This window comes from Cornus florida, unplaced genomic scaffold (assembly GCF_030987335.1).
Source record: "Cornus florida cultivar Cherokee Brave unplaced genomic scaffold, ASM3098733v1 CherokeeBrave_3.0.0_Hap2_Chr09, whole genome shotgun sequence".
Lineage (NCBI taxonomy): Eukaryota > Viridiplantae > Streptophyta > Magnoliopsida > Cornales > Cornaceae > Cornus > Cornus florida.
The window spans coordinates 55,055,653-55,185,092 of NW_026775579.1; the positions used below are offsets into that span (position 1 = coordinate 55,055,653).

The window sequence follows — 129,440 nt, forward strand, 5'->3', positions numbered from 1 at the left end:
ATTCCTACCTCGAAATGGGTTTCAGTCATTATATGTCATATGTATTGCATTACTCTTTTCTAATGATGATGACAAGGAGGCCAAAATTCATTTATTAACTTTGTTATGGAGAAATGAGCATCTGCGGACAGTATTGAAGACTTCCCAGAAAAAAATTCTTACATTAATTAAGAAACAAGATTGTGGGAATGCTAGATTCCGTAAGGAAACCACATTAATTGGCTATGCTGAATTTTGAATGAGGATGTCATAACTTGCCATCGTTGTTGGTGTGATTTAAATGTCATGTTGTTGCAAGGAAAACTTTCAACAAATTACATTGATGGCTTATTTTAAATGTGATGTTATGTACGTAATGGTTGGGATGTTTTTTACGTAAAGATTGGACATTTATGTACTTAAGGCTTAGGGTTTAATGTACAAATATATTGGGATTTAATGTAGGTAAATGTTAGAATGCTATGTATGAATTATGTTGACAATTTCTCCTTCGTATTTGTTTCCTTAATATTTTATTGGACAATATTAGTCAAATTTTTGAAATTCAAAATTTGAAAAACTTTCCATTTCTGTACTTTGATTGGAATTACTATTTATGGAGTCCTATAAATCATGACTGCACAAATTTACTTCATATGAATTACGGTTATATTCTTCTCCTATTTGCAGATGGACTCCTATGTTTCGTAAACCAGCAGGTGTTCCTTAAAATCCTATAACTGAATATCATTAATGGCCACCTACACCAACAGTCATTGAAATCGCAGATCACTCCGGCCATCTAATGTTCATAATACAGTAAGGGATTCCCTCTCTTAATTTATGAAATATTTTTACTTAATTCAAATAATTTTTACTTCCTCCATGATGAAATTAGATTATCCCCATTTTTTTGGAAGAAGGTTTGGTGAAGCTGTATTTAATGTGTTGATATCCCTTTATTCAGGCTGCATCTACATTAGGCACAGGGTCGATCAACTTGCCTAACATAAGGTATATGAATACACTTTGTTGGCGTCAAGAGACGGCAGATGTCAAAATTATAGAAAAACAAAATGCCAACAAAAGAAAGTTATATTATGTATGTTCAAAACCATAACATGAATGTTGCGGATTCTGGGAATGGTGCCATCCTATTTCTTTTACCAGATTTAGTCAATCTTCAACTTTCTTTGCAAGTCAATCACAACACTTACCAACCGACCAGTCTATGGGAGATCCCATTAATTTGGTGGATGGGTTGAGAACTTAAATCTAAAACCGGAGACCTTGCTTCAACTGTGAGACTCATTCAAGCAAGTAATGCATTGGTTAAGCTGCTGGCAATGTCAACCCTACTTATGACTATCTTGTGCTTTCTATTAACTGTATATGTTTTACTTCGTACGTAAGGTTTTAGTTATAAAGTCTGATCCTTCTTTATGGTTATGAACCAACTTTTGGCTTATGTTTCTTTAAACACTGCAAATTTCATATCCGCATTGTAATGGTAAGGTATTTTTGTAGTCATGATAATATTGGGATTTACAGTACCAAATGTTTGGATTCATCCTATGAAATAATTGAGATATTAATTACGAAAATATTGGAATTTAGGAAAATGTTGCAAGTCCTTTTAGGAAAATGTTCGGATTACAATACGAAAATGTTTCGATTCATTTTAGGAAAATGTTGGGATTTATCCTACTAACATTTTGGGCTACAAAGTAGAAAAATATTGGAAATTTCAATACGAAAATGTTAGGATTTAAAATAGAAAAATGTTAGGATTTAAAGTAGGAAAATATTGGGATTTAAAGTAGGAAAATGTTGGGATTTAGAGCATCTCCAACGGTATGTTCAATAACCCTTTTGTGTAATATATACACCGACACATATGATTTGTAATTTTTTTTCATCTCCAGCACTCTGTTAAGATATACTGCCACATTTAATCAATGTGTAAGAGGGTTGTTTATTTTTACAGAACCCTTTTACACAGCCACGTAAGCATATTTTCTCTCTCACTAGATTGACTGATATTAAATGCATGTTTAGAGGCATACATTCACGTGTATATTTAAGGTAAAGTAAGAATGATATAAAGTCATGACATGAAGTTTGTTTGAAATTTTTATACCATCTGAACTTTGTTTTTAGAATGTTACTATTACAGGTATTATATGACATTATTACTTTATATATTCCAATAAATTCCTAACATATAAATGTGATCGACCCAAACTGTAGATCACTGTTAAACTAACATATATGAAGATGAGATAAATAAGTGACTTATTCCCAAAACTTCAAATAACTCACATATGCCAATATAACTATACAAACATATAGTGCATCTATCCCATATTACTAGTCTACTATCTCATTTTTAGTTGTTCCTAATTAGTTGTCCACTTTGAAAAGGGAAGCCAAATAATCCAATCGTTTACCATAATTGCCAAATGCATTTTTCCACAAGTACATAATATAATACTTTACAACAATTGGCAAATAACAGAAATATAAATTCCTCCTCCACTGGATTCATTACCTACGCTAACCTACCAAACTAGGAAGCATATGTAGAGTTCATCCATACAACCCAGAATCGTATCCTTGTTTTGGAAATTATCTTTTGGAAACAGTAGCACAGAATTAGAGGAACTGGACATGGATAAAGTCAAATACATCAACATTATTTACTGAATATTTGAATAATTGTTACTTTTACTAATACATCATTATATCCCGAATGTCTAAAACCTTTGATAAGCGTTGAAAAGTGTAGACTTAAACCCCTTAATCTTGAATATTCTATGACCTTATGCTATCTTGTTTTCCTATTTTAGTCTAATTTCATGTTATTTCCCTTTTCAGGCACTTATCTCCAAAATAAGTCAATTCAGATGAATTAGAGCTTTAAAAGAAGCAATCTCAAGTTTAGTGGAAGAAATGAGCAAAGTGGTGAAAAAGCCCTCTTCGATCGATCAGACCAAGCTATGATCGATCACACTATGATTATTCCAACCCTGCCATGATGGATCGAGCCTTTGTCCTTATTCTCAGGAAAATTTCCTGTTTGATCGATCCAACCTTTCCTTCGATCGATTGAATACTTTGATCTTATCCTCACCAACCACTTTTGTCCTTTTCCCAAACATATATTAGCCTTATTCTTATCTAAAAAATGCGCTGCCATGGTTCGATTGATCAGAGCAACCATGCGATCGATCGAACTACCTCAAATTGCGTGAAAAACAGATTTCAAGCCAAATTGAAGGTGTGCTTGTGCTGTAATCATTTGGAGGTCCTAGTGCATGAGGTATGACCATTGGGTGTGACATTTGAGCTACCTATATAAAGAATTTGGGCATTTTTAGTAAGGTTGGTTAGTTAGAGAGAGGATTGGCTAGAGATTAGAGAGAGAAAACATACATTTTTGGGAAAGTTCTTCCACTCATTTAGGGTTTCTACCATGAACACCAAAGGAGAATAATGAATTCTACCTTGGAGATAGCCCTTGAGGGTTAGATGACAACATTAATGAGTGGCTAAACCACTCTCTTGAGGCTAGAGATAGCCCTAAGCATGCCTCTTAGACTTTGATGTTTTGTAATTAATAGGGATTTGTGTTGTAATTCTTGTCTTAACCTCTTATATATATAAATCTTATTTCTACATGATTTGTGCAGTTTAATACTTCCAATTAATCATTTAACTCTATCCATATGTCTATGTATGCTAGAATGAATGTTCATGTGTTTATCTCTAGATTTTGTGACATTGATGTATGTCTATGTGTGTTGATATTATGAATTTAGTGATAATCAAGGCATGGTACTTCAATGGATTACTCTTGTGGTTTATTTGATGGTTCATACTTATTTCTTGATGGATTGTGTCACATTTTTAGTTTAATTAGTTTAATTTTCATGTTATTAGCATAGTTGTAGTGTAATTGCCTTACTTTCTTAGATATATGGACAATCCATTCTTATTGTTTGATGTTCCATGCTTATGAATGCAAGTAGTATATTTCTCTAATTTATTGAGTGTGCATTAATTATAGGCTTATGGAAGGATTAATGGCTTAATTTGATATGTTGTGTTATTCACTAGATTGATTAGACAATGTATGCTTACTTGGCCATTCATGTTTAATATTTCAATTAATGGCACACACTTTCATTTACAACACATAATCCCCCTAATCTATCAAATATTGAATGTCTAAGAAAGCAATGCTTAGTGGTAAACTCTATGTCCCAAGAATCCTCTCTCATTCTGTGACGGCTTAAGTTTTTCAACCCGGTGCGTTAGTGATGAACCGAAAGATGACCCGATAACGGATCCGAAATGCGGAAGTAAAAGACAAAACAACGGTCTTTAGAGATACAACATGGCTTTAAGACACCATTATGACCCTCAACGAGGTCACGGAACCTAAAGGAATCAAATGGGGAAACAACGTTTCAAAAACGAATAAGAATGAACCTAGGGTCAAAATCATCATTTCCAGCATAAAAGTGGGTGCCACCAAGCACACCATTGGAAAGACAACAAAAAATTAATGAATTTAAACTCAAGAATCACTTGATTCAGAGTCCGGATGAAGAAGATATGGCTAACGGAAGAAGAAGGGGCAAAATGGTCAAAAAGTACCAACCAAAGATCTCCTAACCAGTTAGGAGGCCAAAAACAGTGACAAAAATGCTGCCCACACTCATCTAACTGGTTACAAGATCCCATCTAACCGTTTAGATGTGAAGAGGCAGTAAGGGTGCGACCCAAAAACCTGGCAGCAGGGGTTTTTCCGGAAAAAATGGAAATTTGAGGGCCTAGATCACATTTTCTGGAAAAACACAAAGAAGAAACCCCCCTCAAAATCGAGTTTTCTACATGAATCTCAAGGGAAATTGGAAAATACTCACTGTAAAATGCCCAAAATGCCCTCCCAAGAAAATTAGTCCAGATGGTCCAAAAAGCTGCTAAATTTAAAAACTGAGAGCTGAACTTCGGAAGCGATTTCCAATGTCAGGACGACATTTTTTGGAAAATCACAAAAAATAAACCCCCCCCCCCTCCCCTAAAATCATGTTTTCTATTCAATCATGTGAAGAATGGAATTTATTTCTCAAAAGAAATTCCCAAAATACCCTTAGGTCAGAATATGCAACAAAAGTGAAAAATGAGTCCGTAGGAGGCTTATTTCACCAAAGAAGAAGCCTTGCCTGGAAACGACCATGCATGCAAACGTAACTTACCTAGTAAGATATGCTACAATGCTCCAAGGCCCAAAAATATGGCCGATGCAAAATATGACCCCCCAACGGCCAAAATGCCAAAAATGAAGTTTGGAACGAAAACTTGGAATTTAAAATCATGAGATGGTTTCAAAATGCCACTTGGCCCTTGGCCACACTTCATACATAGTGAATGAATGCTAATGGAAGAATCAAAATGGAATTCCCACACCCAATGCAAGCATGGTGAAGCAAAAACTCAATATTCTTCAATACTTTCATACTATTCCATGAAGTCAAAAATTACATAAGATACAAATTACATGTCATTGGCCTCCGGCCTCATCTCATACATGTCAAATACATTGTAAAGAGTGTACTCATGTACACATTACATATAAGGAATCAAATGTATATATGTTGACATATAAGACTACAATTGGCAATCCAAGCTAACCTTCACAAAAATGAAAGTCTCCAAGTCCACAAACCATCCAAGCATAATGAAGACCTCAACTTTGATTCTTGTACCTGAAATATGCCCCAGTATCGTAAGGGTGAGTAACATAAAGCTACTCATAGGTAATGAGCATGCATTGACCTACGTTTTACAAGTTTGTATGATTTAATTATTGTGGTTCATTCTACCTAACGTCTATGTCAAAGGTCAGACTTAAGGAGCATCCTAGCTACCTAAGATCATTTCTAGCATCAATCACCTCATTCATGCAATTTTAGCAACATAGGGTCATGCTTACACAAAGTAACAACAAAGGAGTATGCTTACACAAAGCAACAACATATAGATTCTCAAGGTAATCAACTTGAAGTCTAAAATGCAACATCAACTAAATATAACAATTTAGCATAATTAGAATACCTAATACCATACATCAAGACATAGATTTTCTAGGTTATCAACTAGAAATCTAAAATTGTGTAATCAACTAAATATATCAATTTAGTACGGATGTACTTAACAACATCAAATCGCCAATAACCAAAACCACAAGTCACAATTAAACATTGGTTGTCAACTTGGAATTGAATGCGAAATCAAATAGTGGAAGACTTGGACATCACATCTCGGATTTCCACCGAGAACAAAATGGTTGTTCCGGGCACTAACCTGCAGGGAAAACCACCCTAAGTGCGCACTACCTCAATTGGGGAGAACTCATACCTCCCGCACTAAAGCCGAACTTTAGCCATATCACATGTAACAATAATGTCCCAAGACTCCAAAATAACCAAATAAGTTCATTACTTATACACATTACTACTACATAGTAACAAGTTAGCAATAAAACTTTCAATTGTGCATAATAAGCATTTCATATCCATAATGCTATGAAATCACAAGCCAACAATATATTCATATTAGAAACACACTCTTATGAATATAAATTTAACAATGATGTTTTTCAATGCATATAACACAATCAAGTGAATACATCACAAGTCTAAATCCATGCTCTTAAAATAGAAACAACTTCTAAAACATGATTAGATCTATGGATAAACAAGATAGAATTTAATTATATCAAAATAATTAAACTCTCTAGATTTCATATCATTTCCAAATGGCCTCAATTTAATATATGATAATAGACATATCATGGTCATTACATATATTCACACAAAAGTTTAATTAGGCCCATGAAACCACAAAATAGATTTTAATTAATTCTCTTAATTAAAGTCTCTAGATTTCCAAACTCAACTAAATGCTTCCAAATTAAAGTATGTTAACAAACATGCCAAAACTCAATTTAGAAGCATAATACAACTCAATTTCATGCAAGATACGGTCATGAACTTTAATCTTTCACAAAAGATAAATATTAATTAAAAAGAGCAATTCTTATTTAATTAATTCCAATTTAATACATGTTAACCAACATATTAAAATAAGAGTTTCTACCATGCCACAATTCAAAACCAAGTTTCTCATCATCATGAAAATTAAATCTTATACAAAGAATTAAATATTTCAAATTTCCTAGATTGGATACAAGGCATGCATATAGGTTGTATAAACATGAAAAACACACAATATAGCACATATAAAATCCTAAAACATTCCCTACCTCCATTTGAGATCCCCACCAAAATAAATCGGCTCCGAATCCGACGAAACTCCTTGGTTTTGTCGGGGACAACACCACGAACATGATCCCAAGGAAGCCCCATCAAAAAGATAACTTGACTTCAAACCCAAACTCAAGAAATGGCCAAAACGAGATTCCAATCGGTTGGAATCGAAGGCCTCGCCGAGGGGAACAATAAACACAAAGGCATCACCACTTTTTAATGAATGGAAGAAGTCCAAAAGAGGAGAGAGAAGATGGCAGCCATAGATGGAGCTTGGATCGGCCATGAGAGAGGAGAGAGAGAGAAAAATCTGATTTTTCTTTCTAAGACCTCCTATTTATAGAAAAACTTAAAAAGTGCCCCGAACGGGTCCGAAAAAGTGAAATTTGAGCAGATGAGCTCAAACGAAAAAGCTTCGTGAACAAAAAAGATTCCAAATGAGAAAATATGAACAACGGAAGAAACTACATCAAAAACTGAGTCCCGAGTAGAGAGTTATACCCAAAACAAGTTTGGCGCAAACTAAGGCCAGAAACCCTGAAACTGGAAAACATTGTCCAAGGGGAAATTCTAAGAGTCCATGAATCGACGAAATGTGAAAATGAATCCCATACGAGGATCCAGGCTCAAAACAAGGCATTGAGTAATAACTTTCATTAATTGCACAATGGTCTCTCAAAAAAGTGAAAACTGCGAAACTGCTCCAGAATGAAAAGATATTTTCTTAGATACCCCTGAAATAAAATATCTTCAAAAGATATTTATGAAAAACACCCCAAGAAAAGAAAAAGTTTCCAAAGAACTTTGCATTTATGCCCCTATGGACACCGGGAGCAACCAGAGTACTTTCTTACGAAAGTAAAGATACGTATCTCATGGAAATCACTGAGAATGAAGATATGTGAAGCCAGAAACCAACTCCGAACACATGAAGTGTGGTTACGCAAACAAAGTGACAAATGAGGAAAAGACGGAATAGGGAAAAAGACAAAATAGGGAAAAGTAAAAAAGTGAATAGTGTCGAAAAACGAAAAATGTGGGAATGACTCGGTCCTCAAAGGAAGTTGTCAATCCACAGAAAAGAGTCTCGGAAATCACTCCAGAGCACTTGAGCCGACATTAATTGACAAGAAGCCAAACTCAGAAGGGAAAAGACAATGGAAAAAATTTATCTGAAAAAATTCGGGTCATTACAACCTTCCCACCTTAAAGGGATTTCGTCCCCGAAATCCAACCCAAACAAAACAAAAGGACGAAACCAGGATAACTACGGAGTACATCTCCGGGTACCCCGCACAACACACCATACCAGCGACCTCAAAGCAGAAAGGAAACCCCTAAACCAATGTCTTTTGCACCCACGTGCTCACGACAAGACAACCTCTCAAAGCAAAAGTGACTACATGGCCACACGACAAGTCTAAACTCACACACAGAATCCAAGGTCAGACAAAAGAACGGAAAACAACAACCGTAAGCGTCCCTCCTGACAAACCATTATAAGGAACCAAAAACAACCACCGAAAGAACTCCAAGATAACCACATATCAAATCAGGGTACAGAACAAACGCAACGTGGCAGTACGAATAGTGACCAAAACCCGCCCACGACGTACTCAAATGTGTGGTACCAATGACAATATCTAGCGCCCGCCCACACTTACTCGTTAGTAAGGTAGCATCGACGGCAACTAGTACTCACCCACAACACACAACTTGTACGGTAGCATGACAGTATAAGGCACTAGTTCATAACCTGCCCCCCACTAGGTCTACCCATGAAACCTCTCGATACCAATGACATCAATGTCAAAAATGATCATTACCAAAAGTACTACGGGGACCAACATTTTGTGAGAGTTGAGATATGGTCCAAAGATGTCCGGCCGGACCATCCTGGCCAATCCCAAAACTCTAGCAACAATGCTATTGGTACCGCTATGCTTAAGGCTCCAAATCCTCAATACAGCAAAACCAACATCTCCAATGTCTCAAAATACCCTTATTAACAACATTAATCAGGAATCCAAAACCTGACAAGCAAATCAATGCCTACAGAAATCAAAACGAACCTCATAATAAGACATTTCATCGAAAGTCCTTCACATTACTCCCTGAAACAGATCAACTACAAGACCAATCACCATGATTAAACATCAGATCCACATTCCTATCACGGATAACTAAATCCTCAAAATATAAGTCTACCAAGTGGCACGCATATCAAAATGCCAACAACCAAGGTCACAAAATGAATCTCTCAAAACCGTACTTGGAAACACCAAGTTAAATCAAAATTCCTCAATTTTTGATCCACAACCAATCATCAGAACTACAATTCCTCAAAACTATGCCTAGTCATAACTAGGATGAGAAACTCCATAACAAGCCATATCCAACAGCAATCCTTCAAAACTTTTCCTAAAAGTTAACCACATCCAGGTCTCCAAAACGGAAACAAGTCTCCAAAAGACATTCTCAAAAGAGCATCGAGCTCACCTCACAATCAAATAAATCCTCAATGATATGGACACAAGTCCCCATAAAATGATCTCACACCAATCAACTCACTCTGAGCACCACAACCGTCAATAACCACGGCAGAAACTCCCCAAGGGAAGACACAAAAGAAAGGGAACCGCCAGTCCTAAAAAGGACAACACCACGACTCCATCTCTGAAATGAAAGACAACAAGGTCAAAGACTTCACCCCCTACATGGAAGTAAGTCGACCGAAATCCATCAAATCCTCACCAAGGACTCAAGACAACGATAGTGATCCTCACGGACCAACCAACCCCAAAACTGTGTATAATGCAATGAAGAGAAGAGACTCACTCCTTGTGAAGTCCCTAACACGAACTAACACAAAACCCTTGTGGAAACTTGCATACACACTACGTGTGACCGAGGGAAACGAATGGGAAAACCAAACCTGGAAGTCATACATATGACAAGGAAATGCAACTACCAAGAGGTAAATCTACTCACATAGATAAAAATCCAAGGTACATGCAACACGTCTCGACGTAAGCACAAAAGCATCTCACAAAAGTACAGTAACAACATGGCATCTCTAAGCATATAAAAAAGGCATGCTAATGTCACACAACAAGAAGGCAAATCTGGATAGACCTCCACCTACTCATGTATCACAATAACATAAATTATACTACTAACATGGTAGTAAATGAAACTGCATAAGACAATATGATGCAACAATGAACCCTATAGACATCGTGTCCTAGAGTGTCTAAGAAAAGAAAGGACAATTCCTAGTCATAAATTGTCTCCAAAACCAATGCGACAACAACCTGTCTCAAAGCAAACGTGAGCCCTTACCACAACGGTAAGACTCTAACAATCCATCTCCAAATCTAAAGGTAACACTACAAGTGACACTAACAGTGCAGTGCTCTCACTACCCGAAACATCAATTAATCGACTTGATCCCAAAAGCGTCATCACGCAAGAACTCCTCAAGGAAAACGGCAACTACAACCATACCAATAACGACTAAATCAATCACCACGATTGATCCCCAAAACAACCATCATCATCACCGATCAAAGGACAACGCCTATCAAAACAAAACCAATACTGATTCCATCCGAACTGCGCTTGTAGCTAGCCAGCACGGTAGCATGACAGTGCCATGCACCCGCCCACAAACGTACTCGCCCACGAAAAATGAAAGTTCTAGAGGAATCATCCTAAACAATCAAGGATCCTAAGAGGTCCATAACCTCATCATGGCTCAAAACCAACAAATCCATCACTATGGCAACACTAAATGACTCATCTCACAAGAGCCTAAACAAAAAGGTGACCATCCACCTACCTCAAAACCAATGCTAAGTCGACAACAACCTACATCACCACGAGACTGTGACTACAATCACCATCAACCTCAACTCGTGCCTCAATGACCAATCCCGTGTCATGCCAAATATGCAACATAATTATGCATATGCAATTCTAATCTAGCATACATCACATGTCATGCTCTTTACATTAGAATAAAATAATGCTAAACAAACGACATGCAACATGTAGCACGTAAGCACATAAACATGTTATCAAACCAAAACATGTTATCATAAAGCATATAAACACATAGAGCATGGCAACAAAATCATGATATGCACCCAAAACCTGTCGTCCTAAGGTTTTCAAACGTAGGAGCTCTGATACCACTTGTGACAGCACAAGTTTTTCAACCCGGTGCGTCAGTGATGAACCGAAAGATAACCCGATAACGGATCCAAAATACGGAAGCAAAAGATAAACAAACGGTCTCTAGAGATACAACATGGCTCTAAGACACCATTATGACCCTCAACGAGATCACAGAACCCAAAGGAATCAAATGGGGAAGCAACGTTTCAAAAATGAACAAGAATGAACCTAGGGGAAAAATTGTCATTTCTAGCTTAAAAGTGGGTGCCACCGAGCACACCATTGGAAAGACAACAAAATATTAATGAATTTAGACTCAAGAATCACTTTATTCGGAGTCCGGATGAAGAAGATATGGCTAACGGAAGAAGAAGGGGCAAAACGGTCACAAAGTGCCAACCAAAGATCATCTAACCGGTTAGGAGATCCCATCTAACCGTTTAGATGTGAAGAGGCAGTAAGGGTGCGACCCAAAAACCTGGTAGCAGGGGTTTTTATGGCAAAAATGGAAATTTGAGGGCCTAGATGACATTTTTTGGAAAAACACAAAGAAGAAACCCCCCTCAAAATCAAGTTTTCTACGTGAATCTTGAGAAAAATAAAATAATACTCACTGTGAAATGCCCAAAATGCCCTCCCAAGAAAACTGGTCCAGAGGGTCCAAAAAGCTGCTAAATTTAAAAACTGAGAGCTGAACTTCGGAAGTGATTTCCGATGTTAAGACGACATTTTCTGGAAAATCACAAAAAAGAAACCCCCCTTAAAATCATGTTTTCTATTCAACCATATGAAAAACGTAATTTATTTCCAAAAGAAAATTCCCAAAATACCCTTAGGTCAGAATATGCAACAAAAGTGAAAAATGAGTCTGTAGGAGGCTCATTTCACCAAAGAAGAAGCTTTGCCTGGAAACGACCATGCACGTAAACAAAAATTACCTAGTAAGATGTGCTACAATGGTCCATTGCCCAAAAATATGGTCGATGCAAAATATGACCCCCCAATGACCAAAATGCCAAAAACGAAGTTTGGAATGAAAACCTGGAATTTAAAATCATGAGATGGTTTCAAAATGCCGCTTGGCCCTTGGCCACACTTCATACATGGTGAATGAATGCTAATGGAAGAATCAAAATGGAATTTCCACACCCAATGCAAGCATGGTGAAGCAAAAACTCAATATTCTTCAATACTTTCATACTATTCCATGAAGTCAAAAATTACGTAGGATACAAATTACATGTCATTGGCCTCCGACCTCATCTCATACATGTCAAATACATTATAAAGAGTGTACTCATGTACACATTACATATAAGGAATCAAATGTACACATGTTGACATATAAGACTACAATTGGCAATCTAAGCCAGCCTTCACAAAAATGGAAGTCTCTAAGTCCACAAACCATCCAAGCATAATGAAGACCTCAACTTTGATTCTTGTACCTGAAATATTCCCCAGTATCGTAGGGGTGAGTAACATAAAGCTACTCGTAGGAAATGAGCATGCATCGATCTTCGTTTTACAAGTTTGCATGATTTAATTATTGTGGTTCATTCCACCTAACGTCTAGTCAAATGTGAGACTCAAGGAGCATCCTAGCTACCTAAAATCATTTCTAGCATCAATCACCTCATTCATGCAATTTTAGCGACATAGGTTCATGCTTACACAAAGCAACAACATATAAGCATGCTTACACAAAGCAACAACATATAGATTCTCAAGGTAATCAACTTGAAGTCTAAAATGTAACATCAACTAAATTTAACAATTTAGCATAATTAGAATACCTAATACCACACATCAAGACATAGATTCTTTAGGTTATCAACTAGAAATCTAAAAGTGTGTAATCAACTAAATATATCAATTTAGTATGGATGTACTTAACAACATCAAATCACCAATAACCAACACCACAAGTCACAATTAAACATTGGTTGTCAACTTGGAATTGAATGCGAAATCAAATGGTGGAAGACTTGGACATCACGTCTCGGATTTCCGCCGAGAACAAAATGGTTGTTCCGGGCACTAACCCGCAGGGAAAACCACCCTAAGTGCGCGCTATCTCAATTGGGGAGAACTCATACCTCCCGCACTAAAGCTGAACTTTAGCCATATCACATGTAACAACAATGTCCCAAGACTCCAAAATACCCAAATAAGTTCATTACTTATACACATTACTACTACATAGTAACAAGTTAGCAATATAACTCTCAATTATGCATAATAAACATTTCATATCCATAATGCTATGAAATCACATGCCAACAATATATTCATATTAGAAACACACTCTCATGAATATAAATTTAACAATAATGCTTTTCAATGCATATAACACAATCAAGTGAATACATCACAAGTCTAAATCCATGCTCTTAAAATAGAAACAACTTCTGAAACATGATTAGATCCATGGATAAACAAGATAGAATTTAATTACATTAAAATAATTAAACTCTCTAGACTTCAAATCATTTCCAAATGGCCTCAATTTAATATATGATAAAAGACATATCATGGTCATTACATATATTCACACAAAAGTTTAATTAGGCCTATGAAACTACAAAATAGATTTTAATTAATTCTCTTAATTAAAGTCTCTAGATTTCCAAACTCAACCAAATGCTCCTAAATTAAAGTATGTTAACAAACATGCCAAAACTTAATTTAGAAGTATAATACAACTCAATTTCATGCAAGGTTCGGCCATGAACTTTAATCTTTCACAAAAGATAAATATTAATTAAAAAGAGCAATTTTTATTTAATTAATTCTAATTTAATATATGTTAACCAACATATTAAAACAAGAGTTTCTACCATGCCACAATTCAAAACCAAGTTTCTCATCATCTTGAAAATTAAATCTTATACAAAGAATTAAATATTTCAAATTTCCTAGATTTGATACATGGCATGCATATAGGTTGTATAAACATGCACTACACATAATACAACACATATAAAATACTGAAACATTCCCTACCTCCATTTGAGATGAAATCTCAAATCCCCACCAAAATAAATCGGCTCCGAATCCGACGAAACTCCTAGGTTTTGTCAGGAACAACACCACGAACATGAATCCCAAGGAAGCCCCATTAAAAACACAACTTGACTTCAAACCCAAACTCAAGAAATGGCCAAAACGAGATTCCAATCGGTTGGAATCGAATGCCTCGCCGAGAGGAACAATAAACACAAAGGCATCACCACTTTTTAATGAAGGGAAGAAGTCTGAAAGAGGAGAGAGATGATGGCAGCCATGGATGGAGCTTGGACCGGCCATGAGAGAGGAGAGAGAGATTTTTCTTTCTAAGACCTCCTATTTATAGAAAAACTCAAAAAGTGCCCCGAACGGGCCCCGCCGGGTCCTAAAAAGTGAAATTTGAGCAGACGCGCTCAAACGGAAAAACTTTGTGAACAAAAAAGATTCCAAATGAGAAAATATGAATAACGGAAGAAACGGCGTCAAACACCGAGTCCCGAGCAGAGAGTTATGCCCAAAACAAGTTTGGCGCAAACCGGGGCCAGGAACCCTGAAACTGGAAAACATCGTCCAAGGGGAAATTCTAAGAGTCCACGAATCAACGAAATGTGAAAATGAATCCCATATGAGGATCCAGGCTCAAAACAAGGCATTGAGCAATAACTTTCATTAATTGCACAATGGTCCCTCCAAAAAGTGAAAACTGCAAAACTGCCCCAGAATGAAAATATCTTCCAAAAGATATTTTCTTAGATATCCCTAAAATAAAATATCTTCAAAAGATATTTATGAAAAACACTCCAAGAAAAGAAAAAGTTTCCAAAGAACTTTGCATTTATGCCCCTATAGACCCCAGGTGCAACCAGAGTACTTTCTGACGAAAGTAAAGATACGTATCTCATGGAAATCACTAAGAATGAAGATATATGAAGCCAGAAACCAACTCCGAACACATGAAGTGTGGTTACGCAAATAGAGTGACAAATGAGGAAAAGACGGAATAGGAAAAAAGACAAAATAGGGAAAAGACAAAAAGTGAATAGTGTCGAAAAACGAAAAATGTGGGAATGACTCGGTCCTCAAAGGAAGTTGTTAGTCCATAGAAAAGAGTCTCGGAAATCACTCCAGAGCACTCGAGATGACACTAATCGACAAGAAGCCAAACTCAGAAGGGAAAAGACAACGGAAAAAATTTATCCGAAAAAATTCGGGTCATTACACATTCCCTACACCACATTTGTTTAGTTGTTTTGCATTGCATTACTTTAGCTTAAATTGTAGTATAATTCAACCAACAAAACCCTTTTTTGATCATTTGACCTACCAATCTAACATTGATTCCAAAATACGCTACCTTTCCCTTTGGACAATTCCTACTCGCTCTTGCTACATTAGTAGTTAGTAGTGGTAGTGGCATTCTATAAATTCAAACTTGGCCACACTTTACCATAATTGTGCTTTAGTTCTTGACGCACACCAAGTTTTGGCGCCATTGCAGGGGATTTGGCAACGCCATATTTTGGAATTAATTAGGAATTAGTACTCCTTTGATCTTGTCTTTATTTTATTTTACTTTGGTTATTTATTGTGTTGTTCTTGATTAGCTAGGTACATTGAGCCAAGGGAAGTAAAGTATGGGAATTTCAAAGCAAAGAAGCAAGCTAAGCTAAGCAAAAACATAAAAAGCTAAAACTAAAAAAATAAAAATTGCAAAGCAAGGCAAAAATTGAAAATAATTTGAAGTTGCTTAAGGACACTTTGTGAGCTTTTCTAACTCTTTTACTTAGTTAAATCGTTGGTTCGCGTGGTGGCAAGTTTTATTTTCTTAGATAGATTGTTGGCCCGTGAGAAGGCAATTTATTTTCTTGTATATTGTTAAAAGCATAGGAGTATGGGATCAATGTATGTGGAGGTTTGTTGATTGACTTGTTGAGGAGGAGAAGTGTTTGCTACTTGCTTGTTGTTAAGTTATTGTTTGTTTTGATTGTGCATGCATAGTCGTAGATCATTGAATCATACTCTTGTCCTATTGAATTTTAATCTTGAATCCATTGTTCGTAATCCTAGGGGAAGGGTCAATTCTAGTGACTCCATTTTATCAATGGAGGAACATAATGAGGACCATGTTGAGGACCTTGGTCACATCGACCAACAAAGCATTCATCACCCTAATGTGCATCAACAACATGATAATATTCAAGTACCATTAGGCTTGTCAAGACCTTTCATTCCACAATAACAAGGCCAATTTCCAATGGGAATGCCTCGGCCAATTTTTGTTCTACCTCCACCTCCCATTGTTCAAACAGATCATAGTGCTCGTGTAGAGCCACCAGTTGTCAATCCTCCCCTTACTTTAAGAGACCATTATGTGCCCAGTGAGTATAATGCACCAACTTGCATTCAATTACCTCCATTTAGAGCACACCATTATGAGATTAAACTACAAGCAATTCAAATGCTTCCCAATTACCATGGGCTACCAAGTGAAGAACCTTATAAGTATTTGGATGAATTTCTTGAAGTGTGTTCCACCGTGAAATATACGGACATGCCAGAAGAAGTTTTGAGATTTAAACTCTTCCCTTTCACCCTTAAAGACAAAGCAAAATGCTGGTTCAACAATTTGAGACCTTTTTCAATAGCTTCTTGGGCAGAGATGCAACAAGAATTCTTGAAAAAGTACTGTCCGGTGTCAAAGACCAATTCAATGAGAACTTCAATTCGTGAATTCTCACAAGGGGATGGGGAATTGTTTCATAAGGTATGGGAATGATTGAACGAGTTGCTTAGGAAATATCCACACTATGACATCCCTAAATGGCAATTAGTTCAATTTTTTTTTAAAAGTTTGTATAACAACTATAAAGGTATGGTTAATGCTTCTATGGGTGGTTCAATGGATCGATCTTTATCATCTAAAAATTATAGAAATGAAGGTGGAAGGAAGAATGTTGGCTTGTATCAAGTTGACCATTCTAATGATATAGCCGTTGAAGTGAAGTCTTTATCGCAAAGGTTTGATCAATTTTTTGTTAACCAAAATTCAGCCAACCAAGTGTCTTCCTCCCCTAATCATGCTCATCATCCTTCCAATGAATCATGCATGACTTGTTCTAATATTTTACATTCTCCTACCAAATGTCCCCATGGACATGTGCAAAGTGAACACCATGAACAAGTTAATGCCACTTTTGTTAACCAAGGGAATAATCCCTATGGCACTCACTATAATGCCTAGTGGAGGAACCATCCAAACTTCTCTTAGAATAGCCAAGGGGAAGGCTCAAACCCTCCCTAAAGTGGTTTCCAAAGTAAATATGTTCCACCCCCTTTGAAAGGCCAAGGTTCCTACGATTATTGTTCATCTTACCAAGCACCAAATGGAAACCAATTTTCAGACTCTTATTTTCCAAACTAATCGTCATATTCTTAACGTAATTCAAGAAGTACCGCATTCGAAGAAAAAGTTCTAGCTGCTTTGTGTACTTTAAAAGAAAATGCTCAATTGCTTCATTCCCATTCCCAATCGATTGCAAAGCTAGAAACTCAAGTCAGGCACATAGCTAGCACATTGAATACTAGGGAATAAGGGACAATGCCTTTGAATCCACCACCAAAGCAACAATTTGTTGTGGAGACCAATTCCTCTTCGGAAGGTCATACTCTTGAACATGTGAATACCACTTTGAGAAGTGGAAGAGTTGTTGACAATCAAGTTGGTATTTTCTAATGAAGAAAGTGAACCGGTGCAACCCAAAGGTGACACCTGTCCCATCTCACATCCTATTCCTCCTTCATTGAATGTGAAAGAATCCATTGTTAAAAATGACTCAAATAATGATTTTGAAAAAGCTTTTGAGCCTAAGGCTCCATTTCCAGATGCTTTAAAAGCATCTACCTCTCGTGAAAAGCAACAAAGCAAGGCAAATGAAATCATCGATGTGTTTAGGCAAGTGAAAATCAATCTTCCTTTCTTGGATACATTTCGATAAATTCCGGTGTATGCTAAAATTTTTAAAGATCTTTGTACCCTTAAGAGGAAGAACAAGAGCCAAGCACCGGAAAAAGTTGTTTTAACCGAACAAGTAAGCTCAATCTTGCAGCACAACACCCTCCCAAAATTAAAAGACCCCGGTTCACCGACTACTTTATACATTATTGGTGATCATGTTATTCATTAGGCTCATCTTGATTTAAGAGCGAGTGCGAATCTTCACCCTTATTCAGTCTATGTTCAATTTGGCTTAGGTGATTTAAAACCAACGTCGGTAATTTTGCAACTAGCCGACCGATCCATTAAGAAGCCCCGGGGTATCATTGAAGATGTTTTGATTAAAATTGATAAGTTCTTTTTCCCGGTTGATTTCGTTGTCATTGACATGGAACTGGTCCCAAATCCTAAGAGCCAAATTTCCATTATCCTTGGCTGTCCCTTCTTGGCTACCGCTAATGCCAACATTAATCGTAGGATGGGAATAATGAAGATTTCATTTGGTCACATAAAAGTGAAGTTGAACATTTTTAATCTAACCCCGAATTCTATGGACAAACATGAAGAGATATGTGTTGTTGAAAAATATTTTGAAAAAAAAAAAAAATTTGAGTCTTTGCTTGCTGTTGAAACTTCAATTGATTTGCATTCTAAAAAGATTTCAAAAGAGAGTGTTTTCAAATCTAGTGTTGAATGGGCATGGAAGCCCAAAAGTTTGGTTGACCAAGGGCCATCAATTTCACTTAAACCAAATCCAACAAGTTCCTTAGAGAATAGTTTGTTGGAAGGGGTTTGAAGTTCCATTCACCCCATTAAGGAAAGGATGCATACTAAGATCTTTGATCTGGGCTAAAAGAGCCCAACGCCTTGTTAGAGACGTTAAACACTAGTGCTTGTAGGGTTTCCAACCCTATTCCTCCCTCATTTCTCTTTTATTTTCTGTTCTTACGTCGTCTAGATACAATTTAGGATCATATATGTTGTTTAAGACTTTTATAGGGAATGTATGCACTTTCATCTCCAAATTAGGCATTTAGTGCATGTTCAATCGATCACAAGAGATATTCGATCAACTGAACATCTCTGTAGTTAAATCTCTACATATTTTTATGTCTCTGTCCCATCGTTCGAGATTCTCTGCATATTTCAGGTCTCTATCCATCATTCGAACTTTTTGTTTGATCGTTCCAAGTGTACCTCGATCTATCTGGCTGTCCCTGTGATCGATCTCACTTCCATACTTAGAAAATTTTTGAAGCTCTAAAAATTTCATCTCTCTGTCCCATCGTTCGAATGTGTCTGCAGATTTTCAGGTCTTGGATCAATCGAGGTCCGATCGATCATTTTTTCGATCGTTCTGAGTTCTTTCTTTTGACTTTGACTTTTCAAAATTCAAAAAAAAAAAAAATATATATATATATATATATTAAATTTTTAAAAATTCAAAAGTTTTCAAAAATATTTTGTCGTTTTGCATATTTGATCGATCTGAGCACTATTATGATCGATCTTCTTTCGATTGATCCGAGAAACCATGTGATCGATCATACATGTCGGGAATAGTTTTTAAAAATAGATCCAAGGGTCATTTGGATCATTCACTTTATCGATACATACCTTTCTCTTTCCCGACGCTTTCCTACGTCTTCCCCACCTCCGGCGAGATTCCGGCGACTCCAAAGCTCTATCTCCTCCATTTCTAATCTCGTCTCTCTTCTCTCTTCATCTCTCTTCTCGGATCTCAGTAAGTTCAAGCTTCCTTTTTCATTTTTATATTGATTTATGTGATCTTGTTGCCATGCTTAGATTCAAAGCTTTTAAGGTTGATTTTTTTTAGAATTGTGAGCATATGTATATATATGTATATATTTGCATATGTCATTTTTGTTTCCAAATTTAGTTCGGTGGTCACATGCCATTTTAAGTGACCATATATGTTTTTTTGAGGTGTATAGAGTTCAGGAGCCTCGAAATGGCCATTGGGATTCACCCCGTGTCTTCCATGTCACGAATGGGTGACTTTTCATTTCTCAGTAGGTTTGATCGATCACTCCAGTGCTCTAATCGTTCAAAGCAGGATCGATCCAATGTATGTCATGATCGATCCAACATGGGATCGATCACATTTTTCCATGATCGTTCAAACTTCACTGTGTTGCATATTGATACTCCTGTACCCTCCCCTATGTTTCATGCTATCATATTTATGTGCAATGCCTATGTTTTCCACATTGGTTGCATTCGTTGCTTGTCATGTCTAGCATGTTTCACAAAATTTAATGAATCTAAATATACCCTTTGATCATTCACTATCTATACTTGGCTACATTACCACTTGCATAGACAGATTCATGTGCTTATATATTGTGATATTTGCTTCAATTCAACATCGTGTTGTCTATCTTAATCTGACAAACATGTTTTTATCTTTTATGCTTTCATTTATGTGTCTCATATATTATTTCCTGTTATTGACTACAATTGCAAATGTTCTTTCTTTTTATAGGCCATGACTAGGTTCAAGACCATATCTAACCGGAATTATGGTCGCCGGGTGAGGTAGCGGACAGAGGAGCCTTAAGAGCAAGCTCCTACACAGTCAGAGCACACTTCTTCTTCATCTTCAGAGGGTGAGCCTGAGCCACCTCCATCACCTGTTCTCGTGCCACCACCAGCACAGCCTGAGATAGTCCAAGACAGGGTTACTCAAAAGTTTACGCGCCTTTCAGTAGTGCATGAGTCTATATTTGATGAGAATTTCTTTGCACGGGCGGCCATGACCAAGTGGTCGTACGACAAGATCTACCGTTGCTGCCTTTCTCCTATTTTAGCCCCAGTGATCAATCTAGTCTACCTGAGACTAGTCTGGCTGTTCTACCAAAACCTTAGGCTAAGTCTGAGTAACCTGGCGGAGCTACAGACCACCATTGATTGGTAGCTTATCCGCATTACTGTCGAGACACTATCGATAGCCTCTCAGTGCCCACATACCTGTCCTCTGGGCATTGATTACTCGACTTTGCAGAGGCCATCAGATGTCGACATGGCCACAACTTTTCATGGCACCATCACTACCGCCGACACTTATACCACTGCATGTGGTTCTTTAATTCACTTTTATACCAAAATGTATACATGGCTGGGCATAAGACCTAGTAGCGGGCAGATTTCCTTGCAGCTTTATATGCTATTGATACATGCATTGGTTTTTAGTTCTTACACTCCTCTGGAGTGTTATAATGAAGCTTTATGATGAGTTCATCTGCAAGTGATGGCTACAAATATGTACTACTTTAAATTACCACTCATAAGAATAGCACATATCAATTTAGAATAAGGCTATAATAAGGGTTTGTCGAAGCACAAGGAATGCTAGCTTATGGTAATCAAGATTATAAGATTAATTTCTGATTTGATTTGTGAAATATAGTTGATAGATTGTTTTGTTTGTCACATACATAAACTAAATTTTAACTAAAATTATTAAAACAAAATTTTGATTGCAAATAAAATAGATAGTAAAGATAAGGGCTAGGGAAATGACTTCACCACAAGCCTTATAAACATGCCTAATTGCAATTAACTTGGGGAACAACTTATACATGTAACCATGATATGTAGAAATGCAAGACAACTACAATATCTTCCAGAAAATCATACATTTCAGGACTAAATATAACCCATCTTTGGTTGGCATGGTTCATCCACCTAAACTAAGTTGTGGTATAAACCATATTCCCTTGGCATGGCCTATCAAAGTCCTTCAATTGTTTGTCGTAGCATATAAAGTTCAATTATCTGTCGTAAATTATCTTTAGTTGGTATGGACCATCTACTTAACTAAATTAATCTAAAGGTGTAGCATGGTCAATCTTCCTTAAGTATAAATTATATAAATTCTCAATTAACATGCCAATTTAACCATTGCATAATCTCATCCTTATTGTCACTTTAAGAATGTAAGTAGCATAATCATGAAGAAACAATTTCTAAGACAAGATAAGAGTCTCAATAAGATTATATATAGAATGAAGCACAAATACATCAAAGTGTAATCTCTATATTATACAACTTGTCATAAATATGCAAAGTACCCCAAATTTAGATACAATCAAGACATAATTACTTGGAAATGGTTACATCAAATCCCTAGGAAGAGAGTTAGCCTCTCATGCGTAAGCTGTAAGCTTCTATTGATGATGAAGACTCCATCTCCATGAGCTCAGAATTCTGCCCCCTCTTATTCCTCTCCCTTTATCAACATTTCTCTCTCTATCTTTCACCCAATTCAAACTTAGAGATAGATAATGATGGGTGGTTGATGTATAAACTAAAAATGCCCACTAAAGAGATCCTATTTCATAGCCTTTCAAATTCTAAAAGAGTTAGAGACATCCCTAAAATTAAGGAAACAAACTTTGACTAAATCAAAGTGTGACAACTTAGCATTTTGACAGAATTAGCATGTTCTTCTTCTATATTTTGGACCTATTAAATATTCAAATTAGACTTTACTCTCAACATAGAAAATATAGTTCTATAAGTTAGATTTCCAAATCATTAAACCATTTAGCAATTGGATTTATAACCAACGAGATATGGTTAAAATACCACAGGAGTACAAAGCTAAGTTCTGCCACCTGGCAGCATGTTGGTGTCCTCTTGCTCTTTATTTTTGACATCTGAAACGTGGGAATTAGACTTCTATTTAAGCATACAAAACATAGAGTTCTGAGTTCTATTTCCACAGAATCAAATGGTTCATCATTTGGAGTTCGAAGCAGAGAGTTATGGCCTTTTTTACCGAAGGTGTGCAGAGCTGACGACAACTCGCGTCGGGACGCGAAGTGCTGATGCTTGGCTTCCGAACGTGAGGTCCTACGTCTAGACGCCAGGTACTGATGCTTGAATTCTTCTTTTCTTCTGCAATGTTGACTGTATCCATTACATATTTGGGCCATTTCTTTTTGAAAACTACTTGATATTTAGGCCCGATATGACTTGTTCCGCAAAAATACTTAAAACCTTATTTTTATTCTTTTTTAGCAATTACACCTGCAAAAACACAAAAAACGAAGATAATCTATATACAAAGATCAAATAATGGGCTTAATTAATACAATTAAGGGCGCTTAAATATGTAATATTTGGCACTTATCAAACCCCCAAACTTACATTTTATTAGTCCCTTAGCAAAACAAACTGAAACACAAATTTCTCCTCTTACGTGGGAGTGACAATTGCATTTAGCATATGCAACAAGCCTTTTAAACCCCTAGGTATCCTTAGCGGATGAGTGGAGTCTCGTGAGGGTTTACCAGAAATGATACCCATAAACACTAAGCAACAAGGCTCATTCTAATGTACATTGAAACATATGACTTTGAGAAAAGACTCTATCATGAAGACTACAATAAGTATGCATACAATGACATCTCAAAACAATATTCAATTCCCAGCATTTTTACATCAGCAAACTAGTCCACATACGTGATCTTCAACATCTAATTTATAATAGAATTTCATCTCAAGTTCCTTATAAGTGAACCAAATTTTATTTTCTTTTAAAATGCACTTTTAACCCTTTTATGGTTCATTCAATGTCTTCCACATCCTTAATCTATCTTTTGAAATCATAATCCAAGGAATGTATTTATTTGAACACATTTTGTGTTTTTTTTTTTTAATTCATTTAATTTATTTTTTTTATGCACGACCATGTGCAATGTCTAAGTTCCTTAAGCTTTCTAATCACCCCATGTAACAAGCGTTGAGCCAACGCCTCCCAAACTAGATGGTCTTAGGGCGTTAAGTGTAAAAACAGTCCTAATGGCGTAATGACTCAGAATGGTTAGGCTATGAACTCAAACTAATCATACATCTTACATTTTTTCCTTGTCTTCCTTTTTAATCAGTTGACATGTTGAAAGAATGCAGTTTTATTCATCATTTTTTTTTTTAATGCTAAGGATTATTTCATTCATCTGACTTACTAATTTAGGGAGCCAATTAAGTAAAACCACAAGGAAGGGAATGCAATTTTCAGTGTGCTCATTGTGTATCGTGAAGTCACTTAGAGATGAAAGACTCCAAAATAAAATATTTAAATCATGCAATGAAACTTTTTCATTTGAACAATCATGCTAGCAACTTTCAATCATTCCTTGATATCATATATAAGCATACAAGTTGTATTAATCACATAAATTTCCCTCCAAACTTAGTTCTAACAATACCAAAAATCATTTGCCTAAACATACAATATTTTTTTTAAAATTTTTTTTACATATCAACAATAGAAACCCATCTGACAATGACAATATGCATATGAATAGTTAACTCTCAACACCCCCAAGCTTAAATGATACATTGTCCTTAATGTATGAAAACAAATATAGCAACTAAGCATGCATAGAAGCGTAAAAAGAGAAAAACTACCGAGTGCGAAATAGTGATTCTATTGCATCCAGTCGCATTTAAATTGCCAAAGTTCTTCACCAAAACTTGTACCTGATAGTCTGTTCACATAAACTAGGTACCAAGCATAAAAACATAGACATAGATAAAGATAGAAATCTGAAATAACATGTCATGCCGGGAAAGAAATCAAAATCTGAGCACATCAAAAAGTGCACGTACAATTGTCGTGCCAAACATGGCCCAAAACATAGAATTATTCAAGGGGGGCAAGAGGCTGACAGAAAGCTACTTTGAATTTTTTTTTTAATTTTATATATATATATATATATATATATATATATATAGTTATTTAATTTTTTTATTTTGAATTTTTGAATGCATAAATGTATAAAAGGAAAAGAAAATAAAAGAATGAATTTTTATTTTATTTTTTTATTCACAACATTGCCTCGGTATTGCGCCTGGGGACTAATGCTCGGCGTATGAAAATGGCGTTCGGACGTGGGAGTGCCCAGGTTTTGGCATCTGGACTCGAAGATTGGCGTCCGGACACAGAATAGATTGGTGCGCATACTGTATATGGACATGCGCGCAGCTGTGGGCAATGATGGACATGGCGTCCGGACGTATGAAGTGGCGTCCAGATGCGAGAGGTCCCAGGGATTGGCATCCGGACGCATGTTTTGGCGTCTAGACACAGAGTATATCAGGAATGGGCATCTGGACGCATGAAGTGGCATCCGGACGTGGGTGCTCCCAGGTGTTAGCATCCAAACACGGGTAGTGGTGTCCGAATGCGGGTCAACTGAAGAATGTGCGTCCGGATGCGAGGATTGGTGTCCGAACGCGGGTCTTCTTTGGAATTGGCATTCGGATGTGGGAATTGGCGTCCAGATGCGGAAGTGCTCAGGAATGTTGGTTCGGATGCGAGGATTGGCGTCCAGATGCGAATTTGCCAAGGTATTTTCTAGAAATGAGCCTGAAAATTCCCGAACATGTTATCGAAACCATAATAAGACTATAAAAACCCACGATGACCACTGAAATGGAAATTTAGATGATTCCAAGTGGAGTCTCTACTTAGTTAGTTTCAAAAAAATTTGGTTTACGATAACAAAGATATAAGGAAGTTTGGAATAGAAAGAATTTGCTTCCTTGAAGTACTAAATTTAACGTCGATAGCTAGACGATATGGGAATCTCAAAGTAAGGTTTACTATATCCCATGTCTCTTTAGAGAGTCATGCTTCCCAAAATAAGAAAGTTCTTTTAGAAGTGGAGGAAATAGAGACTGAAGATAAAAAATGGAAGTAAAGGAAAGACCTCAACCCACTTTTCTTCCTCATTTGAGAACTTTGGAATATGGGAAGATTGATTTGGATTTTGGGATGGTTGATCAATTGATGGAACATTAAACAAAGACTTGTGAAGGATCATATTTAGCATAGGAATTTCTGAAAAAATATCCTTCAAACTTTCCACATCCTCATCACATTTATCCGGTGGTTCGGGCTCAACATTTTTAGGTAACTCAAGTGAGGGAATGGGAGGAGATACAAGTTCCTAAGAGAGAGATACATTTGATGCTGCCCAAGGAGGAGAGTGAATGGGTGGAGAAATATCAAGCAAAGAATTTACCTCCTAAATAGATTTGTCAACAACAAAATCTTCACAATTAAAATGAGACAAACAAGCTTTTAGAGGATCCTCCATTGACGGAGGTGTATCAAACAAAGGATTATTTAGGGAAACAATCTCTTCATCATTCTTTTCCTCAATTTGAACCATAAATTTTTCATTTTCATATGTGGCAAGAAATTGATCATTTTGAACCACCATTTCTTCATTCTCATATGTGCTAACAACTTGATCATTCTCATGATAAGAGCTACTAGAAGTAATCTCATCATTCATAGAATACCCGTTTGAATCGGTTACAAGCTCACATGGAAATTTCTCTTCCTCTAAATGATTTAAATCATTAGTTATTTGTTCCATTTGGATTTCTATCCTAGCTAGAGCTGGGGAATGAGAATGGATCAACTCAAGGGTGGGTTGCATGCTAGAAAAGGCAGCCAATATTTGCTTTTGTGAAGCTAATATCTCTTTGAATGGAGATGGTATAAAAGATGAGGGCTGGAAATAATGATCATTCTCATGATTAAATTTACTAGGAGTAATCTCATCATTCATAGAATTTTCTTTTGGATTGGGCATAAGTTCAATTGGAAAATCTTCTTCCTTTTCATGATTTTGAGCATTAACCCATTGTTGAATTTGGGCTATTTGGTCATCTATCATTGCACTAGCTTGGGACTTATGGTATGGTACCACTTAATTGATGAACTTCATTATGGATTGCATGCCATTAAGGGCAGCCAAGATTTGATTGTTAAAATCCTCTAATTGTGCTGCCAATGCAAAAAATGTTGGAGGTGAAGGTTGGAAAAAATGATCATTTGGCTGAAAATTTGATTGAAAATATTGCCCATCAGATTGTGGGGTTGAATTTCCTATATCATGCCACAAAAAGTTTTGATGATCTCCCTAACCCGGGTCATAACCATTAAAGTATGGATCATTACCCAGTTCAAAGAAATTTACATTTGGTTGTTGATAAAAATCAGAAAATTGTCCTGTTGTAGGATAATCCCATGTATTATGTGTATAACTAGAACAAAATGCACATAACTCATGTGGTATGTAAAAATGAGTTGAATGATAATTACCCTCTATTTAGGACTAATTCAACCACTTGTTTAGAAGCATACAAAAAAAATTCACACAAAATATATATAAATAAAGCATAGAGTGCAAATAAATTCAACTTTGAAAACTCACAAAGGGTCCAAAATTTCTAGAATTTCCAGAATTTTCCTTTCAAGCAAAACAGCCCCTTGTACCTACACAAATGCACTCAAATACTCCAAAACAAGTTAAAAACAAAATATATACAAAACCTAAACTAAAAATCAAATCAAATTTAATCTTTAAATCTTAATCACAAAGCCATTTACATTCCTCGACAATGGAGCCAAAAGTTGATGCACACAAATGTGTACCACTTTAAATTACCACTTATAACAATAGCACATTTCAATATAAAATAGGGTTATTATAAGGGTTTGTCGAACCACAAGGAATGCTAACTTATGGCAATCAAGATTGTAAGATTAATTCCCGGTTTGATTTGTGAAATATAGTTGATGGATTGTTTTGTTTCTCACATACATAAACTGAATTTTAACTCAAATTACTAAAATAGAATTTTGATTACAAATAAATGAGATAATAAAGATAAGGGTTAGGGAAATGACTTCACCACAAGCCTTGTAAACATGCCTAATTGCAATTAACTTGGTGAACAACTTATACATGTAACCATGATATGTAGAAATGCAAGACAACTACAATATTTTCCAGAAAATCATACATTTCAGGATTAAGCATAACCCATCTTTGGTTGGCATGGTTCATCCACCTAAACTAGGTTGTGGTATGAACCATCTTCCCTAGTCATAGCCTATCAAGGTCCTTCAATTGTATGTTGTAACACATGAAATTAAATTATCTATCATAAATTATCTTCAGTTGGTATGAACCATCTACCTAACTAAATTAATCTAAAGGTGTAGCATGGTCCATTTTCCTTAAGTAGAACTTATATAAATTCTCAATTAACATGCCAATATAACCATTACATAATCTCATCCTTATTGTCACTCTAAGAATGTAAGTAACATAATCATAAAGAAACAATTTCTAAGACAAGATAAGAGTCTCAACAATATTATATATAGAATAAAGCACAAATACATCAAAGTGTAATCTCTAGGTTATACAACGTGTCACAAATATGCAAAGTTCCCCAAATTTAGATACAATCAAGACATAATTACTTAGCAAGGGTTACATCAAATCCCTAGGAAGGGAGTTAGCCCCTCATGTACAAACTGTAAGCCTCCATTGATGATGAAGACTCCATCTCCATGAGCTTAGAATTCTGCCCTCTCTTCTTCCTCTCCCTTTCTCAATATTTCTCTCTCTATCTTTCACCCAATTCAAACTTAGAGATATATAATGATGGGTGGTTGATATATAAAATAAAAATGCCATCTAAAGAGATCATATTTCATAGCCTTTCAAATTCTAAAAGAGTTGGAGACATCCCTAAAATTAAGGAAACAAACTTTGACTAAATCAAAGTATGACAGCTAAGTATTTTGGCAAAATTAGCAAGTTTTTTTTCTGTATTTTTGACCAATCAATTGTCCAAGTTAGACTTTACTCTTAACATAGAAGATATATTCCTATGAGTCAAATTTCCAAATCATTAAACCATTTAGCAATTGGATTTTTAACCAAAGAGATATGGTCAAAATACCACAAGAGTGCAAAGCTTAGTTCTGCCACCTAACAGCATATTGGTGTCCTATTGCTCTCTATTTTTGACATCTGAAATATTGGAATTAGACTTCTATTAAAACATACCAAACATATGTCTCTGAGTTCTCTTTCCACATAATTAAGCGGTTTGTCATTTGGAGTTCAGAGCAAAGAGTTATGGCCTTTTTATCGAAGGTGCGCAGAGTTGACCACAACTCGCATCGGGATGCTAGAACTTGTGTCGGGACGCAAAGTGCTGATGCTTGGCATCCGGATGCGAGGTCCTGCGTCTGGATGCAAGGTACTGATGCTTGACTTCTTCTTTTCTTCTACAATTTTGACTGCATCCATTGCCTATTTGGGCTATTTTTTCTTAAAAAACTACTTGATGTTTAGGCCCGATATGACTTGTTCTAAAAAAACCCTTAAAAACTTATTTTATTCCCTTTTAGAAATTACACTTGCAAAAATACAAAAACACAAAAATAAAGATAATCTATATACAAAGATCAAATAATGCGCTTAACTAATGCAATTAAGGGCATTTAAATATGCAATATTTGGCATTTATCAGCAAGAGTGACCCGCAGCGGCCCAAGTTCCTCCCTTATGCTCACTTGATTACATAGATCCTCCAAAACTAGCACTACCCATTTAATCCAGAGGAGGTCACCAAGCCTGGTGCGTGCCATTACAGAAAGGAGTAGAATAAGAGCTATAATGCTTTTATCAAGAGTCTGAAGATAGACGTAGCCCAGGCGGTGGAGGATGCAGATGCAGAGGAGGATGAGGTAGTAAAAGTAGCAGCAGCAGGCGAGGCAGAGGCAGCAGCCACAATGGGAGTTGGAATTGACTTAAAACAGGAACCTCCAGTGGGATCACTACACCATTCTCAGGAGTAGAGTCACCACTCCCAAAGCCAGGACGAGCATCAGTAGTCTTCTGATGACTCGAGATTGCACCGTCAGGATTATCCATTCTTTCTTGATGCTCAAGCTCAGTCAGACCTGCTCGAGAAGCATTTTCAGGCATTACAGGACATAGTCCTTTCTCTCAGGGCAGATATGGTCACCCTCCACATAGATGTTATGACAGCACTGCGAGATATATCCAGTTAGATCTGGGTTCACATCCCGCCAGACCGTCATCGTCTGCCTGACTTATCTTTTTATCTCATCTTTATACTTATGTTTTTAGACTGTTACTTTGATACTATTATTACATTTTTGCAGCCAGTCTGTTAGCCTGTTTACTGTGATGTACATTATATTTTCTTTATTTTTGGATATTTTGGATGTCAGGTTCATATTTGACATATCTATTTATGTTGACTCCATTATCAGGTGCATCCAAGTGACTTTAGTAAGAGAATGCAGCCTATATTTTTCAGGACCATCCTTATCTCTCTCTCTCTTTCATTTACTATCCCACTTACACAGACATGTCCATTGTGCACCATTATTTATCCTATTTTGTTATTTGATGAGAGTTTATCCTTGTGCCATCTTTTCAGGACCATAGTTAATCCTAAGTTTGCGGGGGTTATACCACCCACTTTGGATACTTGTGTCCGGCCCATTCATCGCCATAATGGACATTATGCAGTTTAAGTTTAGGGGTAATGTGTGTTCTTTGCATTCAATTCAAGATTTTGAGCATGCTTTGTGTATTTGAGATATTTGTTATAATTGGTCTATGTTAGCTATGATTTTGATCTTTTGAGGATGATATTGCTTAGAATTTAAAAATTGCTTAACTTGAGAGTCCAATACTCCTTGTATGTTTTGTGGATGCTATTTAGGAGTAAATCTTTCAAAAGATTGATATCATGCTTGCTTTTGTGGTCTCATCTTGACTTTGTGATTGTTTTAAGATTCACTCTAGGATTCTACATTAGCACAGGCGCACACTAGCATTCATTTGTGGGGAACATGCTTTGTTAATTATTGATTTGGTTATATCCGAATTGAGGTAGTAGTGCATTGAAAGCTTTCATTCTTGATAAAGGTGGATAACAAACCCTTTTCACTAAATCGCCAAGATTCTAGCCTCATCAAGCACTGAATTTTTCGCGCCGAAAGGTGGAGGGCCCAAACTCTAGGTTAAAAAAAAAAAAAATTGCAAAAGTAAATAATAAAAAATGAGGACTTCTCCTAAAAGGTGAGAAGTGGGAAATGATTAGATAGAGGTTGTTTTAATTTGTAGCCTAGTCGATTTGAGTTTGCAAGTCCTTAGGGGTATTTAAACACCTAATGCCCTAAAGCCATTCGATTTGGGAGTTATTAGCCTAATGCTCGACCTCATGGATCACTAAAAAGCTTAATAGATCAACACATTGCACCATGCTTCCATCTTTGATCTTAAGGGTTAAAAAAAAAAAAAAAAAAAAAAAAAGTCGAGTGAAAAGAATAAGCGCACCTAGTTAAATAAAGCTTTAATAAAAGGTCCATTCTTTGTCTTGATGATCAGTATTAGATTTGTGTGCTAGTTTGAGACTGGATGTGATCATTTCTTTAGTTGGCTTAAATAACAACATGTTTGATGCCGGTTCACTTAAAAAGGATTCTAGAGTTGTTTTAATTTGCACGATCATTGTCTTGATGTGTGGAGGATCATCCTTCTTGCTTGATGTTAAAATTTTAGGAGATTGCTTGGAAATGGTTGAAAAATTATATACTTGAGGTAGTTTTCTCCCAGTACTTGTTTGGAATATTGGTGCCTCTTTAGTGAGAAAAAGCTTAATGTTTATGGGTATCATTTCTGAAAACCCTCACGAGATTTCACTCGTCCACTAGGGGTTACCTAGGGGTTTAAAAGGCTTGTTGCATGTGCTAAATGCAATCGTGTTCCCTACGAAAATGGCGTTATTCATTGATTGCTCGCTAGTTCATTTTTGTATATATAGTTGTTGGTTTCTTGTTTTTCTTTGTAATTCATTGCTAGGGACTAGCAATATTTAAGTTTGGGGGTGTGATAAGCGCTGAAAAGTGCATATTTAAACCCCTTAATCTTGAATGTTCTAAGTCGTTATTCAACCTTATTTGCCTGTTTTAGTTTAATTGCATGTTATTTCCTTTTTCAGGTACTTATCACCAAAATAAGCCAATTTAGCTGAATTAGAGCATTAAAAGAAGCAATCTTAAGCCTAGTGGAAGAAAGGAGCAAAGTGGAAGCAAAGTGGTAAAAAAGCCCTCTCCGATTGATTAGGCCAAGCTATGATCGATTACACTATGATTGTTCCAACCCTGCAATGATGGATTGAGCCTTTGTCTTTATCCTCAGGAAAATTTCATGTTCGATCGATCCAACATTTCCTCCGATCAATCGAACACCTTGATCTTATCCTCACCAACCACTTTTGTCCTTTTCCCAAAAATATTTCAGCCTTGTCCTTATCCAAAAAGTATGCCGCCATGGTTCGATAGATCAGAGCAACCATGGGATCGATCGAACTGCCTCAAATTACGTGAAAAACATATTTCAAGCCAAATTGAAGGTGTGCTCGTGGTGCAATCATTTGGAGGTCCTAGTGTATGAGGTCTAACCATTGGGTGTGACATTTGAGTTACTTATATAAGGAATTTGGCCATTTTTAGTAAGAGGTTGGCTAGTTAGAGAGAGGATTGGCTAGAGATTAAAGATAGAAAACATACATTTTTTAAAAAATTCTTCCACTCATTTAGGGTTTCTATCAAGAACACCAAAGGAGGAGGATGAATTCTACCATAGAGATAGCCCTTGAGGGTTGGATGACAACATCAATGAGTGACTAAACCATTCTCTTGGGCCTAAAGATAGCCCTAAGCATACCTCCTATACTTTAATGTTTTGTAATTAATGAGGATTTGTGTTATAATTCTTGTCTTGACCTCTTATATATATAAATCTTGTTTTTACATGATTTGTGTAGTTTAATACTTCCAATTGATCATTTAATTGTATCCATATGTCTATGTATTCTAAAATGAATGTTCATGTATTTATCTCTAGATTTTGTGACATTGATGCATGTCTATGTGTGTTGATAATATGAATCTAGTGATGGTCAAGGCATAGTGCTTCAATGGATTACTCTTGTGATTTATTTGATGGTTCATACTTATTTCTTGATGGATTACGCCACCTCCTTAGTTTAATTAGTTTACTTTTCATGTCATTAGCATAGTTGTAGTGCAATTGCCTTACTTTCTTAGATAGGTGGACAATCCATTCTTGTTGTTTGATGTTCTATGCTTATGAATGCAAGTAGTATATTTCTCTAATTTATTGAGTGTGCATTAATTATGGGCTTATGGAAGGATTAATGGCTTAATTTGATATGTTGTGCTATTCACTAGATTAATTAAACAATGTATGCTTACTTGGCCATCCATGTTTAAAATTTCAATTAATGGCACACACTTTTATTTACAACACATAATTCCCCTAATCTATCAAATATTGAATGTCTAGGAAGGCAATGCTTAGTGGTGACCTTTATGTCCCAAGAATCCTCTCTCATTCGCTACACCACATTTGTTTAGTTGTTTTACATCATATTACTTTAGCTTAAATTGTAGTATAATTCAACCAACAAAACTCTCTTTTGATCATTCGACCTACTAATCTAACATTGATTCCAAAATACGCTTCCTTTCCCTTGGGACGATCCCTACTCGCTTTTGCTACATTAGTAGTTAATAGTGGTAGTGGCATTTTATAAATTTAGACTTGGCCACACTTTACCACAATTGTGCTTTGGTACTTGACGTACAACAACCCTCAATAATTTGCTTTCTTCATTGTTTTAGGTACTCATTTCCTTCCCAATTCCCTCTATTTGTTGCACCTTTTTTCCTCGCCATTCTCTTTTCCCAACATAAATAAAACCCTCACCACAGCCATTGATCCTCTATCGACACTACCTGCAAAAATATTTTCTCCATTTAACTGTCAACCTTAACTTTTATAAATCATGAACTACTAACATAATTACACCAACCCAATTTGAATTAGGAAAAGAAAGAAAGGGGTAAGGTACTTGATATTTCACCACCATTTCACAGGGATATCATTATAATCATACATAACATATGGAACAAGTTTGAATCCCCCATTAGAAAACCCGAGATAACAATTGCGATGTGATTTGGATAAAAATTTTCCAAACAGGGATATCATTATAATCATGCATCAATCTTGTAACTAACAGGCATACGCCTACCTCTAATTTATGTAAACTAGATCATCTTACTTCTATGCTTATTTTGCATAATGATTTTTCGCACCCCTTTCATGTGTCAAACACTACTAATATGGAATATACTTGCTACATTTTTTTTCTTTTCCACCATTTAGCTATTCAGTTCTCTGCTTGCTTATATCTAATATGCAATTCAATTTAATTATCATTTAATAAAACCAATATTGCTACATTTTATGATAAATATTAAATCAGAAAATTGTAACATAATTACACCAACCCAATTTGGATTAACAAAACAAACAAAGGGTAAAGTCAAATACTCTACTCTACCATCTATATACGAGTACTTCCATGATGGATCAATGACCAAAAATTACATTACTGACAATTTGACTAATTTGACTGCTGATGGATTATGAATAAAGCCAACAACATGGACAATTAAGATTGAAGAGTTGATAGAGATAAACAAATTACCTGCAAGCTATACGCACTTCATCAGGGTCAAGATGGTCAAACAGCAACATACAAATGCTTAAGGTGTCCCTCCAATTTAGAAACTTGAATAATGCAGATCATGATTACAATAACCTTTTCCCCATTTGGATTAAGAACGTTAACGTCTATCAAAATCTGGCCAAAAGATGCATTATTAAATTTGTTCAATATTCGTGAGCTTGTACAATTCAGCTCGTTTTACATTCCTGGGATCATTCAGTAGATCCAAAATGAACTACGAATGCAGGGGCTCAGGCTCTTCTTGTATCATATAAAAAGTATATTGTGATGTTTCCGATTTTCACCATTTTTCTTTTTCCGAAAATTGTGTCGCCGCAAGGGCATTTTCATCTTTTCACATTTATCGTGCCGGACACTGTGGAGTGTACCGGTTATGTCCTAGAATTGTTTAGGGCATTTCATTGAGTCCAGGACCCTTTGAAATGTAAGGGTGATCATTTTAGTATTTTTTAGTTTTTCGGGCTGGACGGTCTCGTGTGGGACCCGCTACTGGAATTGTTGCTCACGAAAATTTTAGTTGGGTCCATTTGCATACATATATTTAATTTAATGTGGTACATGTGACTATTTTATAGTTAGTGCTATTATATGTATTTGTGGTGAGGAATTAAAGAGAAAAGAAAAAGGAAAAATAAAAAAGAATTGGCGGGACCCACCCTTGGACCATTTAAAGTCATGAGACCATAATTTGGTCACATTCTCTCATTTCTCTCTCACTCTTCCGCAGGTTCTCTCTCCCTCTCATTTGCTTTTCTTTTTCTTTTTCTTTTTCTTTTTACTTCAAATATTTGAAGTTAGATCCCTCTCTCTATACTTGGTGTTTTTGAGTGCCGTTTACGGCAAATTGAAGCCCACGACAATATCTACGAGTTGATCGGAGCCAATCTCTATTTGGCCACCAATTGAAGGATCTCTAATCCTAGGGTTTGAGGTAGAAAAAAGGGGTTTTTCATCCAATTAGAGATAGGGGTCTCTAATACTCAATTTTCTTGCTTCCTTGTGAGTTTTCCTACTTTAACTATTGTCAAGCATGATTAATTTGAATTAAATGTTTCTTAAATGACTTATTTATGTATATGTATCATGCAAGTGTATGTATTTCATTAAATTGTATGAAAAGCATGCTTTATTTGATTTGATTGCCTTGTATATGATATAATTATTGTAATTGGAATCTATGCCTATATGTGTTGATGATATTATGTGAGGAATATGTCTAGATGTTAATTTCCATGCCATAGTGTTTGTTATTTTCCTAGAAATAGCTATGAAGGAAAATGTTGAGTTGTGATGTGTAAATTTCCCCCATTTTTATACCATTGGAATAATATGTGGCATGCATCCATGGCATTGGGCATAAAAGAAAAGGGAAAATGTTTTGAAATGAAATTGAAAAGGGGATTTTGGGGAGAAATTTTGAGAAAATGGTTTGGGAAAAACCCGGTCGCTGCGGGGTCACCAAAGGGCCGGAGTGTTAATATAGCCTAGAGGGAACTAAGGAGATTGCCTTAGTGTAGTTGAGCTAGCTGGGCCCAAAATGATGCCGCGGGGGTACCAAGGGTCAGGGACACTAGTCAATCCTTCTCTCGTGTCGCTGCGGGTTCACTAAAGGGTGGGTTATATTAACAATTGTGAAAGTGGTGGATTTTCCTGAAAATGGGGAGCGACATACATTACATTGCATTCATAGCATGACATTAATGTGTTTTGAATTGGAAATGTATATTGTATTTTCCTCGGCTTAGTATGACCCCGTTCCCTATTGATCTATTCATTGTTTGGATTCACGGGGTAACAAGAGGTGCGTTTTAGGTACCACCTACTGAGCTTTATGCCCACCCCATCTTATTTAATATTTTTTAGGACCGGGAAATGCAATAGGAGATGCAGACCCTTCAGAAGCATGACAAAGACTAGGATTATACTTTTGTTTTCTTTTGTGTATCCACTAACCTTTTGTAAATTATCTGAACTGTAATAAAGTATATTCATTTTGCAAACCTTGACTATGTATTGTAATTATAATTCTCAATGAAATTTTAATGTACCTTGGGACTATGTAACATTTCCTAATGAATGGGTTAAGAAATTATATTTTTGATCTATTATGGATGCCATCTAATTGTGTAATGTCATGAGTGGTTACTGTGAATTCGGGAGTTTCTATAAATAGGTCTAGTGTGGGTTTGGATTTCATTAAACACAAGCAGTGGCCATTCCAGTGGGTTTTCAGAGTTCAGGGCCTTGTGTTGGCCGACTGATCCTCCTCATCAGTCGACCGAAACTCTAGGTTCGACCGACCGAACTCCCTCCATCAACCGACCGAAATGCCTACAGTAGAGATCCCGAGAGCATGTAACTTCCAGGACCTCATCGGCCGGCCGACCATTGTGGTTCAGCCGACCGACCTTGCCTTGTCAGCCGGCCAACCAAGGGCTATCAGCCGGCTGATTGTTCCCCTTTAACCTGTGTGTTGGACTTTCTTGTAAGGTTGAGTTGTAAGATAATTTAAGGGCCCTGGATTAGCATGTGTGACTGAAGTGAACACAAAAAATTAATAATGTGACCTAGTTGACCTCGGGTCAGGGCAATGACCCGGGTAACGGTCCGGACCTACGGGTTTGGGTCGTTACGTATACAACACTATGGTATGTACTTTACACATTACGACGCATGAAATAAACTTTCAATAAATAACCCAACTTACATGAAAGGTTCTTGATAGTTTACTCCCATTCCACAACTCCATGTACCTCATGACAAACAATCCACAAGCATGTTTAACATCCAATGAATAAATTACATATATATTCAGTGACTTATAAAATAGTAAAATATTAAACCTTTTATCACATATTTCATTAAATAATTATATTTAAATTTAAACTATACATACGCATCATTCTAACGTGGTATTTTCTTTGAAGGCTTTGTTTTGTATGATGACCACTTTTTCCCTACTACAAACTCAAAGAACTGTTTCTGTCATACATAACATGATCCCATTTACGATTCTATTCAATATGATGTTTCAAAAAACATGTATTGATTAATATAATGTCAGTAGAAGACATAGATTAAAAAAATAGAATGAGTAAACATAGAGTTGTACCACGTAATCGGCATATATAATGTATTTATATGGTCAGCCCGATGAACATAGGTAATCAACTGAATTATTCAGCCGGTTGATGATGAGCAAAAACCAGTGACTCTCGACAATTGTAGGAAAAAAATACTATGTCACATTGAATCAAAATGAAGTAAGGACATACAATACAATACATACAACTGACTGAAATAAAATTAATGACAAACAATGAAACAAACCAGATTATACTTCTTCAGCACATCTAAATCGATATTCGCATGCTTTCTATATTTTTCCCACACTTTTTTTATCGCTGCCCGCCGCTCCTCAATAGTTTTAAAATTCAGTAACTCTTTTGCCACAAGAAATTGCACGATTGTACTTGGGAAATAGTACTTGGTCATACGTTCTCCTTGTTGTTTGTTCAAAACATTTGCCCAAAATAGTATGACCTGAAATAAGTAAACACTTATATTCACTAAGTATATTCAAAACAATAAAGATTAATTATAAATAACATGTGATTACAGTCACTGACCAAGTTATCAATCCAATTTGAGTCAAATAATATATTCATTCCCATGCAATATTATATTAATTAAAAATAAATGAAGATGGAAATATTAGGACACAAATACAATTGCAAAGGATTTTAACAAGTGTGTGTTGCAATTACTCTTCAGGAAGCTTACGCGATGCCACATAAGTCAACAATTTCTTCTCCTTACTGCCCAATTGAATCTTCTTACCTCCCTTATACACAAACAGAGAGAAGTAATATTTTGTTAGCTTTTTTATCCTTTTACTTCGTCTAAAATTTGGCAGGACTTCATCTTCTCCTATATTCGGAACATTAATGGCATTTTTAGGGCCTGCAACATTTATGTCTGCCTGACTATTGAAAGCTGTTGTTGCTGCTACACTTAAGTCCTACTCCATAGCCATGGCGACAACCGTATTAACCTCTTCCCATTGTTGGTCATTCATTTTAGGGTTGGTGGTAGGAGTAAGGTGGCCTACATCTCTCTCGAATACCTCCCCATCAAAAGATTCCCCCTCACCAACTGTTTCCCTATCCTTCCTATCCTTTTCCTTTCTTGGCTCAGCAGACTATTGCTCCTCTCCTCTACAATCCTTTGTTGACTTCTTTTTCATTAAAGTCTCTATTTCCTTAACCTTTCTCTTCAACGTTTTTGTATTTTCTGCATCTTTTCTTATTTCCTTTTGCATATCTTTAATGCAACATTACATACACATGTAGTAATTGGTGAACACTAATTGAAATACAATTTTAAGCCAGCCTATTCATACATACATCATCATCTCCAGCATTAAAATATATATTTACCTCCAATGCAGCATTAGACGAGCCTGCCCGAGATTGGGATGGACTACATGCAGTTAGGCTAACATTGACATTGCTTGGATCTTCTATGCCCCAAGCTGTGATCAACTGTTCCAAATTCAAATTACGCACAATGTGTAACTATTCTTCTAGCTGATGCTGGAATGATAGAATAAAGATATGCAACCACTTAAATTTACAACGTAGCTAAAAAATACTACAATACCTGACCATTTCCAAACCCTCACATCTATTCCTCACATTTCAATTGATCACATACGAGCCCATCATGCCAATCAGCTAGGCTGTTTTTATCTCCAGTAGGATAGCATGGGTACTTCACTCGACACCTCATCAAATAAAGCAGCTATTTTGTATGAAACAAAATAATAGATTAGATATGATACATATTATATATGAAACAATTTAAATTCATAACTTTCAATTTGCAAATGGAGTTAAATTAAAACTTGTATACCTGCAAGAAAAGTAAGCAACCAACATACTCTCTTTTCAACTTCCCATCACCTAAACTACCAACCATATGGTCCAGCACATACATACACCAGTTGTAAGAACTTGTTGCTTTCACATTGTCAACGACCAATACCTCTTATACATGCACATGATAACGACCGTTTGGGGTTAGTAAAGTCGCACATGTGAATAATACAAAGGCCCTTTTGAAGTTGTCTTTAGCTTCACATTCTACAACCCTTTTCATCAAATCGCCTATAGACAAGGAGTCCCGATATCCACCCTCGTTTATCCAGTCCGCACAAAACTGACAGGATGTAGGCACTGGCACTATACCAGCAGGTAACCCCAAAATGTTATGCACCTCAAAGGCATTTATAGGCAACAACTGATTGCCTTTGAGTTTTATGCCACATTTATCAGCCTCAAATAGTTCTATCAAGTAGTTGAAGAGTGGAGTCGACAATTGCAAACAGTTGCGGTCTAACAGAAATCCAAAACCGATATCCTCTACGTCATTCCTCTTCTCAGAGTTCAGTTTCACAACTATTTCTATGAATTTCGGAATGGAGCTTCTATGGAAACCAGCCTTAATCTTGTATTCTGCCTTCTTCTATAACATTAAAAAACTAATAACATTATCATTCAATTTTCAAGTGTACGTTATATGCAATAAATACAAACAATTGATTTAACACATTACCTTTTTCCTTCTTTTATTTGCAGCTTTATATCCAGACCTTCGAAACTCCATTTCAAGTCTACTTTTTTGCTCATAACATGAGTCCTTCTCTTTAGTGCTCATTATTTTCCATGCATGTGTAGCTTCAGTCTCTATTTGTCTCTTTAGAGATATCCTAATTTTTTTCGTCAATCCATGCTCTTCTCGGTATTTCCTCATATATGCCGCTCTGATCAACCATGAATAAACTAACCATAAGGATTTAAATACATATACATCACAAATTACTTTTTATGTTCTCCATTCTCAAATTCATATATCTTCCATTTACGAAAAACAAAAAATTTCATATAACTTCCCAATTTGTTCCTACTCATCATAGGTTTTCTTTTATGTTCTCGCGTGTGAAATTAATATAACTTTCCAATTTGTTCCTACATTTTAATGATTTTATAATTCCAAATTAATGACCAATGCATATAATTATTTGAAGTTGGGAATTATGAAAAACTAACTGTCTAACATAATATATTGCATTCCAATGATAATAAAAATTGAACTAAACTTCAAACCAAATTTCAATTACAAAATTAACATTAATACATACATACTTGAACAAAAAGAACACTCTACCAAGACGACGCGGCATACTTTCTTTGCTCTTTGAGGATGTAGTAGTGTTTGTCTCGGCCTCAAATTCTTTTTCATCTTCATCTACCTCTACCTCTTTAGGTGGCACATAATCAGAATCACTTTCAGAGGTCATTCTAGAACTCTCACCAACCTCATAACTAAATTTTTGATTAGGAGAAGGATTAGGGATGGTTTTCTTAATTGCAATAGGTATAATTTTCCTTTCCCTTTATTACGAGCTTGAATCTTTAACCTACCCATTTCAAGCCCTAAATTTGATTTCCACCAATAAATTTAATGAACCCAACAAAGCCGACCAACCACGAAAACCCTCACACCCAAGCCTCAGACGAAGTAGCACAGACCTTCCCTTCTTCTTTGTCTTCCCTTGTTCCCTTCTTCTTCTTCTTCCCTTACTCTTCGTTTCAGACCAACCTCAAAAACCCTAAAGCCTCAGACCTTCCCTTCTTCTTCTTTCGTTAAAACCTTCTTCTTCCCTTCTTTCGTTAAAAATGATATAAGGGGTAAATGGGCAATTGCAAACAATATCTAAGGGCTAAATGGACAATTCCAACCAATATATCATATTAGTATAATATATACCGTATTTATTATAGAATACTTTAATCTTTTATACCCATTTAATACAACATAAACAATGTCTAGTTAAAATTTGTTCACCCAATTTTTTAAGTGACGTGGCCAACTCTCGTCCACTCATTCCTAAATAGAGAAAATGGGGCACTGTGCAACTGGAGGTGATTTTTGGCCACCCAAAAACACCTAATAATATCTATTATGGAGGGAAAAATCCCCCTCCAATAAGAATTATCCACATCACTACAATAAAGAATTACCTTATTAGTTCTTTGCTAGCCCATTGAAGCCCAATCTTGATCAAGCCCAAGTGAAGTCATTATCAGCCCAATGTTGTTAATGTTGAACTCTTAGCTCGCTAAAAAGCTTATCTGGGAACCCAAGCTTAGTTCAGATTGACCAAGTCTGACTTATCAAAGGATCCTTCATATAAGGAAGTTCTATATAAGAAAAGTCTTGCATGGAAAGAGTTATAGAAGGAAAGAACTTTGAAGGTAAAGAATTATATATATAATGAATTGGAGGACAAACAGAACGAATCCTACCATAATTCCACCATCTTTTTGTATATAAATAGAGGCTTAGTTCTCCAATAAAAGGCATCGGGCAATACAAGCTTTTCTCTAGATTATTCTTATTAATTGTTCTAATATTTTTCAGTGAGTTGTATTTATTCTTTTAGCTTTGTTTAGTTAAGTGAATTTTTGCACCTACACTTTGGCGTCGTCTATGGGAAACGTATAGAAATATACTCCCACGAGTGATTCAAAATCTTTTATGTTATTACGATCCAGGATGTTAATCGGAGGAGCCACAGCCGCAGCTGATCAACAGATGGAGCTAATGCAAAAGATGTGAGAAGAGTTCTTGCAATAATTCGAGACTCTTCGTTAAGCAAACGAGACCAGCACGGCTTAGATTACGTTGCTTCAACAGAGGAATGATGCTCTCCAGGCAGCTATGGCGCAAATAACACCACAACAACCACCAGGCGATGTAGTAGGAGCTCCCCCCAACCACAATATTCCTTCTATTAACGAACCTCAAGCTAACAAGGTTCAGCCCAATGAAGTTCAGTAAGAGCAGAGGACAAGAGCTAAGGTAGTTGCTTTGGACAATCACCCTCATTGGGCACAAGACGAACAAGTCGAATCCAGCCGCAAACTCACAATATGGACAAATGGTGTTCAGGATGGTATCCATGAGGCTTTTGATGAAAAGAAGCTCCTAAGGATTCAGACACCCGCTGAGATAGACTGGGAGCATAAGGCCTTTCTAGTGAAGACTTCATTCACTGATCATATATACTATGTCGACAGATCTAAGAAATTCACTATACCATCCTTCACTTAATTCGATGGCATAGGAGATCCTTCCCGCCACCTCGATCACTATTCACAGAAGCTGGCTCTAGATAACCACAATGATGCATTCATGTGTAAAGTTTTCCCAACTAGTCTGTTGGGAGCCGCATTTGAATGGTTTAAGAGGAAACAAGCTATTTCTCTCTCCTCTCTCTTGGGTTTCTTCCTCACCATCTCAATTCTCATACACCCATCAGAGGAAACAAGCATGTTTGTCACCCTCTCAGCACAAACTGCTGCATTATTAGCCATATCTGTCCACTATACATTCTTTCTCTAAAGTGGCTCAACTGTGATCTTTCTGAAAAGCACAAACCCACACCACATTCATTCATTCACATTGAACCTACGTCACAAATATAGATACACATACAAATGCATATAGATAAACATTTCACTGTTCACACAGGGAACAAGACGCCCACAAGAATTTGGGGGGTGAAAACAAAAGACAAATTATCAGAATTGGAATTAAGACCAAACAAACACAAAATTCATGGATGCAAAACCAAACCCATCAGCAGAATTAGAGCTTAACAAACCAAAATCAATTAAAAAGATAGAAATAACAAATACCAAGAATAATTTGATTGCCAAATTTGATTTTATAATAGGAATGTACCAAATAGCCTCTAATTGAATAGACTAATCCAAAATCCCAGTGGATACAGCTCGAAAAATTACAGACCCAAAATAGGGTCATTAAAGCTATATTTATTTCAACAATAATCAACCAATAAATATACAACACAACAAATCAAAACCAAAAATTCATGACAGGAGAGAACAAAGCAAGCGAGATAGAAGAGAAAACAAACTGTTAGTCACTAATTGACTCTAGAGGGGGTGAATAGAGTCAAGGGCCAATTTTTATAATTTAAAAATATTAAATCTAACAAACTATTAAACACAGAGAAACTGAAATATTCAAGCAGTGTATGGCGCAAGTAAAAGAGAGATAGAGATGAGAGATTGCAAACTATGACTCGGCGATTTAGCGAGGTTCGAAACTCCTACTCCTCGGCTCAAGGTTCCCCTTGAGACTTCCCAAAATCACTAGAGCTTCTCCTTAATGGTGGAGAGCAAACCTTCAATTGAAGCAAGACCTTATTTCTCTTCCTTGCTAAGAGAACACCCTTCTCCTAGACTTTCTTTTGGGTCACACCAACCCTTTTACAATATCTTGGAATAGAAATGAATTGTACAATAAATCTCTCAAAGATAGAAGTACACAGTTCTGCTCACGACTATAGTAAAGATGAATATATATCTGAAGCTCAGAATTACTACAGTAAAATGAAATGTAAGAGAGGAAATGAAAGTAGAGGGAATGAAAGCTCAACGAATGCTTCTTTAATGCTTTTCAGGAATGGTAGAATGCTCTTTGTAATAGTGTTATTTTTTATGTAGACCAACCTCTGTATTTATAGATAAACAATGGTCAATATAGCTATTGCAGGTGGTTGGAAAACAATAAATGAAAAAGTTTCCATTGTAGATCAAAACCCTAGAAGGAGCCGGCTCTTGTAAACAAGAGGAGGCGGCTTCTTAGCCTTGAGAGCCGGCTCTCCTTTTTGGGAGCCTGCTCTTTGGATGGAAACTTCATTTTTCATTGAAAAATAGCTTTTAGAGCCATCTTTAATTGAAATGGAGCTTGCTCTAATTTTTTGAGCCTTCTCTACTTTCCCCTGAGCCTTCTCTAATTTTGAAGAGCCTTCTCTACTTTCAGTAGGAGACTTAAAATGAATTCCAGTATGATGTAAGGCTCATATGAATGTGTTCAAAAACTTAATGAGGTAATTTTATGTTTTTTAAAAGATGAAATGAGAATGATATGCATGAATTGTAATTTTGAGCTTCAAAATATATTCAACTAAACTTTGACATTAAACCTTAAGTCTCTCACCATCCTATCTACCCTTTTCTTCATTTCTTGATCATGATTGTCTAGGCTTGATGAAGATTTGCTGAAAAGCTTGAATGATCTTTGAAGTCTGAGTTCTTCTTTATTTTCTTGCACTTTGATGCTTCTTTGAAATCATTGCTTGAGTGTTTGGAATGCTTGAAATGGAACTTCTAACTCATCATTGAGGATTGAATGATTGATCAACTATACTTCACTCAATGAAAATATTAGTACATAAACATCATTAATGGATTATAATCATCAAAACATAAGATTGACCTTTAGATAAAATCCTTAGGCCAACAATCTCCCCCTTTTTGATGATGACAAAACATTGATGTGTTTATAGTCAACATGGAGTTGCATTAGAAAGAATGCTCCCCCTATTAATAAGCATATTTTCAAAATTATATCAAACTTGATTCTATAGCAATAATTTTAGACAATTTGAAAGCATATAAATTTCACAGACATTTTTAGAAGACTCCCCCTATCAATATGCATCTATCAAGATACTTAAAAAGTAATAGAATAGCACATTAGCATGATAACACATCTTTCTCCCCCTTTGTCATCTAAAAAAAAATGGGAGACTAAATGAATAGATAAAGAGAAATAACTTGTCATTTCAGGAAATATCAGAGAAGAATGAATTAAAGGGCAAAAGATGAGCAAATATGGCATTTTATAGATAACAGAAAGAGACTGTGAACACGAGTACCATATGATAGATAAAGGCATAGTTTATAAAACACAGAAAAATGCTTCTCTAAAGCAAATAAAGCTAATAAGTGCACACAAAAGAGGGTTTGAAATGGAGAAAAAGTGTTCTAAGGAGAAGAAGGTCCATATTGGTTTCAAAATTCTGTAAAATCCTCATTAAGATGAGCGATTTCCATGTGCGTTTCGTCAAGTTGAGTTTGTTGTTTTCCAAGAGTGGCTTAGTTTTGACGAGTGCCTTTGAGAATTTCCAACAAGAGAGCACGATTGGTATGATTTTCAACTGGAACTTCCTCATTTTCATCGTCGTCATCACTTTCAAGTTCGTTTTCATCCCCATCATCAACATCCTCAATCTTTTCTCCTCTAGCTCGAGCCTCTTCGAACCTTCGTTGCCTAGGATAAAACCACACTCCATTGGAATCCCTTTTTAGCCCCATTGACGCAAGATTTGAAGCAGTGAGAATGTGTCTTGGCCCTGGTTTGACTGCTTCACGACTATCAAGCGGAACCTTCTTAGCCATAAATATGTGAGAGAGAACCATGGGATAATATAGAAAGACCTTTTTCTTTCTTTTGCATGTAAGAAGGTGATGAAATATTATGTATGCAAGATCAAAGTGCTTGCCATTTAAGACACACCAAATAAGAAAGACGTCCATGTGGGAAACTTTGGATTGACTGCCAGATTTGGGAAGAATAGAGTACATGATGATCTTGTGAATCAACCGAGCTTCCATAGTTAATTACTTGGTGTTGACTTCTCTGGTATTGGTTACATTTGAATCATAACTCATTTTCCGAATAGCCGCGAGTTTATCAAAGCCTTATCCTTTAAACCAATTGAAATGAGAATAAAATTGAATTCCATCCACAGGGGGAAGGTGAAGAATTCGAGCAATGCTGTTTGTATCAAGGTGAAAATATATTCCAGCCACATAGCAGTTAAGTTTTTCTTCTCCAGGCATTTCTTCAAGATGAGTGTAAAATAACTTTACTGATTTTGGATAGTAACCTTCATTCATTCCAACAAATGATCCAAGACCAATTGCATCAAACAATCTATAGGTGTTGAGATGAAGATCATTGCAAATTGTGTCAGACAATACCATTGCTGTGGCCACTTTTCTATGCTGAAAGAATTTGTCATATATGCTTTTGTATGTGGGGTTTTTTTATAGCTTGGTGGCAGAGATTTGAAGTGGAGGAGGATTTGGTTCACTAGGGCCTGATTCATCATTAGGTTGAGTAGACCGTTTTTGTCCACGAGAAGGATTCTTTCTACGTGAGGATGAAGCCGTGGACATTTCTAGAAATTAAACTAAAATTACAGAGGAATTCTCTGAATAAAAATCCAATTTAAAAGACAATGAAAAATTCAAATCTCAAATAAGTTTAGAAAGAAGATTAACATTAGAAATAATAAAACATACTGAACCAATGAAAAGGCCAAATTAAAGTTTCACATTAGTTAGAATTTTGAGTGAAAAATAATTTATCTAGACATGAAGAATCAAAATGGAATCATAATGGAGGATTTAAATTTAGACTTAAATGGAAGCATATGGAATTTGACAGGACAGTGCATGGAACAATTCTAAAATATGTACTTGATAAACCAAAAAGAAAATTTATATAACATGCTCTAGGGATTGAAATATATATATAAATTCATCTTAAGAGTGTAAATTTGACAGAATTGTGAAATGTACTACTCAAATGAACCAAAGTCATCACAATTATTCAAAAATAAATTCAAATAATAAAGCACAAAAATAATAAAAGAAAAAAAATGGGTTTGATGACAAAATTTATGCAAGAACACAAAATTTGATCTAAATATGATGGATCAACAAATTGATTAAAGGACAAAGGGAAGTTTGTGGAATAAATTTTTAATGACAAACCATAAACAAGCAAATTTCATATGGAAGAGAAAAGCTACTGTATAGATAAGGGATTCATGGAATGATGGATTCAAAGGATGAAATTAAAAATTAATTACTAAAAAAAAATAATCAAGCAATGAATTTATGAATTGTGGAAAGAATTAGATGGAAAATTCACTTACTTGAAGAAACAAGAGGAAAATAAAGACTGCCCTAGCCGAGATGCTCTCTAGAAGTGAATGAGATTATGCCCAACAGTGAGTAGATAGAAATGATATACAAGAGCAATTCGTGAAGGGCCTATATGAAAGAAATGGAGCCGACTCTTGGATTTTAATGGAGCCAGCTCTTGAAGTTTAATGGAGCCGGCTATTTGAAATTTTTAGAACCGGCTCCTTGGCAAGCAAAAAATAAATAAATAAATAAATAAAATGAAACAGCCGGCTCAAGAAGGAATGTAGAGACGGCTCAAACCAATTTTTGGAGACAGCTCAATAAATTTGTAGAGCCGGCTCTTTTGGGTTTTTTTAGAGATGCCAAGAGATGAATGGTTATGACATTTTAGGAGCCGGCTCTTCCTTTTTGTTGAGCAGGCTCAATTGTCTACAGAGGAGATCCCGAGAGTTGGAAAAAATTTAGCACTGAAGGAGCCGGCTCTGCCTTTCGCTAGAGACGGCTCTTCCTATTCCAATTTGTATGCAGGTTGGAGAGACGGCTCTTGTTTTTATAGAGCAGGCTCTTTCTTAAAATTTTTGAGATCCCGAGAGCAAGCAATTTGATATCATTTGTGGAGACTGCTCTGCCTTGAGTAGAGACGGCTCTTTTTCTTCAAAGAGACGACTCTTTTTCTGAATAGAGCTGGCTCTGCTGCTGCTTTGCTTTACTGCTATATTTCTTCTTCTGAGCACATTCCAATTTCCCTTCTAAGCAAACAAAACCTATCTTCTTGGAGTGGTTTTGTAAAAATATCAGCTAATTGTTTCTCCGTATTGACAAACATAAGTTCAATGTCGCCCTTAGAGACATGATCCCTAAGAAAGTGGTACCTAATTTCTATATGCTTTGTCCTAGAATGCTAAATCGGATTTTTTGAAATACAAATTGCACTTGTATTATCACACATTATAGGAACATGATCAAAATGAAGTCCAAAGTCCTCAAGTTGTTGCTTAATGTAAAGCGTTTGAGCGCAACAACTACCGACTGCAATATACTTGGCTTCCGCCGTTAATAGAGCAGCAGAGTTTTGTTTCTTACAGGACCAAGAAACCAGTGATTGTCAAATGAAGTGGTAAGTCCCGCTAGTGCTTTTTCTATCAACTTTGCATTCTCTAAAGTCAGCATCCGAGTAACCAACAAGTTCAAATGATGTATGTCTAGGATACCAAAGACCTAAGAATGTAGTATAACTTAAATAGCGAAAGATGCGTATAACAGCACTTAGATGAGATTCTTTAGGGCAAGATTGAAAACGAGCACATAAGCATACACTAAACACGATGTCCGGTCTACTTGCGGTTAAATATAAAAGACTACCAATCATACCTCTATATTTTTTAATATCCACATTAATGCCCTTTTCATCTTTGTCAAGTTTCAAAGAAGAGCTCATTGGAGTAATGGCATATTTGACTTCCTCCAAGCCAAATTTCTTTAGCAAATCCTTAACATACTTAGATTGGCAAACAAAAATACCATCAAGTGTTTGTTTGATTTGCAACCCTAAGAAGAAGGTTAGTTCACCCATCATGCTCATTTCAAATTCATTTTGCATATAAGAGGCAAACTTTTCACATAATACACTATTGGTTGATCCAAAGATAATATCATCAACGTAAATTTGAATGACTAACAAGTTACAATCAATGGTTTTAGTGAAAAGAGTATTGTCAATTTTTCCTCGAATGAACCCATTTGCAAGTAAAAAACCACTCAGTCTTTCATACAAGGCTCTTGGAGCTTGTTTCAAACCATACAATGCTTTTGACAATTTGAAAACATGGTTTGGACAATTATAACTTTCAAAGCCAGGTAGTTGTTCAACATACACTTCTTCTTCAATGAAGCCATTTAAGAAAGCGCTTTTTACATCCATTTGATATAACTTAAAGTTTTTATGAGATGCAAATGCAAGAAGCATTCTTATAGCTTCAAGTCGAGCTACGGGGGCAAAAGTTTCCTCATAATCAATTCCTTCTTCTTGATTATAACCTTGAGCAACAAGCCTTGCCTTATTTCTCACAATTGTTCCCGATTCATCCTTTTTATTTCTAAACACCCACTTTGTGCCAATGACAGTTTTATCTTTAGGTCTTGGAACCAAATGCCAAACATCATTTCTTTCAAATTGATTAAGTTCTTCTTGCATGGCCAAGAGCCAAGATTCATCATTTTCGGCTTCAAGAATATTCTTTGGTTCAAGTTGGGAAACAAAAGCTACATAGTTACAAACATTACTTATTTGAGATCTAGTGCTTACTCATTTAGATGGATCGCCAATAATTTGATTTATTGGATGATTAGACACTTGCTTCCAAGCCTTAGGAAGAGTATCTTCATGAGAGTGACAATCTTTTGGAACATCTTTGGAGTGATCTTCAATAGACGAACTATTTAAATCAAGATTTTCAATGTTCTTTTCAATCTCAATCACATCTTCATTATCATCCAATGAGCACCTAAGAGAAGGTAATGGTGATTCATCAAATACGACGTGTATAGATTCCACAACCACTAGTGTTCTTTTGTTGAACACTTTAAATGCTTTGCTATAAGTTCAATAACCTAGAAAAATACCTTCATCCGATTTAGGATCAAATTTTCCTAGACTATCTTTGTCATTTAACACGAAGCATTTACACCCAAAAACTTTAAAGTATCCAATATTTGGCTTCCTTTTGTTCCAAAGTTCATGAGGAGTCTTATTAAGAAGTTTTCTAGTGATTACTCTATTTATGACATAGCATGAGGTACTAACGGCTTCGACCCATAGAGTTCTAGGAGATTTATGTTCATTTAACATAGTCCTAGCCATTTCTTTGAGAGACCTATTTTTCCTTTCAACAACTCCATTTTGTTGAGGAGTTCTAAGAGCCGAAAGATTATGATTGTATCCATTTTCATCACAAAATCTTTCTACATCTTGCTTATCAAACTCTCTTCCTCTATCACTTCTAATGGACTTAATCTTACACTCTTTCTCGTTCTCGACTCTCTTACAAAATTTAGCAAAGATTGCATGAGCCTCATTTTTGTGTGTAAGGAAAAATACCCAAGAGAATCTAGAGTAATCATCAACAATGACAAATGCATAGAGTTTTCCACCAAGACTAGCAATTCTCTCTGGACCGAATAAATCCATATGAATTAATTCAAGTGGCCTTGTAGTTGTTATGTCCTTTTTCCTTTTAAATGATGTCTTGATTTGCTTTCCTATTTGGTATGCGCTACAAGTTTTATCTTTAGAAAAATTAGTCTTTGGGAGGCCTTTGACTAATTCATTTCTAGATAGCTTTGAAATCAAATCCATACTAGCATGACCTAACCTTCTATGCCACAACCAACAATTTTCATTTGAGGATACAAAGCACTTGACATCTTGATCATGTAATTCACACAAAAGCAAAGTGTACACATTTCCATTTCTTAGAGCATGAAAAACTTCATTATTATCCTTTTTAACAATGCATTTATCCGATTTAAATAAAACATCATATCCTTTATCAAATAGTTGGCTAATACTAAATAAGTTGTGTTTTAAGCCTTTAACAAGTAAAACGTCATCAATAGATAAGGAAGAGGAGATACCAATAGTTCCAATGCCAATGACCTTGCCTTTTGAATTGTCGCTGAGTGTAACATTTCCTCCTTTGTGAGGTTTGATAGAGCGAAATTTTGATTGATCTCCCGTCATATGTCTTGAGCATCCACTATTAAGGAACCATTTGTCCTTGGATGAATATGAAGACTTCACGCAAACCTACAAAATGAATTTGAGTAATCTTCTTTTGGTACCCACATTCTTTTGAGTCCATGAGAATTAGGAAGAAGCACATAAGTCCCTTTAACAACCCAAACTTCTTTTGTCCTACATGGCCTAATAAGACAATGATTGATCTTATGTCCTATTTTTTTACAATAATTGCATGTTGGACTAAAGGAGGAATTTTTAACAAAGTAATTGTTTAATGGCGTTCTTCTTTTCAATAAACATGAATCTTTGTTATGAGGATCAAATCCAAGCCCATCCTTAGCATAAACATTTCGTTGCTTTCCAAGAATGATGCTTAAATTCTCTCTGCCTTTTGTGAATTTGGCTAAGGTTTCAACTTGATCTTCAATAATAACTTTCAATGATTCATTTTCAGAAATTAACTCAATTGAGGCCGCTTCTTTAGCTAATTCTTTTTCTTTTTTCAAGGTTTCATTTTCAAGTTGAGATTTTTCAAGGTTTTGAGAGATGATAAGCTTTTCTCTTCTAAGGCTAGCACACTTTTGAACCATTTTGCCTAATTCATCATGTAATTCTTTAAAAGCATCTAGCAAATAATTATGTGCATCAACTAATTTATCATATGAAGTTTCCAAATCAAATGAGTCATGATTAGAATTTACCTCATCTTCATCAGCCATGAGACAAAGATTAACCAATTCATTGAGTTCATCGTCACTTTCGGGTCCATTTGAATCATCATCTTCCCATGTAGCTCGCATGGCTTTGCCTTTCTTTTTCCTTTCCTTTTCATTTTTGTAGGCATAGCAATCGGATTTGAAATGTCCCGGTTTTCCACAATGAAAACATGTAAGTGCTTCTCTTTTTCCTTGCTCACTTGATACACCATTTCTTTTGAAGTTGTTACTCTTTTGGAACTTTTTTATTTGAAGAACTCTTCTCACGGTCTTGGTAATGAAAGCAACTTCTTCTTCTTCTTCATCATTAGGAACTTTATCAACTATGACTTCTTTTGCAGTAGCTTGAAGAGCTATATCCTTCTTTTGAGCTTCTTTATCTTCATCTCTATCATTCATCTCTAACTCATAGGCCATTAATGAGCCAATGAGTTCATCTATGGGGAGTGTATTGAGATCCTTGGCCTCTTGGATGGCGGTCTTCTTGGCATCCCAATTTTTAGGCAAAGACCTAAGAATTTTTCTCACATTGTCGGACGATGTATATGATCTTCCAAGAGCCTTCAAAGGATTCACAATGTTAGTAAAACGAGAGTACATTTCACTAATAGTTTCTCTGTTGTTCATGGTAAAAAGTTCATATTTATGGACAAGCATATTCATTTTGGATTCCTTTACATGACTGGTCCCTACATAGGTAACTTCAAGTTTATCCCAAATTTCTTTGGCCGTTTCGCAATCTGAAATTCTATTGAATTCGTCTTTGCTTAAAGCACAATAGAGATTAGTGATAGCCTTGACGTTACATTGTACAAGCCTACGGTCATTTAGGGTCCATTCAATATCAGGTGTTGGAACAGTTTTATCATTTACTATTTTGGTTGGGACATGGTCTCCTTTTTCTGTGGCTTTCCAGACATCTATATCAACACCTCTTAGGAATGCTCTCATTTTGATCTTCCAATAGTTGTAGTCGTTTTCGTCAAACCAAGGAGGTCTATTGTTAGATTGACCTTCTTGATGAAAATTTGTATTAGCCATGGTCGTTCTCTAAGATGGTTAAATCTTTTTCTAGAGATTAGGCTCTGATACCAATTGTTAGTGACTAATTGACTTTAGAGAGGGGGTAAATAGAGTCAAGGGCGAATTTTTACAATTTAAAAATATTAAATCTAACAAACTATTAAACACAGAGAAACTAAAATATTCAAGCAGTGTATGGCACAAGTAAAAGAGAGATAGAGATGAGAGATTGCAAACTATGACTCGGCGATTTAGCGAGGTTCGGAACTCCTACTCCTCGGCTCAAGGACCCCCTTGAGACTTCCCAAAATCACTAGAGCTTCTCCTTAATGGTGGAGAGCAAACCTTCAATTAAAGTAAGACCTTACTTCTCTTCCTTGCTAAGAGAACACCCTTCTCCTAGACTTTCTTTTGGGTCACACCAACCCTTTTACAATAACTTGGAATAGAAATGAATTGTACAATAAATCTCTCAAAGATAGAAGTACACAGTTCTGCTCACGACTATAGTAAAGATGAATATATATTTGAAGCTCAGAATTACACAGTAAAATGAAATGTAAGAGAGGAAATGAAAGCAGAGGGAATGAAAGCTCAACGAATGCTTCTTTAATGCTTTTCAGGAATGGTAGAATGCTCTCTGTAATAGTGTTATTTTTTATGCAGACCAACCTCTGTATTTATAGATAAACAATGGTCAATATAGCTGTTGCAGGTGGTTGGAAAACAATAAATGAAAAAGTTTCCGTTGTAGATCAAAACCCTAGAAGGAGCCGGCTCTTGTAAACAAGAGGAGGCGGCTCCCTAGCCTTGAGAGTCGGCTCTCCTTTTTGGGAGGCTGCTCTTTGGATGGAAACTTCATTTTTCATTGAAAAATAGTTTTTAGAGCCGTCTCTAATTGAAATGGAGACTGCTCTAATTTTCTGAGCCTTCTCTAGATTTTTAGAGCCTTCTCTACTTTCCCCTGAGCCTTCTCTAATTTTGTAGAGCCTTCTCTACTTTCAGTAGGAGACTTAAAATGAATTCCAATATGATGTAAGGCTCATATGAATGTGTTCAAAAACTTAATGAGATAATTTTATGTTCTTTAAAAGATGAAATGAGAATGATATCCATGAATTGTAATTTTGAGCTTCAAAATATATTCAACTAAACTTTGACATTAAACCTTAAGTCTCTCACCATCCCATCTACCCTTTTCTTCATTTCTTGATCATGATTGTCTAGGCTTGATGAAGATTTGCTGAAAAGCTTGAATGATCTTTGAAGTCCGAGTTCTTCTTTATTTTCTTGCACTTTGATGCTTCTTTGAAATCATTGCTTGAGTGTTTGGAATGCTTGAAATGGAACTTCTAGCTCATCATTGAGGATTGAATGATTGATCAACTATACTTCACTCAATGAAAATATTAGTACATAAACATCATTAATGGATTGTAATCATCAAAACATAAGATTGACCTTTAGATAAAATCTTTAGGCCAACACAAACCATCTTCTTCGAGGTCGCTACAGGAGTTGATGGGGTCGAACTCGGAGACAATGGTTTTGCGCAGAGGAGGGACTTGAAGAGAGTCGGTCTCGATTATGTGAAAGGTGTGAGAATGGACGCCGAGCATGTTAGGGTTACAAACGACGCCAAGGACTTCACCAAACTGGAGTAAATGTTTGCTATGGGGTTCACTCCAAAATCGATTGCTGAGAATTTCTAATGGAGGTGGTATTGTATCAAGGCCTTCACTTTCAAGAAAGGTCTCATCAAGAAGATCAAAAAAATCGATCGTATCCTCCATCTTCTCCTTCCCCCTCCTCTTATTAGTCTTCATGTACTCCGCCGTTGCTGTCGTCTTCACCGGCCAACTCTACGCCCCCGCTCAATCACTTCTTTGCCTTCTCTTTCTCCGTCAGCGACACGAGGCAGCTCACGTGCCAAAAATAAGTACAATTGTAGGTGGGGTATTTTTGGAATAACACATATAAATATATATCACTTGTTTGGCACATGTTACATCAGGGGTATTTTCGTCACAAAAGTCACATTGGCAAAGCAATTGTTAACCACGCGCTGGGTTAACAGCCCCATTTGACAGAATTAGGGTAAAATGACAACGTTGTTATATTGTTAGGGATTTTTAAATCTGGTTGGGGTTTTATGATCATTTTCTGAAAGTAATGGGGGTTTTGAGAAATTTGCCCTTTTATTTATATATACAAGTACAATATCTATAAAATTAATTCAAGAGAGACAAAAAAGAAACAAAATAACTAATGTTCCCTCATCTTTGGTAAAAATGCATGCTAATACCATTTTTTGTCAAACATTTTTGTAAAATGGTATTTATAAGAAAAATGTAATGTTCCGGATTTTTTTGGATTTTTTTTTTAGAATTTTTATTTATTTTTCGTGCCTCGTTTTGTATGCCACGCAAACCCCGAGGGTCATTTCGGTCATTTTTCTAGCCGAGGGTTTTAGAAATGTGTTTTTAATTATTTTAAGTCAATTAGAAGCGACGGGATTGATTTTAGAATCTTTCGAGAGTTGGGACGACTACCGAGCTTGGGAACTTTTCCTGTTTTTCTCATTTTAAGAGGGGCATAATAGACATTTCACATGCACGCACATATATATTTATGTAAGCATACATTGGGAGATATTTTGGGGATAGGTTTGGCATTGGACTGGAAGGTTAAGGGCAAAGGGGTAACTTTACCAAAAATTAGTAATCACCCACAAGGTGACACTTGGCATCATTGGGACCACAAGGCTAATTTGAAGACCAACCCTAGTCTTCCTCTTCCACCCCATTCGGCCAAACCCTTTCTCTCTCTAAAATTTTTCCTTCTCTCTCTAAATCTATATACACACACACATACATTACATACTTTAAAGCCATTTTTGAGGGCCTTAAGGTGAGATTTGAAAGGAGAGAGCAAGGAGAAGAAGTTGGAGTACACATCGAGTGCTTCCATTTGACACCACCGCCAGTGACTTCCACTACTACCATCGCCTTTTACCTCTACCACCTTTAACCACCGCTACCTCCATTGCCTTCCACCACTATCACCATTACTACCAACGCTGTCAACACCACCACGTTCTACCACCGCCACCTTTTACCAAGACCACCTACACCACTATTGCCTTCCACCACTACCGCCACCGTCATTGCCACCCCAACACCACTGTCGCCGCCATTACCATCCACCTCCACCTCCACCACTACTGCCATCACCACCTCCACTTCCATCGACTTCCACCACCGCTACCTCCACTACCTTCCACCGACACCTTCCACCGTTGCCTCCACTGCCTTCCACCACCACCACCACTACCACCGCCATTGCCTTCCACTGTCATCACCTTCCACCACTACTTTCGCCACCTCCACTACCACCTTCTTCCTTCCATCACCGTCACCGCCTTCTAATACTACCACCTACACCACTACCACTTTCCACCTCCACCACCATCATCACCGCCATCCACCACTGTGGCCATGTTTTAAAAAATAAAATAATAGAAGAATGTTATTTTATTAATTTAAATTATTTGTCACTAAAAGGGGTATTTTGGAGAATTCAATTTAAAATTTATTCCATTCTAAGTTTTGAATTGGTCCAACCAAATACTAGAATGGTTATTATTATTCAATTTCTATACATTTCATATTTACAACCAAACAATAGAATGAGAATGACCATTTAATTCCATTCATATCTCATTTCATTTCCATTTGCGTTCCATTTCATTCTTGCACACTAAACGCGTCATTAAAGGAATAACTGTGAAGTGTATATGTTGAAGCAGAGTTGGTTCAAAGTCATGTTAATGTAGCTAAATTTTAACAAAAAAGTAACTCATTTCTGGTTTCTACCTAAATGTGTGCGTGTGTTACTGGAATGGTGTGCAAAAACATTGCGGTGAAAGGAAATTTATTAACCAACATTTACATTAAAAGGGATTTTTGGTCATGACTATGCGATGTATCCAGATAGCTTCCAAGGGCTTAAATTTTGGCATGGTGAGTCCTTATCATGTTGGGTTGTTTCCTGATTTTAGGAGCCCGTATTTGAGCCTTGCACCTTTCTTTTCCTTCAAACAACTAATTCATAACATTATTGCCATTGAAAAATAAATAAATAAATAAAGAGGGCCTAAACCCTCTACTTTATCAATCTCTTCCCCCAACTTTTCTTTTTATTAACCAACATTTTTTTTTTCTTTTTCGATAGGTAAATATACTCACATATGTCTTCATTGTGTTTAAACCCTTAATCTTCCCTCGGGGATGTGGAAGAGGTATCCTTTAAGTCAAGGGCGAAAGAAAAAAATATAGTATAAAAGTGGATCTCTAACCTAAAATATTTGTTTGTTCATGTGATAGGGACCCCAAAGTTTTTTTTTTTATTATTATTCTTTTTATTTGTGTGTATTAGAGATTCTCCATAAATATTTTTTTCATTTCAACAAATGAACCAAAAAATAATAATTTAGTCTCTAACAGGTAAAAAATAATACTAGATCTCTTTATAGAAAAATATATCCCTTTTCTCCGTACTTGAGTGAGGAAGGTAGATTTTATCTTTTTATAAATTAATTTAAGTCTTTAATTGGAATTATAATTTTGTAGAATCTAAAATTTGGAGTAATTAGGAGATATTGTTTTAGTAATTCACCTAATCGTTTACCTCTTGCGAATTGATTCTGAGAGGTTTTATCAAAATCATAACCAAATTGTGGAAAGGTTTACAAGTATTTGTGGAATTTCAATTAGTTATCCATATACATATTTTATATATACTTGCAAAATATGGACAATGGGACAGTAATAGGCAACCCAAGGAAACGTAGGAGACAACGCTTGTCATTTGGATTCCAATGAACCATTTTTTCAATTTTTGTTACAGCTATTGCAGCCGCTGAAGTAGCTAATGGAGTGGCTATTTTTTCGTCAATTTATCATAATCGAAAATCAACTCATATCAACCAATTGAATTTGTTGAATAAGTAAAGGTAATATGTAACGACCCGAAACTAAATACCAATAAATAAATAAATAATTTAAAAATTTCGGCATGATTTATCCTAAAAATGGGCTTACAACAACCTATTCAAATATAAAAAAAAAAAATGCAATGGCCTTTCAAGACCTATCCAATCTACCCCAACACACAATACACAAAAAATATAATACATTCTCCAATACCACAACATCAACAACCTCCCCAAGATAGCCCATCATCGTCATTCCATTCAACTTAAGCAAACTAAATACCAATAATAATAATAAAAAAAATTTGGCATGATCTATGCTAAAAATGGGCCTATAACAACCTGTTCAAATAAAAAAAATGCAATGACCTTTCAAGACCTATCCAATCTACCTTAACACACAATACAAAAAAAATATAATACATTCTCCAATACCACAACATCAACAACCTCCCCAATATAGCCCATCATCGTCATTCCATTCAACTTAAGCATTTACATAGTCTCGTTTCCCTTTAAAATACCAACAAGAGATATGATTTATAATACATGACCTTAGCTTGCAAAAATGAATACACGACATTCTAATTTTGAGACTATACAAAAAAAAAAAAAAAAAAAAAAAAAAAATGGGCTAAGATACAAAAGATAATAAAATACAACTACTAATCTTCTTCAAGCTTACGGGGGATTATCATTCGCTACTTTTTTTTTGAGCCCTAAAAAAATGTTAAATAATGGGGTGAGCAAAAAGCTCAGTAGGTGGTGCCTAAGACGTACCTTTTGTGACCCCGTGAACCCAAATAATGAATAGGACAATAGGGAGAGGGGTCATGCTAAACCGGGGAAAATACAATGTAAATTTGCAAGTTCAAAACAAATGAATGCCGTGCCATGAATGCAATGCCATGCATGTCACTCCCCATTTTCAGAAAACTTCCATCACTTCACAAACTGTTAATATAACCCGCCCTTTGGTGACTCCGCAGTGACACGAGAGAAGGATTGGCTACTATTCCTGACCTTTGGTACCTCCGTAGCGTCATTTTGGGCCCAGATAGCTCAACCACGCTAGGGCAATCTCCCTAGTTCCCTCTAGACTATATTAACACACCGGCCCTTTGGTGACTCTGCGGTGACCAGGTTTTCTCAAAACTGTTTCATCAAATTCTCCCCAAAAATCCCCTTTTTCATTCTTATCAAATCATTGTACCCTTTTTCATGCCCATGCTATGAATGCATATCACATGCCTTTTTAATACTATGGAATTGAAGAGAATTATTATCACACAATTAACATACTTCTAGATAAAAATTTTAATAAATTATTAAGCATCATGGGCATGAAAAATTTAACATATTAAGCATACTTTACAATAATTCTAAGAGAATTTCCATAAACTTCCATAAATAATTTCTAGTAATTTTATCAACACAATAATATAAAGAATCCAATAATCAAGCATATTTTTCATACAATTCAATAATTTCACATAATTACATGCTATATATACAAAATCAAGTCATTTAAGAGGCAAATAAATCAAATTGATCATGCTTGACAACAATTATGGTAGAATGACTCACAAAAGCACAAGGAAGTGAGAATTAGAGACCCCTACCTCTAAATAGATGGAAAGCCCTAATTTTCACCTCAAACCCTACGATTTAGAGATCCTTCAAATGATGGCCAAATGGAGATTGGCCCTAATTAAGTCGTAGACCTCGTCGCGGGCTTCAATTTGCCGCAAACAGTACTTCAAAACACTAAGAAATGAGGGAGAAATCAAGGTGCAAGGATTTGTGGCCAAAGAAAAAGAAAAATCCAGAGAAAGAGGGTGAGAGAGTGAACCAGCGAGAAAAGATACAAATAAGACAATATGTGGTCTCTTTGGCCCTTAATTGGTTTAATGGTGGGTCCTACCATTTTTTTAAATTTCTTTTTTTTTTTTTTTTTTGCTTTTAAATTACACCACACACACACACAAATATATACACATATGCACTTATATTTATATATAAGATACATACATTATATTCTCCCCAGCTTTAAAAGATTTCATCCCCGAAATCAAGCCATACCTGGGGAAGAAAATAACTCTGGATACTTGGAGCGAACCTCCTATTCAAGCTCCCAAGTAGCCTCCTCGACTTCATGGTGTCTTCAAAGAACTTTCACCATTGGTATCGTCTTGTTCCTCAAAACCTTCTGTTGTGTGTTTAGGATCTGAACTGATCCCTCCTTATAGGAAACATCCTCATCAATGTCCACATCAACCCAACTTAAAATATGAGATAGATCCGGTTCGTACTTCCGTAGCATCGATACATGAAAGACATTGTGGACTCTGTCCATCTGTGGTGGCAAAGCAAGTCTGTAGGCAATCTCTCCTACCCGGTCCAAGATCTCAAAAGGTCCAATGAATCATGGCGATAACTTGCCACTCTTCCCGAACTTCAACAACCCTTTCCATGGAGAAACCCGAAGAAAACGTGGTCTCCCACCTCAAAAGATAACGGTCGTCTCCGCTTATCCGCATAACTCTTTTGTCGGCTTTGAACTATGAGCAATCTCTGTCTGATCAACTTAATCTTCTCGGTAGTCTTGAGTACTATGTCGGGTCCTAAGGCGGCTGTCTCATCCACCTCAGTCCAACAAACAGGAGACCTACAAGGTCTACCATACAACACCTCAAATCGGAGCGTACTATCATTAACTGTTGTTGTAGGCAAACTCAATAAGCAGTAGATGATCTTCCCAACTACCACCCAAGTCAAGCACACATGCCTGAAGCATATCCTTCAAGATCTGGATAGTACGCTCCGATTGGCTGTCTGTCTGTGGATGGAATGTCGTACTAAAATGCAACGCTGAACCAAACGCTGCTTGAAGTCCTTCTCAGAACTTCGAAATGAACTTGGCATCCCTATCTGAGACAATGGTTACTGGAACTCCATGCAACCTTATAATCTCCTTCACATAAAGTACACCAAGCTTCTCTGCATCATCTATTGCCTTAATAGGCAAAAAGTGAGCCGTCTTGGTCAATCTGTCAACGATGACCCATACGACTTCATTGCCCCTCCGTGACCTTGGAAGACCTGTCACAAAATCCATTGCAATATGTTCCCATTTCTACTGCACTACAGGTAATGGTTGTAATAAACTAACTGGTCTCTGATGCTTAGCCTTCACCTATTGATAGGTAAGGCACTTAGCCACAAACCGTGTAACATCTTTCTTTATCCCGTCCCACCAATACTGACGTCTCAAATTGTTATACATTTTAGTACCACCTGGATGAACTGCAAAGCGGGAAGTGTGAAACTCCGTAAGATGTCCTCACGACAAACCGTGGGAACCACCAACAAACCCCTGAAACATAGACCCCCATCTACATACAAGGCCCAATATTTCACTGTCTCACCACTGGAGATCAAAGCGTGAATGGCATCTAAATCTGGGTCTTGTCTCTGCGACTTAATCACTCATCTGACAAGAGTAGGCTGAGTCACAAGACTCAACAAGAATGCTGGCTCACTGTCAACGTCATCGTCAAAAAAATACAATCCCATTTCTGCCAAATCTTTAAGCATCTTCCATTTCCGAATAGCCAAATAGGCCAGAGTCCCACGAGATTTTCGGCTTAAGGCATCAGCTACCATATTTGCCTTGCTCAGATGATACTGCAAGTCAAAGTTGTAATCTTCCAAGAATTCAACTTATCGCCTCTGTCTGTTGTTTAAGTCCTTTTGGGGAAAAAAGTACTTGAGACTTTTATGATCTGAGTACACCTCGAATCTCTCACCATACAAGTAATGTCTCTAACATTTCAAGGCAAATACAACTGCCGCTAACTCCAAATCATGAGTAGGGTAGTTAAGCTCGTGAGTCTTCAACTGTCGAGACCCATAAGCCACTACTCTACCATCTTGTATCAGCACACATCCCAAACCATCATGTGAAACGTCACAATAAATCACATAACCCAAGCCACGCTCAGGTTTCACCAACACTGGAGCTGTAGTCAATCTTATCTTCAACTCCTGAAAAGATGGCTCACAGGCTTCATTCTACACAAACTTGATCCCTTTCCGGGTCAAACGGGTCATAGGCACTGCCAAGCGAGAAAAATCCTTCACAAATCTTCGGTAGTAACATGCTAAACCAAGAAAACTACGGATTTCAAACACATTCTTAGGTTGCTCCTCATTCAAAACTGCTTCAACCTTTGATGGATCCACTGACATTCCACCTTCTGAAATAACATACCCCAAAAACTTCACCTCTTGTAGCCAAAATTCACATTTCTCATATTTGGCATACAATCGGTGCTCCTGTAAAATCTGCAATACAATACTCAAATTGATCTCGTGCTCCTCCTGAGATTGTGAATACACAAGAATGTCATCCATGAAAACTACCACAAACTGGTCCAAGTAATCATGAAAGACGTGGTTCATCAAGTCCATGAATACCGCCGGCGCATTAGTCAAGCCAAAAGGCATAATAAGGAACTCATAGTGTCCATATCGTGTACGAAACGCTGTCTTTAGGATATCCTCATCCCTAGCCCATAACTAATAGTAGCCTGACCTCAAGTCAATCTTCAAAAAATAACTGGCTCCTCTCAACTAATCAAACAAATCATCTATCCTTGTCAAAGTATACTTGTTCTTAATGGTGGCATGATTCAACTTCCGGTAATCAATGCACAACCTCAAAGAACCATATTTTTTCTTCGCAAACAAGACCGATGCACCCCACGGTGACACACTCGGTCGGATGAAACCTTTCATCCTCAAATCATCAAGCTGCCACTTCCATTCTTCAACCTGTGCCATATGATACGGTGCCATAGAAATCGGCGCGCTACCAGGCATCAAATCAATAGTAAACTCCACTTCTCGGTGTGCAGGAACTTTGTCAAATCCTCTAGAAACACATCCAGAAAATCACGAACAACTGCAAGATAATCTTCTTCTACAACACCATCTTTTTCGACTAGAAGACTAGCCAAGAAGTAATCACCACGACTCCATCCACGAACTCCATAAAACGATGAAATGTGGGAATCACTCCGATCTCCTACAAAAAAGAAACATCTCCCTCGGGAGTACAAACTGTGACTCTACCTCTGAAATAATTGATCGTGGCACGAAAGGAAGCTAACCAATCCATCCCGAGAATGACATCAAAGCCAATCATCTCCAGGAGGATGAGATCAAACACAAAAGTTCACCCGACTTTCACAATGGAACAATCCCTTACGACTCAGCTCAAAGACACTGAAACCCCAACTGGCATATCAACACATAACGTCCTATCCATGAAACTGACCTCTAACCCCGATGCAAGTGCAAATGATGATGATATAAAGGAATAAGATGCACCAGAGTCAAACAAAACACGGGCCCAAGAACCAAACACTGGAAATATACCTCGGAGAACTGATGATCCAGAAGATGCATCAGTCGGTACAAGTGCAAAGATACATCCCTACGGTGCATGTGCCTGAGAAATACAAACTATTGTGCCGACACAATAGGAGTATCCCTCCTAGCTGGTCGTGAACCCTGAGAAGACATGGCAGGCTGTAGTGGTGGCGGTGGTCTAAAACTTGACTAAACTATAGTCGACTGTGACGGCCTTTACCGTAACCCTCTGCCACTAGTGGTGCCTGCTCCTGACTCGGATAGTCTCGAATCAAATGGCCCTACTGGCCATACCCATAACAAGCCCTAGGAGCTGAAGAAACTGAAAACGATCTCATGGGACAATTGGATTTGTAATGTCCAGGCTGCTGACACTAAAAGCAAATGACTCCACTCCTATCAGACCCAGCTGGTAGAGGAGTGGTAAGAGCAGATCGTGTAAACAGCTGCCCCTGAAACTGAGATGAACCACCCCTGTTCCTCTTCCCTGAAGGTCCCTCTGAAAATGACCCTGCATTCCCCTTTTGCTTCCACTATTCTCTTCTTACATCTTCATCTTTAGCCTCCGCCTTTAGCATCAATGCTCTTTCCACTGCCTCAGAATAAACCTTGATGCCTTGTGCTGTTAACAATAGCCTCATCTTGTAGTCAAGTCTGGAGATAAACTTCCAAACCTTATCAACTTCATTACTCACCATCTTTGGAGCAAAGCGAGAGAGTGAGGTGAGCTTGTTCTCGTACTTCATCACCGACATATTGCCTTGGATAAGGCTAATAAACTGATCCCTTAGTTCCCACCTTAGTTCCCACCTTTTGGGTGCAGGAAAATACTTCTCATAGAACAGCTCCTTGAATCTATCCCAACTCATCTCTTCAATCTTATACTGATTGGTGACCGATTTCCACCAAAACTTGGCATCCTTTGTAAACTTGTAAGTGGCTAGGATGATTTTCAAGTGATCATCTGCCACATCCATAGAGGTCAATTGAGTTTCCACTTGATCCATATAGTCATCTACTACCATGGGATCCGCACCACCTTCGAACAACACTGGCATCAACTGAGAAAACCCTTTAATAATCTTGAGACGTTTCTGTGCTAGCGTCGACTCCACTTGCACTACCGGTTGTGGTACCGGCTGCGGTATCGGCTGCGGTTGAGTAGCAATGGTGGCCCACAAGGCCCTCTGCAACAAGCGATTCAATACTAGTTTCGCTGAACTTTCACCCTCTTCAACGAGTGCTTCCACATTATCCCTCCTTGTAGGAACAACTCTTGGGGCAATCAAATCCCTAAGAAGTGTGTCCTCATCAACTGGCTCCATCGGATTTGAGCTAGAGCTCTTGCCAACATCACCTCTTGCTGGCCTAAAGCCAACTTCCCTAGGTTCCTCACGCCGTGACATCGTTCTATAAAATAAAGAAAACGGTTCAATAATGATAACACTAAGGTCCAACCGTGAACAACTCAAAACAAAAGGACATTATACAATGAACACATTAATATAAGCATATAAGCACATAAACACGTAAGCAAGTAAACAGTTAAGCATGCTTTTTCACATAGCAAAACACTTTTGCAAATAAGGAATTAACAATGCAAATGACTTCCCAGACAATCCTAGGTAGGCCTCTACCCATCATCCTAATGGTTTTCAAACCATCGCTCTGATACCAAATTTGTAACGACCCGAAACTAAATACCAATAATAAAAATAAAAATAAAAATTTAAAAATTCGGCATGATCTATGCTAAAAATGGGCCTACAACAACCTATTTAAATAAAAAAAAAATGCAATAGTCTTTCAAGACCTATCCAATTTGCCCCAACACACAATACAAAAAAATATATATAATACATTTCCCAATACCACAACATCAACAACCTCCCCAAGATAGCCCATCATCATTGTTCCACTCAACTTAAGCATTTACATAGTCTCGCTTCCCTTTAAAATACCAACAAGAGATATGATTTATAATACATGACCTTGGCTTGCAAAAATGAATACACGACATTCTAATTTTGAGACTATAAAAAAAAAAAAAAAAAAAAATGGGCTAAGATACAAAAGATAATAAAATACAACTCTTAATTTTCTTCAAGCTTGCGGGGGATTATCATCCGCCACTTCTTTTTCATTTCTCAAATCTTCATTTTTGCTTTAAAGGGTATTGACAAATCGACCAAAGAGACAATCCACGGGTTGGCTTAAGTGGGTACGTTCGAATTCTCTTTAATGCAAACAAATTCTTAAAGAGGGTGCGTGAGACTAGAAAAAGACAAAAGAAAAAATTGACCACAAAACATTTTACCCAACAGTATACAAGCCCCTTTTCCACCAATTTGTCAACACAAACTAACGGTTTCCTAACATCTTTGCTAGAATTATGGGGATTTTAGGGGAATAATTGGGGAGTGTATATGTTGAAGTAGAGTTGGTTCAAGGTCATGTTGATGTAGCTAAACTATTTTGTTTTAACAAGAAGTTATTTATTTCTGGTTTCTACCTAAATATGTGTATATATGTATTACAAGAATGGTGTGCAAATATGTATTACAAGAAAAGAGGAAATTTATTAACCAACATTTAGACCCAAAGAGGATGTTCGGTCATGATATTCGAGGTCTATAGATTGCTTCCAAGGGCTTGGCTTTTGGCATGGTGAGGCCTAAACCCTCTACCATATCAATCTCCTCCCCACCAACTCTCTCCCACTCAAATGACTGAATCAATGCCCCCAATGCTAATCCAATCACCCTGTTAGCCAGTACAGCTCCAGGACACCCTCGCCTTCCGCCACCGAAAGGCAGCAACTTGTACCCTTCACCATTCCAACCCTCGAACCTCTCCGGTATAAACCTTGTCGGCTCAACCCATAGCTTGGGGTCCCTGTGAATGGCCCATGCATTGATCATTAACATTGTACTGCGAGGCACGTCATAACCATGTACCTTACAATCGTTTGAGGCTTCGTGTGGTAGGAGAAATGGCGCAGGAGGATACAAACGAAGTGCTTCGTTGATTACATTGTGCAAGTAATTCAGCTTTGGCAATTCCTGTTCACCCAACAAGCAGCCTAGACCGACATTGGCATCTATCTCTGCTCTGGTTTTCTTCAATGCGTCTGGATGGTTAAGCAGAAGAGCCATTGCCCATTCCATGGTAGTTGATGAAGTCTCTGAACCTGCTATTAAGAATACCTACATATATATTTCTTGGCAATTAGTTTATTTCCAAAGTAGAAAAAATGTTAATTTTAACATAAGTTTGATGTAAGGATTCTCATTGGGATGATGTGATAATTGCATTTCTGAAAGAAAAAAATATTTAAGGAGTACATTTATACCGATTATGGGAGGTTGATCCTCAAAGTGATCTAGTCCTGTTAGAGGCAATATTGTGAGTGGTGTGTGTTTACTTGAATTTCGGGGAAAAAAAAAAAAAAAAAAAAGAGTCCATATCTAAAATTAAATACAATTTCAAATAATCAAGATCAAAGAATTACCAACATGATGCCTTCGATAACTTCATCAGTGTAGAATTCTGGATCCATTTCTTGCAGCATTAGCAAATTATCCACGACTGTCTTCTTTGCTGATCCATCACTATCACTTTCTCTGTTACCAATTAATAAAACTTGACGATGTTCTTCAACCAGCTTTTGCAAGAATTTGTCCATCTTTTCCATCAATCCCATCATCTTCTTCTCATAACCCTGAAAATCTATCCATTCCAAAAACGGTAAGAAATCTCCAATATTCGACACCTCGCTGAGGTCAAGGGTCCCTCTTATAACATCCCTGAACTGCTTTGCCTCCTCAACATCGATCTTCAACATAGTCTCCAAAATACCGCTTTCTCGCAATTATCATTGGCATGACATTGAAAGAAAGCTCTGTGAACTTCGATTTCAACTCCACCTTTCTTGCTCCACTAGCATAACTCTGCATGAGTTGACTCACCAGTGATTGAACCTGGTCTTGTCGGATGTTAGACGATGGTGCAAGACGAGCTGGTGACAACACCTCTAGAGTCATCACGCGCCGGAGGTTACGCCATAGATCTCCATAAGGGGCCACGACAACAGTTTCGAAGTTGTAATTGAAGTGTTTGCCTGTTACAATTAAAAATGATTGCAGAAAATCAAACTGCGCTTACAAATATGGCCACAGAGGCAAATAATCCTAAGATAGTCGAAAACTCCAACAAAGTACCAGAGAATATGACAGATCTATTTTCAAGATTCAACCAACTTTGGACTAGACCCAACCACACTATTGGATGTAACACTTATTTTATTCGAATACTCAAATAAAAGAAACACTTGAAAGTTTTTTCAAAACAGTATGTGCATGAATCGTGAATTTTTTTTAACTTGTGATGTGTTGTTGTTGTTGTTATGTCCAAGAATGCTCTTGTATAGACCCCTATAGAGAGCATAAAAAAAGAGTATTCAAATCTAAATAAACATGAAATCGGCAGATTCACAAACTCAAGCTCAGAAAAATATATGAATAGCAGATACATTATTTCTGTGTGTTATACGAACTATGCATCACATATTTTTAGATGAATGAAATCAATTTGCAAAAATTTGAAGGACAAGTGTGACAAATGTGAATATATGTACTTTGTTGTTGATGCACTTACAACAAAGGTGTAAGGTGCATATTCACATTTGTCACCCTACCCTGGAGCAGGAGCAGGAGCAGGAGCAGGAGTTTATGGGTTTGGTAAAGAGAGTATTGATGGTGAGAGGGAGTCTCGTGGAGTGATAAATGGTGTAAGGTTCGGGTTTCTGTCACCCTACCATGGAGCAGGAGTTTGCTCTGGCGTTTGGTATTCTCTTCCAATGAAATATCTCTATATGATGATAGTGGAATCTCCTTATCCGTGAACGTAGCCCGAATCTTGGGTGAACCATGTAAATCTCGTGTTTGTGTGTGGATTTCTTTATTGTTGGATCTCTTTCTTATTTTTTATGTTTCGTTGTGCGCAATACTTTTCTCACCTAAACTAGGTAAGCCCGATTTTTTTGGCTCTTTCGTGAGCAAAGGTGGTTTAGTCGAGTCGATCTGCTGTTTCACTTACCTGCACATAGTGAGTTAGATATTTCGACTCTTCATATGGTAGAAGAAGCTGGCCTAAAGGGCATGTTAAGAATTTTGTAATTCTAATATTGTGATTGGCAAATTTCGTAGTACAAAACTCACTCAATATAATTAAATGATTATATGTTTAGTGAGTGAAACAGAAATAGAATAGTTATGTGATTTGAGTGTGAAGATAAGATTTTGAAGATGACTACATCAAAAGGGCAAAAAGGTCCAAGACCTTCCATAAAGGGTAAATCAGTTAAAGAACTACTTGAAAGGAAAATAGTTCAGAGTTCTACTAACAAGGGCAGAATAGTCCAAGAACTTCTTCAAAGGGCAAAACAATTCAAGTTCTTCTACAAAGGGCAGATTAGTCCGCAGATCAACTTCGAAGGGCAAAGATGTAATTCTTCTCAAGTATAAGCTTCAAAAGTAAGAATTTGTATTGATTCCAATTTTCACCATTTTTTTTTCATTTTTTTATTTTTCGAGGGTATTTTCGTCCTTCCTCGTTTTGCATGTCGGACACCGTGGAGTGTGCCGGTTGTGTCCGAGAGTTGGTTGGGGTGTTTCATTGAGTTCAAGGCTATTTGAAATGCAAGGGTGGTCATTCTGGCATTTTTAATTTTCCGGGCCGGACGGTCTCGTATGGGACTCGCTACCGGAATTGTCGAGTACGGGGGCCTTAGTTGGGTCCATTGCATCATATTTATTTTATTTAATGTGTTTTAAGTAAATGTGTATTTATGTGTGTATGTCGTATAAATTAAAAACAAAAGAAAAGGAAAAATCAAAAATAAAAATTGAAGTGGGTCCCACCACCCCTTAAAGGGGTTAGAGACCACTTTTTGGTCTCTCATTTGCTCTCTTCTCTCGCATCTCTCTCCCTTCTCTTCTTGTTCTTGATTTTTTTTTCTTTTTTTTTTTTGGTTCCAAATTTCAATTCTTGATCTCTCTCTCAATATTTGGTATTTTTGAATGCCGTTTGTGGCAAACTGAAGCTCACGACAAATCTACGATTTGATCCGAGCAATTTCTAGTTTGGTGCACCTTGGAATTTCAAAATTTTGGGGCTAGGAATTGGGGATTTTTTCTTAATTGGAGGTAGGGGTTCCTAATCCATGAAATTCTTATTCCCTTGTGAATTTTTCTTAGTTAATTATAGCCAAGCATGCTTAATTTGAGATGATTGCCTCTAAAATGATTTAGTGGTTGTATATGAAGCTCAAGATTATGTGTATAAGTTGATTTGTGTGAAAGGCATGCTTAATTGTGATTAACTCTTGAATGATTTGTAAATCTATGTGAAATTCTATGTGTAGAGGATGTGTAAGTGGTTTGTGAAATTGTTGTGAGAAGCATGCTTATGTGGATTTGTTTTCATATATTTTGTGCTTAACATGCTAAAATTTTTATTTGCTTGGAAGCATGATACGTTGTTTGTGTTATTATAAAGCATGTTAGGTGGTTAAGCTTAAATAAAAAGCATGATATTGAATATTGACATGGCATGAGATGGCATGATACATTCATGCATAAGCATTAGGAAGGAATGGGAAAAAGATTTGAAAAGGAAAGAAAAAAATGATTTTTTTTGCAAATGTTTTGAAAAGTGTTTGCAAAAACCCGAACGCCAAAGAGGCGCCTAGTGGTCCGTAGTGTTAATGTAGTCTAGAAGGGAGTATGGTAAAGCTAACTAGGCCGGATGCGACGCCTTGAAGGTGCCTTATGGTCGTGGATGATTAGCCAACCCTCCATTCGTGACGCCGTGGAGGTGCCTTGGGTCAAATTACACTAACGGTTTAGATGTTGAAACAGAATGTTTCGGAAAATGGGGAGTGACATGAGCATGGCATTGCACTTCATTGGCCTACATGGCGTAATTGTGACTTAGACTGTTTGTTGTTGATATTATGGTTATCTTTCTCATCCGAGTTCTATGATCCCGTTTTCTTCACTCTATTCATTGTTTGGAATTCATGGGGTCACAAGAGGTGTGTCTCAAGCACCTCCTACTGAGCTTTATGCTCACCCCTTTATATTTAACATTTTCAGGGCATGGAAAGAAATGGCGGGCGACAATCCACCACAGCCTTAACTTGGACTAGAAGACTGTCTAATTTATTATATTTTGGCTTCTAAGCCTCATTTTACAAAGAATTGGCACAATATGTATTATTTTGTAATAACTAAAATGAACTGGTATTATTTTGAAATTGTCACCGAAGTGGAGTGACTATTCTTTTAGATACATATACATATATGTATATTTTGATGTATTTGGAGATGCAATTAAAAATAACCTTATTAAATCCTTTTTGGTGTATTTTTCTTGGAACGTGTTATGTATCAACCAAAATTTTTGTTATCAATATTGTTATTGTATTAGGTGTTGAAATGTATTTAAACATGTATGTGAGTGTAGTGGTGTGAGTGGTTGTGTATCAAAGTTGGTGTATCTCGGTTTCCTTCCAACAGTGTAATTCCCACACGTCAACCGGTATCTTAGCAGTGAGCATTTCCACTGTACAAGTCTTTAACCAGTGGACGTGTAGCCTTCCATACGTCGACCGGTATCCCGGCAGTGGGCTTTTCCACTATTCACGTCCCAAACCAGTTGACGTGTGATGTATACACGTTGACCAGTTCCTGTGTAGTAAACATTTGTGACTTATTTTCCCATTTTGCCTTTAACCCTCACTCAAGTGTATTGTTGCACATTATAAGGTCCAGTAAAATACAAAAATTATATTTTAACTATGGGAATGACTATATTGCCCCAGACTTTATCTTATTTATTATGTGATACAAGTAAATGACTATTTTGCCCTTTGAGTCTCAGACCATTAGAATTATGACAAATGACCATCTTGTCCTTGTTGGACTTTAATATACAAATTTAATGTGAAAGGACCATATTACCCTTGGACGATCTTGGGTCAGGTAGGGACCCATTTAATGATCCGAATCTAGTGGATTTGGGTCGTTACAAATTTGGTATCAGAGCATTAGGTTCGAAAACCTATGGACGACGGGTAGGGTTGACCTAAGAAGGACTTGAGTTGATTTAGATGCATTGCATGTTAAAGTGTTTATCGTTTTGAGAAGTACGCAAACTTGATTAGTTGCTTATGTGTTTACGGTTTTGAAAAGCATGCATACTTGCTTTTTGCTTATGTGATCACAGGTTAATGTGTTTAAAATAATGCGTACTATTACCATGATAATGATATAAAGCATGTTGATTTTGATATGATGACAAGTATGAGGAATATGGTGACGAAAAGTGGTAGGCACGGTGTGTGCAGTTCTAATTTAGATGTTAATATACAAGTAGTGAGCACGGTAAGTGCAAACGTGTTTGTATAGTATTGTGACGGTCATTTGGGCATGGTTTATGCAATCATTTTCTTGTGGGAGACGGGATGTTTAATTTTTTTAAATAAAGGGACACGATTGTATCATAGTATGGGGTACGGTATTTATATGTGTATGTGTTTATGTGCGTTTACACGGTCGAGCATGGGATAGTTGTGTGAGTTTTGACCTAAGTAGGCGAAGAGTTTGGTTGCTCCAGGATTACTTGGGTGCCGGTCCTTATCAAACAAATGGTTTGGACTTCTAGCTAGTGGATTGAGCTATTCGGTGTAGTTATTATGGTCTTCTTGTTACATTTTGTGCAGTGTTTAGAACACGACTGTGGAACGGGTTCGTACTTCATGGCACGATGGCTACATTGGGTGTGAGTTTTAAGCATCGGTGTATGGGTTCTTGTGACCGTGGAGGTCAGGTGTGTGGGATGGAGTTTTTGTGGGAGAAAGGTATGACCTTAGGGGGTTAGTTTTTATGGCTTAGGTCACAGTTTGGTGCAGAGGTTCTTTTCGAACCGGTTGTGGTAAGTGTGATAGGGGTTTCTTGAGTCATGAGTATAGTCTATGGGTTGTAGATGTGTGATTACGGGTGTTCTGGTACAGTACGAGAAGGCGTGTTGGTTCTGGCTATCATGGGGACTTATTGGACTCTATAGGTCTAGGATAACGTAGGCATTGATTGGAGTCATACTAGCGTTGGGTGATCGATTGTTTGATGTGATTCGGTCCGTGGGTTGTGAGAGTCTATTTTAGAGATTGGTTTGTCGAGGGGTGATCCTCATTTCGGAGAGTTACAGGGCATGTTGCTAGTAATTGACTCTCGGTGAGTTGACTACATAGCTCGGTTGATGAACGGGATTACGGGTTGTCACGGCTATCGAGAGAGTCTCAAGGTGAGGTATAGTGGTTAATCTTAGCTTTGTAGTGCAGGGTTGCACGATAGGGCAGGTTGTATGAGGTCGTTAAAGTGTTTGGTTGTTTGCGAATGAGATAATTGATGGTAGGTGCTTTGTTATCAAATGAACTGTGTATCCAATGGATTGTGTTTTTCTTTTTTTTGAATTGGAAGGTGTAGACTAGAGTTGAATTTTATGTTGTGTCTGGGATACGAGGAAGTAATACATGTTGTTTAAGAATCCAAAAAGATAGACAGATGATTAGAATGACTGCAATGAAGGTGATCTCGTAAGTCTAGTTGGTAGTCTCATTTGACTTTTGTCGGGGCTAAAGGTGTTTTGGGGAAACGATGAAGAGAAGAAACAGTGATGTTGAACCTAGGTTATGAAGTTTTCTTGTTTAGATGCATGAATCGCTTAGAAAGAGTGGTTTAAGTAGTCAGTTAGGCATTAATAATTGATTGCATCGTTGGTGGTTTCAAGGAGATAGTTAGGTGTTAAGCATTTTGGGTTTTGTGCTCATTTTTGTTTTGAGGATTTGTCGGCATGGCATTGTTATTTAGAGATTCTTTTCTAGTGGTAAAAAGTGGTCGTTATGGGGAATATCTAGAGTAATGCTTATTTTTCTGTAGTGATGGTATTATCTTAAGGATGTTTGAGGATGAATCACTTAGTAGTGGCTTGATGGTCCGATGGGACGATAGGTTTGAATTGTTGTTTGGAAAGAATGGTGGTAGAGGCGTTACGGTGTGGTGTTTAGTACTGATGAGTTTAATGGTTTCGAGTATGAACCGAGAATGGATTTGAAATTGTGAGTTATTTGTTGTGTGTTGACAGGTAGGAGATGGGGTTGTGCATCAGTCGAGGTAATGGTAGGCAGCTTAGTTTTTAGAGCCAGTAAGAGTGGTGTTGCCATATGAGCATCCTTTCTTTTGAAGAGTCAGTGGGTTGTTGTGACTTAGGTCATAGGTCTTGTGTGTTTAGTGATTGAGACAGTGTCACTTGGGAAGGCAGAGATAAAGTGGATGGTAAAGTATTATTTTATGGCGTAGAGGTTGTCAGTTGGGAGTAACTGATTCTAGGTAGAACGGGACGTAGTGTTCGAAAAGCTGTGATTATTTCTAGTGATAGTATGTCGTGAATGTTGTGCTCTTATCTGATTGGTTTTGGTTAGCATGGGTGTTGCGGGGTATCGTATGCGAGGGTTCTGTGTTGATAGTGTGTGACGGTCCATTATTGGTGAGGTCGTAGTCCCGTGTGTGTCTCCCGTTGGTTCTTTCCCTTGTGTGTAAGGAGTTCATTTCATCTCAGGTGAGATTGGGTGTCCACGATTGGACGATTGGTGAGTAACATGTGATAGGGTATCGGGTGGAATCAGGTATGAGTTGATAGTCTCTTGTAAGAGCGGGGTTCATTACCCTTTCTGTTTGTTTTAGTCCTGGCAAGGACGTAGTTTGTCGTATGTCGTGTCCTCCATATAGGAGTTGCGTGCGTCCGTGGATGGATAAACCTGTGTGTGGTTTGTTGCGCTATTAGAGTTTGTCGATGGAAGTCCTAGTTGGAGGGGTCGACTCACTTCCATAGAGGGAGGTGGAGTCTTTGGGTTTGGGTGGTCTTGACTAGTGGTGTGTGAGGTACGAGTTGTTGAATGGAGATTGTAAGTTTCCGAAGTCTTGTACTAGCGGTGATGGCTAGAGGATGTGTCATGAACTGGGAGTTCGAGGATGATTAAGTGATGGGATGTGTGTCATGCACTCGGATGTTACTATAGGCGTTTGATTCGAGCAGTGTCTTGAGGATAAGTGTTGATGTTACCTAAGAATTTTGTGATTAGAAAAAAGTGAATGTGTGATTCTATTGAGGAATAATAGGAATGATTGAGATTCTTAGTACTGGTATATGATTATATAGTTATTGAGGTTACGTATAGCGATGGGTGGATAATGAGTGGATCTCATGGTTGTTTTGTAGACTGTGTGAGACTGTGTTTGAGGTTTAGACCTAAGGACAGGAACGATGTCTGTGTTAAGGTCGGATTAAGGATGAGAATGGCCTAGCTAACCATTTCTCCTGAACCAATCCCTCTTTAGCATGATGTCGGGCCAAAGGTCAAGGATTATTTCAATTGTCAGGGATAAAGAGAGCACGGTATTGTGTGTTGTGTCGGCGTGATAGTGTGGATTCAGATGGTTTGTTTTGGATGACGAAGTGTATTAGGTTATACCAAGTGTCTGATGTAAAGTTTGCGATTCGATCATTTATTATTGAAGATTTTGTTTAAGGATTTGTGACTTGGGTACAAGATGATCTGTTTTATTGTTTTGGTGACACATGATTATGTAGTCATTAGGAGATTCATTGTCTACTCATCTTAAGGTTGTTTAGTATAATGATTGCTCAATGGTGCGGTTAGTGGTCGCTTGTACTGATATGTGATGGATAGGGTTCCTTGTCTGGGATTTTGTGTGTCCTTTAAAGGGATGAGTTGATATATGATGTTATCATATTCAGAAGTCTTATGACCGTTCTTCTTTCGACCCCAAAGCCTTGTGTAGCGGTGCAGAAGGGACCAGTATTGGTTTTAAGTTGAGTGTAGAATTCAATGGGTTTTGTGTATGATGTTGTGAATGTTGAGTACCCTCATAGGGTGGTGATCATTAGGTTTTCTGGCGGCAGAGTGTGGTTGCCTGTTGGCGCCTGTGTCAAAGGCAATATGGTTGTTAAGTTCTTAGTCTCGGGGTTTTGTGAGGTGTTCTCGGTAAGTGTGTGGCTGTGGTATCCTTCTTTTAAGGAGGATAGATTTCGAGGACAAAATCTCTTTAAGGAGGGTAGGTTGTAGTGATTCCAATTTTCACCATTTTTTTTCATTTTTGGAATTTTTTGAGGGTATTTTTTTCCTTCCTCATTTTGCGTGTCGGACACCGTGGAGTGTGCCGGTTGTGTCCGAGAGTTGGTTGGGGCGTTTCATTGAGTTCAGGGCTATTTGAAATGCAAGGGTGGCCATTCTGGCATTTTCAATTTTCCGAGCCAGACGGTCTCGTGTGGGACCCGCTACTGGAATTGTCCAGTACGGGGGCCTTAGTTGGGTCCATTGCATCATAATTATTTTATTTAATGTGTTTTAAGTAAATGTGTATTTATGTGTGTATGTGGTATAAAATGAAAACGAAAGAAAAGGAAAAATGAAAAGAAAAATGAAGTGGGAACCATCACCCCCTTAAAGGAGTTAGAGACCACTTTTTGGTCTCTCATTTGCTCTCTTCTCTCGCATCTCTCTCCCTTCTCTTCTTGTTCTTGATTTTTTTTCTTTTTTTTGGTTCCAAATTTCAATTCTTGATCTCTCTCTCAATATTTGGTATTTTTTAGTGCCGTTTGCGGCAAACTGAAGCTCACGACGAGATCTACGATTTGATCCGAGCAATTTCTAGTTTGGTGCACCTTGGAATTTCAAAATTTTGGGGCTAGGAATTGGGGATTTTTGCTTAATTGGAGGTAGGGATTCCTAATCCATGAAATTCTTGTTCCCTTGTGAATTTTTCTTTGTTAATTATAGCCAAGCATGCTTAATTTGAGATGATTGCCTCTAAAATGATCTAGTGGTTGTATATGAAGCTCAAGATTATGTGTATAAGTTGATTTGTGTGAAATGCATGCTTAATTGTGATTAACTCTTGAATGATTTGTATATCTATGTGAAATTCTATGTGTAGAGGACATATGTGTAAGTGGTTTGTGAAATTGTTGTGAGAAGCATGCTTATGTGGATTTGTTTTCATATATTTTGTGCTTAACATGCTAAAATTTTTATTTGCTTAGAAGTATGATACATTGTTTGTGTTATTATAAAGCATGTTAGGTGGTTAAGCTTAAATTAAAAGCATGATATTGAATATTGACATAGCATGAGATGGCATGATACATTCATGCATAAGCATTGGGAAGGAATGGGAAAAAGGTTTGAAAAGGAAAGAAAAAAATGATTTTTTTTGCAAATGTTTTGAAAAGTGTTTGCGAAAAGCCGGATGCCTAGGATGCGCCTTGTGGTCCGTGGTGTTAGTGTAGTCTAGAAGGGAGTATGGTAAAGCTAACTAGGCCGGATGCAGCACCTTGGAGGTGCCTTGTGGTAGTGGATAGTTAGCCAACCCTCCCTTCGTGGCGCCTTTGAGGTGCCTTGGGTCGGATTACACTAACGGTTTAGATGTTGAAATGGGAATGTTTGGGAAAATGGGGAGCGACATGAGCATGGCATTGCACTTCATTGCCCTACATGGCATAATTGTGACTTGGATTGTTTGTTGTTGATATTATGGTTATCTTTCTCCTCCGAGTTGGATGATCCCGTTTTCTTCACTCTATTCATTATTTGGAATTCATAGGGTCACAAGAGGTGTGTCTTAGGCACCTCCTACTGAGCTTTATGCTCACTCCTTTATATTTAACATTTTCAGGGCATGGAAAGAAGTGGCGGGCGACAATCCACCACAACCTTAACTTGGACTAGAAGACTGTCTAATTTATTATATTTTGGCTTCTAAGCCTCATTTTACAAAGAATTGGCACAATATGTATTATTTTGTAATAACTAAAACGAACTGGTATTATTTTGAAATTGTCACTGAAGTGGAGTGACTATTCTTTTGGATACATATACATATATGTATATTTTGACGTATTTGGAGATGTAATTAAAAATAACCTTATTAAATCCTTTTTGGTGTATTTTTCTTGGAACGAGTTATGTATCATCCAAAATTTTTGTTATCAATGTTGTTATTGTATTAGGTGTTGAAATATATTTAAACATGTACGTGAGTGTAGTGGTGTGAGTGGTTCTGTGTCAAAGTTGGTGTATCTCGGTTTCCTTCAGACAGTGGCATTTTGGGTGAGGATAACCCAACCAGTCAATGTAAAATCCCATACGTCAACCGGATGACCTGAACCAGTCGACGTGTAATTCCCACACGTCAACCGATATCTTAGCAGTGAGCATTTCCACTGTACAAGTCTTTAACCAGTCGACGTGTGGCCTTCCATACGTCGACCGCTATCCCGGCAATGGGCTTTTCCACTATTCACGTCCTAAACCAGTTGACGTGTGATGTATACACGTTGACCGGTTCCTGTGTAGTAAACATTTGTGACTTATTTTTCCCATTTTGCCCTTGACCACTCACTCAAGTATATTGTTGTAAAATACAAAAATTATATTTTAACCATGGGAATGACTATATTGCCCCGGACTTTATCTTATTTATTATGTAATACAAGTAAATGACTATTTTGCCCTTTGAGTCTCAGACCATTAGAATTGTGACAAATGACCATCTTGTCCTTGTTGGACTTTAATATACAAATTTAACGTGAAAGGACCATATTACCCTTGGACGATTTTGGGTCAGGTTGGGACCCATTTAATGATCCGAATCTAGTGGATTTGGGTCGTTACAGAATCACAATTGGATTTCATCTATCACCATTTAAGTACATGCATACACGTTATTCATGGCCATATGCTATTTGTTACATGGAAAATCCTATAGCATTTATTTTATTTGATTTATTTAATGGAAGACGATATTCACACTCCACTTTTCTCCAATTGCACTAAAGGAAATGACATTAAAGTCATTGAATTCATTAATGCACAATTCCTTAATTTATAATGTAATAACAACCCTTTATACAATTTTTTTTTTTCCTTTCTTTTTGTTTTTTTTCCGAAGGTCCTCTCAAAGAAAATAATTTATTCTATACTAATAATTTTATTTTTGGCAATCAAAAGGGATAATTTATTCCATAGTGACTTTTTTTTTTTTTTTTTTTTTTACACAATCGAAAGAAATATTTATTCAACAAAATTGACTTTTTGTCAAAAGAGGTAACTTTAGTTTTTGGTAATTTTTTATGGGTTGTGAAAAGAAATAATTTATTCGATAAAAATAACCTCTTTTTTTTTTTTTTTTTGGGTCTTATCAAAAGAGATAATTTATTCAATAAAGATTTTTTTGTTTTTTAATCAATCTTCCTTTTGTACTTTTTATTATTATTTTTTTTTGGGATCTTGACAACATAGATAATTTATTCAATAAATATATTTTTTTCTTCATGTCAAAAGAGATAATTTTTTAAAGGGTTACTTTTTATTTTTTTATCCGGCCAAAAGAGACAATTTATTCAACATAACAAATTTTTTTTTTTTTTTTTTTGGTACCCCTAAAAAAATTTTATTCAATTTTTATTTTGTTTTGTTTGTGTTGTCAAAAGATACTTAAAATATTAAAGATTAGAGTTAAGGGGAGAAAATAGGAAAGGGCAGTTGTGTCATTTAAAAAGTAATAATTATTTACTTGTAAAGGTAAGGTTAGAATTATCATTTCATTTAAAGATTATAGTGCAAATGTTGAAAAGTGGAGTGCGGATATTACTAGCCTATTTAATTTATATAGTTTGGGAAAAGTGGTTTTTCATGAAATATATATATATATATATATATATATATATATATTATATTTAATTTAAGTTTCTAAAGCTTTCTACTAAATATATAGATGATATATATATTCATATGTATTTTCCTAAAACTGTATAGAAGGGAAATATTGCTTAGGAGTAGTTTTGCTAAGAGTACTAGTACTTACCATATTGGTTTTTAGCATCACGAAAAAGTTTCTAAAAAATTGCTTCCAAGCTATTTTTGTTAAGTTCTAAGTTGCATTGGACATATTATACGAATATGCTTCAAAAAAAACTTTTTCTAGAGCATTCTAACACGTGTTCTGATTTTTAGAACACGTGTTTATCATTTAGAGTCGATCACAAAGTCAAAAGTCAGAAAAACGGAAGTTACAAATGCATCGATCTAACTTCTCGACACCTTCACAACTTCGATCGCCAGACTATGCTAAGGACATCAATCAAACTTCCTTAAGCCTTGATCGATAGAAGAAAAAATTTAATTATAAAACTTAATTTCCTAATTGAGTTTACTTAATCTTTTTCTAATATTTTAATGTGTCAATTTCAAAATGTTTTTTTAGCAGAAAAGACCCGTACTTAAATTCTTCTAGAATTGTCTTTTCTATTTATTTTATTTTAAATTGTTATCAAGTATATAACTTGGAAGAAAAGTCTACTTGGAGACCAAGACATTTGAGTGGAAAACAGGTATTGTTCTCTATGTATAATAGGATTGAAATAAACCCTAGTATGCCTCTCAAGCTAGGAAGCATAGATTGCAACGACCCACTCCACCACATGGTATGATATTATCCGCTTTGGGCCTGAGCCCGTACGGTTTTGCTCTTGGGCTTTACCCCAAAAAGCCTCATACCAACTGGAGATGACACACTTACATATAAGCACTTCACATTTCCTCTATCCAGGCGATGTGGGACTTGTGCACCCGTAGCTTGCCAATATAGTAGCCTGACTGTGTCTCTCGCACCCGCCCACGACACACCCGCCCATAGGGTCATCACAATCCACCCCCCTTGGAGGCCCGACGTCTTTGTCGGCACACTTTCGGCTGGGTCAGGCTCTGATACAATTTGTAACAACCCACTCCACCACATGGTATGATATTGTCCGCTTTGGGCCTGAGCCCGCACGATTTTGCTCTTGGGCTTTACCCCAAAAGGCCTCATACCAATTAGAGATGACACACTTACATATAAGCACTTCACCTTTCCTCTACCCAGGCAATGTGGGACTTGTGCACCCGTAGCTCGCCAGTGTGGTAGCTTGACAGGGTCTCTCGCATCCGCCCATGACACACCTGCCCACAGGGTCATCACACGGACACTCCAAAATGGGAGAAGAATTCGTGTCCGACGAGTGTCCAACAAGTGTTGGACACCGACACTCGTCAGACACGCCCCGACCCATGTCGGACACACCAAAAAACGTGTTTGGAATTTTTAATTTTTAATTTTCGGACACTCCACGGACACGCGTCCAATACGCCAGGGGTGTGTGTCCGACATGCGTGTCTTATTTTCAGGGGTCTAAAAGATAATTTTTGAAAGATTATTGGGTTGTAGTATAAATATGTGAAGTTATTTAACAACTTTTACTTACGATCAGTACATAATAATTTTAAACTTGTAATTAAATGATACTAGTTATTATTCTAATGTCTTGTTTTTTATTTGGTTTTATAACTCTGCAACATTGTTCTTCTATAGTTTATTAGTTATGAGTTATGATTTGTTTTTTTTTTTCATTGTGAGGCTGATGAAAAATAATAACACTCAATAATTTTTCAAGTACTACATCATATATATATATATATATATATATATATATATATATATAATATTCGCCGTGTCCCCGCCATGTCTGTGTCCTAATTTTTTTGGACTTGTCATGTTGCCATATCCATGTCGTGTCGTATCCGTGTCCCGTATCCGTGTACGTGCTTTTTAGCTCTCAAATGTATACAACCCTATAGTGCTTATACTACCGCAATAACATTCTTTATTTATTTGTTTATCGACGAGTATTCTGTGTGAGTTCCACTTGTGTGTATCCATAAGAGAGTCTATCTGAGAGATATTTCTTATATGAGTTGACGGCACCCCACTTGATATATTTTATATCTTGTGTGTTTATTTTACATCATGCATACATATCATTCACTCCGCATTAGATATGGTGATTACGATGTTATTTATGTGTTAAAAATATTTGATAGGGTACAAGCTGAAAATTCAACGTAAACACACAGCCACGAAGTGCTACAAACGAAATTGTGAAGAAGTTGTGCATGATGGGATTGATGTGGATCAATGGGATTATATAACGGTTAGATGGATCGGCTAGAGGATAACTGAAGAGATCTTCTGGAGTGCACTAATAGGGCAATTGGGTTGAAACTGACCGTGGAATAAATCAATTGTACGTGAACAAGCATTAAAGATTTGTTGTCTTGCTGAGTCTGGAGGTAAACTATTGTTCATCATGTTGAACTGGACTAGTTATACTCTCTTTCTTCATAGTGAATTTTTTGGCCAAGTCAAATCCTAAGATTTTTTAATCTACCATTGGGGTAGGTTTTTCCTCGTATATCTGGTGTGCAGATCTCTTACTCTTTTATTTTACTGCAGTTATTAATTGCTTATTATTAGTATATGATTGATGTATGCTTAGATGATTATCTTGTTGAAATCAATACACATGTGCTTAAGTATTCAAAGCAATTAAGATATAACCTATCATTAATTTGGTAGCTAAATCAATTAGGGGCTGATTGATCATTTATCTGGTTTAGGATTAAATGCAAAAAAAAAACCCCTGAACTATTGGCCAATCAGCAATAAACCTCCTTGAACTTCAAAATTTTCAAAAAACCCCCTGAACTATAATTTTTGTTGCAAATAGCTCCATCCAGCGACCGGCCGGTTGAATTTCGCCGTTAAAACCATCACATGCAGTCACGTGATCACACAATATGTACTTAATGGCCATAATGCCCTTATGAGCATAAAAGACTATATTACCCTTATTATGAACATTACACCCAAACACACCCTTAGTTTACTGTTACACCCAATTACCCAAACACACCCTCATCACTTTATATATATTACATGTAGAGAGAGAGAGTTACAAACACTGTTTATCTTCTTCATCAAACCCAACTGCAAGATGGTAGTAAGTTTCTTTCCCTGTGATGCCTGCACTACGAATTTAAGGAGGAAACAAGAGAGCATACAGTTTTCAAACCCTCAATTTGAGAACTGGGTTTACAACGACTCATCAACATTGTGTTTTTACACTACATGATTTGAGTCAAAGTGACCTCCATATTATCTAAAGGATCAAAGTTCCAATTAGTTGTTGGGTTACAGTTCATTGATATTATATATATATTCTAATGGTGTATTAGAACCAATTCAACTTCTCCATTAAAGCTTACAAATTTTTTTCTATTGTGATGAATCTGCTGATCGATTAAATGGTACCAGTCCAATCAAATACTTAAAAAGTTAAATTTTTTGAAATCTTTCTAACAATATGTACTAGGTTTGTTTAAAACAACAAAGTTGCAGAGGTTTGTTTAAATTTTTTTATTTTTTTATTTTTTTTAATAATTTGTACTGGGTTTGTTTTGTTCCTACACCCACAATCATACCCATATCAGATTGCAACAGCTCCAAGCCTCCAATAAACAAACCACTGCCAGATATTGATTTTTCCATACCCGGCTTCAAACTCTACGGCCATTGGTGGGAAGCCCTGAGTATCACCGGCCCAACCGAAGATGAAGACATGTGCAGAGTTACAACGACCCATCCATTCCGGCGAGCTCCGAGCAGCAGCAGCGTCCATTGAAGCCGGTGAGCTCCGAATCGAAGCTATATGAACTGAACTAGAGTTCCATTGAAGACCCAACTGATACCTCCATATAGACGGCGACCAAACCTGAAAAGCATCAACATTCAATCAATCAGAAAAGCTTCAGCGACCTTTATGAAAAAAGCTTCAACGACCTTTATCGGAAAAGCTTCAGGGAACCGCAAGATTGCGTTTGAGACAGACCCAGAACCTTCAGCGATTAACTCTGGCTACCCCAAGTTTTAGATGACTTGCATCGGAGAGCTGAAGCGACCCACCAGTTTGCGAATGAAGAGATAAACCAGCCGAGCTCACCGCCGTTCCCCCGGCCGATCCTCATCGTCGTCCCCGTGGCTGCAGTAGTTTCCCCTTCTGGGTTTGCAAAGGCATATATGATATACCATATACATGTATAATATATCTTTTATATATATATACATCAAGGCCCAGTACCTCTGTTTGGCTACAAGTGTAGCACTATCCTAGGTCATAATAAGGGCGGAATTGTCTTTTGCCTTTTCCGGTGACCTGATGGGGTGAATTGCAACAAAATAATAGTTTAGGGGGGTTTTTTGTAGTTCAAGGGGGTTTCTTGCAAAACTCCAATAGTTCAGGGGGTTTTTTGCATTTAACCCATTTGTTTATTTAAAAAACCAGATTTATTTTTTTGTTTGTTTATATTTTATTTATTTAATCTGATTTTTTTTATTTAACGGTCAAGAGTATTAATTGTTTATTGAATACAACACATATTAAATTTACCAATCATATTTTAATTAATATATCTTGGATATATTATCTTCCACATTCAAATGATAAAGAATTAATGAATTTATAATAAAGTCAAATTAAGCCGAAAAAGTGGGAACCGACCTATTCATCCCCCTCTAGGTCATATCTCAAGATCCTATTCATTGTGTTCTTGATTGTGACTGTTCTAGTCTTAGTAGGGACCTCTTCAGTTAAACTCATCCCTAAGTTATATGATAAAACTTTTATCATTAGGGCGAAACCTTTGGCCTAGACCTTAATAGGATTGCGGGCATGCCAGGATCCAAGAGGATCCGAGTGTGTAACTGGTTTGTATAGCCAAACAGTTTCCAAACAATTAAGGAGGCCAATTATGATCAGGCAATTGTTGAAAGGTTGGGAATCACCCCTTTCTTAACTTTCTTTAATATTTCGGAGATCTGAAGACTTTAATCAAGTCAAGTATAACCAAAAGAACATATACCCAGTACCTGTAATAGCAATCAAGACTTAATCTAATGAATTTCAAGTAGGTATAATTGCAAGATACAAACAAAATAGTCAAACACAAGGGTATGTTGGCAAAATGATCAAACATATAAGACCTTGAAACTTTAATAAAGAAGCATCGATGGGGTTGGTAACAAGCTATTACTAAGATGAACTAAGTTAAAAGTTACATTAGTTTAGAATATACCTAAGATAGTGTTGTGTTGGTCGGGAGTACCTTTATTTATAGAAGGATTGGGGGTGACCCTAAAGGGGACGTTTTGCTTATATGTTGATAACCAAACATGAAAACTGACCAGGCGTCAGTTTGCCTTTCTATCTTAGGCAAAAAGGTACTTCAATTTTTTTTTTTCGAAGTGTGAGCTTCTATTTTTCTTTCTTCTACAATCTTGGGTTTCTCATTCTTCACATAAACCCATAAGAAGCTTCGAAGTGCAATTATGCATTGGAGGGGAAAGCCGCCTGATCGGTTGATAATATGACCTAAATTTAATCAACCTTCGCAATAGCACGAATCATTGTAAAATAGGGCTATTGGTCGGGTAAGTCGAACCACTGGGACTGCGCTAATCTACGGCAACCTAAGTATCTAGAATCATTTTAGAGTGATATGGAGTGTTCATAGAGGATTTGTTGGTTGTCACTTAAGTTATGAAATTAAGATGCATGAACTAAAAACTTGCAAGAATTTAAATGAGATGAAATTCGATTAAAGACAACTAGGGGAGTGAATCCGTCTCCATCCCTATACACATGCTAGATTAGAGCTAAATTGGGGAAAAACAATATATAATGGCCAAGAATTATATAGCAACTCATGGTTGCCATATAATTAACAAGAAGTACATTGAATCACAAACAAGAATAATCCATCAAAGGTGAATATGTTTAGACTACCTAAACTAGAGTGTAGCTTAAACACATATACTTAAATGAAAGACTATCAAGCCCTTGACACAATGATGAAGCACATGAAGGTAGGGATTAAGCATACACCATCAAAGGGCTTCCCTAAGCAATGATCTATCAAAGTCACCTATCAACATGTCATTAAACCATTCCATAACCTAGTTTCCATTCTCACCATGAAAACTCAAGCAACATGATTAATGTAAGAGGTCATCTAAAACAAGATAAACAACTCAAATAAATCATTCATAGCAATATTAACATTCATTACAACAAATGAAGTGCTCTTGGTTATGAAAAGACCATAGCATATACATTGTAATCCCCAAAATAAAGCTAAACTAGATCATGTTTACAAGGGAGGGACTTCATCACCTCCCTAGAGGGTGAGTTAGTTACCCATAGAAGCTTTAGATGAAGGAAAAACCATGCCTTTTCCCTCCATTTTCGAGCTCCCTTCTTGTGGCTTCAAGAAAACCTTCTCTTGCTCTCCTCCCTCCCTCTAGAAATTCTGCCCTTCCAAGATATTTGATAATGAAATGCTCCTTTAGCTTTTGTAGGCAAGAAAACCAACCAAAACCCCTCAAAACAAGGCCCTCCACACATCTTCTACCAACTCCAAAAAGAGGAAATAAGAGATGAGGGTGACAAGGCACAAGTGGGCTGAAAATGAGGACTTCCGGAGCGCATTCTGCCCAATTTTCGAGCGCTCGAAGGTGGCTCTTCGAGCGCTCGAAGCTACTTTCCAGCTTGAGCCACTTTGGCAAAATGACCATAACTTCCCGCTCCGAACTCCAAATGATGAACCGTTTGAAGATTTGGAAAGCTAATTCAAAGCTCTACATAAACCATGTTATAATGAAAGTCCAGTTCTGAAGGTTGGAGGGTCAAAAATGAGGAGCAAGGTCGAAATCCATTGCTGCCAGGCTGTTCTGCGCACCTTTGGTGAAAATAGCATAACTCTTTCCTCTGAACTCCAAATGAAGCAAACTTTATGTCTTTGGAAAGCTGATTCATAGCTCTTCATGTTATATGTTTTGATGAAAGTCCAGTTCTTGAGTTTGCTAGGTCAAAAATGGCGATCAAACTCACTTCCCACTGTTGCCAGAACTTCCTTAATGAGCACCATGACATTTAAGGCTTCAACAAAAACTCATTCTTGCTCCTTTTTGGCCAATGAACCTGAAAATAAATATGAACATGCAAATGAAGGCAATCTAAATAAAATAAACAACTAATGGACTTAACTAATGCAAATAAGGGCGCTTGAATATGTAATATTCGGCGCTTATCACACCCCCAAACTTACATTTTGCTAGTCCCTTAGCAAAACTAGAATGAAAAAAAAAACTTAATGAAATGACAACCAATGAAATGCTTCCCATAGACATCAACCATGGTGAAAAGGAAACATGCATAGCTCAATTACAACTTGAAACAGACAAAAGGTCAGAGATGCTATCATTAGGTAGACTACCTTGCATATACGAAGCATTGATACAAAAATTTGCTAAACACATTTTCAAATACATGCATCAACATCGTGGTCAATATAAATAATTCAATTGTCATCTCTTGAATGGAAATCAACTCTAACTTCAGTGAAAGTGAACCGGATTTCCTAACATGTGGCTTTAACCTTTTCTTTTCCAATTCCAAGACACAAGTCTTCAAATCATTGAATTCCCTTACTTTTGAAGTCCCTAAGGCACGAATTTATTCACAAAACAACTTTTGTTGCTTGTTGACAATTTATTAAAACAAAAAAAAAAACGATACATAATATGGTTGTGCAATGTTGAAGTCCCTTAAGCTTTCTAACCAACCCATGTAGCAAGCGTTAGGCCAGCAACTCCCAAACCGGACGGCTTTAGGGTGCTAAGTGAAAAGACACTCCTAGGGCTTAATAACTCGAATTGGCAAGGCTACGAACTCCAACGAACCACAGTTATTTATTCTTATTTTTGTGAATGACCGTGAATGCCTAAGTCCCTTAAGCTTTCTAACCAACCCATGTAGCAAGTGTTAGGCCAACAACTCCCAAACCGGACGGTTTTAGGGTGCTAAGTGAGAGAACACTCCTAGGGCTTAATAACTCGAGTCAGCAAGGCTACGAACTTAAGCTAGTCATTATCTTTCTATTTTCCTTTTTCTTTTTTTCTTTTTTTTTTTTTTTTTTTTTTTTAACATGCCAAAGGTATCCATCCATTAGGTTCATCAATTCAGATTAACTAGGTCAAGAACAAGGTCAATCCAGTTACATGCCTCACAGTCAAGTTTCCGGTGTGCATCTGTGCATTGTGAAGCATACAAGAGTATAAGATCCAACGAGAATCTAATTGAAGCATTTATACAGATTGAATTGCATCCGCATGATCATTTCAAATTCAAAATTTTTTCTTTATTTTCCAGACTTAACAATTGCTTTTATACACAAGGTATTAAACATGAGCATCATCTCCGACAAGTTTCAAATTGTCATATCATTGTTTTACAAAAGTTGACTTTATTGCTTTACATGGATCAAAATACATTATGCAGGCAAAAATGAAATACCAAAAATGCAATTGCACCCCCAAACTTGAATGACACATTGTCCTCAATGTGTGAAGACAAGTGACGTCAACAAAAAGTGAAAAACAAAAACAGGAACAACAATACCATGAGAATGAGGAGAGAGCATGACGGGGTGACAAAAAGCTCCCATGCGACGTCTCACAAAAACAAGCCCCCAAACTTGAATTGTGCAAGCTGCAAGAAACAGTTAGAAAGATAGATGGGAATAAACATGATAAAAATAATGAAACAGTAAAAGAAAATATGTATTGAAAAGCAGGTGGACAAAAGAACAAAAAGAACGAAAAAGGGGGCATGCCAAACCAGATCTAGAAAGACAAAAACAACTTGCCAAGTTCAAAATAAAAACGAACATACACAATTGAAAAAAAATAAAAATAAAAAAAAAAAAAATAAACTACGAGCTAGGGGGAAGACGGGCAAGGATAGCATTGAGGAGAGAGTTGGTTTCACGCCTTTCTTCTTGAGCTATGCGACGCTCTTCAGTAGCAATACGGCGGTCTTCTTCTGCACGGTGGTAGTCCTCACGCATGGTCCGATTGTAGTCAGCAAGGGTGGCCTCAAAATGGTCCAGGCGGGTGTGGATGCCGGCAATGCTGGCTTGTAGAAAAGCATAGTCAGGTGGAGGGTCAATAGGGGGCACCTCCATGCCAGCAGCCTCAGCCATGGGATCATCCCCGGAAAGAGGAGGAGATGGAGAGCGGGGGACTGGAAGGGCAGCAAGCTGAAGTGGCCGAGAATGGCTAAGAACATTGGTCCACCGGCGGAGAGAAAAAGTCTGAATCTTTTTTGCCTTTAGGTTCATGAGGGGGAACAATGAAACCTTTACGCTTCAAGAGCCGGATGATGAAGAAAGGCAATAGCAATGGCCGATTTTGAACGCGCTGATGCCGCGCATTGATACATTCGTCCCAAAACCGCATAAATGTGTCCCAAATGAGCTCCGGGATAGAGAACCATTGGCCTTGGTCCATGGCATACAAAGCTTGCAACATTAAGCCTCGACGCTCGGTGCTGTGCACCAAGGGGCAAACATTGTGCTTGAGAACCGAGTCAAGGAACCACACGCGCTCCGGAAGAGTGGATTTGAGTGTAAAGCTCCGGGGTCGATGAGGGTCATCAATATTGCAAATGGCAGCCACCACTTGCTCGACAGTTAAATCATCGACTTGCTCATACAATGGCCGGCCTGTGGGGTCTAAGAGGTCATCGGGACATTCCAGAGGACAACCGGAAATGTCAACAATGTCGGCCAAAGTGAACGAAAAAGGAACACCATCAATAGATGTGGCGAGAGAGATGATGGGCGACTCTTCAGGACAAGTGAGATTCTGGTAGAAGAGTTGCACCACTCGAGGATAGGTGGTCCTAGCGAAGGGCCGGCAAATGTGCTGAATGCGCCGGTTGGCTAGGTCGGACACTGCCCAAGAGGTGGTGGGAAGAGCGGCAAAGACATCCGTGAGCGGAAAGAGAAGCTCATAATTGAGCTTTCTGTCGAGCCAAGGGGGCTGGGGCTGCTCACGAGCAGCAATTGGGGCATCCACAGATGGTCTAGAATGACGAGAAGGGCCGGCACGAGACATTTGGAGAGGCGGACGTGGATGGGGAATTTCAGCGAACACCTGGCGTGCACTACAAGAAGAAGAAGGTGTAAGAGATGGCAATGGATGAAAAACCCAAAAAAAATTTAACAACCTATGCTCTCTATCCTAGAGCAACATCAACAAACCCCACACTCCTCCAAAATTATCATCCCCACACTCCTCAAAATGACACAATAGAAATGAACTGAAAAAGAAAAAGAAGAGGATACTTACAGTGAGAGGAAGCTTGGGAGCAAGATGATGGATGGATTGAGGGAGGAGGGTGGTGAAGAGGGGTATTTAAAGGGGTGGAAGATATGAATGGGGGTGCTGGAATGGGGGAAGTGGAGAGGTGGTGGGGAGTTATGGAGGAAGTTCATGGAGGGAGTGGGAGAGGTGGTGGGGTAGTGGAGAGGTTAGGCAGTTGGGAGAGGGAAAGGGTGGGTTTTAAAAAAAAACTGAAGCTGCTCGAGCGCTCGAAGGTGGCGTCGAGCGCTCGAGCTTCTGGCAATGTGGTTGAGAGAGGGCGCTTCGAGCGCTCGAAGGTGGCGCTTCGAGCGCTCGAAGGTGGCGCTTCGAGCGCTCGAGAATTGGGCAGTGGGGCATCAGGAGGCGTCGAGCGCTCGAAGGAGGCGCTTCGAGCGCTCGAGATTCGGGCAGTGAGGGGTGCAGGTTGCCTCGAGCGCTCGAGGGTGGCGCCGAGCGCTCGAGATTTGGGCAGTGGGGTGCTTGGCTGCGAGGGGAAGCTTCGAGCGCTCGAAGGAGGGTCCTCGAGCGCTCGAAGGAGGCGCTTCGAGCGCTCGAGATTCGGGCAGTGAGGGGTGCAGGTTGCCTCGAGCGCTCGAGGGTGGCGCCGAGCGCTCGAGATTTGGGCAGTGGGGTGCTTGGCTGCGAGGGGAAGCTTCGAGCGCTCGAAGGAGGCTCCTCGAGCGCTCGAAATCTGGGTAGTGTGCTCCTTGAAAGCTTCGAGCGCTCGAAGGCCCTTTTTCGAGCGCTCGAACTTCTGGCAGTAGGCTCCTTAAGGCTTGAACTTCAGGGCATTGATGTTCCTAGGTCCCCTAAAAGCTTGGAATGAACTTTTTGCTACATGGTAGTGACAACAAAGTCCCCGGGTGAGTCAATGTAGGGATTAAAACACTCGGATGGACTTGGAAAACCTTGAACATTTGGTGTATTGAAAGAAGGAGGTTATGCGCAAGAGTACCATGTTGAAGGACCGATGAATTTGCCGGATAGAGCTGAAAATCTCCGAGAATGAAAGCAAAGGCTTAAAATGACTAAGACAACCACTTGGAATTGCAGGAGCACAATTCAAGTTAGTCCCCAAAGAAAAATTAAATTTTTGGCTTTCTCAACCGTTTTCCAGAAAATTGCAAGGCACGAGCAATTTGAGAAGAAGAAAAGCTGGGCAATAGAAAGAATTGCTTCTCTTACTTTGCTAAATTTAAAGTCGTTAGCTAGACGAAGCTAGAGCAGGCATTAATCCTTGTAAATTGGGTCCGTCAAGAGGACTTTCTCAATTTTTCGAGTTGGGACTATGCCGTCAATGCAAGGCTTAAGCCGGTGGCCATTGACCTTGAATAGGGATCCATCAGTCGGATTCTGAATTTCGATTGCACCATGAGGGAAAACAGTATTGATGAGGTAAGGACCATCCCATCTTGACCGGAGTTTACCGGGAAAGAGTTTCAAGCGGGAATTGAAAAGCCAGACCTTTTGTCCCGGGGCGAAAGACTTGTTGACAATGTGTTTGTCATGGAAGGCTTTAGTCTTCGCCTTGTAGATTTTTGCACTTTCATATGCAGCATTTCGGATTTCCTCAAGTTCATTTAGGTGTAATGGACGAGTAGAGCCGGCCTGTTTGAGATCAAAATTGAGCCTTTTTATGGCCCAAAAAGCACGGTGCTCTAATTCTACCGGGAGATGACATGCTTTGCCAAAGACAAGTCAGTATGGCGACATGCCAATGGGTGTCTTGTAAGCTGTCCGGTAAGCCCAAAGTGCATCGTTTAGTCTTAGCGACCAATCTTTACGGTCCGGCCGAACCGTTTTTTCCAGAATGTGCTTAATCTCCCGGTTAGAGACCTCTACTTGACCACTCGTTTGAGGATGGTAAGGTGTGGCAACCTTATGAATGACGGAATATTTAGAAAGGACTGATTTAAGATAACGATTTCTGAAATGTGATCCGCCATCACTGATGATTGCTCGGGGCGTACCAAAACGACTAAAGATGTGAGATTGAATGAACGCGATCACGACTTTATGATCATTTGTTCTGGTAGCCACGGCTTCTACCCATTTGGAAACATAATCCACCGCTACAAGGATGTACTCATAGCCAAAAGAAGATGGAAATGGTCCCATGAAGTCAATTCCCCATACATCAAAGATTTCAATTATTAAGATGGGAGTGAGGGGCATCATGTCTCTTCGGGACATGGATCCGAGCCTTTGGCATCTTTCACATAATTTACAGAAATTATATGCATCTCGAAACAAGGAGGGCCAGAAGAATCCGCTTTGAAGAACTTTGTGAGCGGTCTTTTTGGCACTGAAATGGCCTCCACAAGCAAGAGTATGGCAGAAATTGAGGATGCTTGTGGTCTCAGTTTCAGGAATGCATCGCCGGATAATTTGGTCTGGGCAATATTTGAATAGTTCCGGATCTTCCCAAAAGAAATGCTTGACTTGGGAGAAGAACCGGTCCTTCTCTTGTTTGGACCAATGAGTTGGGATTTTACCGACCGCGAGGAAGTTGACAATATCTGTAAACCATGGAAGATTTGTATGAGAAGTCTGGAAGAGTTGCTCATCCGGAAAGGAATCACGGACGGCAGCGAAATCTGAAGATTTTTCAATGAGTAAGCGAGAGAGATGATCAGCGACAACATTGTCTGCCCCTTTTTTGTCTCGGATTTCAATGTCGAACTCTTGAAGCAAGAGTATCCATCGAATCAAACGGGGTTTGGTCTCTTTCTTTGCTAACAGGTGCCGAAGAGCGGCATGATCCGAGAAAACTACAACCTTGGAACCTAGAAGATAGGAGCGGAATTTTTCCAAGGCAAAGACTACGGCTAGCAGCTCTTTTTCAGTAGTGGTGTAATTTAATTGAGCATCAGAAAGAGTTCGACTAGCATAATAAATGACGTATGGGAGCTTGTCCACACGTTGGCCCAAAACTGCACCTAATGCATAATCGGATGCATCACACATGATCTCAAAAGGAAGAGACCAATTAGGTGGTTTCATTATTGGGGCAGATGAGAGGAGAGTGCGAAGTTTAATGAAAGCTTCCATGCATGCCTCATCAAATTTGAATGGAACATCCTTGGCTAAGAGATTACACAAGGGTCGCGAGATTTTGCTAAAATCTTTGATGAAGCGACGATAGAATCCGGCATGGCCAAGAAAAGAACGGATTTGACGGACGGAATTCGGAGGAGGAAGATTAGAGATTAATTCAACTTTTGCCTTGTCTACCTCGATTCCTTGTTGAGAGATGACATGTCCCAACACAATGCCTTCTTGGACCATGAAGTGGCTTTTCTCCCAGCTTAAGATTAGATTTGTCTCTTTGCATCTTTGGAGCACAAGAGATAAATTTTTGAGACAAGAATCAAAGGAGGAGCCAAAGACGGAAAAATCGTCCATGAAAACTTCCAAGAATTTTTCAACCATATCGGAAAATATGGACATCATACACCTTTGAAACGTTGCCGGAGCGTTGCATAGCCCAAAAGGCATGCGTCGGTATGCAAAGGTTCCAAAGGGACACATGAATGTTGTTTTTTCTTGATCTTGAGGGGCGATTGCCACTTGGTTATAGCCGGAATAACCGTCAAGAAAACAATAGTAGCTTTGGCCGGCTAGCCTTTCTAGGATTTGATCAATAAATGGGAGTGGGAAATGATCTTTCCTAGTTGACGAATTGAGCTTCCGGTAGTCAATGCACACACGCCACCCGGTGGTGGTTCGTTGCGGCACGAGCTCACCCGCTGAATTTTCAACAACGGTGAGACCGGATTTCTTGGGGACAACTTGTGTGGGGCTTACCCACTTGCTATCAGAGATGGGGTAGATGATTCCCGCATCTAGCAATTTTATCACTTCCTTCATTACCACTTCCTTCATGTTAGGATTTAACCGGCGCTGAGCCTCTCTAGTAGGCTTTGCGTCATCCTCCATATGAATGCGGTGCATACAAATAGAGGGGTCAATTCCTTTCAAGTCAGCCACTGCCCAACCAATAGCTTCTTTGTGCTCTTGTAGCACTGCTAAAAGGTTGGTTTCTTGGTCCTTTAGAAGGTCCGATGCAATGATGACCGGGAGAGTTTGATTCGAACCAAGGAATACATACTTGAGATGGGCCGGGAGCGGCTTAAGCTCAAGTTGCGGTGGAGACTCCAAAGAAGGGACCGGAGGAGAAGAAGAGAGTTGAGGAAGTGGTTCTTTTGGAACTTTCCATGGAGGAGTGTCCATGATAGCATTAATGTCGAGCAATGAATTAACTTCTTGGATTGATTTGTCAATATCAAAGTTTGAGAAGTCGAAATGAGACATGCAAGTTTCAAGGGGGTCCTTGCTTAGAACGAAGGGAAGAGATTCCTCAACCACGTCATCAATGACATCAACAAGGAAACAATCATCCTCATTGGAAGGATGTTGAGTTGCATGAAAGATGTGGAGTTTGACTTGCATGTTTCCAAAAGCAATGTCCATCACCCCGGTCCGACAATTAATTGATGCATTAGCCGTAGCTAAGAATGGCCTACCGAGGATCACGGGGATATGCTTCTTTGGGTCATGGACCGGTTCCGTGTCAAGAACCACAAAGTCTACCGGGAAGTAGAATTTGTCCACTTTGATAATAACATCCTCAAGAATGCCTCGTGGATGCTTGACCGATCTATCGGCAAGTTGCAAAACCACGGAAGTCGGCTTTAGATCTCCCAAACCAAGCTGCAAGTAAACTGAATATGGAATTAAATTCACACTAGCTCCTAAGTCAAGGAGGGCCCTCTCGATTTTGTTGTCACCAATGACACAAGAGATTGTGGGGGCGCCAGGATCCTTATACTTTGGAGGAGCACTATGTTGAATGATTGCACTCACATTTTCAGTTAACATTACTTTCTTTGGCAAATGATTTTTAGAAGTGCGCTTTTGAGTGCACAAGTCTTTGAGAAATTTTGCATAGGGAGGGATTTGCTTGATAGCATCCAAGAGGGGCAAGTTGATCTTCACTTGCTTGAAAACTTCCCACATGTCTTGAATTTTACAATTCTTGTTCCCAATATGTGTCGACTCTTGAAGACGTTGAGGAAACGGAGCTTTTGGCTCATAAGTAGTTTCCACATTTGGGTTTACATGTGCGGGATTTCCAGAAATGGTATTTGGACGAGAAGAGCTTGGATTTGGATTTTTCAAGGGAGGTTCTTTTTCATTTTTGTCTCCATCAACCTTGTTGTCAACCACTCTACCACTCCTAAGGGTGGTGATTGCTTGAACATGCTCATGACTCGGCCCACTCGATGGAGGGGTTTCATCAATCGCATGCATTCCTCTAGGATTTTCAAAGGGTTGAGCGGGAAGTTTACCCTTGTCCTTTTGAAGCAATTGGTTCACAGAGTTAGCTATTTGGCCCACTTGATTTTCGAGCTTAGCTATGGACTGAGTATGAGAGTGAACCATTTGAAGGGTAGGCTGCAGAGATGTCAAGAGTTGCTTGTTAGAATCCATAATTTGCTTGTTTAAGGATTCCATCATTTGCTTGTTTGCAGCCACAATTTCATCAGTTGGGTACACCGGAGGTTGATTAGAGACATTTGGATTATACGGAGGACGGTAGCTTGAAGAGGCTGGAAATTGCCTATTTTGAAATTGAGAGGAGGGAGGATTTTGATGCCCTTGGCTTTGAAATTGAGAATTTTGTGGGGCTTGTTGCCTCCACGAAAAATTTGGATGATCTCTCCAACCTGGATTATAAGTATTGGAATATGGATTATTCCCAGGCCTTGAGAACATGGCATTTGCTTGCTCTTGATTTAGATTGGGAAATTGCTCCGGTGTGGGGCAATCTTCTGAGAGATGGAATGGACTAGTACATGATGCACATACCGTACTTGCCGAATTTTGAGACAAAGAGGTAGAAAGATGTGGTGCCATCAATTGATAGAATTTGTGAGCTATGGCATCCACTTGAGAGGATTCTTCCCTCATCGTCTTTGGTTGACAAGGATTGGTGTTCTTTGCAGCGATTGAGGTTGGAGCCCTACGAGAAGTATGTTGAAGTGAATTTTCACTTAAATTCTCAAGTAGAGTCCAAGCCTCATCCGCACTCTTGGATATGAACATCCCTCCACAAGAGGAGTCAACCATGAGTCTATGTGGTTCAGTTAAACCATCATAGAAGGCTTGCACCAATTGCCATTTTGGAATCAAATGATGCGGACATTTCCTAAGAAGATCTTGCAACCTTTCCCAAGTCTCATGGAGTTGTTCTCCATCGATTTGAGAAAAGCTGAGAATGGAACGCCTCATTTGGTTGGTTTTGCTCACCGGATAATATTTCTTAAGAAATTCTTGTTGCAATTGAGCCCAAGAATTGATGGAATTTGCCACTAGGGAGCTCAACCAATATTTTGCGCGATCTTTTAAGGAGAATGGAAAAAGATGCAAATGGAGGGCATTTTCAGGGAAACCTCGCAACCTGATGGTTGAACAAATCTCAAGGAACTCATCAAGATGCTTATATGGATCTTCATTATCAAGGCCATGGAAAGATGGAAGCATTTGAATGGTACTAGATTTGATCTCATATTGAGCTGCATCAATGTTTGGCATCACTATGCATGAAGGTGAAGCATAGGTGGTAGGGATGAAATGGTCTCTGAGGGTCATTGGCTCTACATTTGGAATTCCAGCCCTATCACCATTAATTCCCTCATTTCCGACATTTCCTACATTTTCAGCCATTGTGTTAAATTCAGTTTCAAGTTCTCTTATGCTAGAAGATTCCCTAAGGTTCCGTCTAAGAGTTCTTTCAAGTGAATTTATGTCAACTGGCGAGTCAAGAGTTGGGAAGGAAAGCGATCTACGGCCAAACATCAACACTCACAACACAATCATCATAACAAAAATTTTTATCATCAACTTCACATACGATGTTCCCTTTCTCCTCAATTATCACAAGACATATAAAAATTGGCCTCGACAAGGACCGATGCTTTGTAAAACAGAAAAACAGAAATAGCCTCGACAAGGGCTTCACAAGCTAAAAATCTCTAGATTAAACACATGCAAAATATTAACAAGTTTGAAACTAGGAGGTCAAGAGACTTACCTGGAGTCCTCTAGACTTACAAATTTGCTAGCATTTCCTCAGTGAGCCCCGAATTCCTAGAATCTCACAAGATCACTTAAAACATAAAGATGGTCAAAACCACACAAGAAATATGCACAATTCACAATATTAACAATCAAACTAAAATTAACCCTAGAACTTTGGTTGCTAAACCGTTTGCAAGTCCCCGGCAACGGCGCCAAAATTTGATCGGTTGATAATATGACCTAAATTTAATCAACCTTCGCAATAGCACGAATCATTGTAAAATAGGGCTATTGGTCGGGTAAGTCGAACCACTGGGACTGCGCTAATCTACGGCAACCTAAGTATCTAGAATCATTTTAGAGTGATATGGAGTGTTCATAGAGGATTTGTTGGTTGTCACTTAAGTTATGAAATTAAGATGCATGAACTAAAAACTTGCAAGAATTTAAATGAGATGAAATTCGATTAAAGACAACTAGGGGAGTGAATCCGTCTCCATCCCTATACACATGCTAGATTAGAGCTAAATTGGGGAAAAACAATATATAATGGCCAAGAATTATATAGCAACTCATGGTTGCCATATAATTAACAAGAAGTACATTGAATCACAAACAAGAATAATCCATCAAAGGTGAATATGTTTAGACTACCTAAACTAGAGTGTAGCTTAAACACATATACTTAAATGAAAGACTATCAAGCCCTTGACACAATGATGAAGCACATGAAGGTAGGGATTAAGCATACACCATCAAAGGGCTTCCCTAAGCAATGATCTATCAAAGTCACCTATCAACATGTCATTAAACCATTCCATAACCTAGTTTCCATTCTCACCATGAAAACTCAAGCAACATGATTAATGTAAGAGGTCATCTAAAACAAGATAAACAACTCAAATAAATCATTCATAGCAATATTAACATTCATTACAACAAATGAAGTGCTCTTGGTTATGAAAAGACCATAGCATATACATTGTAATCCCCAAAATAAAGCTAAACTAGATCATGCTTACAAGGGAGGGACTTCATCACCTCCCTAGAGGGTGAGTTAGTTACCCATAGAAGCTTTAGATGAAGGAAAAACCATGCCTTTTCCCTCCATTTTCGAGCTCCCTTCTTGTGGCTTCAAGAAAACCTTCTCTTGCTCTCCTCCCTCCCTCTAGAAATTCTGCCCTTCCAAGATATTTGATAATGAAATGCTCCTTTAGCTTTTGTAGGCAAGAAAACCAACCAAAACCCCTCAAAACAAGGCCCTCCACACATCTTCTACCAACTCCAAAAAGAGGAAATAAGAGATGAGGGTGACAAGGCACAAGTGGGCTGAAAATGAGGACTTCCGGAGGGCATTCTGCCCAATTTTCGAGCGCTCGAAGGTGGCTCTTCGAGCGCTCGAAGCTACTTTCCAGCTTGAGCCACTTTGGCAAAATGACCATAACTTCCCGCTCCGAACTCCAAATGACGAACCGTTTGAATATTTGGAAAGCTAATTCAAAGCTCTACATAAACCATGTTATAATGAAAGTCCAGTTCTGAAGGTTGGAGGGTCAAAAATGAGGAGCAAGGTCGAAATCCATTGCTGCCAGGCTGTTCTGCGCACCTTTGGTGAAAATAGCATAACTCTTTGCTCTGAACTCCAAATGAAGCAAAATTTATGTCTTTGGAAAGCTGATTCATAGCTCTTCATGTTATATGTTTTGATGAAAGTCCAGTTCTCGAGTTTGCTAGGTCAAAAATGGCGATCAAACTCACTTCCCACTGCTGCCAGAACTTCCTTAATGAGCACCATGACATTTAAGGCTTCAACAAAAACTCATTCTTGCTCCTTTTTGGCCAATGAACCTGAAAATAAATATGAACATGCAAATGAAGGCAATCTAAATAAAATAAACAACTAATGGACTTAACTAATGCAAATAAGGGCGCTTGAATATGTAATATTCGGCGCTTATCACCGCCGTGCTCGAGGACGGGTTGGCCAGGGTTGGGTCGATGACCTGACGGATCACGAGGTTGTCATCATCATCGATAGAAACAAAAGTCACCGCTATGAGATCTAGTAAGTAATGCACGCGGAAAGAGTCAAATAACGAGATACAGTTGTCAACGACGGGGATGTGAACTAAGAGTCCGTCGGAGAATCCATGGCCACATAGGTTATCGAGGACCTTTTTCTTTCCTATCAAGCATCCAGTAGAGTTGATTGAATCAGAGTCTCATAGCGGAGAAGGTGAAGCCTGACTTGGCGATATGTACGGTGATGACATGTAAATTTTGGTTAATGTTGACTTAAAATTTTGCTGATGTGCCTTTCTGTAATTGGCCAGGACCATGTATGAGGTGGTTGTCCTGAGACTACCAAATAATTTCTCCATCGCTGTACAAATCGCCAAGTTACTCCACCGTAAAACTTTGATTCAATCAGCTCTGTCGGATGCTCGACAGGAAAGGAAAAGGTCCCCGATAACCTATGCGGCCATGGATTCTCCAACAGACTCTTAGTTCACATCCCTGTCGTCAACAACTACATCTCGTTATTTAACTCTTTTCGCGCACGCTACTTGCCGAATCTCATAGTGATGACTTTTGTGATACCCCCGAATTTCTGAATACGGGTTGGCCAGCCCACGCCTGAATACCCGAGGATATCAAAACAAATTGATAATAAACGAACACAGAGTACAAAAGAATAAGAAGAATAAATAAAATGCTGACAAGAAACTAAAATGATAATCTAATAATAAACCTCATAATATATTTCCATTAATTAATAAACTCTTCTGATACAACTGATCCTCCAAAATACAACTCGGGAATCCATACTGTGTGGACCCCTAGAAAATCCAAACTAAACAAATGACAGTAATCTAAAACAGGAAACTGAATCATAAAGGAACTCCTATGTAGCATCAGAAGAATGAAGTAGACTGATCCCCGCTCAGCACGAACAACCTCTACTCGTGACGAACACCTGAAAAATAATGGTGGGACAGGCCCACAAACAAGTTCTACACTATTACAGTCCAAGCAGAGATCCGATACACATATACATCCTAGTCAATCCAACAGTAACTAGTAGTCCGTATATATATATATACACACACTAAAGGAACCTCACTAGACTATAGGGTTGTCTCAACCTGAATAGTAGGCAACATGCAAAACGCACATATAGTGGGCATGAGTACCTAGACCTACCAGGGTACACAACTACACTATATCTAGCTACACATCCCTAGCGATATACGCGCCCTAACCATTGATCCTAAGACTCAAGCTCATATCATGGCACCATACTTATATATATATAATCTAGTAACCATCCTATCCAGTATAAATTAATCCTCCATAAGTCATTCAACTTGTTCAGCTGACCTGACTTGAATATAAGTATGACTTAACATTTTAGTTAATCCATTCCCATATATAATAAATTAATCCTCCATAAGTCATTCAACTTGTTCAGTTGACCTGACTTAAATATAAGTCGGACTTAACATTTTAGTTAATCCATTCCCTTATATAAAATAGGTAGGACTTAACTGATAAGTTAATCCATCCCTAGAATGCCACCGTCCCATACCGGTGTATTAAACCACACAATCCAACAATTGATGTAACAATTAAGGAAATACATCAAACATTCCATAAATAACTATGATAAATATGATATCAAGTTATCACATAATAGGAATGACTTATTATTTCTTTAAACTTCCTATATCATATGACCTACACAAACTGAATCTTATGCATGATGATATTTTATTATACCGTTAAATAAGGATTCTCTATATCCAATTCATCATACACATTTAATCTCAATTGCTAAAATATTTTAAAAGATTAAATTCATTCGTTTGTTTAAAACATTCAAATAGCAAACATTATTATGATTGAGTCTATTTAAATTGTAATACCCCTAATTTTAAAAGGATAGTCTCGGTATTTATTTATTTATTTTTATCGTACTTTTTTAATTATTTAATTGATTATTTGACTAATTGTTTATGTGTTTAATTGAATTAAGTGTTACTTGATTAATTGACTACTTATCTATGTGTTATTTGTATTTTGTTTAGGTGTTATTTGTATTATTTGTTTAATTAGATTGTGTGCTTAAATGATATATTTGATTAATTGTAAATTAAATTATTAAATGTTTTATTTTATTTTATTTTATGGTTATGGTTAGTGGTAATGGGCTAACTAATTGGGTCCCATGAACTACTTGGATAGGAGGTTGGATAGGTATGGATAATTACCCATGGATAGTTGTATATGTATATATATATAGATATATATGTATATACATATATATATAAAGAAAAGTAATTTATTAATATTATAGTAACTTTAGTATTAATAAATAATCTGATGTATATATTTTATATATTTATATAATAAGGATATACATATATTTTATACGTAACATGTTTTAAGTTACCTTTTTAATATTATGATAACTTTAGTATAAATAAATAATCTGATGTATATATTTTATTTATTTAATGAGGATACAGATAGATTATATACGTAACATGTTTTAAGTTACCTTTTAATATTATGGTAACTTTAGTATAAATAAATAATCTGATGTATATATTTTATTTATTTAATGAGGATACAGATAGATTATATACGTAACATGTTTTAAGTTACCTTTTAATATTATAGTAACTTTAGTATTAATAAATAATTTAATGTATTTATTTTATTTAATTAATAAGGATATACATAGATTATATACGTAACATATTTTAAGTTACCTTTTTAATATTTTCATTTTTTTTATTTTTCTTTTATTAAGTTGACTTGGATTGGAAAAAGGAATAGGGTTATTATTTAGCCTACTAATACACAACTATAGGTTGAAAAAGGAGTGAAAATATATCATGTAATATATTCTAGAGAAAGAGAGTTAGAGAGAGAAGGAGAAAGAGGAAGGAATGAGGAGAAAACCCTTTAGAGAGAAGATCAAGGAAGAAGAAGTTTAACTTTCAGTCCGAAAGTTTAAGGCAAGTTCTTCTTCTATCTCTTTCCCTTTGATTCGTGTTTCTATACATGCCTAGGAAATTTCAGGATTTATTAAACACATAAAATTAAATAATTATGCATGTTTAATTGGATTAGAATATAGGTTTTATGAATTTGGTTCATATCTGTTCTTGTGTTATGAATTGATAAATGCATGATTTTGATTTGATTTCCAGTGTGAATTTTTACATGTTTAAATTATGTATATTTCATATCTGTGGAATGATGGAACGTAGAAATATGCCTAGGATTCCTGAACATTAAATATGAACTAGGTTTGGGTTTAAATAAATTTAAATAGACTCAATCATAATGATGCTTGCTATTTGAATGTTTTAAATAAATGAATGAATTTAATCATTTAATATGTTTTAACAATTGAGATTAAATGTGTAGGATAAATTGGATATGGAGAATGCTTATTTGACGGTATAATAAAATATCATCATATGTATAAAATTCAGTTTATGTAGGACATATGATATAGGAAACTTAAATAAATAATAAGTCATTCCTATTTTGTGATAACTTGATATCATATTATCATAGTTATTTCTGGATTATTTGATGTATTTCCTTAATCGTTACATCAACTGTTGAATTGTGTGATTTAATGCACCGGTATGGGACAGTGGCATTCTAGGAATGGATTAACTTATCAGTTAAATCCTACCTATTTTATATAAGGGAATGGATTAACTAAAATGTTAAGTCTTACTTATATTCAAGTCAGGTCAGCTGAACAAGTTGAATGACTTATGGATGATTAATTTATTATATAAGGGAATGGATTAACTAAAATGTTAAGTCCTACTTATATTCAAGTCAGGTCAGCTGAGCAAGTTGAATGACTTATAGAGGATTAATTTATACCAGATAGGATGGTTACTAGATTATATATATATATATATATATATATATATATATATATATAAGTATGGTGCCATGATATGAGCTTGAGTCTCAGGATCAGTGGTTAGGGTGCGTATATCGCCAGGGATGTGTAACTAGATATAGTGTAGTTGTGTAACCTGGTAGGTCTAGGTATTCATGCCCACTATATGTGCATTTTGCATGTTGCCTACTATTCAGGTTGAAACAACCCTATAGTCTAGTGAGGTTCCTTTAGTGTGTATATATATATATATACAGACTACTAGTTACTGTTGAATTGACTAGGATATATACGTGTATCAGATCTCTGCTTGGACTGTAGTAGAGTAGAACTTGTTTGTGGGCCTGACCCACCATTATTTTTCAGGTGTTCGTCAGGAGTAGAGGTTGTTCGTGCTGAGCCGGGATCAGTCTACTTCGTTCTTCTGATGCTACATAGGAGTTCCTTTATGATTCAGTTTCCTGATTTAGACAGTTATTGCTGTCATTTGTTTAGTTTGGATTTTCTAAGGGTCCACACAGTATAGATTCCCGAGTTGTATTTTGGAGGATCAATTGTATCAGAAGAGTTTATTAATTAATGGAAATATATTCTGAGGTTTATTATTAGATTATCATTTTAGTTTCTTGTCAGTTTTTTATTTATTCTTCTTTATTTTTTTATACTCTGTGTTAGTTTATTATCAATTTGTTTTGATATCCTCGGGTATTCGGGCGTGGGCCTGGCCAACCCGCATTCGGAAATCCGGGGTGGTATCACATTTGGTATCAGAGTACTCCAGGTTTAAGTGTCCTTAAGAGTGTCTTTCATTATGTGACTTCTGCGTTGCGTCTCTTAAAACTTAGAGCCCCGTATTAGGATTCATTGTACTTTATTTACGGTTCGTTAGGAGGAACTGATGTCAATTGTATTCTGTAGTTACAGAATGGTTGGCACTAGGAAAAAGATGGGGTCCAAGGCGACAGCGATAAAGATCCAAAGGAGTAAAGGAGTACGTTATTGATTTCATTGCCCGAAGGCAGAATTAGGGATCGAAGGTTTAAGTTCGTTTGGAGCTACTTTAAAGTATAAGCCAAGGAAAGATTTAGATGTGCATGATAGGTCACCGCATATCGGGGCCGACGCGACTTTAGTTGATTTCAAAAATGAGACAAGTGGGGATTAAGAGTCCAAAGAGGATCCTAATGGAGGAGATTTCAGCGTATCCAAGAGAGAGGATACTACATCTGGAAAATGGATGATCGCGCGAGGGTGATCTTGTTTGCTGGTTATATAGCTAATGTTATTTGTAGAATTGGTATTGATTAATCTACTATAATTAAACTATCTTATCATCTCTAAAAGAGATATATAAGAAGTACTCTTCAGAAGATTGGAGATTTGATGGAGTTCTTATTAGAACGAAACGTATGATTTTGTATCACATTCAGGAAGGTATTGGTATTATGTTGTGACGTTCTATTTCGCTTTATAAAGCCAAGTTAGATAGTTTACATTCAGCGTGTAGGGAGGATGAGGGTTATGCCCTTAGTATTTGCTTAGGCAAACATATGTTGCTTTTAAGCTCTGTTTAAAAGATATGTTTCGAGGTTGGATGATTACCTAAGAAACTATAAAAGGAAATTATGAAACAATTTGGTAGTGTTGATTTCAAATGAGACTTTCTTTTCTAGAAAGAACGATGTCCTAAGTAGGAGTATATTTTGTGCTAGTGTGTTTGTCATACGTGCTTTATTTTCGTTGATTATTTAGGTTAATGGTATATGGTTTAGTTAGGGACACAAGTATGTGATCAACCAACTATTATTTTTAATAATATGGAGTAATAGCGCTATTTACGCTAGATTTGTGAGCATGCGGTCGTAGGATATGGTAGATACACATAATTCTAACCAATCTATTAGACCTGGACATGCGTCATTCTAGTATATTGTTTGGGATGGGATAGTTAAACCATCACTGTGAGTCAAATAATCTAGTATGATTAGTTTGATTTACTTTACTCTAGGTATGGATTTGTGTCATATTACAACGCCATGATAATGGTGGTTGTTAATATTTTGGGATGCATGAGATGGTAGTAAATAAAGATCACTGTAAGGCCACGATGATTTATCTGAGGTGCCAGATTTGCTGAACATCTTCTTGAAAAATTCCGGAAGTTGTTGCTAAGTCGAAAGGAGGATTTAGTACGGGTTTAGGTACTTATTAGAATGACACCGATTGAGGATAGTAGACTGAATAAATATTCATCAGTCTATTCTTAATCAAGAATTTTATTTGTGAGGGCGTGTCATTAGGAGGAGTTGTCGGTGTTGCATATAGAGGAGAAAACTAAGTCTTATTCACTTGCATAAATAATATGGAATTTTTTTTTTTTTTTAGGTCACAATTTGCAACAATTAGCTGTTACTAGGAAATTGATAACTTATGTAGAGGATGGAAAGATTTCATATTCTTTTGAAGTTAGACAAAGAAGTCGGATTGTCATTAACTTGTTTTAAAGAAGCAGGGTGTGTCAAAGACAAGATAGTGAGACCAAACACCTTTATAAAAATGAGGTGCATGGTATGCATGGAAAGGTCGTAATTTGTTGACTTTTGTTGACTTAAAGTCATAGTTGACTATTGATAAATAGAATTACTGATTGATTTTCAATATCGGCAAATTTATCACCGATCAGTGGTGGATAGATTTAGTTACAGAATTCGCTTTTGAAGACGCTCCAATTTAAACGTTGGGTACAGACGAAAACTGGTGGTACTGGACTAACGGTACTTTCTATAGACAAATTGGATGGAGGATGTGCGGATTGAGTTTCACAACTTTTAGTTCTTCTAATATTTATTAGATAATAGAGATGGACCATCAAAGATCACTAAATCCTTTGCAGCCATTTCCTATACTAAAGTGGAAATGAGAGAGCATTTTACAGATTTAGTTGCGGGATTTCTGATTTTACACAAGGGTCAGGATTCTGGATGGGATATTGGTTGACTGATACAATAAGTCAACTTGATTCTTATCTATTTCGAACTGGTAGGACTTTAGTTCATACGAATAGAATGGATCATGAGACGGTTTAGATGGATTACAGTGGTGATTCACACTTTATATCAAGTTCCGTCTGGTGGAAGCAATGATGTAAATGGATGCTCTTAACAAATGATAGAATATTTAAATCTTTCGGTTAGTTGTTGAGTTATTAGATGCATTTATAGCAGGTGTAATAATAACACTTGTTATTACTACGGTAGTTGAGAAGGTCAACTTTGAATATTGGAGCTGACCTTGGAGACGGTGTTACCTTACTCAGATGGAGTTTAAGGTACTCGAGGAGGATTTCGTAGTTTCTGTAAATAATGATATGACGGTCGGGCGACTGAGCTAGAAAATTTATAATTTTTCTTGGTGTGATCAAACGGTTAGAAGGTACACCGTGACATCAAATGTCAATTTTGGTGAACAGATACAGATAAGGATGCATATACAATTGCCCTAAGTGTAAAACCTGCTACAAAGGTGGAAAGTTGATCATCGGATATCGTAGGAATCTTTAGCCACTTCCAATAACAAATATGGAAGTTGAATTAAATAGGAGTGACGGTCGATGGAAAGGATCGACATTGATTTGGAATTTCAATTTTCCATATGGAATCTGAGTGGTGGATTGAGAAAGATCGCTTGAGGACATAAATTTGAGTGATACTTATTTTAGAACTTCATAGTAGTTCTATAGTTCAGTGATAGTGGTGTTATAGCATGTGGATGTCCATATTAGTGGATGCAAAGTGTTATTTCGAAGGAGCTTTACGAAGATTTTGAGCAGCAGCTCTACTTCATATCTATAGACGGAGGAATTAATCGAGAGATTAAATTAGACCATAAAGGATATGTTTGAGGTGTATATCCTAGATTTTCATGGACAGTTGGAAGTGATTACTTCACTTGTCAGAATTTTATCTGTGATATTGTTGGTACAAGGAGGTTAGTGTGACAACTTTGGAGGTTTTGTATCTTTCACAATGCATACCTCTCATTTGTTGGTTGGAAATGGAAGTATGGGTTGTACAATCAGACCTTGACTTCATTTAAAAATATGTCGGAAAGAGATACTTCCCTTTGTATTGAACTGCGCGCGGTTGGGAGGCAACAGTAGGATGTTGTAAATAGTTGAACTCGTATACTAGAGTTTTTCTATCAGGGAGTAGTTTGCTCGTTCTGTTTTCTATGTAGGAAGAAGGCGATTTTTGGAGAAAGGTAAATTTTACTTATTACATTGACTTTTAGAAGATTGTGTTTCGCAATTGAAGCAGTCGCCTCTGAATTAACGTTACCAAATTATTAGCTCTGGGTGCATAGGAGTTTGTGCGTATATTCTATGGCACTTGGAGGTATGTAGATCATTCCCTTGTCGACATGGGAGGATTACGTTGTTATTTGATACAATCTACGCATCGTATGATTATTGTGTTTCTTAAAATAAAGGAACCCTGTCTACCACTTGGTATATTGGAGTTAAGTGGAACCCTTATAGTGAGGTTGCGTCTACTTGGGAATAAGAGGATGTTTTTCGCTCACAGTTTCTAAGCAGAATGGAAGAATAATGGAAGGAAGTAAGGGCGAATTCCGATGACGGAATTCCTTTTGTTAGGGGGGAAGAATGTAATACCCCTAATTTTAAAAGGATAGTCTCGGTATTTATTTATTTATTTTTATTGTATTTTTTTAATTATTTAATTGATTATTTGACTAATTGTTTATGTGTTTAATTGAATTAAGTATTACTTGATTAATTGGCTACTTATCTATGTGTTATTTGTATTTTGTCTATGTATTATTTGTATTATTTGTTTAATTAGATTGTGTGCTTAAATGATATATTTGATTAATTGTAAATTAAATGATTAAATGTTTTATTTTATGGTTATGGTTAGTGGTAATGGGCTAACTAATTGGGTCTCATGAACTACTTGGATAGGAGGTTGGATGGGTATGGATAATTACCCATGGATAGGAGGTTGGATGGGTATGGATAATTACCCATGGATAGTTGTATATGTATATATATAGATATATATGTATATACATATATATAAAAAGGAAAGTAATTTATTAATATTATAGTAACTTTAGTATTAATAAATAATCTGATGTATATATTTTATATATTTATATAATAAGGATATACATATATTTTATACGTAACATGTTTTAAGTTACCTTTTTAATATTATGATACCTTTAGCATAAATAAATAATCTGATGTATATATTTTATTTATTTAATGAGGATACAGATAGATTATATACGTAACATGTTTTAAGTTACCTTTTAATATTATGGTAACTTTAGTATAAATAAATAATCTGATGTATATATTTTATTTATTTAATGAGGATACAGATAGATTATATACGTAACATGTTTTAAGTTACCTTTTAATATTATGGTAACTTTAGTATTAATAAATAATCTAATGTATATATTTTATTTAATTAATAAGGATATACATAGATTATATACGTAACATATTTTAAGTTACCTTTTTAATAATTTCATTTTTTTTATTTTTCTTTATTAAGTTGACTTGGATTGGAAAAAGGAATAGGGTTATTATTTAGCCTATAAATACACAACTATAGGTTGAAAAAAGAGTGAAAATATATCACGTAATATATTCTAGAGAAAGAGAGTTAGAGAGAGAAGGAGAAAGAGGAAGGAATGAGGAGAAAACCCTTTAGAGAGAAGATCAAGGAAGAAGAAGTTTAACTTTCAGTCCGAAAGTTTAAGGCAAGTTCTTCTTCTATCTCTTTCCCTTTGATTCGTGTTTCTATACATGCCTAGGAAATTTCAGGATTTATTAAACACATAAAATTAAATAATTATGCGTGTTTAATTGGATTAGAACATAGGTTTTATGAATTTGGTTCATATCTGTTCTTGTGTTATGAATTGATAAATGGATGATTTTGATTTGATTTCCGGTGTGAATTTTTATATGTTTAAATTATGTATATTTCATATCTGTGGAATGATGGAACGTAGAAACATGCCTAGGATTCCTGAACATTAAATAGGAACTAGGTTTGGGTTTAAATAAATTTAAATAAACTCAATCATAATGATGCTTGCTATTTGAATGTTTTAAATAAATGAATGAATTTAATCTTTTAATATGTTTTAACAATTGAGATTAAATGTGTAGGATGAATTGGATATGGAGAATACTTATTTGACGGTATAATAAAATATCATTATATGTATAAGATTCAGTTTATGTAGGGCATATGATATAGGAAACTTAAATAAATAATAAGTCATTCCTATTTTGTGATAACTTGATATTATATTATCATAGTTATTTCTGGATTGTTTGATGTATTTCCTTAATCGTTACATCAATTGTTGAATTGTGTGATTTAATGCACCGGTATGGGATGGTGGCATTCTAGGAACGGATTAACTTATCAGTTAAATCCTACCTATTTTATATAAGGGAATGGATTAAATAAAATGTTAAGTCCTACTTATATTCAAGTCAGGTCAGCTGAACAAGTTGAATGACTTATGGATGATTAATTTGTTATATAAGGGAATGGATTAACTAAAATGTTAAGTCCTACTTATATTCAAGTCAGGTCAGCTGAACAAGTTGAATGACTTATAGAGGATTAATTTATACCAGATAGGATGGTTACTAGATTATATATATATATAAGTATGGTGCCATAATATGAGCTTGAGTCTCATGATCAGTGGTTAGGGTGCGTATATCGCCAGGGATGTGTAACTAGATATAGTGTAGTTGTGTACCCTGGTAGGTCTAGGTATTCATGCCCACTATATGTGCGTTTTGCATATTGCCTACTATTCAGGTTGAGACAACCCTATAGTCTAGTGAGGTTCCTTTAGTGTGTATATATATATATATACGGACTACTAGTTACTGTTGGATTGACTAGGATGTATACGTGTATCGGATCTCTGCTTGGACTGTAGTAGAGTAGAACTTGTTTGTGGGCCTGACCCACCATTATTTTTCAGGTGTTCGTCAGGAGTAGAGGTTGTTCGTGCTGAGCAGGGATCAGTTTACTTCGTTCTTCCGATGCTACATAGGAGTTCCTTTATGATTCAGTTTCCTGATTTAGACAGTTATTGCGGTCATTTGTTTAGTTTGGATTTTCTAGGGGTCCACACAGTATGGATTCCCGAGTTGTATTTTGAAGGATCAATTGTATCAGAAGAGTTTATTAATTAATGGAAATATATTCTGAGGTTTATTATTAGATTATCATTTTAGTTTCTTGTCAGCATTTTATTTATTCTTCTTTATTTTTTTGTACTCTGTGTTCGTTTATTATCAATTTGTTTTGATATCCTCGGGTATTCGGGCGTGGGCCTGGCCAACCCGCATTCGGAAATCCGGGGGGGTATCACTTAAATTTATTAAAACCCAGACCTAGTCCCTATTTAATGTTCAAGAATCCTAGGCATGTTTCTACGTTCCATCATTCCACAGATATGAAAAATACATAATTTAAACATGTAAAAATTCACATAAGAAATCAAATCGAAATCATGCATTTTATCAATTCATAACACAAGAACAGATATGAACCAATTTCATAAAACCTATGTTCTAACCCAATTAAACATGCATAATTATTTAATTTTATGTGTTTAATAAATCCTGAAATTTCCTAGGCATGTACAGAAACACGAATCAAAGGGAAAGAGATAGAAGAAGAACTTGCCTTAAACTTTCAGATCGAAAGTTAAACTTCTTCTTCCTTGATCTTCTCTCTATAGGGTTTTTCTCCTCATTCTTTCCTTTTCCTCCTTCCCTCTCTAACACTATCTCTCCAGTATATATCACATGAATATTTCTAACCCCCTTTTACAACCTATAGCTATATATTTATAGGCTAAATAAAATAACCCTAACCCTTTTCCCAATCCAAGTCAACTAAAAAAAAAATGAAAATAAAAATATTAAAAAGGTAAGCAAAATATGTTACGTATATAATTTATGTATATATTTATTAAATAAATAAATTATACATATTCCATTATTTATTAATGGATTATCCAATAATATTTAAGTTACCATAATATTATAAAGTAACTTAAAACATAACACGTATCAAATCTATGTATATTTTTATTATTTAAATAAACATGTACATCAGATTAAATATTACTATGCAAATTACCATAAAAGTAATCAATAAATTACTTTCTCTTTTATATATATATTAAAAAGGTAAGTAAAATATGTTACGTATATAATTTATGTATATGTTTATTAAATAAATAAATTATACACATTCCATTATTTATTAATGGATTATTCAATAATACTTAAGTTACCATAATATTATAAAGTAACTTAAAACATAACACGTATCAAATCTATGTATATTTTTATTATTTAAATATAAAACATATACATCAGATTAAATATTACTACCCAAGTTACCATAAAAATAATTAATAAATTACTTTCCTTTTTATATATGTATATAATATATATCTATGCATACACATACATTATTCATGGGTAATAATTCACACACATCCAACCTCCTATCCAAGTAGTCCATGGGACCCAATTGGTTGGCCCATTACTAGTAACCATAACTATAAAAGAAAAATAAAATAAAATAATAAAAGAAAATAAAATATTTAATTTACGATTAATCAAAACACCATTTAAGCACATAATCTAATTAAACAATTAACACATAGACAAATACAAATAATACATAGACACATAATTAAATAATCAAGTAATACCTAATTCAATTAAACACATAAGCAATTAGTCAAATAATTAATTAAATAATTAAAAAATACAATTAAAACAAATAAATAAATACCGAGACTATCCTTTTAAAACTAGGGTATTACATTCTTCCCCCCTAATAAAAGGAATTCCGTCATCGGAATTCGCCCTTACTTTCTTCCATTATGCTTAGAAACTGTGAGCGAAAAACATCCTCATATTCCAAATTGACGCAACCTCACTATAAGGGCTCCACTTAACTCCAATATACCAAGTGGTATACAGAGTTCCTATATTTTAAGAAACACAATAAACATACAATGCGTAGGTTGTATCAATTAACAACGTAATCCTCCTATGTCGACAAGGGAATGATCTACATACCTCCAACTGCCATAGAATATACGCACAAACTCCTATGCACCCAGCGCTAATAATTTGGTAACGCTAATTCAAAGGTGACTGCCTCAATTGCGAAACACAATCTTCTAAAAGTCAATGTAATAAGTAAAATTGACCTTTCTCCAAAAATTGCTTTTCTTCCTACATAGAAAACAGAACGAGCAAACTACTCCCTGATAGAAAAACTCTAGTATACGAGTTCAACTATTTACAACATCCTACTGTTGCCTCCCAATCGCGCGTAGTTCAATATAAAGGGAAGTATCTATTTCTGACATATTTTTAAATGAAGTCGAGGTCTGATTGTACAACCCTTACTTCCATTTCCAACCAACAAATGAGAGGTATGCATTGTGAAAGATACAAAACCTCCAAAGTTGTCACACTAACCTCCTTGTGCCAACAATATCACAGACAAAATTCCAACAAGTGAAGTAAACACTTCCAATAGTCCATGAAAATCTAGGATATACGCCTCAAACATATCCTTTATGGTCTAATTTAATCTCTCGATTAATTCCTCCGTCTATATATATGAAGTAGAGCGGCTGCTCCAAAATCTTCATAAAGCTCCTTCGAAATAGCACTTTGCATCCACTAATATGGATATCCACATGCTATAACACCACTATCACTGAATTATATAACTACTATGAAGTTCTAAAATAAGCATCACTCAAATTTATGTCCTCAAGCGATCTTTCTCAATCCACCACTCGGATTCCATATGGAAAATTGAAATTCCAAATCAATGTCGATCCTTCCCACCAACTATCACTCCTGTTTAGTTCAACTTCCATATTTGTTATAGGAAGTGGCTAAAGATTCCTATGATATCTAATGATCAACTTTCCACCTTTGTAGCAGGTTTTACACTTAGGGCAATTATATATACGTCCCTATCCGTACTTGTTCACCAAAACTGACATTTGATGTCGTGATGTACCTTCTAACCGTCTGGGTGTACCAAGAAAAATTATAAATTTCTATCTCAGTCGCCCGACAGTCATATCACTATTTATAGAAACTACTAACTCCTCCTCCAGTACCTTAAACTCCATCTGAGTAAGGTAACACCTTCTCTAGGGTCAGCTCCGATATTCAAAATTGACCTCCTGAACTACGTTGGTAATAACAAGTGTTATTATTCACACTTTGCATCCATCTAAGCCGTCTCGTGATCCGTTATATTCGTATGAACTGATATCTTACCAGCTCAATCAAAATAGATAAAATGAAACTGATTTAATTTTATCAGTCAACCAATATCCTATCTAGAATCCTGACCCTTGCATCAAATCAGCAATCCCTCAACTAAATCCGTGAAAATGCTCTGTCATTTCCACTTCAGTATAGAAAATAGCTGCAAGAATCTAGTGATCTCTGATGGTCCATCTCTACTATTTAATAAATATTAGACTTAAAGAAAAAACACTATATTCCTCTTCCTGCCTGTCCTCCAAACATCTGCTTCATACTGTGAAGCATCATGTTTCTACTAGGGTGAATAAAGAACTAAGAGTTGTGAAACTCAATCCTTGCATCCTCCATCAAATTTGTCTACAGAAAGTACCATTAGTCCGGTATCACCAGCTTTCGTCTGTACCCATTGTTTAAATTGGAGCATCTTCAAAAGCGAATTCTGTAACTAAATCTATCCACCACTAATCCGTGATAAACTTGCCGATATTAAAAATCAATCGGTAATTCAATTTATCAATAGTTAACTCTGACTTTAACTTAACAAAAGTCAATAAACTACGACCTTTCCATACATACCATGCACCTCATCTTTATATAAGTATTTGGTCTCACCATCTTGTCTTTGACACACCCTGCTTCTTTAAGATAAGTTAATGACAATCCGACTTCTTTATCTAACTTCAAAAGAATATGAAATCTTCTCATCCTCTACATAAGTCATCAATTTCCTTGCAACAGCTAATTGTTGCAAATTGTGACTAAAAAAATAATTCCATATTATTTATGGAAATGAAGAGACTTAGTTTCCTCCTCCATGTGCAACACCGGCAAATTCCTCCCAATGACACACCCTTTTGAATAAATTCTTGATTAAGAATTTACTGATAAATATTTATTCAGTCTCATATCCTCACTCGGTGTCATTCCAATAAGTACTTAATCCAGTACTAAATCCTCCTTCTGACTTGGTAACAACTTCTGAAATTTTCAAGAAGATGTTCAGCAAATCCAGCACCTCTGATATATCATCATGGCGTTTTAGTGATCTTTATTTACCACTACCTCACGCATACCGAAACATTAACAATCACCAATATCATAGTATTGTAATATGATACGAATCCATACCTAACGTTCTAGATTGTTTGACTTGTAGTGATGGTTTAATTATCCCATCCCAAAACACACCATAATGACATATGTCCAGGTCCAATAGATTGGTTAGATTTATGTGTATCTACCAAATCCTATGACCGTATGCTCACAAATTTAGCGTAAATAGCGCTATGACTCCATGTTATTAAAACAATAATTGGTTGATCACACATTTATGTCCCCAACTAAACCACATACCAAATCCCGAGTAATTAACAAAAAAATAAAATAAAACACGTATGATAAACACAATAGAACAAAATATAGTCCTACTTAGGACATCGTTCTTTCTAGAAAAGAAAGTCTCCTTTGAAATCAACCTTACTAGATTGTTTCAAAATTTCCTTTTATAGTTTCGTAAATAATCATTCAACCTCGAAACATATCCTTTAAAACATCGTTTAAAAGCACATATGTTTTCCTAAGCAAATACCAAAGGCTTAACCCTCATCCTCCTTATATGCGGAATGTAAACTGTCTTACTTGACTTTATAAATCAAATTAGAACGTCAAAACATAATACCAATGCCTTTTTGTATGTGATTTAAAAATTATGTATTTCGTTCTGATAAGAACACATCCGATACCCAAACTCCTGAACAATACTTCTTATATACCTCTTTTAGAGATGATAAGAAAGATTTAATTATTTGTAGATTGATCAACCCCAATTCTACTAATAACATTCGCTATACTACTAGCAATTCAAATCACCTCGTGCAATCATCCCTCTTCAAGATTTAGTACCCTTTCTATTGGATACACATAAATCTCCTCCATTAGGATCCTCTTCGGCTCCTACTCCTTGTTTGTCTCCTTTTTTAGATCAACTGAAGTAGTATTGGTCCCGATATGGGGTGACCTATCACGTACACCTAAATCCTTCCTTGGCTTATACTTTTAAAGTAACGCCAAACGAACCTAAACCGTCAATCCTTAACTCTGCCTTCTGGCAACGAAATCGATAACATACTCCTCTACTCCTTTGGGTCTTTATTGTTTTGCCTTGAACCCATCATTTTTCTAGTGCCAACCATTCTATGACTACAGAATATAATTGACATCAGCACCTCCTAACAAACCGTAAATAAAGTACAACGAATCCTAATATGGGCTCTAAGTTTTAAGAGACGCAACGCGGAAGTCATATAACGATAGACACTCCTAAGGATACTTGAACCTGGAGTGCTCTGATACCAACTATGATACCCCGGATTCCTGAATGCGGGTTAGCCAAGCCCACGCCCGAATACCCGAGGATATCAAAACAAATTGATAATAAACGAACACAGAGTACAAAAGAATAAAGAAGAATAAATAAAATGCTGACAAGAAACTAAAATGATAATCTAATAATAAACCTCATAATATATTTCCATTAATTAATAAACTCTTCTGATACAACTGATCCTCCAAAATACAACTCGGGAATCCATACTGTGTGGACCCTAGAAAATCCAAACTAAACAAATGACAGTAATCTAAAACAGGAAACTGAATCATAAAGGAACTCCTATGTAGCATCGGAAGAATGAAGTAGACTGATCCCCGCTCAGCACGAACAACCTCTACTCGTGACGAACACCTGAAAAATAATGGTGGGACAGGCCCACAAACAAGTTCTACTCTACTACAGTCCAAGCAGAGATCCGATACACGTATACATCCTAGTCAATCCAACAGTAACTAGTAGTCCATATATATATATATACACACTAAAGGAACCTCACTAGACTATAGGGTTGTCTCAACTTGAATAGTAGGCAACATGCAAAACGCACATATAGTGGGCATGAGTACCTAGACCTACCAGGGTACACAACAACACTATATCTAGCTACACATCCCTAGCGATATACGCGCCCTAACCATTGATCCTGAGACTCAAGCTCATATTATGGCACCATATTTATATATATATAATCTAGTAACCATCCTATCCAGTATAAATTAATCCTCCATATGTCATTCAACTTGTTCAGCTGACCTGACTTGAATATAAGTATGACTTAACATTTTAGTTAATCCATTCCCATATATAATAAATTAATCCTCCATAAGTCATTCAACTTGTTCAGTTGACCTGACTTAAATATAAGTAGGACTTAACATTTTAGTTAATCCATTCCCTTATATAAAATAGGTAGGACTTAACTGATAAGTTAATCCATCCCTAGAATGCCACCGTCCCATACCGGTGCATTAAACCACACAATCCAACAATTGATGTAACAATTAAGGAAATACATCAAACATTTCATAAATAACTATGATAAATATGATATCAAGTTACCACATAATAGGAATGACTTATTATTTCTTTAAACTTCCTATATCATATGTCCTACACAAACTGAATCTTATGCATGATGATATTTTATCATACCGTTAAATAAGGATTCTCTTTATCCAATTCGTCATACACATTTAATCTCAATTGCTAAAATATTTTAAAAGATTAAATCCATTCGTTTGTTTAAAACATTCAAATAGCAAGTATCATTATGATTGAGTCTATTTAAATTTATTAAAACCCAAACCTAGTCCCTATTTAATGTTCAGGAATCCTAGGCATGTTTCTACGTTCCATCATTCCACAGATATAAAAAAATACATAATTTAAACATGTAAAAATTCACATAAAAAATCAAATCAAAATCATGCATTTTATCAATTCATAACACAAGAACAGATATGAACCAATTTCATAAAACCTATGTTCTAACCCAATTAAACATGCATAATTATTCAATTTTATGTGTTTAATAAATCCTAGAATTTCCTAAGCATGTACAGAAACACGAATCAAAGGGAAAGAGATAGAAGAAGAACTTGCCTTAAACTTTCGGATCGAAAGTTAAACTTCTTCTTCCTTGATCTTCTCTCTATAGGGTTTTTCTCCTCATTCTTTCCTTTTCCTCCTTCTCTCTCTAACACTATCTCTCTAGTATATATCACATGAATATTTCTAACCCCCTTTTACAACCTATAACTAATATTTATAGGCTAAATAAAATAACCTTAACCCTTTTCCCAATCCAAGTCAACTAAAAAAAAAATGAAAATAAAAATATTAAAAAGGTAAGCAAAATATGTTACGTATATAATTTATGTATATATTTATTAAATAAATAAATTATACATATTCCATTATTTATTAATGGATTATCCAATAATATTTAAGTTACCATAATATTATAAAGTAACTTAAAACATAACACGTATCAAATCTATGTATATTTTTGTTATTTAAATAAACATATACATCAGATTAAATATTACTATCCAAATTACCATAAAAGTAATTAATAAATTACTTTCTCTTTTATATATATATTAAAAATGTAAGTAAAATATGTTACGTATATAATTTATGTATATGTTTATTAAATAAATAAATTATACACATTCCATTATTTATTAATGGATTATCCAATAATACTTAAGTTACCATAATATTATAAAGTAACTTAAAACATAACACGTATCAAATCTATGTATATTTTTATTATTTAAATATAAAACATATACATCAGATTAAATATTATTACCCAAGTTACCATAAAAATAATTAATAAATTACTTTCCCTTTTATATATGTATATAATATATATCTATATATACACATACATTATTCATGGGTAATAATTCATACACATCCAACCTCATATCCAAGTAATCCATGGGACCCAATTGGTTGGCTCATTAATACTAACCATAATCATAAAAGAAAAATAAAATAAAATAATAAAAGAAAAGAAAATATTTAATTTACAATTAATCAAAACATCATTTAAACACATAATCTAATTAAACAATTAACACATAGACAAATACAAATAATACATAGACACATAATCAAATAATCAAGTAATACCTAATTCAATTAAACACATAAGCAATTAGTCAAATAATTAATTAAATAATTAAAAAATATAATTAAAACAAATAAATAAATATCGAGACTATCCTTTTAAAATTAGGGTATTACAACTTTTGTCTCCGTCGATGATGACGACCTAGTGATCCGTCAAGTTGTCAACCCAGCGCCGGTCAACCCGTCCTCAAGCATGGCGACTTTTCCTCCAAAAATTAACCTACTGCTCCTTCCTGGCACCAACCTAGAATTAGTTCCTCTGCATTTAGGCCCGCACCAACTGCAACTGCTCTAACAACCGCTTATCCTGTACCACCAAGAACTACAGCGGTGCCACCCTCGGCCAGTTCAACTTCCACCACGGCCAGTCTGACTTCTCCTTCTATGAAATTCACACACAAAACAGAAGAAGTCTTTGGACCATATGTGAGGTGGTGGTCCTAGGATTACCTAATAATTTCTCACGGCCTGACTTACAATTTTACTGATGTACCTTTCTGTAATTAGTCGGGACCATATATAAGGTAGTGGTCCCGGGATAAACTAATAATTTCTCGTGAAATGATAGCATGTGAAATACCATCAAAGCCATTTTTGATACGTCACCATCAAAATAATTATACATGATGATGTAGTAAGACAGGGACTTCGTAATATGAAATGCATATCCAAACCCATTATTAATTAGGGTAAATTACACTCACCTTCGTTAAGGTTTGGACAAATTACACATGGGTAAACTGTTTAATATTACTTTGACCTCCCTTGAAATTTGGTGCTTATGTTCAATGATAGCCTAACGTATTTCTTTTTTTTTTCTTTTTTTCTTTTTCGGTAAACCTCACCAAATTCTATACAATGTCAATTTTATCACTCTTGTATGAAAATCTTGTGCCCTTCCCTTGTATGAAAATTAGGGCATTGCTAACTTTTCACGCACAAAATCACCTTTCGGCAGCCGCTGAACAAATTTAGGGTTAGGCAAACTAATAAACGTTGAACGGTGTACCTATATGTGTTGGCACCAAAACTTGGCAGCCATCTCAGCGATGACGTGGACCAATAAGGGGCAAATAGGTATTTCTAATATGGAGTCAAGGGGATCGGCCAGTTTGAAAATATTAGGAGCAAATATAGAAAGATATATTTCAACCACCTAATGATGTGGTAGTTACTGAAATATAGCAACTCACATTTGACTTTTTTCAAAATGGACTATTAACAGAAAAGGAAAAGGCTAGAGTTTGGATGAAACTCAATAACTAAATTCCTGTAAAATAGGAAGTTTAGTTTGATGAAAGAAGGAAAGCTCTGAAGACATGTATAGAAGGTTGGCAGCATGAAGTTAATAAATCTAATTGTGATAAGTGGCCTTAACATTGCGCTAAAGGATGGGCCACTTGGGATAGAACACGGCTACCAAGTTTATAAAAGGAAGTTGCTAGAACTTAGCAACTTTTCTACAACATTCTAGCAACTTACATTTGACTAGATCAAAGAGAGTTTTCAATAAGGATTTTCCTATTGAAGCAATGAGCAAGACGAGACAAGAAGCAAAAGAATACTGGGTTTTGACCTAGTTTGAATAACAAAGTGAAGAAAATCAAGGGAATGAGAGATTTTCTAGCAAGAAGTTAGGAAAATAAGTTGAGAAAGAATTCTATAAATAGGAAAGATGTAATCCTATTCCAATTGTCCAGCACCGCCCACAAAACATGAATCAAAATTCATTTATCAAATGACTCAAACGTCATCTTTATCACTTCTTTATTATTTTGTCCAAATGGTAATTTCCATTCGAAGAATATGAGTTCCAATAACTTATCATTCTTTTTGCAATGCTTAATTATGCTATTTACAATTTATTCTTTGTTTTATGCAAACGAATTTTAATGACAAATCTTTGATCAGATTCATGTCAATTTAATTCAGCCTGTTCTTTCATTCCAAAATGTCATTATTTTCCATGTAATTTCCATTCAGCCATTTCCTTTATTGTTCATTTCAATTCGGCCAATTTACTTTTTAGTCCATTTCAATTCAGCCAGTTCATTTTTCATTTACTTTAAATCGCATTTTACTTCTTTGAAGCACCTTAGATAAAAAGTCCTTACTACAAACTAAGGCATAAAAAGAACATTGTTGGGAGTTTTTACTAGTCTCTCTCCCACACAATTGCCAGAAAGTCAGCCATCGGAAAAAGGGATAGGCTAGTGTTCGAATCAACATATTTTGAGTGTTTTTATACAAATACTTTAGCACGCCCGCAAAGAGTCCATCGACCGGCGCAAGATCAAAAACCGTGCGAACAATATGTAATCCTCAAGGTCAGTGTAATTTACCCTATTAATTACCCATGTCTTCTCTTGTAAGATTTAGCCCATTTTATCGAGTGTGTTTCATCCAACACAGTGGCCTACTTGATGCCTACTTTCCTTTCAAGGGGCATTACCCGTGGCCTACACCTTCCTAAGCGGGTGTACCCATGTTCGAGCCACTCCTCCCCGAGTTTGTCAGGATAATAATAAAGAAAGAAAGTGTACAAAAATGAGGTTATCAATGAGCGATGGACATTAGGATCTCTTTTTCAAAGGGGAAATTGAATCTTGGAGTCCACTTAATATTGTGAATTTGTGATTTTGTGCATTTGCTTAAAATAAAATAAATTAAATAAATAACACAAAATAATAAATAAATAAATAAAAAGTGGTCCGAAAGTGTTAGGAGGGTCCGAATACTGGACTCCCAAGTATTTTCCTAAAGATAATATGAATCAAAAATTAAAGTAATTTTAAGTATATATTTTCAAAGAGGTTATAGATATAATTTTGAAACAAGTTACAAAATTACATGAGAGCAATCTGGGACGATTGGCGAAGACGATGTCATTCTTGGTGAAGCACTCTTCCACAGCAGCAGGGGATGTGACTAAAAGGATGTTGCGGGCCCCACACCGGAGTAGTAAGATCTCACCATATTTTTGGGAAAGTAATTGTAAAGTCCGGTGGACTAGTTGTTTCAGTAGATGGAGATGACCAATAATGGGTAAAGATGGTGGGCTTGGAGGTAGGCTCTTGTATCTTTCTTGCTTCTATATGAAAAGCTTAAAGATCACGAGGAGGAGGAAGATGATGATAGCCAAGACGTTCCAGTGGATTTGCAACATTCTCTCTGCTTTGTTGTTTTCACTCTTTAGCCTTCGTTTGGATACACAGGAGAGAAAAGAAAGGAAATGATTATAAGATAAAAGAAAAGAAAAGAAAAGAAAGGAAATGATAGTTATAATTTATATTCATGTTAGGATAGATGGGAAAGAAAAGAAAGGAATTGGCAATATTGTTATTTGGATAACACAAAGGAGAGAAAAGAAGCCAAAGGATAATAATAAAATTACCATCTTACCCTCTTTTGTAGGGTTAGGGCAAAATCAAAGGATGGAGACCATGTTGTCTGTGATGGACTGCCTCTTATGCAGTGACTCTCTCATCAAGGCCGCCCTTTCGCTCAGCATATCCACACCCACAGGAGTTGCCGCTAGAAAACCGATCTTCTCTCTTTACCTCAAATTTCTCTCTCTAGCCTACTGGTCTGGAGAGCTTTTTTTGCACATAGGGCAACTAAGCCTCCCAATTGCCTACATCGTTCTTTGATCTCTTTCTCTCTCTCCAATTGGAAACTACAAAATCTACAAGAATCAGAACATCAAAACCCATATTTGGCCAGAATTCAACAACAGGTCTCTCCCTCTGCAACTGCAAATTATATATATATATATATATATATATATATATATTTCAGCCTCCCCAATAGCCTCCATCTCGTGAAAAAGCCTCCCTTTCTCTCTCTCTCTCTGTAACTGTAAAAATTAAAGCTTTAACCGGCTCTCTCAACTCTCTTGCCCCTTGTGTAATTTGCTCCCTTTCTCTCTAAATCTTGTCAATTTTGGAGGGATTTGGTTTTACTATTTTGAGGGATTTGGAGGGATAGGCTATCCCTCCAAATCCTTTCCAATCCTTCTTTTCTCTTCTATTTCCTCCATCCAATCACACCTATCCCTATCTTTTCTTTTCTTTTATCTCCAAATCCCTCTAAATCCCTCAATCCAAACGAGCCCTTAGATTTCTCACCACTAATTGCAGATTTGAAGATAAACATGGATTTTGACTCTTTTCTCTAGTTGGGCCGGTTGATTATTTTAAAAGCAAATATACTAACTTGAAGGGGCAATATTGTGAATCTTAACAATTATTAGAGAGTGTGGGGAGGTAGAAATGATGGGACAACTAAAGTGTCCGGCCTTTCCACTCGAACTGTACAACCACGAAATGCTTTAGAAAATAATATTTTACATTAAAAAAAATAAAATAAAACTACCATAGCTATAAGGATAAACTACAATGACTTCCCTGAAGTTTGGTTTAATTGCAACTAAACTTGAGTTTTGTCATTTTATTTTTACAAAGATCCCTCAGTGTCAAATTTTATGTTGAATTTACTTATCTACCCATATTATTATATTATGAAAAATTATCATAATATCTAGAAATAGTAAATGACCCTTTTGCCCACTAAATTTACCCAATAAAATATTTTATTTTTTCCTTTTTCTAATTGTTTCTCTTTCATTTCCATCTCCACCAACCATCACCAGTGCCATCCACACCACCACCTTCCACCCATAGAAACATATATGTATGGATTTATACGTACATACATATATATATATATATATATATATATATATATATATTTATTTATTTATTTATTTATTTATACACACGCAATGAAGCATTTGGTGAAGCGCATGTCATTTTTCATGTTACTGAAATTCTCACCATGGGAATTTGCAACTATTTGTTGGTTTCAACTTTAAACACCGTGAACGAGAGAAATCTATGACAAATAAAGAAAATCTAGTTGAAAACAGAGACATTTTGAATGAAAATGTCAAAATAAAGAAGACCCGGAAAATTTTATTGAGAAGAACATCAAAAAACTGAAACGAAAACAAATGAGTGCTCGCTATGCTCTGCAAATGTTTATGTGAGTGCTCATTGTGCTCTACAAATGTTCAACAATTTTTTTTTAGCGTCATGGAGAATGTAGAATGAGTTGAAGAAATTAGTTGGCACAAAAACTAATTCGTGTTCTCTATCGATGAAAGTGTGTTCATTTCGCTTTCAAAGGAAAACCCAATAAAGAGAAAGGATCTAAAGCTGAAATCATAAGCTAGTTCTGTTTTTTCACCTTCAAAATCGCCAAATTCACAACAGAGAAAGCAATTTTCTAGCCTTTGAAGGGAAACCAGATAAAAAAAATGGGTTTGAAATCAAAATAGTAAAGTACAACCACACCCCCTGAGGTTTGGCAAAAGGACACTCAGAGGAAACTTACCTATTTTTTGGACAAAGCACCCCCTGAAGGTTCAAAAATGGACAAAGACACCCCTTTTATATGAAAAATTGACCAAATTACCCTTTGACCGTTTATGAGACTTTTTTAACTTTACAATTTAATAAATTGGATCAATCTACCCTCATGAATAATTTATGCATAAAAAAAAAACTTTGTATTGTTCACTTTCTTTTTTCTTTTTCTTTTTTTGTTATTTACTTTATAAATGTCCCAACTTATAAAAATAAAAAATAAAAAACTTTGTATTGTTCACTTTCTTTTTTCTTTTTTCTTTTTTTCTTTTTTTCTTTTTCTTAATTCTTTCATCTAAAAAAATTAAACCAATCTCTTTTCCTTAAAAATAAAAAATATGGTACAAGTATAACTTTATACATTTTAAATTATATATCAAATATTATGCATTTTCCAATATAAAAGAAAATAGGTACCAGTATAACTTTATACATGCCTTTGTTTTTTTTTTCCCTTTATTTTATTATTTTTTCCCCTTTGTTTTATTATTAATTTTTTTCCCTTTTATGTTGGGAAATGCATAATATTTGATATATAATTTAAGATGCATAAAGTTATACTGGTACCATATTTTTTATTTTTAAGGAAAAAAAATTGGTTTAATTTTTTTAGATGAAAGAATTAAACATCTTAATTTAAAAATAAAAAAGAAAAAGAAAAGAGGTAATAACAAAATATAATTTATTTGAAATATATGTATTGGATCAAAAAATTATTTTAAACGTCTACATTTTTAAGAAGTTGGGACATTTATAAAGTAAATAAATAAAAAAATAAAAAAGTGAATAATATAAAGTTTTTTTTATTACTTTTTATTTATGCATATATTGTTCATGAGGGTAGATTGCTCCAATTTATTAAATTGTAAAGTTAAAAAAGTTTCATAAACGATCAAATGGTAAGTTTTATGTGAGTATCCTTTTGTCAAATCTCAGGGAAGTAGTTATACTTTACCCAAAAAAAAAAAAAAAAAAAAAAAAAAAAAAAAAAAAAAGGCGCTATGGGTTTTTATCTCTTTTAACTCATGGAATTCAAGAAACTAAATCATTAATTTGGCAATATCAGAATTCAAAAACACTAGGATACGTGTAAAAGTAAAAAAATAAAAAAAATAAAAAAAAAATTCCAGACATGCCTCTTGCGTCTAGGATTTCAAGAAGTTCAATGCTGGAAGCCGCCTAAAGCCTGGACACGACGCCGACTTCCCTGAGAGTGATGACGTTGCCATCGCCGACGACGAAAAGGCAGTTCTTGATGAAGTGCTTGTAGGCTTAGGGTTGTCGAAGCGACGGATGACGAACCAGACAGCGGAGATTGGGACGGCAATGGTCTCCTGATGTCATTTTGATTAAATTTCTTGCAAATTGTGTCCGACCCATCATTTCGCTCCACCACCTCTTCGACCGTGTGCCGAAATTCTGCTATAAAACTGCAACTGATCGATCACGGCGTGTTTGATTCTGACCACCATGGTTCAAATCCATTTCGAATTGCTTGATTGTAGTTCGATTGGGGTAGTGGCTTAAAGGGATTATGAGTGCTCAGAGAATTCAAGTACGGTTTTGTCACCAAACAGATGGCAATGACAACGGCAAACGACGATGGTCTGGATGACAGCGAAACAACACTGGTTGGGTCCGACGGTATGGGTGTGGTCACGTGAGATGTTGCTAGGGACGGTGATGAAGAAAGGGATGTCGACGATGTGACAGCTCTTGAGGAAGTGCTTGTAAGCCTAGGGGTTGTCAAAGCGGCAGACGACGACAGAGCAAGTGAGCAACACTGGTTGGGTCCGACAGCGTAGGTTTTGAGACTTTGTAACATCCCATCCCTACTTTCTCTCTCTATAATGAAAATCAACTTGGGTTTGAATCATTTAAAAACTCAATATATACATAAATTAGTGGAAAAAAAATTGTAAGTTTGATGCACAATACTCCCATCTCTCTCTTTTGGAGAAGATGAATGCACAGTGCATTAAAATACAGTCCTATTTACAATATAAGGGGTATTTTGGTCTACTTATGCATAATTGTTTTGTTATTTCACGACACTTAAAGGGTAATAGGGTCAGTTAGACTTAGTTGATGGATATTTTGGTCACTTTAGTCATTTTTTCGGACAAAAAGGACTAATGTCTATACGGAAGGGGGGTCTTTACAAAAATGGGTAAATCTCAAGGGAACATATTACCAAAAAATGGCAAATTCCAGATTTAATTGTAGTTCTGCCAGACCTCAGGGGAGGTACAGTAATTGTCATTTACCAGTAATAACCCGAACTCGAAGGTCCGAATCGCTAACCGGGTCCTTACCCAGACCCAAGGTCATCTAAGGCAATACCATCATTTCCAAGGTCAATACACTAATATTACGTCATTCTAATGTCCACAGTGATCCAAGGTAACTTCCTTTGACTTAGGAATGGTCATACCAGAAGAAGAAACAAGAAGCAAGGAGGGGCAACAAACCGGCTTCGGTCGTCCAAAATGGCCCTATACCGATCAACCAAAATAGCTCTACCGGTTTGCCGGTTGTGAGGCTGAAACATGGTTGGTTACTAGAAATGGTCAAAATAGATACCGGTCAACCGAATTACCATTTCTGTCGGCTGGAATGACTCTGCTGAAACAATCCTGTTATTGAACTGGTATAAGAACAAGGGAAATGCATAGGCCTCATTTGGGCCTTAAAGCTGTCATAACATGTCCCAACACACTGCAATATAATATAACGTCCCCTAATCATCATCATTAAAAATAAGCATTCAAAGTAGCTCACGTCCATCTCATCCATTCTAGATATGAATATAGTTCTTCACATACATAACCTTAGAACAAAAATAAATTTATACCCATAGCATACATCTCTCAAATACACTTATATATGTCCGAGGAGTATAATTAAAGATACAAGGCCACAAATATATAAATTTTTCTTTACATGTTTACAAGGAATTTAAATACATATATGAGGTCGTCATGGCTGTAAATACAGCATCGTAACATTATGGGGAATTCTAGCGTAGTCTAGGTCCGTAAATGTAAGTCATTCGTCCATACTTCTTCGGTTTCCTAAAAATGTTAAGATAAGGGGTGAGCTAAATAGCTCAGTAGATAATACCTAAAACACCGGTTTTGGACTCACTTGAGCCAACAACCAAAGAATTGGAAAAAGAAGTCGGAATCATACACGGGAAATTATCAAAATCACAGTCCACATCATTCAATTTAAAAGGTTATCATCACATATTTAGTCAAAATCATAAGTGCCAAAATGTCATAAAATGCAATGCTTTCTTGACCACTGTCCCAGCCTAACACAATGCACATTGAAAATCGCTAACCGACTTTACCAAGGCGAGATTGATAGCTATCCCCGGTTCCAAATCCAGTAACCATTTCGGGCTTTTTCACGCCCTACATAGGGCCGCGCTCCCTCTAGGTTGAATTTGCTTCGGGCTCGCAAAACCCGGTTCCATTTACAAAACCTTTTCTTACAATCCTTTTCCAAACACATTTATTTAAAAAGAATTATTTCAACCTCACTTTTCCCAAACCATGCCCATGCCATGAATGGAATCATGTATGAATAAAATTGGCATACACATACTTGTATTTTATCAATTTAGCCATACATACTCATCATCGTCATCATGTATATACATATAACCTAAAGAACATATTTCAACGTAAAGCATGCTCTTTAAATACCTTTGCAGCCAAGCACATATATATACTCAATTAACATCATCTAGAACATGTTTTGCCATATAAACATGTAAATGCATAATCAACATTCAAAATTCTGAAATTTAACATTTTTAAGCATGCTTAGCAAGAATTCAAGTAAACAAACTTAACTAAAGTCAAAACGTAATGGTTTAGACATCCCAACCTCAAAAGTCACCAAAATGCATCCCCAGCCGGAAAAAATTAACGCCAATCAACGCGGTTAATGGCGGTGGAATAGAAAACTTGTAACGACCCAAAAAAAATAATAATAACTAAAAAAAATTAAATAAATAAATAAAAATAAAAATTTCGGCATGACCACTACAGAAAAAGTCCTACTACAACCTGCTAAAAAACATATAAAATACAATGGTTTCACTTGGCTTCAAAACTAATCTATCAATAATATTCCAATGCATAATGCAATAATGTTCTACATTATTTGGTCATTGCATCAACAATTTAATAGAATACAACATATTTTTCACATTCAAATAAGATATATTGCATAGTATTACATTTTATCCAAATTTACATCAAAATAGAGCCAAAAGCTCATAGTTGGATTTACAAGGCCATGCTAAACACTCTTAATATATGTCAAAATGTTGCTTTACAAAAAAAAAATGGCCCAAGTCTACAAAATGGTTGCAAAACACACTTCAAGTTTCCCCCTCATGCTTGTGGAGGAATATTATCCACCACCTCCTTCCCGTGATCTGAAAAATGTTAATAATAAGGGGTAAGCAAAATTCCTCAGTAGGTGATATCTAAGACACACCTCTTGTGACCGCGTGAATCCAAACAATGAATAGAGCAAAAGAGAACGGGATCATACAACTTCGGGGAGAAAATGTAACCATAATATCAACAACAAACAATCCAAGTCATAATGAGCCATGTCGTGCAATGTCGCTCCCCATTTCCAAAACCTTTTTCTGGATCATCATTTTCAAATCGTTAATGCAACCTGTCCCATGGCAGCTCCATGGCGGCACGAGAAAAGGATTGGTTAACTGTCCCTGACCACAAGGTAACTCTAGGGCATCATTTAGGGCTCAGTTAACTCAACCACACTAGGGCAGTCTCCCTAATTCACTCTAGGTCACATTAACGCCACGGACCCATAGGCAACTCTTAGGCGACCAAATCAGTAAAGCGCTTTATCTTGCACCCAGGGCATTAATCCTCAAAACAAGATCGTTAACAATCAAACGGATTAGACACATGGTCCCATCTAACACGCCTCTTCACCCGAGACAAACCACCTGAATTCACTCAACCACACTGACACACGCCCAATACCATACTTTTACTATTTGTGTCAACGTAAAGCAATCACTGACAAAGGGATTAATTCAGGAGAAATGGTTAGTTAGGCCATCCTCATCCTCAATCCGGTCTCTGCATAGACTTCATTATTGTCCTTAGGTCCATACCTCAAATACAATCTCACACAATCCACAAAATAACAATGAGATCCACTCACTATCAATCCATCACTCTATGTACCCTCAACAACTATACAGTCATATACCTATTCTCAGAATCCCAATCATATCTCAATTACATAACCATAACAAATAAAAATGACAAAGCACCAAATATCTCAATCATCAATCAGGATCAAAGCTTTCTAATCTTCTCATAATACCCATACCATGTAAACAACTCCCTAACATCATTCGATTCAATTTTGACCTTGTCAAAATACACAATACGACCATCTCATATCTGAAACCCTAAAACCAAAGTCAATC

The 129,440-nt window shown here is 36.6% G+C and overlaps 1 pseudogene; it reads right to left on the reverse strand.

Annotated features, from left to right (window-relative positions):
- Positions 1-66,407: 66,407 nt before the first annotated feature.
- Positions 66,408-121,686, reverse strand: LOC132272632 (cytochrome P450 81Q32-like; annotated as a pseudogene).
- Positions 121,687-129,440: the final 7,754 nt, after the last annotated feature.